This window comes from Ambystoma mexicanum, chromosome 5q, assembly GCF_040938575.1.
Source record: "Ambystoma mexicanum isolate Mex_15411 chromosome 5q, UKY_AmexF1_1, whole genome shotgun sequence".
Taxonomy (NCBI): Eukaryota; Metazoa; Chordata; class Amphibia; order Caudata; family Ambystomatidae; genus Ambystoma; species Ambystoma mexicanum.
In genome coordinates this window covers 1,243,339,081-1,243,483,259 of record NC_090933.1, presented here as the reverse complement: position 1 = coordinate 1,243,483,259, position 144,179 = coordinate 1,243,339,081, and positions in this window count along the sequence as shown.

Here is a 144,179-nt window from a genome sequence, read left to right as displayed (position 1 = left end):
CATGGCATCCTTGAAAATATTGGATTGGCAGAAGTGGAGGTTTCCTAACATGCAGTTTGTGGCTCAAACTGGGAAAGCTTTCTTTAACTCTATGAGAGTATGACCTGTGACCTCTGTGTTCGTCTTAGCAGTGCATGGTGGTGGTGCAAGTTATGGTTGCTTAGCGTACTATAACGGGAGAGTTTCTGAGGTTTTTCAGTTTTACTTGTAATCATAACGTCCCTTTAACAAAGTTTTTTCAGTGAATTTGATAGGTTTTTATTAGTGCAACCTAACCGTAATGTCCCTTTAGCAATGTTTCTACAGTGAATTTGATAGCTTTTTATTAGTGCAACTTAACCATAACGTCCCTCGAACAAAGATTTTCAGTGAATTTGATAGGTTTATATTAGTGCTACTTAACCATAACATCCCTTTAACAAAGTTTTTTCACTGAATTTCATGGGTTTTATTTATTTTTATGGTTGTCTTCAGTTCAAAAGAACTTTTACAACTGTTACAATTTCATTTTTACATAATTCCCAAATAAATAATTCGTAAAAGCAATCAATCAATCAGTCATTCAATATACATCTAATACAATTTCATAATCTTCATGATACAAACAAACATTTTTTCATATGGATTCTAAAATCACACAAACATTATTAATTTCATATTAGACCTATCACCATACTACAATTACAGTTATATTAAGTTAGCTGATAAACAATATTACACTCAATATTGGACATCACAGTGGATTTCCTAAATGTACAGTACAAACCCACACTTTTTAGATCAAAAATCTAAATCATTATTAAGTATCACATGCAGCATGACTAAGAAACTCAACTAATTTGAACTCTTTCCATCTGTTCAAACATCTTCACAGCCATAAACCACACATTATAAAGGACAATATGAACAGATTCAGTAGGTGTATTTAGACAGTAGTGGCAAAAATGCACTGGTGGAATATATGTGTATTGATGTTCATACCGTTCATACGAACAATTATGCATTGATGATAAAGCAGGACACTCAGTTAGAACATTTCTAACTGTTTCTAGGTTTTCTGTTACTTTTACAAATCTGAAAATAATGTTGTTTTTTAGCCAATTGCCATTGGGGGCCATGGGTGGCCCTAACCGGCAATTGATTAATTCTCATCAATAACCAAAATATACATACTTCAGAGTGCAAAGATATGTATGAACAATACCGTCTAATTGGTTGTAATTATGAAGTCGAAACAAGTGGACAAAATTATATTCCAAATCTCTTTTCCTTACTCTTTTTTTAAATGCAGTTTTAATAGCACTATAATAGCCCCAGCAAGATCGATAAATAGACCAATTCAATTGAGCACATGTTGTCATATTTGTTGGAACTATCAATTTTAGTCAATAGAATTATATTATCCCCTATAATGCGTAACATATGTCTCAACGGATGGCATATGGCTTTCAGTGGGAGAAGACCTCTTTGTTGGAGAATAAGAGCTTTTAAGGATATCGGTCCAAACTCAGCTAGAATATACTGTATTGGACAGGATGGAGGGGGGTCAAGTATGTTTCGCCAGAAGTACCCCTCAATTTAATCTAGCCATGCTAGATTCTTAATAGAGAGAGCTTCTATCCCATATGCGATAACAGGCACAAGCCACTGCTTGTACAACATCAATATTCCCTTCAGGAATATTCTGAATAGTTACGGACAAAGCTATGCACCAGCTTTGATATTTGTTGAGCATGTTGCCTTTTTATTTCAATTGTTGACTGATAGCCAACTCTATTGTCCATGTATACTCTTAAATACTTATAGGATTCCGTATATTCAATTATACCCAAACTCAGTTCCATTTTAGATGTAATTACCTTTTTAGACGTAAACAACATTGGGATTTTATTAGGTTAATTTGCAAGCTGTGTTCAGTGGTGAAGCGTCCCAATTCTTCCAATATCATCTTCATGCCTATATATGCATGGTCAACGATGACTAGGTCATCAGCATATAATAATGCTGTGACCTTAGTCGTTCTAAATTTAACAGGACAATGGACATGTTTTTAAGTCTTTTTATTACTTGAGACAAATAAAGATGAAATAACAACTTTATGCCTTTATTAATCCCTATTGGTCTCGATAAGTACCCCATGTTATCAAGACACACTTGCGCAGTATTATTAGAGTGGAGCTTAATTAATATCTCTAGTAACCATTTTGGGCACTTCATTCCGGACAGCATTTCCCTTAACTAATTGCGGTCGACACTGTCAAAAGCACAGCTGAAATCAATAAACGTGATTAGTTCTCAGTTTAGCTCTAGCGGTGATGGCATCAAGAAGGCGAATGTTATACATGGTGATGTAACCAGATCTAAATCCAGACTGGAAGCGATGTAATAGTTGATTGGCGTTGGACCAGCATCGCAAGTGGTCCAGCAGTATGGCAGTAAACACTTTACTGGTCGTATCTAGTATGGACAATAGCCGATAATTTTCCAGAGCTGTTCGCGAACCGGCCTTAAATACAGGGATAAGAATAGAGGTTGTCCAGGAAGAGGATATGTTCTTATCTTTGCAGACCTTTTTACAAAGTAAATATATAATCAAGGAGCAGCTAACAGGGTCTTGCTTTATAAATAGAAGCCTGCCCATTCGGGCCAGGAGCTCTTGAATTTTTCAATTTGCCAATTATTGCAGTGATACCTTTCCTAGAGAACTTCAGCGGCCATTCATTTATCTCTCTTCACCTATCGCATTTAACGATTGGGAGGTAGACCTGCCTCTGACTTCATTTAACTTATTCTACACCGAACCGGTGTCACTTTTTTGTAAAATGCGTATCATCTTTTGCCATTTTTATTTTATTTTCTCTGCTTTCCTGCATTTACCCAACATCTATATTTATTATTCAGCATTTTCTTCTTTTTTGTATATAAATGCATGTCAAAAGGCACACATTTTTTTAGATTACGGATTTCCTTTTGGTGTTTATGCTTCAAAACCAAGAATTCTCCATCATATGATACATTGGAATTCTTCCCAGTAGCAACAATAGGGGCACCACAAACCAATGCAACTTCAGTGGTAGTTTTTTTTATCAAACTTTCAATTTCATCTCCATTCATAGCACCAATATCAATCTCCAAGGTTTGAATTAATTGCCAAATTCTTCTAGTCATTTTCTTAATATTAGGAGCATTTCATTTAATTTTGCAACCAGTGTTAATAACTTTGAGATGTGTTGGTTCCCAAGCATTCGAATCAATGTAAGAAACATTCAATATAGCATAAATGAGTGTTTGGTCACTATATGGCATTTGGATCACTGCGAAATCATTAATATGCTCAAGCATATGAACATTCCCACATATGCAATCTAAGGTGGCTGATTTACTGCCACTATACCAAGTGCATTTTCCGGTGGTGTCACTTTTAGTTCTTCCATTAATTGGCCATTGTTGCCATTCCATCAAAAAAGTTTCTCACGCAGTTCCCCTTATATTACTATTAGGTTTTTCCATAACATTGGTTACTACAAAACTCACAGTCGTAGAAGAGACAACACACTGGGAATTAAGGTTGCAGCCTAGGATTATCATATTATTTGCCTCAATAAGAAGCCAGACAGTAATTATAGAGTCAATCAAATCGTGGATCTCAGTGGTACTTTTGCTAGTTGGCGGATCATAGATATTAATAATTAGTATTCTAGAGGCATTAGATCGATTAGATCGATGTAGCCTTTATTTGGATAGCCAGCATCTTAGTTAAAGTTTCACTGAAAATCATGTTTTACACCAATAATCAGACCGCTCCAAAAGGTCTACTTTTTGCTCCTTTTTTTAGCATTACGTTGGAAGATATAATGGGAATCTATGTGATAATCCCGTAGCAACCAGGTCTCTTGCAGCAAAAAGACTGGGAATGTTATAAGGACATAGAGAGAGGCACCCAATTTAAGGAAATGAGCATGGCCGCGCGTATTCCTGGAAGCAATACTGCACTCTCATGGTTGAGAGCTTTCCAATTGACCAAGCAAATGTTCTAACCATTTCCATCCTGACTGATAATCAGTAACAATGGCAGATTGCCCAGATGGTTTACACAAAACCTTTGACTTAGAGGTGCGACAATGTTCACATTGTACAGGTAAATTAGGCTCTATAATCTCCTTGCCCAACTCATAGCCAAGAAATTTCAAAGAATCTTCTTGGGACCGAATCAGCAAAGCAGTTGCCGGAAGAACATAATGAACAAGCGTTATATCCCAACATTCCCATTTCAGCGGCTGTATAAATTCAAAATCGCATGACTTAAGTATTCTGAGTGCCGGGATTTTAATGAACAGTTCAATCAAAGCAGATCTATTTATCGATTTCTTATTACGCTTATCAGAGCATTCACCTATTGTTACCACTCTATTATTTAATATATTCTGACATTCTTTAGATGGATTTTTTCCAACAACATCGTCTATAGACCCCCCTTTAATGGGCTTGACAATGTCAACAGTCCAAACAATAGAATTTTTTGGAATATCAGTCGTAATTACCAATCGATTTTCCAACTCCATATTATCAATTGAAGATTTATTGTTACTTGCTTTGCTATTTTGCAGCAGCCAACTGGTCAGGGTTCCTGTTTTCAATGATTGTCTTTTTCTTCTGCGGTTTTCTCATTTCCGCAACCGTCTAGATTTGTTTCTCATCATCCCTGGCAAAGTTAAAAAATGGTAAACATCAATTGACCTTCTTGAACAGTGGTAGACTTGAGTTTCTGCAGGAAGTGAGTGGTATCGCGGGTATAGGTCAGTGTTTTCTGAATTAGAGGTTGCAGGAAAAAGTCGATATAGACACCTAATGGTTGGTTTAAACTGTTCATACCTGCGACTATTGGTCTTCCGGGAGGTTTGAACGGATCCTTGTGGATTCCGAACTTCTACACACTACCTAAGATCCACAAGGATCCGATCAAACCTCTTTTTGATGTTTACCACTGACGTCAAAAGTCTATACACTTCCATACCACATGACCTGGGAATCGAAGCAGTTGAATGGCTGCTACTTCAATCACCGGATGTCCGCAGAACAAAAATAATTCATCTTAACACTTCTTCAATTCGTTGCTGAGAACTCTTACTTTCAATATCGAAATCATTGTTTTCTACAGACTTCAGGTACATCAATGGGCGCCACCATGGCGCCCACATACGGCAATTGTTTCATGTACAAATTTGAGCTTGATCATATACTCAACAAGCAAGAATGGAAGAAAGATATCCATCTGGGGACACGATACATTGAGGACATATTTGGAGTTTGGACAGGTACCGAGTCAGCATTTGATGCTTTCTTTGAATACCTCAACAACATCGACCAACGTGTCCAATTCACCAGAGAAACATCACGTGATGGGATCACTTTCCTTGATGTACAGATAATAAAGAAAGTCACTGGTTACAGTACTACTCTCTTTCGGAAGCCAACTGACCGCAACAACCTGCTGCACCGCTTGAGTTTCCATCAACCAAGTCTACTCAAGAATCTTCCCTACAGTCAATTACTCCGAGTCAAGAAGATCGTTAGTGACCCGGAAGACTACACATCACAACAACTCGAGATAAAGGACAAATTCCTCAGGCGGGGTTATAAACAGGAGGAACTGAACTCAGCAATACAAAGGGTCAATAGTCTTGACCGTGACACTCTACTGTCCGCCCCTAAGAAATCCAGCAGGGAACTTAAATCACCAGTATATGTGTTGAAATTCTCCATTCAAAGTAATAAGATCAAGAAAACAATCAAGAAACATTGGAGTATTTTCAAGAACGACACAAGGGTACAGAATCTATTCAGTGAATTACCAGTGTTTTCCTACCAGAAGAGTAGGAACCTCAGGGATGAATTGGTACACGAGACCACCACCAAAAGAACCAATTACACAACGGACTGGCACATTTCCCTGTCTCCTCTGCACTAACTGTAACTCTGTGATGAAAAGGCAATGTCATTTACCACCCTCGCACAGGCAAGAAGATCTTTCTTAAAACATATGGAACTTGTGACAGTATAAACATCATATATGGTATTAAATGCCCATGTGGGAAATATTACGTGGGTCAGTCAACCAGAGCGGCTAAAACACAGTGGAACGAACACTGATCCTGAATCCGTAATGCTAATCTCAAGTCAGCTGTGGCCCGCCATTGGGTCGAAAACAACCATAACCTTACACAGATAAGGTTCTTGATTTTGGAGGTTCTGATCAAAAATAATCCTCATGAAGATCTAGATCTAGGCCTGCGACTTAATCGCAGGGAGACGTTTTGGATTGATAAACTGAGCAGTTTACCCCCGAATGGTCTCAATGAGGAAATTAACTACCATTGCTACATTTGAGATGTGTTGTTTTGTACCATTTCTATCATTGTACCTATTGATGTATTCCAGCACTTTGCATGAATATTTTCTCTAGTTCTCTCGATCCAATTTTCTGAATGGGTCCTATCGTTACGACTCCATGGAGCATTTTAATATAACCAAGCAACAACCTTTGCGCACTTCCTGGACTCATTGTCTGGGACCCAAGGTGCCGCCAGATGGTGACACCTTCGACGACTAGGTTTCTACACTATACCCAATGTATTGTTCCTAATGTATTGTTCTGTGTTTCTCATGGTATGTGTTTTTTACCCTTATTGGGTTCTTGCATAGTGTCCTATATGCAAGTTATCCATGGTTTCATCCATAGAGTATTTTTTCTATTTCCATTATTTAGATTTTTTCGTTTATCGATTTTAGTTACATTAGAATGTGCCTGATTAGTACAGTTAACTCAACAATTATCTGGTTTACATTTCGAGCACTGATTCACCCAATTAACACAATTCTTCGTGGCTACCAGCCTCGCTACAACGCTAGGCAGTCACGTGTTACATAAAAGAACCGTTGCCTCGGCAGCAGCTGTATACGCCAGTCGGAGACTATGCTCGGCTGCGTACAGCAGCACACTGACGATCTGTGTTGCTTTTGGTAAGCTGTTGATCTGTTGGGATCACCCTGATTATTATCTTACACACGTAATCCTCCAGTAGTCATACTTTGATCCTGCATTACAGCAGCAGGATCTACGGCATTGGCACTACTTTTGGGCACTCGTTACTAACGCCCTTCATGTTTGACATACAGGTAATAGATGTTATACACATTCCTTTTTGGCTTTGTGATGTGAAACTGCACGTTATACTCATTATGCTTCTCTTTCTTTCTTTGGCACATCAACCATGAAAATGTCAACTGAATGGTATGTGTTATGTTTTCACTGTTATGGCATATTATGTTTGCTTGCTTATGTTTATTTCTGATGTATTTCTTAACCACTATGATGAAACTAATTGGTGTATTCTGCTTACCTACAATGTAACAGACTTGCCCTGAAGAAGGAAGTTGCTTTCCGAAATGCATTGGCATATTAAGTCTGACCTATTAACGATTTATGGCAACTGCTTCCTCACTAAGAATGGATTAGTGATAGCTCTATTCTGAATTCTTTTTGGATAAATCATTATTTTTGTAAAGCAACAACAGACTCTCTTTATTTTTTAATACGTGTACTACCTTGGATACATTATAGAATTTACTTTAATTCAAGATAGTTCTTCGCCCAGGTTGGGTCCAACGGAGAGCGGCTGTGTGATCCAGTATTGTTACTTGATCTTCAGCTCTATATTTGTTGCTATCAGATACCTGGATTTCAAGGTCAATTTTCCCCTTCAAGCATTCAGCAAAGGCTTCCTCTGCTTCCACAGCAGCTCGATTTGACCCACATAATCGGTAACAAAGGTCAAGAAGGGAATTATCGTTAATTGCTCCAAGAGAATAAACTGATAGCAAACTGGCATTCGTGTTCTCTTTAATTGCATGAATTTCGGCGACCGCATGAGGTAAATCATTATTTCCTGCATTACACAGACCTAAGTTCTCAGGTTTAAAAAAGTCTGTAATTTGGCCAGGCGTTTTGCTAACTGGAGTCTTAACATTATTCGAGCTGTCCCGTTCTGCCCGGTAGTACCGAGAATATTTACCATACGTTTTGGATTTGCGTAGGTTATAGTATTTGCCTTTGGTCATGGTCTTTCCAGTCATATTCAAATTCCAGCACTGTAAATACCAAGCGATTTTCCTTTAAGTTGGCAACTAGTCGTGTCAGACGGAGCCAACTACGCGGAACAAATAACAGCAGTCAAAAGCTACAATCACTTACCACAACTTAAGCAGAAGAATAACAGGAAGTAACAGAGGGGGTGCTCGCCTCCACCTGCCAAATACTGACACACACACTCTGCTGAACACTCCGCTCACGCTCTGCATGGGCGGCTATGCTGGAGCGTCCCGCTGATAACAGAAGTAGAACGACTACTCGTAAATGAGCAAATGCAGTAGAATGCACGATCCACTGGGTCCAACTGCACCACCAACACCGACAAACACACTCTGCTGCACACTCCACTCCGTTCATGGGTTTTTATTAGTGCAACTTAACCATAATGTCCCTTTTACAAAGTGTGTTCAGTGAATATATAAATATATATACACATATAGGAAAGTTCATTTGAGTCAAGTCACACATACACAATGCCGCTGCTGGAAGTTCACCTCCAGTTCTGAACCACAACAGCAAGGCATTGTGGTTATGCAAATTCGCTCAAATGGTAACCTTCATCTCCAAGAAATTGTCTTTGTCTAAGAGGGCAGTGCTACTATATACATAGCTTAATCAACACAAGGCAGACATTTGTAAGGCTTCCGGCACAACTACATAACTTGTTTCAACCTAATTAGGGATCGTAAGTGCCTCTGGGCTCCCCAGCACTTATGGGTCTGTATCTGCAACCTTATAGTCCCTTCTCCCTGAACATATGAGCCACCCACTGGCTGCACTTGTGAGTTAACTGCACTTCCTCCTTCCTCTCCCCCTTGTCACTTCTCCCCTTCCCTGTTCCCTGCACTTGTGCGATCTGATTGACACAAGGCCTAGTAAGATTGTTATTTTGTCCCCCCTTGTTTCCTCCTCCTTGTCTTGTTGTGCCTAGAAACACTTGTGTACAGACGTGTTATAAATGCCACATCATATCATATCAGTATAGTCCTGACAGCCTTGTGGTTGGAGAATTTGGCCATTTTCTCACAACACCAAGAAAGTTATGGTGGGTTTAAAAAGGTTTGAAAAAAAAACTTTCACCTGAAATGTGAAAATCGGAATCTCAATTTCCTGGAGGAAAAGGTTGCCATTTGAGCTAATTTACATACCCACATTGCCTTGCAGTTGTAGCTCAGAACTAGATGTGAATTTCTAGCAATGGCTACTAGGTAGCGCTGTGAAATCTGTGACGTAGCTCAAATAGACTTTTCTATTTTCACATTTCAGGCGAAGTGAGAGTGCTAAGTGTTTGGTGCTGTGTTGCTGGCGAACGACCCGGACGTCCCTCAGTGAAGCTTCTAACTTGAATCCAGTAGTACTGCATCACACGTTCTTGGAAGTGCTACAACGCGGAATTGCAGAAGCTCGACAACAGCCCTTTAAGGAAAGGAGGAAGTGTTTCCCTATATTAACGGGCACCCACGCGAAGCGGTCGCGCACAGTGTTAGTGCTAAGTGTTTGGTGAAGGGTGCAGGGGTGAAGCAGAGATATACGCCCCCTGAACTCCCACCCCCGCCTGATTCTCCGTATGTCACACCAAGCAAGGAGACTTGAAAACCTGAATCCATCGACAACACAGTGACGGCACCACTGTTATCCTTCTTATTACCAAATTGCTTCATGAGCAAGTGCCCTATCTGTGGTATACTAGTATGATACATTTACCCCAGCTCAGAGAGAGTGTTGCCTTTGGTCCCAACAATCTTCCAATACTTAAGGCACATTATTCTGAACTATAATGCCTGGGAATTTACGCTCCAGGACAAACCACTACAATCTTCTAAAAAATGCTCCATATAAGAAAGACTCAGCTATTACGGACACCAGAACTAAAGCAAGCAAAGTAAACCCCCAGTCTACCAGTTCCCCATGCCCAAGCATTAATGAAAAGGAGAGGAATGTGTCATAATCGTGTGCATGGGGTTGGGCGCGTGAGGGATGTGCGTGCAGGTGATAGTGATGTTATCGGATTGGAGAGCGAGCTGAGGTGGACAATTGGAGTTGGAGTGAGGGTAGATGGCTGCAGGGGTGTGGGGAACCGGTGTTTTTCTGTCGTCCCTTCATGTCTAATGTTAACTTGGTATGTTAGCTGAACCTGGACAATAAAACATAATAATATCAGTACTGGAGCGGAAATACTTCAATTACGTCAGAATGCTGGCTCAATCAAATCCTTTATTCAGGCGTAAAAAGTGCCATTGTTGATCGCGCCCTCTGCAACCATTCCGCCAACCTCACCTCCACAGCAGTCTAAGCTCACACCTTCAAAAAACAGGAACAACATTACCGAATTGTCCTTCACGTCCATAGACAACAATAATTCATTTTTAGCCTTGTGCAATTCTCTACGTGACACCTTGGGAACGGGCAGAACACGTGAAAACGTCCCAATTGTAATCGCAGAAACAAATCAGTCAGAACTTGCCATCTGTGATTCACCTGACGAGGCACTGGCTGATCCACGGCCCACAGGTATCCTCCATAGACTCTCAATTACACCGAACCTGGTCCCGCCAAAGGAAGCTTCTAGAACTTCTAGAACACCGGTCAAGAACTAGCCACGCCGCCTAGTGACATTCAAGCCCAATTTACGGTAATTCAGTTTGCCAGGAAAGTTCTGCTTCGGCTAAACAGCACAATATTGGAGGAAGTCGCCAAGATTACCCCGGCGAGAAAGGCAAGTGATTATCCAGACAAAGACGTGGAGGCCTTGATTAATGCCATACACTCTGATGAAGCTCCAAGCGCCCACGATCAAGCACCTATCACCCTGGAAAGTCCAGAGGTGAGAGTAGAATATGTGGAAAACCTGGAACAGGCCAGCAACGTAGCAACAATCTACCTTACCAGAAAACAATGAAAACAGAACAGGCACCGCCATAAAAACACGTTGGAAGCTGTGGCGTCAGCGAGCTCTCAAAGTCCAGTACAGCAAAGAAATAAAGGGAAATAGCAAAATAACGCAAAGTCCAAAAAGAGTTTAAAAAGGAAAAAGAATAATGGCACAAAAGAAGCCTTGACAAATTGGCTCACTACTCCCCGGCATGCAAACGAGGAATGGGATGCAGTTACTGAATACAGCACAGAAGACCTAGACCTCGAAGAGATGAACGAAGCTCTCCCTACCCTTAACAACGAGCTGGCTTTCCCTTTGCAATATCAACTGCCACCAACGAGGACAAATGCTGGCTCAATTGAAGTAGCCTAAACCATGAAAGAAGCCTCTACCCCTGCAATGACCCTATTGTGACAATAAAACATCTCCACCAGGAAAAAGGGGTTTATCGATCACACGTAAACAGATCTGAATTCCTGGTATTAACTCATAAGATCTTGCCGCTTAGAATACTGGATATAAAAGACTTCCTTTTTTGAGCCTGTCAAAAGCTGTGCCCTCCAAATCAGTCATATACACTGTACACGAGGGGACTCTGCACACTTGATCAGACTACAAAAAACTATGTCCTTGGAACTGGGCTACAAGGTTGTCGCACCATCTGTCCAGCTACCGGCTCCTATCCCCTTGGACCAGAGAGCTGGCAAGCTATGGGAAAAATTGATGCCTGGGAAAAACGGGGCTGGCCCCTCTCAGCCTTCCAACACTTAACAAGAGACGAATCCTAAGTTGGTTGGTCCAGAATAGCACCACAAAATCGGCATCAGGCAATTGAAATTATGAAATCAGTTCATGGAACACTAGAGGTTTTACACACTTGTTATCTGCAGAGGGTTTGTTAGATCTGCTGGTGCCTGCAGACATATTACTACTCCAGGAATGTTGGTAATTAACTAATTTACACATTGATCGGTATCAGATGTTCCAGATACTGGCCGAAAAAGGCCTTAGAGGATGACCTTTTGGGAGACTGATAATCAGTGACAAAAACTTGATCCAAGCTACCAGAATCCACCAAAGTATTCCTCCAACATCCTTGCAGTAAAAATTAGTCTGGCACATGGTAAAGGAAATTACATTATTATGAACATCTATGATCCTCCCAGCAATGCTTGCACTAATACTATACTGGAAGGTATGGCAGAGTTCCTCTGTACAAAGATCAGCACGAAATGGTGATAACTGGGGGGATTTCAATGCTAAACACCCAGTCAATCATCTTGAGACCAGGCAAGTCCTTGAAGGGGAGTGCCTGGTTGGATTTCTTGTTTGTCTCTAATGGAAGAGTTTTAGATGACAGGCCAGGGAAACAGACATGGAAAAGAGGATTGTATTCTTCAACGATAAACGATTTATTCTGCAATCGGCACACTGCACCACTTATGAAAAAAGATGGTCTTCGAAGAAAACCTCTTTAGTGATCATGCTCTGCTCAGGCTCACAATTGAAGATGTGGGAATTGATAGAGAGATCAAAATTGGGGATGTGGAAGTAAATGGTAGCAGGAGTGGAATTAGATGGTTCAAGAGAAATATAGAGAAGGTTCACCTGTTCGTGACCAGACTCCCCGATGCCCAATATGAACAATTAGCTGTGCTCACAGCAGAGGAAACTGAATCTTGGATCAACGAAACTATGACTCAGATGATGGTGCACAGGGGAAGATATCTTACGCTGAGCAAATGAAGGTGCAAACCACAGGCCATACAAGAAGCAAAGAGGAGAATGAGGAAATAGATTAGAAGAACCAAACAGATTAACTCAGACCAACAGGTAGGTCTTAAAGCATGTCGATAAATAAAATATAGCTACAGAAAATGGGTTAAGAACTGGAGATCCTCTCTCAAGAATGCACAATGGCAGTACCTACTCAAAGCATTAACAACCAATGACTCAGAAAAGATGTGGAGCATGTTGATCAAATTCAACACTGAGAATGCTCCATCAGTCATATGTGGTATAAGTGATCAGACTAGGACTGTATACATTAGTGAAACATTCTCTATAGAAAAGCACATGGTGATGGATAGCCTTGATATCGAGAGAAGCTTCGATCTAGACTTCGATTTGGCAGACATCAAAACCAGAATACGGAAACTCAAGGATTCCAGAGCCCTAGGCCCTAATGGCTTATTTAGCACAGTTTTGAGCAAATCACCAGAATATTTGTCAAGGCTTTTATTTGTTGTTTTTTTTAAAAAAGTCTGCAGAGAAGGCAGAATTCCCAGCTCATGGAGAAACTTAATCTTGGTGCCCATCTACAAGAAAGGCAAGAGAACATCGCCTAAGAACTTCCGGCTCCTTGCCATGGTCGATGTAACCGGGATGTTTTTTGCATCTCTAATCCTGGATAGCCTGAAGAAATGGGCCAATGAATTTAAGATCCTAAATGATTTCCAGATGGGTTTTAGGGCTGGCTCCGGGATCGTACATTGCCACCCTCTCATTGACAGGCTAATTAGAGAGGCTAAATCTAAGGGAAACCCATGCCTGCATATGGTCATGACTGACTTTAGATCTGCCTGTGACACAATTGACAGAGATGGAAAAAATTGGAGAACTATGGGTGACCTGTGGACTGTCTACATGCCACAAGGAGCCTACATGAGAATACGTTGGTACAGGATAGACTTGATATTGGGGGAACCATGTCCCGCCCCATGCAAACTGAGAGGGGAGTAAAACAGGGATGCTCGCTGGCCCCCCGACAATATGTATCTAGCAGATCTTCCAGCCTACTTGGGGCTGGTGGACAATCATCCTCCCAATATTGCTGGTGTCCTGTTAAACTGCTTACTGTACGCAGATGACCTTATTCTTTGTGATCATACTTATTCTGGTTAAAAGCGCACCTTAGCTGCACTGTGCAAATATACAAGAAAACATTGACTTGCCATAAACTATGGTAAAACCAAATATATGCACATTGCTCCCAAAAGTATGCTTGTCCCCAAATTGGTGGCAGAGGGAGAAATTATTGAAATGGTAAAACATTATAAATATCTGGGCCTCAATATCATGACAGAAGGCTGAGAAAAAAGAAAGGCGATCGCCCCTATTCAAGTTACGGCTAAATGCATCGAAGAGACATCTGGCTTTAGTTTGATTGATATACTATCCCTCTACAACCAAAGCTTTTGCGCCTCAATATTATATGGGTTAGACGCCGTAGGTATGAAAGACCTGACCTGGCTGAAAGTACTGGAAGGAACATTTTGGAGAAGGGTACTGGGTGTGGGGCCGAGTGTCTCTGCTGAAATTTTTAGACTGGAACTAGTGCTGATATCACTAGCTGCTCAAGTAGAGAAAAGAAGATGCCTGTTGTACCTAAAAGCCAGACTAGATCCTGTGTGCCCCCTCCTGAGATTGCTCACTAAAGAAAAGGGAAAGTATGGAAAAGATTGACATACCACCATGGCTAAGGACACCTTTGCAAACGTGGACTGGGCTCGCAATTGGTAGGAGAAATACTTTACCCAGAGAGATAAGTTTATCACTAAACTTAAGAAATGGGATTGGTGTTCTAACTCTACTCACCGAAGCTCCTTAAAGTGCTACAGAGAGCTGGGCCCGTTTCTTACACATTCCTATAAGGAACCTCAGCCTTACCTGAAACTGTGCCCGCTCCAGGCACTCCGCCCTGTTTTGTTACTCTTGAGAATGAATAAACTGCCTGTGCTTGCGGATATTGGACCTGAGGTGTCGATCCCGAATGAGGTGAGAATTTGCCGGAATTGCCGGGTTCAGGATAAACTAGAGTCTGCCCGTCACGTCCTATCCGAATGCAGAGAATTTGGCCCTCTCTACAATCACATTGCTAGGCCCCTTTGTCGCAAGATACAATGGTATCAAAGGTGATGGCTTTTGGGCATACTGTCTAAATTCAGACAACACATCTGTCCATATTGCCCTGTATCGAGCCTGGAAGGGGGTCACGGTCACCGGCAAGCTTGACAGACCCTCCCAAGGAAATGGCCAAACTAAATTAAGTCAATCAATCATGTAATGTTGCACCTTAAATTGTATTCTGCCAAAGACTGTAACTCGATGAACTGCTACCTCGAATGAATTTATGAATTTATACTTATTTTATTAATTGATCAATCAAGTTGAATATATGTAATGATGAATGAATGCATTTAAATTGTATGTAAGTGATATGATATGATAGGATACCATCTTCTATTTTGAGGGAGTCTTCTGCACCCTCTTTACCTGGTATTCCCCCTAGCTCTTCCAGGGAGGCAGCCCACACAGCTTGAAGTCCACTGATTTACTTCCTTTCTACTTCACCTACCCTTTTCCCCTCTCTTTGGTTGTTCTTTATATTTTTATTTCATCTTTGATTTCCCACCAGTGGAAAAGTGGGTTGCTGTTGCACAACTCTCAACCTTTAAATTCCCCAGACTGGGTGAAAAAGCAGAATTTTGTATTGGGCGGGTGAGAGCCATTGAAATGAATGGACTGGTAGGAAGCTTGGCGGGCCAATGAATTCACTTGAAGGCAAAAGCGTGTCTGTTGGAGGTATGCTGTTGAGAGTACCAGTGGATTCTGCCATTGAGAGGACCTGCGTTGCTAGCGGGGTTTAGAGAGGCTATAGCCATGGGGTCTTTCAGTTGTAGTCCCGGATAGAAGCTCAGGGGCTACAACCAAAAGCTTGCAAGCCCCGAGTCCCGATTGTCCCGCCATTAGCGTAGCCCCAGATCTTTTCCAGACCTAGCAACACCCCTGCCCGCATCATAGTCTTGGTGGCAGCATGAAGACGGGGACGCTTTTGAAATTTGATGGCGGTGGAGATTAAAAGGTGCTCTCCCGTAAAGATGATCATTCTTTGCAGAGCGTTAGCAGCAGGTTCCGCAGCCTTGTTAACATTCACGTCGTAAAAAGGATAAAAGGCCTCCGAGATACATAATCGCCTGCCACGCCAGGTGTGAGTAATGGTCCACAATTGGCTGGAAAGATGGGATTGTATCCTTCTCGGGGCTCAGAGAGGAAACCTGCCTTGATTAAAGATCGTTATAGCCGCATGGATTTTTCTCTCCCTATGCACCGCTGTCCTCACGCAGAGAACACACAGGCCGGCAAATTCCTATTAGCATCTTTCCTGCGGTGGCCCGCGCTCCCAAGGGTTCATTTCGTTGCTACCCAACACTTTGTAAAACAAAGCATAGAACAATTTTGAATTTCATAAATCTGCATTTGGTTTCTCCTTTTGGACGATGAAGCTGGTACAGTTATAATTTAAGGTGCAGGCCATAGGCCACTATGGACTCGTCAGCCCAACTTATGGGCCTGAGTGAAGTGAGGGCACATATGGCCCGGAATAAGTAGTGCTGAGAGTCGTATAAAAGGCTGGTACAGGGAATAACATCATTAGCACCCACAGCCATGCCCGAGGTGTACACAGGGGCGTCCTGGGACATCCTCCTTTGTACTCGTTCCTGCGCAGCTAATGGTATGTGCCATGGAAATGAAGAAAGGACTTCCCTTCGTCAGCTGCAGAGGAAGTCCTTTCGTATTTCGGCAGCATGGAGGTGGAGCTGAAGGAGAGTGAGGGTGACTGACTGTCCTGGGGCTTCCAGGCAGGAAAGGAGTAATTGGCAAAGACAGGTGGTGCCGCCACGTCCAAAAGGTATATATGGGAAAGGGGGCAGGGGAGAAGTGTGGTGTGGGAGCAGAGTGCAAAGTGCTGGGTGCTGGGTTGAACATTGGAATACTGAAGGGTGTCAGGGTCCATGACTACCCTGGCGAATATTGGTAGAATCACTGGACCCCGATTGGCTGTCAGACCTCCAACCTTCGATCCCAGGTTCTAATTTACATTAGCACCTGGGTGGGTACATGAGCCAATCTACTCGCTGCAAACAAGGGCTGAATCTAGCCGGCTTTCGAATCTAGCTGAGTGCTCAACACACAACCACTGCCATTTCCTCTCGTTCTACTCTACCCTGCCCAATTCTTACTGCTCTTCCCTAACCCACCCCTTAGAGACCTCTCAAATCCACCCTCCCTCACCACCCCTCCACATCTCTCTACCCCCCTCTGCGTCATTTTCTTTTGTAGTTTTGTTTTACTTGTGAAATGGTGACTGCTCACTTCCCCAAGTAAAAATAAAAAGGAAAAAGCTATTTGCACGCCGTGGGTTAACCCCGGGGGTGCTACTTGCAATGATACCCTTTCTAAGGCCTTCACTGACATGTAACTCTGCTGGGGCTCTGCTTTAGAGCTTGTTTGCTTTAATTGAAGCTTCAACTTGGGTCCCGTGCCATTGCCGGTTGCTGAAATCTGTGGGAAAGGGTATTATTGCTTAATTAGAACATTGCAATTTTGGTGTATCCTATGTGAACAATGGGTCTGTACTGTGCCTTAACCACTGTTATAAAGCTAGATGTTTCTCTCCCAATATTCTGCCTCAATTATCAGTGCTCCCCTTGGCCAATATTCCACCAGGAAAATGCTCACTGCAAGGTTCTGAGCAACTTTGTTTCTAACATGCTTTTAACCTGCTTCAATGATTCAGTCATATTATAATGGAAGTATAGCCCTGGGAGAGAGGGCTGTAACAGGTTTTAGCAATCAAAACCCTCTTTATTCACACTTGGTTTCACATAAAGGCCATAAGGCGTGTGTGGGCCGATAACACCTGTTATAGCCCTATCCCCAGGACTATCATGCTTCAGAATTGCCACGTTGGCCGTAACACCTGGTCTCTTTGGTTTGTAATAACCCATTTGCTGTTTCAATGTGCTATACCTTTGAACAGGAGTGGTCCATGGCAGCTGCCACTCAAGTGCTTTCATCATGTCGCCCCCCTCCCCTACACCGACAGGCATGCACTATTAGGGGCAGGCTGACTCCCAGGCTGACAGGGCTGCTGCTTCATTGCCTGGGCTGCAAGATGAAAAAAAAGAAAAATACATATTAAAAGTTGTACAATTCTTCAGAATCCTGCTTGTCTGGAAGAAACTAAGTGCTGAAAGGCCTGGCCTACTTCTGTGTAAAGGGGGTGGGGCACTGGTGTTGATTTCAACAAAGTTGCAAATGCGCCTGTGCAATGTCGCGCACCGATCTCCACAGTGAATGAGATGGAGGGAGAAGAGCCGAGGCGGCAGATGCATGCACATATCATCCCAAGCAATGTAAACATTTAAAAGACAGACTTTGAAACCCTTGGCGGTGTAGAGAGGCAGATGTACACGTCATCTATAGTGCCCGCCCCCTCACCTCCGTCATATTGGAAGAACAGGAAGACACTGCGTGGGACACTAGGTATCATCCCAATAACGCATCGAAGGAATGAAAGACGTTATGCGCTCAACCATTTCGAATGTACCTTCGAACTGACGTGGAGGATGTGTGCATACATCACTGAACATAGAAGAGCTATAAGTGAAGTCTGCAACATGAGGTCATAAGGAGAAGACGCGAGGACGCACTGAAACAGTAAGCTAATACTTGAAGAAAGAAGTTGTGACTGAAGTAATAAAGTCAAGTTTATGCAAAAACGAAGAAATCATATACACTTAGAAGATAAGTGAGAAGAGATGCAGTAGATGTACATATATGCAGAAACATAGGGTAGGTACGACATATAGAAGCTTTCTACGGTAGAAAATATAACATGGGTAAAGCGGCCATGATAAGAAGATTGACGTCGGTTTTGTATAATAATAAGTGAGAAGCCTGAAGCAGAGAGTCCAAAGCTGAAGAGCTGACAGGTGCTGGAAAACATCTTCATGCAAAGACTAAAGGGTATTTGTTTGGCTTGGATTCAAGGATTCTACATCAAGAAGTAATTGCAAGGCACAAGAGGAGTCAAAGAGGATAACCTACATATGCATGATATATTTCCCTTAGATTAATTAAAGTAGTGAACATTTGGAAGTACCAAGTATTGAACAATCAAAGATGCAGAAAACAAATGCAAAATGGAGCAACCACGTCTCCAGAGGCCAAGAAAATGTATAGCACCCAGTATAATTGAATCAAATTGCACTAAATAAAGTGTCAGAATGGACACAATCCTGGTCTCCTCACAAGTGGTGCAAGACTGGAAAACAAGGCCTCTTCATTAAGCTCCAGACGAATATAGCAAGGTACCTTCACTCCCTTAAAAATCCTGAGGAAGAGAACAGTCACCAAGGTCAACTACAAAGATGAATCCTTGGCTTAGGGCCTAACTGATGAGAGATGGTAGGCTAATTGGCCAAGTGGGCAGTGGTCCGACATTGTTCCCGCACCTGGGTTTCATTTTGCTTACGTGCTGCTGACGAGCCGAATGTCCAAGTTTGGCAGAGAATGCCAACCAATCATGAGGGCCTATGTAGCAATGGCCCATGCATGGTTGCAGAAGCCAAGCCACTGCTGTTATTCTGCTATTAATATGTATTATACGTAGTTAGAGGTAGTTCGAGGCGTGCCTACCAGATAAGGGGCAGCCAATTGTGTTACTAACACCTAAACAAATTATAGGTATATATGTTCCCCTAACCAATCCCTCCTTTCAATAGTTTTTTACTATTTGCCTCATAGGATAACCTCATATCTGACGTACATCGAGGTATAAAGCTTTTGTGTAATTGAAATGTATTTGAGAGCGAGTGAGCTACAATCTGTTTGCTCACCAGGTTTCCCTACTTTATTGAGGTGATAATAAAGTAGTATTTTGACATATTATTTGAGTCTGTCTGGTTATTTGGGTCTGAGATCGTTTATTGGTAATTCCAACTGGCCCTTGGAACGCTGCAGGTGCAACTGGACAATGGTAAAGACGGTACCACTTCGGCCCATACACCAATGGTCCCTTACAATCCTCAGCAGCTTATCTTGACTCATCAAAGGACTCTGCAACTTCAACCCGACCCTCATCGAACTGCACTGGTTCCCGTTGTAAACCTATATCATCTTAAAATCCTGCTGCATCATGTCTACGCCGTTTACCCTTAAGTCTCCAACCTAACTCACTGAGAGCTCAGCATCTCCGGAGAACTACAATCCGCCAGAAGTAAGGACTTGTGCAGACATGAACTGTTCTGCTGCAGGAAGGAAAGTGCCAGAAGAAAGGCATTTTCTGTCTACACTTGTAGACTTTTGAACCTCCTCCATGTCAACACCAGACTCACCACGCCCCCTTCAACATTTCAGGAAGCAGCTCAAGACCCCCCAATTCAAGGAATGGCTCCTCACTAACTAGCTCCACACTCCTGCCACTCCCCGCCTAAGCAGAGACTTGACTATCGGCTCCCCAGTTTCTTCCTCTCGTTTTTTGTAGATCCCTTGCTGCCGAATTACTATCCCTCGCCGTCCCCCATTGTTAGCTCCTCACTCCCTTATATCTCTGCTTCCCTCACCTTGTCCTTCCACTATAATTTGTGTAGCGCTCTGTTGCTTCCTCAAGCTAGTTCCGCGCTAAATAAATACCCTAATAATAATAAGTTATCATTATTATTGACTCCTACGTGCCAAGAAATTAGGGGTCTAAAGCATATTACAGTTTGTCCTCTTTTCACCTTGTATGGATGCTTTCCCTATGTTGGGGTGAATTCCTTGGTCACAGGTGAGTTCATTATGAAAAGAGTTTAACAGTACCCTGAACAGCACCCATGGTTATTACTTAAGTAATAAGCCCGGAGCCGGGGGGCATTACTGCATCATTTAATGTACCGGACCCATAGCGACAGGGCTGAGCGAAGCCCTGGGGCATTACCTGATGCAGTAATGCCGCCCCCTACGATGAAGGGTTTATTGCTATTAGTTCCCTGGTATGTTAGACCAGGGTACTAATGTGACTTTTTAAAAGTTGTGTGACACCTTCAGCAACAATGACTGCCACAGAACGAGGTGAATGGACTATATGTAGTACACCAGAAGGGATCCGAACAGATTGGAATACAAGTGAATTATAAGATCTCCTTGTCCAATTTTGGTAACGTGGACGGAACGGCAGGCATATCTCTACAAGGTTATGGATCGTTGGTTAGTTGCAACACAGCAAAAATACAATTATTACCCAATGATAAAAATGATAAAAGGGACTGTCCAGTCAAGGTTCTATAAAAATATCTACTTTATTATTACTACAACAGACAGTTCTAGCACACTACAAAATACAACACACACTGTAAAGGAACACAGAGGACAGATGAAGGAAAGTTATGCACTCTGGATACTGACAGGAGGGTAGTTGGTAAAGTAATCAGTCTTACTCTTCAAGGTTATTCGTTCCAGCACCAAAGTGGCAAAGGGTCATAACTGTCTCTTGGTGCCTTCGAAGAAGGTCCAGGGAGGGCAGAACCACAATGTACCTTGTGCTGAAGAGGTTCTTGGTGCTCAACAGCATCGAAACGGTTCCAGGGCGCTTTGCAGTCCTTGAGATAGTGTTAGTGATGGGAGACAGCTGCAGGTACCAGGAGGCAGGCAGCACCGCAAGCGAGGCTGGACTGACGTCTGCAGGCTGCCGGGCACGGCGGCTCAGGGACAAGAATCATGGTCTCTGTGCTAGTTGGCGGATCTGGAATACTGGTCGAGGCATCTAGGACGGCTCTGGTGTCTGCGGCGTGACAACAGTCAGCGGTGCAGCCAGATGAGGTTTGAGGACTTGACTGTCTCAAAAATGTCCTTAAAAGATGGGGGCTGGATGATGCTTGTGTGGCACTCCTGCACACTTCTTCGTAGTGCTCGTGTCATCCTTTGAAGGCGGACAGGCGAAAGCTCAGGAGAGTGATTGCAGGCAAAAGCCTTGTCCTTTGTCCAGAGACTCTCCGGCCCTTCCCTCCTAGGAAGCTTTCTGGAAGGATCTAGCAGGGCACGCTGTGTGCTGGCTGGGTACCAGTTCTGGAGCTGCTGAACAGGTCCTATGGGTCCGGTATCTTCCTCTGTTCCCTGGGAGATGTTTAGGGGAGGAATCTTGCTTCCCTCTTGGAACTCTTAGTCTTCCTTTGCTGGCAGAAGATGTAACATAGAGTGTACCTTCAGCCCAGGTCCAAATGAGTCCTTCTTCTTACTCCTTTTATAGTCATCTGATGATCTGCTAAGTGAGGGGTTCAGTCCTCTTTTAAAGCCAAATGGGCCCCAGTGATTGGTGCAGGCTAAGCCTACCTTAATGAACCAGTCCTGGGTCTCCACCAACAATATTCTGTTATGCATGAGGTCAAGGCCAGAGTGTTCTGCAACAGGACAGACAAGGGGCGATAACATATACCTAAGTCCCACCCATCTTCCTGTCTGTTGTAGATCAAAGTGTCTCTCTGTTCAACTGAGTCCTCTGTGACCCTTGATTAAAGTGCAGGTTTCCCTTGTAGTATGTGGCGAGAGCAGACTTCTTGTTGCCCCCAAATCACATACTTCTCCCCTCTGAAAGGGGTCTTCTCTGCAGGGACACCTGCAGTAACTGCTGGACCCAGACAGGCCATTCACTGTCTTTCATACAGAGACGTGGGAACTAGCTTCAAGTTGACACATTGCATACAAAGGGGATTAGCCGCACCTTTCCTGTTCTCTATATGGCAACCAAGCCCCTTCAGGCTTGCTTCAATTATTTTGTTAGTATGCACATCCACCAGCAGGATTAGACAAAGGGAAAGCAGATCTATGGAGCCCTTGATATTTAAATTAGGCTGCTCAGGTGTGCCTTTTCCCTTCTTGGAATGCTTTGATGTACCCATGGCTGTCACATTCCAGCTGAATATGACAGGGGACGATGGCGCCTGTAGGCTGTGTCTTCCCAGAGTACACTTAATTATGCGTTTTGTACGGGAAGCAGATGAAATGGGTGCGGAATGGCTGCACACATTTCTCAGAGGCTGATCTTCCATCATTAATTTTCATTATTACAAAATCAAAAAAAGTCCCGGCGAATGAACTTCCCTGTGCGGATGGTGGAATTCCTCACAGCATGCATGCAAGGTTCTGGTAGCTTTTGCTTTATAACCCCTATCTCGTCCATGCAATGATATGTGCCATTTTCACACTGATTCCAATCTGTCTGCATGCTTCAACACCCTTACATTCTTCTCAAAGGAGTGCCCCTGTCTATGTGCACCTTTTAGATACGGCTACTAATATGCGGCCTTGTATCTAAAACTACACCTTCTTCGTGGGCATTTTTAGTTTTGGCTTTTAGGTGGCACATTGTCTCACCTATATGCTGAAACTATTGCATTGCAGAACAGCAAGTCGGGAGATGGGATGTGCGGAGGGAAACACAGCCTGTGGGTGTTGTTTGGTTATTTACCCACTCATTGACTGCCCTTGTCCATGCTAACTCCTTGACCAATCCCACTCACTACCGGCCCATCCCTGCCCAAAACGTATCTTTTTAGGATCTCTCTGAACCTTGACCTGACAGTGTTCATTCTATTTTTAGAGTTAATGGCTTAACTGCAGTTGTACATATGTTACTGGTTCAATAAACATGTTTTACCAAAAATGCCTTCAGCCTTGCACCGAAAACCTCTTTAAAACAAGCAGTGGCAAAGTCAACTGTTTGGCTTGTGTATTGTTATTAGATAGTCAGGCACTCTATCATATTCCCAGGTACTCACACCATTTTCCGGCTGTTGCCAGGTATGACCAGGTGGTACCACCATGGCAGTCCACGGCAAATGCCTATCTCATGCCTACACAAAAGCCAAAAGTGTTGGCTTTGTCAACGTTTGTTAAAATGCACCCTTGAAATGCCACATGCTTATTATTCTAATTCCAGCAAGTCTGAAGAGGGAAACAAGACTGTAAGTTAGCACCCATGCATATTCTGCTTGCTGCAGGGCAGCATATCAAGCTATGGGTTGTGATCTCAATGATGGGGGCCAATAACAAGACATTCTGGATCCCTTCTTTTCTTTGGTCCTGGGGGGGGGGGAGGCTCAAAGGTGTCCATGCCCTGGGCCGGCCCCAAAGGAAGTGGGTAAGTAAGGAAAAGGGATTAAGCTCAGGGTTAAGGGATGGAGCAAAAAAGAGGAACGGAGGGCAGACAGTTGTAAGGGGAGAAGGGAATTGAGGATCAGGTGCAAGGGAAGGACATCTGTAGGTGATGATGATGGAAAATAGGGTGAATGAGACAGATGAACATATCGGGAAGGTAGCTGAACAGATCCAGTGGCTGTTGCGGAAGTCTCTGCTTCACCCGATTGTGATGTTGCTTTCCCTTTTCTATTTTCTGATGAAATGATGCATAGTTGCTTATTGAACATGTTCATCTACAAACAAAGTTCCACCAGTCTCTAGAGGTGATCCCCTTCCTCTGAGTCTCTACAGGTTTCTTATTATTCACACTCTGAAGGGGTATGGTTTTTCCCCTGGCCTTTTTTGGGCCTTGTGAATTCATAGTGCCAAGGGGTATAACTCCTCCATTGGCCCTTCTCTAAGTCCTTATTTAAAGAGTATTTTCTGATCTCTTTGCTGCTTTCAATGTCCTGGTAGACTTGCTACCCTCCTGCCAAGTACTATCTATCTTTCTCTCGGGAAACATGGACAAGGAAGAGTATTGCTGTGGTGATAGATATATACATTGGGTCTGCTTATTGGCTTTTATTGTTTTCCACAGCAATCTGAGTTTTCTCTCCTGTGCCGCACTGATATCCTTAAGGTAGAGGATTCACAGGTTCCCTCTTTGGAGTCTGATCCAGCCCACCTGTTCAGCCAAGAATCCCTCTTGTTCCCGGAACCCTTACCCCCAGATAAATACCTTTCGTGTGATCTCGCTGGGTTTGTTGCTGTGTTTCCGCTCAGCTTCGTGACTGTAGGACGTGCTGGCCTTCCTTCTGTCGGTGGCGGTCTCCGTGGTCCAAGCCACATTAGAAAATACCTTCTGCATCCTTCCACCGGTCTCCGGTCCTGCAGTTGCTTTGCTCCGGGACAGTGTGACCTGTCTGACTCTGCCACGCTTCGGCAAGTTGGCTGCAGCACCACCCAGCAAAGCCGTTCTTGCGACTGTCTCTAGTGCTCCTGCACAGGCCATTCAACGTCCTCAGCAGTCGCGGGTCAGTCTGAAGCTTCTCGCTTTGCTCCCTTCGCATTGCAGCATCCTGTCTTCCACAACTCCTTCCGTTTTCTCTCTGCAATCTGCTTCTACTTCTTCTCACCGGACTGCTTTGTTGATCTAGTCAATCTTCCATTTTTATTTGATATCAATTTTCAACAATGGGGCATAGACTAGACCGCTTATTGTGGTTCTCCGGACTGTTCTTTCCATCCATATGAAGCTTCATCATCTCAGTATGATTATCACTATCCTCTATGGAGTCGCCTCTATTTTATTTCATCCCAGTGTTATGCATATATTTAACTGGTTCTACTTTACATAAGTGAGCTTATGGCCCTTAAGTAACGTGCATGCAATGGATGGTGTTGCAGAATAACTCTGAGTCCAAATAACCCAACTAACTCAGGAATATGGCAAATATACTGTTTTATTAACAATTATCTAAAACAGGGAGTTACAATGGACATCAACGGACGATCGCTCAGCCTCTCAATGATTTTCTCATGAAAACATCGTTATATGCAAAAAATACATCAGAGGTGACATCATACTATGTGGCAAATAATAGAAAACCTATCAAGGGTTGGGATTGGTTAAGGGAGACATCTAAATGTACTTTCTACAGGGACTAGGATTGTGATTTGCTGCCCACTGTCAGGTGGACAACTTATGCCTACCTCTAAAACATGTAATCTTCAAAACTATTAAATACACAGGTTATCATTGGTCTTCAAAATATAAGACCCTTCGTTATATGGCCCTCTACAATTGGTTGACATGCTTGTGCCATGTCTGGAACATTCGGTTCACTTAGCAGCATGCAAGCTCAGACCCAGGTGCCAGGAGGTGGACTTGACTTTACCTCCCCACCCAATTAGCCCAACATCTCTCATCACCCATGCCTTCTGCCATGAAGATTGTCTTTGAACTTGGCCTTGCAAAGTATCCTTGTCTCTGGGAATATATGGGAGTGCAGGCACTCACTATCGTTGTTCTAGGACTCCAAGCTCAACTCTATTTCCATCCTTGGCTCACGTGACAGGAGACCACAATTTGGTCGATTTTGCAGCATTTAAATGTATTAATGAATAATACTTGCCACCCTTGGTGTTCTTTCTTTGCACCTTAATAAGGGATGAGTCATTCTTTGCACGTTCACTGCTTTAAAGAATAGATAACCTACCTTGGCTGCTTCAGTTTTGATGCCAGGCCAGACAGACTCGTCACGCGCTTCCACAATCTCAGCTTATTCTTGCTGTGACACATTTCTCGCCTTTTCTTTCCATGGGTCCTGGCTTACAAAATTCATGACAGCAATGCCCAGCTCCTATACAATGGTGGCTTCGCCTGCAGTCTATTCACGACATATAGCCAGTTTCTATAATGACTTAATCTACCTTGCATTTCAGCATCTGTACAATTATTGAATGGTTGATTGTCTGCAGCACTTCGCACGTGTGCAATCTTCTTCTCGCATATGAAAGTTTACTCGATTCTTAACTTCGTCATCAGTTTCTGTAATATCCATGCATTCTCTTCAGCCAGTATTCTTCGGGGCGTTGCACATGTTTCTTGTGACGTCACTAGTTTCTCTTTTTGCTCCTATTCATTTTCCATCAGGGAGTTCCTCCCTTAGATTGTCATCTCTTCTGGAATACATTCGAATGGTTGTCTCAGTGGGTACCTTCTTTCGAATATTCACTGCGGTACTGGCACAACTGCTGGTGTCAAAGATGGCACAATCTCAGGCTTTCAACATATAGGAGGTACGGGAGGGGGATTTCCTGCAGAGGCATGTAACTGCTCCTCGACATAAGTATAGTGGTTAGTGTGGTATTTGAATTGTTGGAAAGGGGCAGGTTGTGGGAACTTTTTGGTAATATCTTGTCTCGACCACATGAGAAAAGTTCCTGCACTTAAGAAAAGGGACGATATCCTCAGATTTGTCACATCGTCAGATTTTGAATAACAACTTTGCAGAAAGTGCGTTGCTGGCCGTAAAATTGAAGAAGGAATAGGAGAAGTTGAAGCCTCCTCTGCTGTCTAAATTGTAAACGGTGGAACTAGGAAACCAGGGCTGAAATTATGACTTCACACATTATGTGCAGCTCAGCAAATCACTTTAGCTCACTGTATCCTTTTTTTGGCTTAGCTATCAAAATTAGGATCATTCAGCCGTGATTTTGTTCTCTGTGTGCTGTAGGGAACGTCTCGCTCAGATGGGTTCATAACCTTTAGTATCACTCCATAAGTGATTTTAATATGAACCATTTCTACAGTGTGTACTGGAGGAGCAGCAGCAAGCCACGAGTGGGTCTTGCATTTAGGGTAGGCAAGATGCCAAGTGAGAGTCTTATGTTATTGAGGGGTTGGGGGGATAAACAGGGTGCCAGATAGGGGCTTCGTGTTGTGGGATAGGGATACAGGAAGCCAGGAGTGGGCCTTGCATTGTGGGTAGGCAAGATGCCAAGTGAGAGTCTAATGTTATTGAGGAGAGGATAGACAGGGTGCCGGATAGGGGCTTCGTGTTGTGGAATAGGGATGCAGGAAGCCAGGAGTGGGTCTTGCATTGTGGGTAGGCAAGATGCCAAGTGAGAGTCTAATGTTATTGAGGAGGGGATAGACAGGATGCCAGATATGGGTGTTGTGTTGTGGGATAGAGATGCAGGAAGCCAGGTATGGGTCTTGTGTAATGAATGCAGTTTGTATTTGGCTCTTAGAGAAATGCCAGACCTCTGGCTCAACTCTACCAATGAATTATCTAGTATCCCCACTTTTTTACATTGGTTTAAAACTAAGGATGGGTTGGCACGGTTGAGGCGGTAGCCTGTTGTCAAACTGAAAACTAGAAAAGCAGGAAACCTGGGCTCAAATCCAAGCGTTCTCCTTTCAGCAAATGATGTTATCGTGGTGCCAATCATGTTTGGCATGTGGGAATGTGGAGGAGGTTCACTGGGACTCGGGCTCTAAGAAACTATTAAAATAACTGACAGATGTGTTGCATAAAATAAAAGTAATGTCAATCATTTATTGATATATGTATATTATCATTATTATAATTTTAATATTTGGGGAATGTGTTTGTAGGGCAGAGAGTGGGGTTGAGTGTACTTGCTCCTGCAGATGTGCCTACATTGCAGGTTTGGGCCACTAAACCACGGATCAATTGAAATGTGCCCCGCCCCCCTGCCACCCAGCCAGAGAAAGCCAGCCCTCCTCTGCAATCCTCATCACTAGCTTGCAGCCCATCCCATCTCCCAAGCTCAATAGCTGGGCATATGGGCGTGTATTATTTTATTTTATGTTTTATTTATTAATAATTGTTTTCAGTTTTTAAAGAACGTTCACAAACTTAACATCATACATTTAAGAATAAAACAAATTGCATTCAAGCGAAATTTAATTTCCTAGTCAGTTTCATCGTTCCTTCTTAAAGAAGCAATACAAATAATAACCAAATCAGTACTACAAAGAGGGAGAAGGAAAGATATTTCATTTGATCCTAATAAATATTTAAAACGTGCAAATGTCGTATATAAAGATATGAAACAATGTTAAATTCCATCCTGAGTGCGGGCACCACAAGCCAACGGCTTGGACTTAACCCATCTAAGTATCCCACCCTTATGGGTTCAGACCCTTGAAGTGTTTTCCTGCCTGAGACCACACTCAATAACGTGCAAGGTACCATGAGTCCAATACTGAATAGAGGCAATAAGTCCAGAAGTCCTCAGTCTTGATCATGTCATAGTTGTGTTGTGTTATGTTGTGTTGATTTATACAGCGCACCGCTACCACCCAGGGGCTGTCACCAGGCACTCACGTGGCTCTGCAAGAAAGAGGGCGGGGTGCACAAACGTATCAAAGATAGGCATATGCACCATGTATTATGGGAAAGTAGAAAATACACCATGTTTCGTACATACACCGTGATTTGGGCCGGGAGGATAGCTGAGGGGCAATGCACTCGCCTTGGAAGCAAGATGGCGCGGAGCAACACAGTTTCGATCCCCGGGACTGCATTTGGAAACCTCTGGGTATTAAGCGTGTTATAAATAACAAATTACAATTACATGAGGAGCACATGTGGGCTGCATCCCTCTCCTCTCTCTTCTGTGCTTGGTAGCCCTCCCCCATCTTCCAGGTAGCTAACTCCAGGAGTATGTAGGAGTATTACCCACCCCGGGGTGACCAAGGCAAGGGCAAGCAAGTCCTTCCGTTCAAAATCCAGACCCCTAAGGGTCAACACGTCCCCTTTCCATACAAGATCTCTTGTCCTCCTGTTGCAAAGCGCTCCACTGCGCTTAAGCTAGCATCCCGCTACAAGCAACAAAATAAAAAATATATATTTACTACAGCAAACGGCAGTCGTTTGAGGGTGCTGTAGGTCACTTAAATCTCAATTTCTTCTGTAATAACTAGGATGTAGGATTCTAGTAGGCAGGCAATTCTCTCCCTTTGGCAACTAAAGCATCCTATTTTACTTATGTACCAAATACCGGAGCATCCATTTTGGATTCATTATAGTCTTAATTCATCATTTTCAACAACATTGTTTTTTATTCTGTCCATTGCTGCTAAAATAGCCCTTCTCTGGCTGTGATTCCCAGAAATGCCTAGTCCATGATTAGGGCGAATAAGAAATGTACTGGTCCCCTGGCTACCGGTAGAAGGCCTGTTGACTATTTCAGGGGATAACACAACTTCCAAAAGGGCAGAAAGCTCCGCCCATCTCCCCACAGCCACACAGTGGGTCCCTCCATGGTGTCAATGATAAGAGCAGAAGCAAGATCCCATATCCATGAAACCATGGTAGTGACCATGGCTTTCTTTTAGCGATGGGGGAGCCAAAGCATTAATGAGTAGAGCTGATACAGAGCCGAGCCATTGGGCCAGGCTTGGCTGTAAGAGCCAGACATGAGCCGAGCTGCCTAAAGGTGTGTGCATACGTTGCCGGCTGCATGCCCACCCGCACACACAAAACCCATAACTGTCATCAGGCCTCCTTATCCCCCACCTGGCATCCTCCTTGCTGCCCTCATAGCACAAACCCATTGCTGATGTCTTTCTCTCAGGATGGGAATCAGAAAAAGTAGAACAACAAAAACGGTTATATTGGCCTTATGACAATCCTACCGTGCAAGTGCATGACTAGGTGGTAAGTGCAAGGGGGACAGGGTAGAGGGAGAAGTGTAGGAGTGGAGTACCCCAAGGGTGGGGGTGGCCCAGTGCTGGGCAGGCCAGTGGTGGCAAGTGCCAGAGGAAAGGGGGAAGGGAGGATGAGTTTGGTGGACAGAGAGGACCAAGTTGGGCTAGTCTGGGAAAGGGGACCCGAAGGCAAGTGCTGGCAGAGGATGCTAGGGGGACTGGTATGGGGTAGTCTGGCCCCAGTATGACTCTGAAGGGACCAGGCCCCAGTTGCAGCAGCAGAGGGAGAAATTAGCATGGGAGGGGGAGAGGGAAGGAAGAGGAGAAAAGTAGAGTTATCAATTGGTTACTCAATAATTAACCAACTATGTATGTATGCCTAATATATGAATGTATCCTTTATTATGTCTGCTTGCTACTATATCTGTAATGACTGCTTTTTTGCCACCTTTACATATGCTGTACAACTATATTATTTGTTCCTCACCTTGCCTGTAACCAGATGCTTAAGCGCCCATATACCCCTGGGTCAGGAGCGCTATACAAATAAATAAACAAACAAACAAACAGAGTCTTGAGAAGTTTCTGGAACTTAAGAAGATCTAGCTGAAGTCTGAGGGAGGGTGGGAGGGAGGCTGTTCCAGATGGAGGCGGAATGAATGGTCTGGTATCCCACATTTTCTGTAAAATGCGCTTTGATCCCAGTTTGCACTTTAGACACTTGACCACATATCCTCTTCCAATATTCTAGTATACCTAGGCCAGCAGCGAAACCTTCTCTTCACTTGCTGGTAATACATGCCAGCTGCTGGTGGCACTGTGTGCCAAGGCCCAACCGAATAGCTGCTACCCTCAAGCGGTCCCTCTATCCGTGGAAATCTAGTTATCATTTTGTGAGTTACATCAGGTTCAGCCTCTTTGCTTGGGGATCGCCCCTAGGCCATTGGCCCAAGATCTCTCTTCAAGGTCCTGCCTTGAATGCTTGGTTTCACTTGTACCGTTGCAGCGCAGTCCACAATGTGGCCTGCATCTTTTGGACACCTTCTAGGTGGCTGTGTTCTCCTTGGATGTTTCATTGCCTAGACACCCTGAATGCATAATGTGGTGGGAATCCTGTCCCCAGCCTCGTCCTTGTAGCCACCTCCAGCAGCTGTGGTACCCTTCCTCTATTTCTTCCTAGATCTTGCAGGTCTCCACCAAAGGCAGGCTCCTGTAGCTTCAGGGACTGCCTCCAGCAGAGTGATACTCTCTTCTTCACCATCCTACCTCTTGCAATCTCTGCTTGAAATGGGGCATGGGACCCCTGCAGTGTGGTAGGTCTGTGTGCCATTTGTCTGGTGTGAGGATACGCAGCTTGGCACAGACCATACCGGGATGCGGCTGCTGGTGATATAGCAAGCACTCAAGGACATTTCTATCCCAGCATTCAGAAATACAGTCAACCCTCCCATTGTGAGAGAAGACCACTCTGCTGTTCCACAGGCTCATCATGGGTTCCCCGGGCTGGAAAAAATGGCAGAAACACAGCCGGGAATTCCGGCAGCAGCATGTTTTCCAGACCAGGGAAAAACAAGTTTGCCGGTGGGGGCAGTGATCTACCAGCAGGCCTGACCTGCCAGTAGTTCAGGCCCCTACCAGCAAATAAATGTCGTAATCTCTGGCACCGGTACTACCGGTGCCGGTAATTCTGGAAATCCCATCCATGGAGTCCAAGAGGACTCCATGGAGTGGGAACTTACTGCCAATTCCGTTGGTGACGGTGCACTATATAAGTACCTTTAACATAACATAACATGTATCCACCACCTGTAGTATCCCAGTAATACCGGCATATCGGCGACAGAAATGGTAAGGCAGTTTTGCCGGTATCCTGCCGGATTACAGGCGGGATACCGGCAAATATAGAATGAGGGCAAGAGTGTTATAGAGCTTGCCTCCCCAAATCAGCGAGTCCACTATGAATAGTTATGAAGTCCCCAACAGGTAGTTTCTGTCCTGGGATTCCATCCTGCCCCTTTGATCGCTCTCTCCTCTCCATATTCAGATCTGGGGGAAAAGGGGCAAAATGAAACACATTAGCAGTGCACACACGGGAAAACCACCTGTCACAAGTTAAGTAAGTGTCTTCCACTTACCCTTACCCCTCCATTTTGGTCATTTGGCCCCACAGAGGTAACGTGGATCAATAACCACTAGAATGTATTTATTCTCAGCAGTGTCTTTGCTTAATGTATCTCAGTCTCTTTGATGGCAAAAATCATTGACAAAGGAAATGTTGCCTTTGTCTATGGCGCTGTGAGCAACCTTACAGGCCTGACTGTACCCCCAGCCAGGGGACACACTCTCCCATCCTGCCTTCTTCACCCTCTCCTTCATCTTCTGCCCTGTTCCCATTTCTAAAATGTGCGCAGGACCTGCGGCTCCTGTTGGTGGAGGAAACACCCATGCCCCAGGGTATTGTAAAGCTAGACCATGTTGCGGAGCAGTGGGTCCTTCACCGGGACTCATTTGCTGATTTACATAATCTTTGGGGCTCATCTGCCCTCCTCTTCCTTCTCTCCTGCCTTGTACAGGGCCTGCCCTGGGGGTGACCGACATGGCTGCGGGTGCTCCTTCCCAGGTCCTCAATTTACTATTCCTCTGAACAATGGGGATGTCAGTTAATGACAATGGAATGTGCAACCCCAGACCCTTTCCTTTGTTTCTATCTATTGGAGTCTTATATTGACTGCCATTTGTCAACTTCTATCCTCTCTGCATCAATTGACATGTTCCTACCTGCGCTCAGGGACATGCTGAGACACTCCTGGATACCTTTGCCCAGGTGAAGGAAGACCCTCCACTGACCATGCATTGCATGCTAAGGGCCCCCCTCTCACAACGGAGTGAGCGGGGACACCAGGAGGCTTCCCATTGGAACTCATTGGGGTCAGCAGTGATTGAAGTGAGCAGGTACGTTCAGGAACAGTGTTCCACTCCTTTTACTCTTTTCTGTTTACCATTTCTCTACTTTTTACCACCATATTCACCATTCTATGTAGAGGATTTGTCCATTCATTTCCCTGTGCAAGTGTAAAGTTGGAAATGGAGCTTTAGTTACTAGTCACTTAGAGTATTGCAATGCCCCGGCAGCAACACTGTGCAACATGTTACACTAGGCTTCTGCCTACTCTTTCCCCTACCGAGACCACAACTTCACAATTTGTTTCGGTACACTTCTACCACTGGGTGTCAGCTATTTTAGGGTGCTTTTAACAGGTCTAACTTCACTCACAGCTGTTGAGTTCAGGGCAATTAAGTGCCAGTTTTAGCCACAACTGTCTGCCACTAAGGCTAACAAATTATATTAGGATACCAGTGTTCTGGACATCTTGTTAGATTGCACAGGCAAGAAATCCTTCAGCTCTCAAACCTCAATGGGGCAGGCAGTTTCTCTGGAGATTTCACGGGGTGCGCTCTCCCATTTAGAGGTTGGCCCCCGTTCTGAAAACAGGAACGTCCTGATCATGGATAATCTTTCGGCGCCTTATGGCACTGTAACCACCAACACATGGATGGAGTCACACATCAGTTACTACAGGTAATGCTGATTTACTCCTAAATTACTTCTGTAGGGAGACTTACCAGGCGTAACTCTGACAGTAACTAAGCAAAATATCCTGGTAACTTTTCTGGGAGTCGGCCTCTTAGCCTTTGGGGCAGTGTGGCTGTCCACAGTGTCTTAACGGGTTTCTACTTTGGATCCAACAATATTAATCAGCTCCAAATGACTTAGGCTATCTCCATTGCTTCTTTGCCTGTCTCCCAGAGAAACTAAAGGACCCTCCACCTCCTTCCCCAAAGTTGTCAAAGACCCCAGAATATCTACTTTGGAGTCTGGTTTCATCCTTTCCAGCAGTTCAGCTATATCCTTGTTGTATACTGTGCCGACAGATCACTCTGGCCTTGAAAAGAAATTGGGCCTGGACATCCCAACTGCTCCCCACCTCTTCCCTTTCAGGGGTCTTCAACCGTTGGCAACCCAGATGCTCTGAACTACTTCTCCCATCAGCCCCACCCAGCGCTGTCAATGGTGAGATGGTATGGCTGGTTCGCAGCTGTGACTTTCCCCTGATGTGGAGTGATGCTCTGTAAAGAATGCTTTTCTCTCGCCCACCCTGGGCCAATGGGAGACAATGAAATGATTGGGGTCAAGACATACTTTAGATCCTTTGGAATTGACGATGTACACTCCCCTTATTTCAAAAACCCTGGTCGCCACTGTCAAAGAAGTGATCAAGTTCAGTCACGTGCAGTGAAATATTTCAGAAAACCGAGAAAATAGCACATATATTCTGTTCATTTATTTTGCTGTTTTGCAGGGTGCCACAGGCAGAGGTAGTCTACTCCAGAGCGCTTACACTGGTGTTGGCAGACCAGAGGTCACAACCCAGGTTACATTATACATTTAGTGATTTTTAATAAGGTACCCAGAATTTGTCGTTTGAGATGAAGTGCAAGTGACCGACACGGGTTATTTAAGGAAATAAAAGGGCGCATCTTCCATTAAGTCTTGTTTTATGGAGGCTGCAGGTGGGGTCGCCTCATTCAGCCGAACTCTGGGTGCTTGGATGGTAACATGTGAAAATGCCTTCTGAAATATACCTTTTGTTAAAATAAACCCTGGAAAACACGTTCTGGGTGATACAAATTAATGTGGGGTTGATGGAAGGTGAGGGAGTGGGAGTGTGGTTAAGAGGGTGTGGTGGTTCTTTTCCCGGAAGCACAAGTGTGAAAAACATTAGAGATGAAAAGGAACAAACCAAAAAAAGAAGACCTATTGAGAAGAAGAAATAGGAAGCGCGACCAAGAGGAAAGAACAGGGAAGAGAAGACGTTAAAGAGAAGCCCCCAGGACAAGGCTGTGCAGGCTTCCATTGAGTGATATGCTGTGTGCTTCTGTGCAGGCTTCCATTGAGTGATATGCTCTGTGCTTCTGTGCAGGCATCCATTGAGTGATATGCTCTGTGCTTCTGTGCAGGCTTCCATTGAGTGATATGCTCTGTGCTTCTGTGAAGGCTTCCATTGAGTGATGTGCTGTGTGCTTCTGTGCAGGCTGCCATTGAGTGATATGCTCTGTGCTTCTGTGCAGGCTTCCATTGAGTGATATGCTGTGTGCTTCTGTGAAGGCTTCCATTGAGTGATGTGCTGTTTACTTCTGTGCACGCTTCTATTGAGTGATATGCTGTGTGCTTCTGTGCAGGCTGCCATTGAGTGATATGCTGTGTGCTTCTGTGCAGGCTTCCATTGAGTGATATGCTGTGTGCTTCTGTGCAGGCTGCCATTGAGTGATATGCTCTGTGCAGGCTTCCATTGAGTGATATGCTCTGTGCTTCTGTGCAGGCTTCCATTGAGTGATATGCTCTGTGCTTCTGTGAAGGCTTCCATTGAGTGATGTGCTGTGTGCTTCTGTGCAGGCTGCCATTGAGCGATATGCTGTGTGCTTCTGTGCAGGCTTCCATTGAGTGATATGCTATGTGCTTCTGTGAAGGCTTCCATTGAGTGAAGTGCTGTGTACGTCTGTGCAGGCTTCTATTGAGTGATGTGCTGTGTGCTTCTGTGCAGGCTTACATTGAGTGTTATGCTGTGTGCTTCAATGCACCCTATTTGAAAACTGATTTCCTAGCCCGAATAATGATTAAATGGCAGTTCTTGTGGATCGGCGTTGAGCCCCCACAAACTCAATTCTTTTCTCAGCTGCTGGCATCACCAAACATGTGTTTATGGGAACCATTTTACAAACATTTACAACGCTATCGGGGTAACTGTTGTCGAGACATTTGCATCTTTTAACAACGGCTGCTACCTTTTAGCCAGTAGCGCCAGAATGTCTCTTGTATTGCTGTCCGAAGCCCAGGTACTCATATCATGTGGCCCATCATATGGCAGGTATTGCTATCTTACGCCACACACTGCCATTCCATGCATGCATGCAAATATCATATGGCAGATATTGCTATCTTACGCTACACACTGCCATTGCATGCACTGGTGCTCATATCATTGGCAGATATTGCTATCTTACGCCACACACTGCCACCAAATGCACGGGTGGTAATAACATTGGCAGGTATTGCTATATTACGCCACACACACTGCCATCGCATGCGTGGGTGATAATATCATATGGCAGGTATTGCTATCTTATGCCACACACTGCCATCGCATGCACGGGTGCGATTATCATATGGCAGGTATTGCAATCGTATGCCACACACTGCCACTGCATGTGCAAGTGCTCATATCATTGGCAGGTATTGCTATCTCATGCCACACACTGCCATTTTATGCGCAGGTGCTAATATCATTTGGCAGGTATTGCTATCTAACGCCACACACTACCATTGCATGCGCGGGTGCTAATATCATATGGCAGGCATTGCTATCTTACGCCACACACTGCCACTGCACGCGTGAGTGCTCATATAATTGGCAGGTATTGCTATCTTACACCACACACTGCCACTGCATGCACAGGTGCTAATATCATATGGCAGGTATTGCAATCTTACGGTAACAATGCCACCACATGCGCAAATGCTCATATCATTGGAAAGTATTTGTAGGGTGCATTCAAAGGCCCTACACTGAAGTCCTTTTCACTTGAAAAGCAGGTTATGTTCAGCACTGACACAAAAACGACTTTGCCTGTGGCTGCAAGTGAAAACTGAAGGTCCCTTTCACCTGAAAAGAAGGATGGGCCGGCAAACTTCACAAAGAAATCCCCCACTGCAAGTCTGGATGTTACATCCCCCATCTAATTACAACTGCAATAAAGTGTGTCCTGCTGAAGGTGCGGAAAACCCAGTGTTCTCCAGACTTGCTGGCTCTGAAGGCAGTGATAGCAGGACAGTTCCACTTGGCTGGAGCATGACCAAAATGTGTGAAAATGAAGGCTACACCTTCAAGGAGAAAACAACCAACTTCAAAGAGACTAATAAAAAACTCTAGTCACAGGCTGGCCCAGGGAGATAGATGGCTGGATGAAGCAGATCTCCCATTTGCTGAACATACAGATTGATAATTAATTTAAAAAATAACTTGGACCTTTTTCCCAGCAACCATAAGGTGAATTTTCTTCATTTATGGACAAGTTTTAGGTAATTTCCTGCTGAATTTGGAGATATAAAATGAATGCACCTACGAGTTAGTGAACTGTAATGGGCAGTAAAACAAGGTTCCTGGCTGATCTGAAAAAATCCTGAATGTAAGAGTTGGCGAACGGGTGAAGGGTAAAACTAGGAATATGGGTGGGAAATGATATGTTAATAACTATTACGCTTTCTGTGAAAACAGCAGATAGTTGCCACATGGCCGTGCAACATGATGCAAACCTGGCGGTCATCTTATTTAATTCCCCATGATTAGCTATCTCAGAAAATATCTATATTATGGCAGCTAATAGTAAAATTATGAAGTTTTGCCACATAACTAGTTTTTGCCAAAAATGTGACATAAGAGCAAATGGGGCTTGTAAATTAAGCTGCCATATTTCTGCTCCACACTCTTAAAACTATTCTGTAGAGAGGTGCTGGAGTGGGAAGGAGAGAGAACGTCCAATCCTATTTGTGTGACCTCCTGCAGGGTGCTCCCTCAAGATTGTAAAATTGAGGGTGTTGTTGCCGCTATATAAGAGCGACTGCACTAGGAGGAAGGGACAGAGCAGCTGAAATCTACCATCAAAAGAGTGCTGCTGCAACTTACCATCTGACAGCTGCAAGAAAACACCAGAGAAGATTGCTGAGAGTGCATCCGGGTGGAGCTGTCTATTGCTAGGAAGACCTAAAAGCTGTCTGGGTCCAATAGTGGAGAGTGGGAGGCCATCCTTGAGAGTGGAGAGACCAGACCCCCGCCCCATCTTTCCAGAGGGTACTGACATGCAGCTGGCTTTCCTGAACTTTAAACCGAGGCTTTCTATGTAAGTAGAACTGAGCCCCGGGAAACCAAATGTTGGGAGAATCTGCTTGCCTTAAATACTTTCCCGTTACAGTGGGCGGGGGGAGGTTGTGGGTGGGGTTAGGAGGCAAAACTGTGTAGATCCTTAGCAAACTTAACTAAAATATTAAATCATTTAATTCCCCATTTAGTGGAACACTACAGGGTGATTTTTGTTAAAATTCTTAATTTACAAAGCTCACTTCCCAGTGTGCGCTGAAAATCTATAGCCTATAATTTAATTGGGTAATCCTTTTTGTCCTGTTCACCCCGACTTCTTTATGGAAGAGATGGAAGAGGCATGTCTTTGTTCTTAAATCAGTCCAATCTTTTTATTCAATTTACCAGGAACAGCCTCAGATGAGAACAGTGATGCAGACTAACTGGCAGAACATTGCAGTTGTGGGGTTCAGATGTATTGGAACTCACAGAAATGCAGCATCACGGTTGGCACCTGCATTTTATATATACAGTAGATCTGTGGTGTGAATTCGTCAAATCTCTCAACATCAACAATGTGAATCTTAAATTTACGGAACACCACAGCCGTACATCTATTGTATTCTTGGACGTAGAAGTCAAGATAGAAGAACAGAAAATTGAGTCATGTCTTCACAGAAAAATCACAGGTGCCAACATTCCGCTACACTCGAATAGTGCCCATCCTAAGTCTCTCCTATGGAGCATTCCATATGGAGAGTTCGTCCGCATTAGACGCAACTGCAGCAAAATTGTGGATTTTGATTCAGCCAGCAAAATAACAGCTTTTAATTTCCTACAACAGCAGTACCCCAAAAGGATTATTGAAAGGGCGTATTTGAAGGTCCGTGAAATGAACAGACATATAATGTTAACAACACCAAAAACGGACAGAGCGAAAGAGGAGGAGCAAAATACTACCAGGTTAATTCTGACATTTGGAAGCCATTCGAGTATTATTAGAAGAATAGTCAACAAGTATTGGAAAGTGTTAAAAGCTGATAAAGATATTGGTGGCATGCTTCATGACCATCCTGATATTACCTTTCGTAAAAGTGCCTCCATCAAAGACTCATTGGTGAAAAGTTACATGGCCACAGAAAGGAATGACACACATACCAATTGGCTTTCCTTAACAGGAACAGGGTTTTTCAAATGTACCAGATGTAAGATCTGCAAATATGCAAAGAACTGCAAAAGTTACGAGCACCCTATACTAAAACATCTGGTCTACATCAATAGCAAGATCACATGCGAATCAGAACTGGTGGTATATGTCCTTGCTCAAAATGGTACATTGGAAGCACAAAATGCAAGCTGAAAGTGCGTATCTTGCAACATGTGAGAGCCATTATTAATAAGGACTGCTCTTATCCTATGGCTAAACATTTTTCGGAAATGCATAACGCCGATCCAGCTTATCTTACGTTCTTTGGCATTCACAAGGTCATCCCGGGCCCCAGGGGTGGTGATTATGAAAAAATACTCCGCCAAGAAGAGACTAAATATATCTTAGACTTCGAGAGTAAAACACCACTGGGACATAACATCGATGAAGAGCTTTATACATTTTTGGGGACATAAAGATCATATTGTACACGATAATATCCCCGGTAGCTTACATATTTAAAGGACCTCCTCTTTTCATTATTGTATATGCTTAATTGATTGTGCATTGTTTCATTTTTTTATTCCTTTTTGACTTATCACTTCTCTATTTTTTTCACTTTTTATGGTGACTTTCAATTTGACTCAAAAACTATCTGTTGAATATACTTGGCTCAGGTATGCCCATAGGGAGGCCTGTCTTTGATTGATTCTTTTCAGCTTGGTAAGCAGGTATTGGTAATCTGAATACCATTCTGAGATATTACATGTGTCTAAGATGGTGTGATTATATTTTCAGTTCAGAGTTGTCATCTGGGCATGTATTATCTGATCTCGAAGTCACTGTTCAGTAGATGTTGGAATATATTTATTTTGATTGTGTTGTATTATACAAGAAAAACTATTCTTCTGTCTTGCACTGAAGTATTTGTAGAGAGATGTCTATAGCTTGCACTATGCACTTTATAATATGACATTAATGTTCTCTATATCCTTCTATATGTATTTACTGTATCATAGGAATGCATTGTTTGCACAGAAGCACCACGCACTTTATATTGTCCCAACGCTACTTACTTAGCGAAGAAATTAATTACGCTTCCAGGCACTTCATAATAATGATAAGATGCATAAGCAGTTGCTTGTTGGCTTTGCTAATATTTTTGACAGATTTATTCTGCTACCCCTGCCTTCATGCATTTTACGTGACAAGATAACATTATATCATTTAGATAAAAACACATGGGACCATCATATGGCAAAGGAGTTACTAGTAGTCACCATTAGAAGCAGATGTTGGGATATATTGTTCTTACTGTGTCGTATTACACAGGAAAAAATTCCTTTACTATATTGGAACATTTTAGAGAGATGTTTATAGTTTGCATTATGCATTTTATAATACGACATGAATATTTTGTATTATTCTATAAGAATCTATTATATCATAGGAATGTATTGTTTATAGAAAAGCACTATGCACTTTATTTTGACTGAACGCTACATATTCAGCGAAGATCGTTATCCCGCTTCTAGGCACTCAGTAAACATGGCAGGATGCATAAGTAGTCACCTTTTGGCTCTGTGAATATTTTAGGCAGATTTATATTATCACCTCTGCCTTCATGCATCTAATAGGAAAGACAACACCATGTTATTTACATGGGAGCTTTAATGTTTCCGTATTGCCCTTATAATTGTGGTTTGTGTCATATACTATGAGCTGATTTTTAAACAGTACCAATACTTAAAATGCCAATTTTATTTATTTTTATTTATTTATTTATTTGTATGTGTCTTGTTATGGCTGAAAAGTTATGTTTAACGTTTAAACATGTGCTTATACCATTCAGTAATGCGAATCAGTAGCCCAAGCCAAGATGGCTAATTGCCATTATTTTTGAGATTTTAAGTCATCTTCTTTATGTCTTTCACTGTGGGGGGAGTGTTTGTTATATAAACAAACACTCTATGGGTGATGAGTGACTGTGAACAAGCCACTGGTTAGTGGTGAAACGCGTCAGGCTGCCGTCTGGCAAAGCAAAATTTGCACTGGGAGAATACTTTTTATCTGCTGCATTTGTAAAATAAAGGCTGTTATATTTCATACAACCGATGATGCAGTGTTTGCTGTTGGATTTCCATGATGATTTGAATCATTGGAACACTTTTCTGTTCGTGGAGTGCTGCTCGCTTGAATAGTTTCTCTTTGAAGCTGTTTGTTTTTGAAATATATATATATATATATATATTTTTTTTTTTTTTCTTACTGTTTTATTCTCTGTTTTTACTATCTGAAATGTCGTCAGGCCGAGTACGATAGTTAATTTCACATTCTTGTTGGTCATGGCCTGTAAGAATGTCATTGTATTTTCCCTTGTTCCCTCTCATGCCGTGAAGCACTTTTAAACACATTGTGTATAGGCGCTATATTAATAAACTATCATATCATATCAAAGACAGGCCTCTAATTGTGCGGGGGAGGGGCTGAAAATCCTAAATTCTCTACTAATACCAATTTTTACCATGCAGCTTCGTCAACACAGGTCTTTCAGCGGAGGGGGGGTTTAAATTCCAAATTTCCACATCTTTCCATATTTTCTCTCAGAATTCCCCAACCCAGACCATAGTAGGAGGGGGTCTGAAAAACAAACCTCTAAATCACCCTGTGTTTATTTTAAAGCAAATGTGTGAGTGGATAATAATTGCCATAGGCATTTGCACACATCTTTTAAAATAAACTGCTAGCTTTTAAGTGTGCAGGAAAATCAAAATTGCACACACTACATTTATAATTGTTTTGGTTATTTTTCAGTTTAATTATTTCTTGAAGTGAAATTTGTAGAAAGCAAAGAATTGTGATTTGTGTTTTTTGTCTTAACTAATTTGTATAATTGATTTGTTTAACAAGAAGTTAATAGTGAGTCACAAAGAAGGTGGTGTGTGTAGTTTGTGCGATTTCTATTACTTTTAATTTAAATAAATACAAATATATTTCCTGTACAATGGCCTGGTTCTTGGCTCATTGGTAGCTCATTGGAAGGGATCTAGGGGGCATGATATGTGTCTGAAGTAGGGCTGAAGAAAAGAATCCATTAAACAGTTTGTTGCGTGCCGCCTTGAGTGGGGAGGGAAGGTACTCCACGTGTTGAGGGTGTTCTCCGTTACACATTGCAATTGAAAGTCAGGCACTCACATCACTGTATTTAGAATGGTCCAGAGAGTGCTCATTGGCTGCTGTAGAAGGACTGAATCACCATTTCATGCCGGGTTGGCTGCAGTGCTTAATGTGTGGGGGTGTTTGCCAGGGCTCAGTCCTGGCACTTATTTTTGAGCCCTGGCACTTATTGTCTCAGATTCACTTTAATTATGAAGTGGTGATAGTCAGCGCATCATCCATCAATCACAATGTGCAGGTGCGAGCTGTAGCATAACCCTAAATGTGTCAACGCTGTGGGGAGCTGCTATGGGTGGTGGCAGCAGTGGTGCCTACCCGCAGTGTCACATGAGTGCTAGAAAATATTTGGCCCCTGGCTCGTATCTTTTTACAAATTAAGCACTGGTTGGCCCTGAGTTTCCCAATAATAGTTTCACTGTCAACACGCCAGTGGCATTTAAAATCTGCAAAAAGATTAAAGCCATGTGATCACCAGGTTAGAATGGGGGGCAGGGCATATTTTGGCTGTGCACCACACAGGTGCATTCAGGGATGCCATTCCATCATTGGAAGACATGAGTGTTTTCCCAGTAAGCAAGTCTTGTAATAGCTTAATGAGAATTCTGCAGCTGCTAGCAGAGCCCTTACAAGTAGCTTTTTGACTGGGAAGAGCCTTTTCTCACCCAGCAGTCCTACCAGAAAATAGCGCCAAGAGGCCACTTTGGTGTTATCAGACACACACCTGTATAAACATACATCGAAACGTCAGCCAAGCAGAAGACTGCAATTACGTGTTTAGTAAAACAATACCTTTGCTCGAATGGAGTTAAAAGCACTTCTCATTGCCCAGCACAAAGATGTGTCAAATATATGTACTTCCGCTTTCAAGTCCAATCCTTCGGATGAAAACACACTTATCTAACCTGTTCTAGGACTGTACCCTCTGGGTGCCACACAGTCACATTATGGGGCTGCGATATGTAGGTTGTTCAAATGTCTGGGATGGTGGTGCATTGACCCATTGAGCTATCCTGCTTCCTTTCCCAGTGTCACTTTGCCCAGTGCAGCAGTTTCAGACATAACAACACCAAAGAAGTGCTCAGAAAGAAAATAAAGCATAGTTTCATGGAAATCTGGGAATTTGGGTTTTCCGTAGGCAGATGCAACTGAGAGACAAGGGGCCTCATTACGAGGTTGGCACAAAGGGATACCGGTCACCGTTAAGGACATCGGTGCGGGTAATTCCTTTGCGCCCTATTCTGAGGTCCCTTTGCGGGTCCCGCAAAGGGTCCAGGGAGCAAATAACGGTACCGCAAATTGCGGTACTGTTATTGGCACCTTCCCCATTCCCATTGAGCCCTATGGGGGCTCCAATGGGAATGGGGAATGGTATTTTCAATGGGGACTTACCGGTCGCGCAAAGTTCCGACTAGACCGGTAAGTCCCCATTGAATGAGGGCGGACTCGGTACCGTTATTGGAGGCAGCCATGGTGCTAATAGCGCCATGGCTGCCTCCAATCTCGGAATGAGGCCCAAGGAAAGAGTGCTGGGCCATCACTGATGCACGTTTCCCTGCCTACTCCTGCTACACATCCCATGTGGTCTCTAGCTTTAGACTTGCTTTGTCACTCGAATTGCTGTTCTCTGCCCGTACCCATTTTCATTCATTTGTTTCGTACTAGCGTTTTTGTGCTGGCTCATTTTGCCAGCCCAATAGTTAAGAACAATGCAAGAAAATTATATTTACTTTAAGGTGCCACTTTGGCCAACATTTAAGAGTTTTGGAGCCTGAGATGCCTCTTTCAGACTAACGGCAAAGGCACCCAATAAAAACACAGATGTTCCTGGCACACAAATGACAACGATAGGACTATCAAGAGAGCAGCTCAAAACGCCTTGTTCCCCTCGCTAGAGTTATGGCACACCAGGTGGAGCTCAAGTCCACCTATGAAACAAAACTATCTAAAAATGGAACTACAGTTTATATGTGATTTCATATGCAAATTGTTGCAAGGTGCTTCCATTGAATAGAGAAAGCATGAAAGCCGCTAGACGCATTTGCTCCAAGTGAGAAACAACCTGAGCACAAAGCCCTGTAGTTGTGCCTTTTGCTGGTTTGGCATAAAACTGTGCAGTAGTTTTGAAATAATTCGACAGAGAAAAGGGTGCCCCGGCCTGAAAAAACATTTATATTTCTCCAATGGTACACTGCAGCAATGAGAATTTTCAGAAATGAAAAGCCACCATTTTCTTTTCTTGATGCAATTAATCCATGCTCTAATCTAGAAGAAAGCCAAAATAAAAGACACAGGCCCTCATTACGACCCTGGCGGAAATCGAAAAACGATGGCGGAAATGCAATATCGCCATCGAATAGCGCTCGGTGCGATCATGACCCGTCACCGCAAAGTACGATGCCATTAGCGACACCGTAGTGAACGCCAACGCTAACTGCACCAAGTACGCGCGCGCGCGCCATGCCAAACCGTAATTACCACCATGGCGCAACGGTACGCGAATTCCGACCCTAGCGGACATGCACCTAACTCCATCAAGCACGGCGGAAAGTACCATTCCGCCATGGTGAGAAGTACGGCATCGCGAACCAACCGTAAACGGCCCAACTGAGTGCCTGTACACCGCTCCCTGGCCACATTGTACAACCCCCCGTAGGTGCAATGAAGTCACACAATGCAACCAGTGAAATGTACTAGTCATCCATGCCTGCCAACGAACAAATGAATCTCAAGAGGGCCCAATGGGAGCTGCAGGGCACAGATGGCACGAATACAGAAGCTATACAAATGGACATGACCTCAGTCTCCCACCAAGAAACGCACGCAAACACAGGCACCTGTGACCAGCAATATTCCGATAATCACATCATTACACCAATCCAACTGGCTGACCGGCATCTGTTACACAAAAGCCAATCCCCCGCCCCTGAGCATGACATCATCAAAACAGTCATAATGGCAGCCCTTATCCCTGACCTCACTGGGCTTCGTAGGCAAACGCGCCCAGCACAGTACCACGCAACTATACCCCGAAGCTGGAACCCAATGCAGATCTCCTCACAATACATCGCTCCCCAAATAGTAATATGCCACATCACTTGCAAAGAAGAACGCTACACGGTTCATATCAGAATAGAAATTTAATGCACAACAAATTCTCCAAGCCCATACAGCCATTAGGCCATGAACTCCAAAATACATTTCACCATTGTGGGCTGCATCCGCAATAAATGACCAGCTACTTCTTGTGTGACGCCCTGTTCCTTCATGGTACACAGGGGCTACATTCTCGTACGAAAAGGCAACATGGAAGCGCCTAGAACCGCAGGGCCGTCCCAATAGGGAGGCACTAGTCCAGCTGAAAGGCCGAAATGTTGCTCCTAGCCACTAGTACTGCGTAAGGGCATGTGGCCCATTGGCGATCGTCCCATAAGATCGTAATGCTGCTCCACTGATTAACACGAAGCAGCAGGTGTCGGGAGTAAAATCCATCTGCAGGAGTGGCATACAGATGGCAGTGGCAAAAGGGGAGGAGATACCTGTCACCCAAATGAAATGAAAAAGAATAGTATGGCCATCAGAACTTCATTTGAATTACTCACTTCAATGATCACACCAAATACACAGCCATATGCATGCTAGCCCACTCCAAAGGATCATCACCACCCAAAAACCACTTGCGAATCATAACCATCCATATCGAGGTGAAAACACTATCACAAACGAGTGTACCTGTGCATGCGTCTGTTAAAACAGAATCCATCAGATGGGATTGGTAACGTGCATAGACACAAGTGTCTGAAGGCCCGTCGAGACAGGGAGGGCTCAACAAGGCCAGATAGACGATGGTCCCACTATGGCAGCCCTGCATCACATAGCGCAGGGGAGGCGGATAGATTCCAAGAAGCCCTGTACATGGCAAACTCTGTATCAAATCATCTGTCCATGCATCCATACATCATTCCCTCATCCCGTAATGATAACGCCTGTTTCCATACTCACATAACATGTGAAATTTCCATTGAGTCTGTGCGTTATGCAGCCTGCAAAATCCACTGTGCCCCAGCCCGTAATTCCAGTGTTGTGAAGTAACATGTATTTGGGAACGTCCGGCCTCATCGCCCACGTCGCTATTGCGCATCCCAAACTATTCATATCAATCATTGCATCCTCGCCATGGCCCCTGTCCCAAGGACATTGAACAATAGAACGTTACATTTGCAGTCAGACCTGTGGGCATCTCCTCGCCGCTAGCTGAAAACCGAAAGCGCCGCCCTTCGAATTCCTCATTTGCAACATCACGTCGAAAAGGCATCTGTGGCCGCTTGAATTCACAAATTAATCCATCTAGTGCGGCTGTGAGTGAAAATGGCAACTGCCTTCACTCACAAATGGGACGCCCCGACCGTCGGTGAACCTCGGTACAGTGTTGCATGAGGGTCCACCGTTACTCGAGTACTACGTTCCACTGACCCTTCACAAGTCTGTTCGCGACTGCAAAGATAGTATGTGAAACAATGGGAACATAGCCGAATGAACATATCAACCAATGTTACACTGCCATCGGGTACAAATACATGATTGTAATAGCAAGATGCCATTCGTCGAATTGCAGCGTTGTGTGCGGGACGTGCTCGCCCAAAGGGGAGAGCAGCTTGCACAGGTGGAATGAATCACCACAGGTGGAGGCCATACAGCCTGAAAACACATAAATTGCACACCCAGTCTCCTCCCACAACCACACCCACTCCGAAATGCTACCGGCAGGACTAGCTATGTTGGCCCTGGGGGACCTGATAGCACTGCAAGTACTCCAACTTCAAGAAGAAGACGAACACCAACTACAACAGGCCGCACGGCGGAGACGCAGGAGGAGGAGGAGGGCAAGGCAGGGCCAGCAAGGGCCGCCAGCACAGCCACTACCACCACGCAGGCAGCCCGCAATCCCACGCCTCCGAGCACATCCGTTCAACCTCACTGATGAGCAGATCCACACCCTCTACCGTTTGGACCGGGACACCATAACCCCCATTGTGGACATGACACAGGCTGACCTTGTCAGCATGATAGATAGCCCAACCGCCATCCCACCCCTACTGAAGGTGGTGTCTGTACTCCACTTCCTGGCCACAGGCACCTACCAGCACACAGTCGGACAGTTGCATGGCATATCACAGCCACTGTTCTCACGGACACTATTGCAAGTGCTCGATGCCCTCCTGAAGCACGCAGACGACTACATCTCTCTACCACGCCCGGAGCAGGAAATTACCAACACAAAAGTGGGATTCCATGCACTTGCCGGAATACCGGGTTGCATTGGTGCCATCGACTGCACCCATGTGGAATTGGTCGTCCCACATGCCGTGGAGGCCCAGTACCGCAACCGAAAACAATTTCATTCTCTGAATGTACAAATGGTGTGTGACTCCAACAGGATCATTACACATTGTTGTGCCCGATTCCCTGGATCAACCCATGATTCTATGGTCTTGAGGAACTCTACAATACCACGCTACATGGAGCGACACGCAGGGAACAGATCCTGGCTACTCGGTGAGTCTCATTTCATGCATGATGATGTGGGGTATGTGATGCGGCAATGACCTGGCAGGAAGGGGGGGGTGCGTACGTAGCAATGGCATTCCTCAAAATTCCTTTATTGTCCACATACAGGTGATGCCGGGTATCCACTGAAGAGATGGCTCCTCACACCAGTCCGGAACCCACGGGACCAGCATGAGGAGGACTACAACCATGCCCACTCACGTACCCGTGTAGTCATAGAACAGGCATTCGGCCTACTGAAGACTCGTTTCCGCTGCCTCAGCAGGTCTGGCGGGGCACTCCTGTACCGCCATGTGAAGGTTGCAAAGATGGTCATGGCATGTGTCATGCTCCACAACATGTGCGTACGTAGAAATGTGCCCATGCCCCCTGACGCAGAACTGCAAGCACCTGATGATGGTCATGATGAGGGTGGGGATGTGGCAGCACCTCAAGGAGTCTGCGAGGCACAGGAGGGCCGTGACATTCGTCAGCATCTCATAGATGCATGCTTCTAGCACTCACGCCTGGTGGCTGATACATGGACACAGGACTCGTGGCACTGTGTGTGTCTGGAACATGCACAATATGGACTGTACGCCTATAATGGCCTCGTACACAAAGATCAATGTCCACACATCTCATTGGATGATCGTGCATTGTTTATGGCATATGTGATATCATGTTAAACACCCTATCGACCCGCCACCCAAGTGAGCCCAACACACCCCCTCCACCCTCCTACCTCCCCCCCGAACACCAGTGTCCAAAGATGCTCATTGTCAGTGGGCAGTCGCTATTGCAAGCCCCCTCTCCGGGTATCAGGGGCACCCCTGCCTGTGGAGCGCAGGTTCCTCCCAGATCTACGTTGGGGGCTGCCCTGGACGGAACTTGCAACTGATGATGTCTCTGCCTGCTCACGTCCATGCATGTCCCTAAGGGTTTGTGAGAGCTCAGTGAGCACACGGCGCACTGCGGCAAGTTCGGCACATACGTCTTTGGACGTCGCATGCAGTTCCCCCCTCAGGCTCTCGGTGCTTCTCTCCATTTGTACTCTCAGGCTCTCGGTGCTTCTCTCCATTTCTACTCTCAGGCTCTCGGGGCTACTCTCCATTTGTGCCCTTAGTGTCTCTGTACTTCTCTCCATTTCTGCCCTAAGTGTCTCAGTTGATGTTTCTATGTCTGCCTTCGTGCCCCCACATTCATCGGCATGGTCCTTGAGGAGCGTGGCCAGTTGCTGCTGTTGCACGATTACCTGGTCGAGGGACTGTTGCCTCTGCTGGGCCATGGCCATTTGCGGTGGTGTCACAGAGTGGCTGGTCACCTCATGTTGCCTTGCCACAGGGCTTGTGGGGGATGGCCAGTCGTCGTCTTGTGGGTGCCCCTGCGTGGTATCCTCATGGTGTACTGGATGGAACAGACAGGGGGATTGAGACAGGTCATGGATGGATCTAACTTCGACATCCCCGTTTTCTGTGTCGGAGCATGCTGCCATTAATGCAGTGTCACCTATGGTGCTGCTGCCACCAGAAGCAGTGCCTACTGTGGCATCCATTGGGGGGACCTGTGGTGGTGTTGTTGTGGGCATGCTGGCTGCTGGGGTGCCTGTTGGAGTTCCCTCCTCTGTGCTGCCACTTGATTTGTGCTGCTGCCGTGTCTTGATGCGTGCAGCTGAGGTGGAGGGTCTTTGGCCGTTGGTCTTGGCCCTCTTTGCAGGTGTGCTGGTAGGGGTGTCCTGGAGCTCGTCGTTTGGATCGGACCCTGTGGTGGAGTAAAGGAGGGCGAGCGTTATTAATGGGTCTGTGGGAATTGGAATGGCAATGTATCACAGGCATTGGGGTGGTACCTGAGGGTGATTTGGGTCGGGGCCTTGGAGGTGGTTTCATTTGTGTGTGGAGTGAGGGTGCAGTTGTTTGGCAGCCTGCAGTTAGGGTGTGCCTGCTGCACGTGTAGAGGGTGTTTTTAGGATTTTTAATTATTTATGTATTTGATGTGTGTTTTTAAGTGTGCTATCAGGCCTATGTATGTGGACGTTCTCCTGGACATGTGTTCCTGTTGCACTATGTGGGCACGTGGTACTTCACATGATTGGACATTGTGGTTTTGGCATTGTTTTATTTGGGACACCTACCTGAATCTTCGGATGTCTGCACTCCTTTCTCCATCCCTCCAACTCCCTCTATGGTCTCCATTCCAATGGTGGAGGCACAGATTTCTTCCCAGGGGGTCAACTTGATGGGTGATTCCGATCCTCCCCCGGTAGCTGTGGCAATGTTGCGGTTGGCAGAAAGTATGCTACGGACGCGTATCCGCAGGTCGTCCCATCGCTTTCTGCATTGCTGTGGGTTGCGGTCCCCACCGCACTTACCCGCTGTGCCACCAGAGCCCATATGGCCTTCTTGTTCGCAAGTGCCGTCCTGGTCATTTGCGTCGAGAAGACGACGGCAGCATTCTCCTGGAGGGTCTCTGTGAGCACGGTGAGTTCCTCACGGGAGAAGTGGACCTGCCGCTTGCGGTCGCACGCTTTCTTCGCTACTTTTCCCATTTTTATTGGTTTCACTAGGGTGGATGACGGGTTGGGATGTGTCTCAGGGTAGTATTTTTAATGGTTGTGTGGAATTTGTGGTTTTATAGGTGTACGGCGGGATGTTTCCCGTTCCGGGACCATGCTTTTACTTCTGTTTCCGTATATTTACGGTCACCGTACTTTCCGGTTGGCGCTCACTGCGGTGTCCGCTGAGATGGGTGGCGGTATTGCACCTAGGGCGCCGTACGGCGGCGGTGTGGGCCGTTTTAGGGTCATTTCCGCCATCGCGGACTTTGCACTTCCGCCATGGCGTGGTGCTCGTGCCCGATGGGTCGGAATGAGCCGCACTTTGCGCCATCGTGCAATGGCGGAAACGCTATTTACGCTATGGCGGTCCGGTCGGTTGATTTCCGCAAGGGTCGTAATGAGGGCCACAGTCAAAATTATATTTGGAGAAGGAAAAGGCGTGGTTTCATATCAGGTTAGAGGATGGGAGGGGGGAAGAGGACCACATCTATATTTGGAGAGTTAGTTATGGTCGGCTGACAAGCCCGTTTGTTGATCCTTTTCATCTTCTTTGGGGAATCCTCTCTTCTTTCCTTATCTGCAACTTGGACAGTGGACACGGCCAAAGGATGTGGCTACTAGCTTTGAGCAGTGGCTGGTGGGATCTGATTTATTACTAGGCAGGGGATGTGGGCCTTGGTCAGTGGGCCTTTGTATTTTATAGTAACTGATACAAGGAAACTGGCCAAAGCCTTCAGTGAGCCCTGGAGAAGATATACCAAAACAAACCCTTGAAATTCAGTGAGAAAACTTTAGTTAATACAGAGTTAAGAAGATACAATTGATTGCAACATGCCCCTTAAAATTCAGCGAGTGAGGGAAGTGACAACCATCTTGACGCAGAGTCCCTGCGCTGCTCAGACCATGTGCACATACATAACATCACAGCAGGGATCAACAATGAGATAAAAATGACAAAATGGGGACATCGACGGGGGAGGGGGACTACGAGTTAATATGGTCGCGACTTCCCGCTGAATTTCCTGGGTTCCGTTGCGATAAATCGGATCATTGAAATATAAAATATTTTGTAAGGGAAGGACCTTACATGATTATGTAGGCAAGCATCTAAAACAGAAAACATGAAAAAGAATTCCATAAAAATTCTCAATTTACAGGTCTGTCCAGTGTATCTGGGATGTGAAACATGTCTGTGCCGTGTCTTTTGCGAATACCGTTGTTTCATCGACGACTATTTTTTCAATTAGTTTTTTAACAAAAATATTTTCACCGATATAAAACATCGGAAAATATAGGGGGTGTGGAAAAGGCCATATAAAGGGTGGAGGGGTTGGGAATGATACAAAAAACAATAAGCGAGGGATGGCTCGGGGGGTAATCCCCCAAAAATAAAAAAATACATTTATCAATGTTATTTTTTTCAGCGGAAACGTTCCTTTAAAAAAACCTGTCAGACAAATAGAGTCGTCGATGAAAGAACATAGAACCATCTTTTTTTATTGGCCGTGATCATTATACTAAAGAAAATGGGATCTCTAATTACAAAAGCAGTAAGAGATATTTTGCACAAGAAATGAAAAAGGGAAACATGGCCTGATATGAAGAATAATATAGGTAAATTTACTCTACACAGATAATATTATAAAAGCAGAGAAAAACAATAGGTTGAAATGGTGCACTTTTGCAGCACTTTGTAATACAGATAAAAGATTTAAAACAGTCACTTACACTAAAGAGTTTCGCCTGACATAATATCTTGTTCATTCATTTTTTAAGGTGCTTTGATATTTGTTTCTACAGGCAAAAAGCTGCAACGTGCATAGCCCCGGAGTCCAAAACTCAGTTGTCTTAATGGAATCAATGGCTCACAAATTGTCCCAGAGTGCACATGTAGACAGAACCCAGCTCTCTGCATTCAGTTAACACATGCCAGGTGGTCTCTAACTTGTCTTGTAGTCTACATATGCAACAACTTCTGTTTTCAATGGGCCTTTTACACCTTGTGTAACCAGTAATGGCAGTTGGTTTTTGCGAAGCCGAAGTATTAGGCCATGAACAGTTGCGCGTGGACTACCGAATAAATATGGTAGCATTTTAAGATAAGTATGAACTACACAACCTACGTACTTATAATTCTGTAGGCGATAAACATTTTCGTAGTTATTAATCCAGTCCCAGCATTCAGCCTTATTTTTAAATATACTTTTCATAATATCGTAACTGGTACCTCTCTCGAAATCTGGGGTCCGCTCGATGAAGGCGGAGCATTTTTTATTTAATTGCACAAACTGGTAGGGCCCAGGGACTCGGAAACGTAGCTACCTGCAGACATGTGGAGTAGGGGGCAGAAGGGTTGCATTGGAGACTTGATATATAACAGCCCTCTTCTGTGTTTCATCACCTGGCAACTAAGAGAAACCAACCCTCATTCCAGTTGAATATATTCCAGGGGATTTGGAGGGCCCAACTTCAGTATCGACCTCCAAAAATTGCCTTCTAGCACGTTCAACCATTTGAGATCCCATTTGGTCAGGGCTTCCAAACCATATAATATCGTTGGACAAAGGCATTGATTATAAAGCCTAAGTATTCCTTCAATTGAAAAGCCTGCAGTTTGCAAACCAAATTTGTTAATCAGCTGAGTTAATTGGCAAACTTTACTTTGCTTACTTTCTCTGATGTAATTATAATCTCCCTTTGCACCTAATTCCAGGCCCAGATATAGGTAATGCTCTACGCACTCAATGTTTCCAATCTGAGTGTCCACGGTAACCCGATTTGTGTCCAGCAACAACCATTGCTTTACTTTTGTTCATATTTATGTGCAGATCGTTGCTCTGAGCATACTCCAGCAGAGCCTGCAACATAGCTCGGACTCCCCCCACTGTTCGGTCCATATGGATCAGGTCGTCCGCATAAAGCGTCAAGAAACAAAACTAGTTCCCATTCTAACTCGATGACCAACAGCGTTCAGAACATTCAGTAAATTGGCCAAATAGAAGTTAAAGAACAGGTGAGCCATCACACAGCCTTGCTTGACTCCCCTGTTCAGCATCACCTTTCCTGATAGTGCACCAGCCCCATCTAATCACACCCGTGCGCCTGTGTCAGTATGCAGGCTAACCAGAATCGTAATTAGCTACTCGGGGAAGTACAGATCCCTCAATTTCTGCCACAAAATAGAATGGGTCACTGAATCAAACGCCGGCCTAAAATTGACAAAGATCAGGGAAAGAACTGGGCTGCCTCTAGCCACTGCCTCCCTATCAGTTTGGCCATCCACCTGATGTTGTGGGTGGTAGCAGATCCTGGCCGAAGCCCTGTTTGTGTAGGATCAAGGATGTTTTTCTCAGTCACCCACTTCTGTAGAGCGGCCAATACGGAAGAATCAAAACGTTTACCTGTCACACGTAGTAAAGAAAGCAATCTGTAGTTAGTATGTACCTCCCTGTCATCAGTAAGATTGCTTCTTGCCAGGACTCAGGTATTATCATTTCTTGGCACACCTTGTCAAATAGCGTTTTTAATATTTTTGACCAAAGCCCTGGGTCCGCATTTAGGACCGCACTTGATAACCCATTTGGCCCTGGGCCCTAGAAGTTTTTAACCCAAGTATAGCCTGGAAAATCTCATTCAAACTTATACACAGCGGCCAACAGCACCTTTTCATTCCTTCAGTAACAAAAACGGGTTGAGTCCCCGTTGTCTCCTGTATGTGGTCAAGCCATCTCTTTTCGCCAATGGGGTTAACTAAGTTTTTTCTTTTGTCGCCCCTTTGCAACCGAAAGCATCTGCCATATCGTTCAATGTCTTCTGCTGCAAAGTGCAGCAAACATCTGTTGCCATCTAACAGTTGTATTGGAGAGATGGTGCTGCTTCAGGCACTGTCTATAAGCTTGTCTTAACTTCATGGTCTGCCGTTGCGTTGCATCCCGCGGCCCAGCGGCATCTTTTACCTTCCTGATATTTCTTCGGAGTGCACGCTTTGCGTCGCGAATCTCTATGTCAAAAGGATGCAAGTGTTTTACTGAGGTGATCACATGCCCAACTGCCCCCTTCCACACTTCGCTTGGTAGGAGTTTAAGTTGCCCTTCCATTTTGTTCCCTTAGTCGACCAAGGGTAAGTGCCCCAGAGGGGGTATCTGCTTGGCTTTAAAAATCGCCTGGGCGATATTCCTCTGGGTCCAGCACATGGAATTTCCTGTGTGGTTTACTTGCACGCCTATCCCACCTCTACGCCTATGGGGGGCTTCTAACATTGTTAAAGAAAGTACAACCTTATAGTGGCCGCTAAAGTGCATATCACATACCTTAAGTGACTCTGAAAAAAGAGTCAAGAGTAGATGTCTTGTTCCCCAAGCACCACGTGGTCTGCCCTGGACAGTCGCCAGTGGTTCTCCCATTTAACATAATCAAATCCCATTCGTTGATAGAGTTAATCCACAGGGCACCCTTAGCATTTCCCCGCTTTTTTACCATAATACTGCTAGGTTTTATATTTCTGTAATTGGGCTTCATCTCGGCATCCTGCATTCAAATCCCCTCCAATCAAAACAAATGCATGGCCCAGGGCAGGCAACCAAGATATAAGTTAAACATCAATACACTGGTGGGTGCCCACCAAGTCCTAAACATCAGGGGGGACGTGTACATTTATTAGCAGCACCACCGCAGTTGCCCACAGTTGCCCCTTCACCAGAAACACCAGCAATTTGTGGTTAGTGTCGAGTCTCGTGCTGTGTGCATGGAAAGGTTACTGTATCCCAGTAATTAGGCCTCCATATGGTCTATCTTTAGCACCCTTTTCTGCCAATTCTTGGAACAGTGTATACCCCTCCAATTGTATAGGGGAGGTAAGCCATCTTTCTTGTCGGAACAAGATGTCATATTCCCTTAGCAAATGAAGGGAGCCATTTTGTCTCAGTAAATGGCTGCGGCCCCTGGTGTTCCAACTGGCGAACTTGCAATTCATTTATCCGTTATTTGTTTAACCAAGAATTTTTTAAACCATTCCCATCCCTGAGCATCCGCTAAAGGGGCTTCAGATTAATTTGCTTGATCTTTATCACTTTTGGTCTGCCTGGGGGCAGCAGGCTTCACTGCAGCTGGCTGGCATACATGCGCCAGCTGTCCAGTCAAATGGTCGAATATATTTGATCGAATGACAAATTGGTCGAATCAATTTGGTCGAAAAAAAAAAGGTCGAATTTTTTTTTGAAAGTATTTTTTTTTTGTTGCTCTAGTATAGGTAAAAAAAGGTAAAAAAAAGGTGTTTTAACACCAAAAACAGGGGTTATAATTCGACCATTTTTTCGACCAAATTGATTCGACCATATTGTAATTCAATCAAATGCATTCGACCAAATGTCTGGTAACCCATGCGCCATGCTATCTATCTCGTAGCCCAAGTTTCCCATATCTGCCTAATGGGCACGAATAAGACGGGGCACCTCGAGAGCTGTGCAGTGCACTTTTGCAAAGTTTACTCCGTTGTAAATCACTGGTTTAACCAAGCTAAAATCATTGGAGGATAGCACTCTCAGAGGTAAAACGTTTTGGCACAACGACATTAGTTTAGCTCTGTTAGTCCAGTTTTCTGTGACAGTCAGTGGCCCTCGGCCAATAGTGAACACAAGTGGGTCTACTTCTTGGATTCCTTGATCCAATGCGTCTTGGGTAAGAGTTACTTTGGAGATAAGGGCAGGACATCCTGGCGGGTCCTCCCGGTTGGCAGGCCCCCTCGCCATTCCAGCCTCTGCATTTGCCCGGGTAGTTTGGTTATCGACTTCTTTCTCCGAGGATCTCACCTTGTCGTCTCTCATAAGCCAGCCGATCAGTGTCCCGGCAGATCTAGACAGGCGCTTTTGACGCCTGGTCAATTTCTTTCTAGCTCTCTTGGTTTTAGAATGCTGTGCTCCGATAATAGTGGAGTTAAGTGGTTCGAACACTTAGGGGGCTGGGCCCGGCACCCTGTGGAGAATTTCTTCTCCATCAGCAGTTACCTTCTCCGGTTCAGCCACAGATGCAGCACTTCCCGAAGCTCCCGTGACACTATCCCTAGCAAGAAATTATTGTCAATGTCTCCGAAGTCTGAAATGGAGTTACTAATGTTTCGGCTCAGCCCGGCAATCACACTCCACCAGTCGGTGTGCTGTGTTGTTGCCCTCTTGCTGGGGCAGATAAAAGTCAATACTTTTCCCCACTTGGGGTACTTTTGACTGATCCTTGGGGTCTGGAGTCCTTTTTACCATATTTTTAGAGCTGCTTATAGTTCCCGTGGGTACCTGAGTTCCAACACTATTGCAGGACCCCACTTTTGCATATGGCTTTCCTTTTCGCATGTTGTAGTTGCAGAGTCTGTTCACTTGTAGCAAAAGGCGGGTTTAGGAAATGATCCCCGGTGTTAGCCAGTGCGTCGCCGACTACGATTACCGGGTAAGGGCTTCGATCTAGTCCTTGCTTTTCAGTCAACTACTAGGTCTTATGCCAGGTCACCCCAGAAGACGCTCCACTTGTATCAGTGTGGCACAAGCGGGGACAGTGAGAACACCTCCCCCCGTGGTGTTTCAAGCTTTAATTCAATGTGGGGTGGCGCGTGCACCCACTTGCAGTCTTTTTAGCATGAAAAACCAACAGTAGTGCAGGAAATAGCTTTTCCCCTTGTGTTTGGCAGCCTCCACCTGTGCCAGGCAGAACCCCCGCACCACTTTTAGAAGGAGCGTCCTGCGTCCAGCTGTCCCACCGGAACACGGAAACACACTGCGCACAATGCGCGCTCCGAGCCGGTGTGGGTCTTTGTATCTCCTCCTCCAGCCAGTAGATAAAAGTGTAGAAAGACTCGTTTTACAAGGCCGCACCTCCACTTCCAATGAACAGAAACACACTGCACATTTATTTATTTTTATAAACAAAATATACCTTTGCATGTGCTTCAGTCTTCCCTCCAGTCTAGGGCCAGGTAGGGGCAGCAGGAAGAATAGCAATAGCTGCAGTCATAGGGAGCACGTGGTGGGTTCTGGGCAGGGATCTCAGTTTAGTTACCAAGTCCGTGCTCCTCCTGCATGCATCTTTTTCTATATTCTATTTCTTGAAAGCACTGCCCAGACCAAATGCCAGCCCGAAAGGTGTCAGAAGGTGAACTGGGATGTGAGGGAGGGGCACAAGTGGAGCAACCAACCCCCCCACTCCTCCCTCCCCCTCTGTCTCTGCTGCTGTCTCCCTGCCTACAGTCACTATGGAAGAGCAAGGATGGAAAAGGCCACAGCACCTTCACTTGTCACCTCATACTGGATGAAGCAGCCAGAGTGCTTTTCTGCAATCAGTGGTAGCCTTGGAATGAATACATCCTGTGTCTCTCCACAACAACCTCCCATTATATTTTGCCACATACATGACAGTCATCAATTGATCATACTCCATTATCAGCAAGATCGCCTCTCTGGGACTAATTGTGGTAACTGTGGAAGAAGTGGCTGGACCAAGAATACAAGCCCTCTGTATGGAGAATGAGTACTTCTACACAACCTGCTCCCATTGGCCTCACCCTCTGATTTTGCCTTGACCTCTGGAACTAGACCATGATCTTGAGGAGTTAATCATGAGGCAGCCCCACACTTGCCGCCTCTCCGCAATCTGCACTTTCATGGCGCTTCGAGAGCTCATAGGGTGCACAAGAGGGTGGAGTGACCCCTGACGGGCCCATGGGATCAGAGCTCGCCCTCTAGTACTTTAAGACGAGATAGCTGCACCTTGAGGAGGATGGGGGGCAGGAATCTCTTACTCCAACACCAATCAATAAGGACAACTCAGTAGTTTGGCAAATGGAAGTCTGTTTAATGACAAGTACAAAAAACGGGGAAACAAATGGAAATCAACAGTGATGCGATCTCCCGTCTCACTTCAACTCCCAACATCTTCATTCAGACAGCAATTCTTACAGGCAAAATTTGTCATCATTGACGTGTAACACTTACAGTTTGTCATGCAATTCTATTGGTCGGGAAAGGTAACTTAAGTATAGGTGCTATATCTGTATATGGTAACAGAGTGTGAGGATTGGATAATTCTTATCGGGTGGGCGTCAACGTCCATCCCTCTACATAACTCGTGATAGACGTCACTACAAATACGACCTCTCATGGGTTCTACTAGCTATAGGACCTTAGATTATTTGGTCCATTGTGATTGGGTAGGTTACACCCCTATACATAAATCGACACTTTAATTAGCAGCATGCAGAATGGACATCCAGATGCGGTGTGCCCCAAGATTCACCCTGCCTTCCTTCCATCAATCAGTACTCTAGGGCTATGTGTCAATTAGTTGGGTGAGGTTGGCCTCGAACCTGTAGCTTCTTATCAGGAAAAGTTATGGCATCCTTGGTTCTGGGTGACATCTGACGTTGGTACCTCTTTGCGCTTGGCTGGTCACGTGTCCGTTCACCGTAAATCTGCTTCATTTTCCCTCTATTTGTGTATTTGATTCTTCCTTTAGCCTTGCCACCTGCCTGGGCCTTCTTATCTTGACCTTCACTGGCTGTCTGCTATGCTCTTAAGTTTTGTTTCTTCAAAGTTGCCGCTCTCCTCCCTTCCTGGAGTTGACCTCAAATTCCTAGGCATGAGCTGCTTCTTACTGATTTTCGATTCTGCTCCTTCGTCTGGTTTTGAGCCAGTATGTGAATCCTGGCCTGTTTGTCCTCCACCATCCAGGGCTAAATTCTGCTTTTATAAAATGGAGTCGCACTTGTATAATGTGCTGTTTGAGGTAGATATATAGTTGGCGCTTGCCACTCTATCCTACTAAGCATTGCAAGTAGTACCGTTTCCTTAGCTTCTTGCGTTCCAAGCCTGTTTACAAGCATTTAGCCAGTTGCATATTTTCATCCTTCCTTCATGATTACGGTCTTTATTTTGCAACATCGTTTCTTCTTTTAAGTTTATTACACCATTATTCCTTATTTTTCGTTTTTTACGTGTCGTTCTTTGCTTGTCGTTTCATTCATTAGTATGCATGTTAAGGCCCTTGTGTCATCACCTTCGCCTTCCATTAAGGCTCTTTGGGTCTCTTCGGGGACAGTTTGTAAGTAGTCTTCATTTCATGTCAAGTGCTGGTACGGGTTTCTCAACGGGTACCCTGCTGCCCATGGTTGTCTGGTTATAGGCACGTCAACAGGTATTGCTCTACTGATGGGCGCTGGGCAGAACCCTAGTACTGCTCTCTGTTGGTTTATTTGCTCCTCATACGTCACATATCTCTGTGAGTATGTTCCTGGTTTTTCAAAGTGGGGGGCTGGAGTGCAGACCGTATCTGGGACCTCCTGTACAAGGGAAGGAGAGGAAGACTTGAGATGAAGATTCCACTCCAATGGTCATTATTGGTCCAGACCTGGGTACTGAGGGGCAAATAGGGTTTGGAGGGCAGAACTCTGCACTAAAGTTCACATTGGAGAGGAACCTAGCCTTGACCTCTGGAACTAGACCATGATCTTGAGGACTTAATCATGAGGCAATCCCACACTTGCCGTCTCTCCGCAATCTGCACTTGTATGGCGCTTTGAGAGCTCATGGCTGCGAGTAGGGAAGGAGAAGAAGACTTGAGATGCACATGCCACTCCAAAGGCCATTACTGGTCCAGACCTGGGTACTGAGGGGCAAAGGGTGCCGGGGAGGGGGGTAGATCTCTGCACTAATGTTCACATTGGGGAAGAACCTAGTATTGGGGGTTAAATTGGGGCAAACCCGCCGCTATCAGAAACATTTGGGAGAATCTCCCTACTGCAAAAGGGGGATGAACTCTAGATTAATTATCATATTTCTACAGAGCTTCACATTTACGGTTCAGGGGGCAGAACTCCGCATTGGTGGGCACACTGCGATAGAAGAGAGGCAACTGGGGACGAACCGAGCACTGAGGGAAAAAAAGGGCAGAACTTGCACCTGAGCGACAAACTAGTGCAGAACAGCACACTGAGGGGCAAATGCAGAAAGAGGTAGGCCAGGAACTGCAACATGGGGGAAAATTGGGGGAACATGAAGCATGAACTTATATAGGGAACATTCAGCAAGAACTTATATAGGGAACATGAAGTATGAATTTATATTGGGAACATGCAGCATGTACTTATATAGGGAACATGAAGTATGAATTGATATTGGGAACATGCAGCATGTACTTATATAGGGAACATGCAGCATGTACTAATATAGTGAACATGCAGCACACACGTATATAGGGAACACACATGACCTTATGTAGGGAGCATGCATGAATGTTTATAGGGAACTCTGAGAGGTTTTTACCCACTAATCCATGCTCTGCAACATTACTGTGCGCTGTTTGCATCAGAAACATCAGAATGTTCGCCGGAGAGCATAATGCGCGCTAAAAATCACCCAGAAATGCGCAGGAAAACCTGAGAAATAGGCTGCCAATCCACTTTTGCCTATGTCAGTGGTAACACAGGAGACCACTGCCAAAACCTATCATTTGGCTGCCCACAGAGGAAAATGAAACTATTTGAAAAAGCAGTCCTGCATTGCAGGAGAAACACAGAGCTGTTTAAAAATCAGTTTTTCCTTGACTGTTAAAAGTGCAAAAAATCATGGTTCTCAAACATCACAAAAGATCCAGCATCCTTGGTGGGTGCTCAACATCAATTTATTTAAAGAATTCACCTAAGCACCATGTCAGCAGAAACATATTTATCAGAAGAAAATCCACATTTAAAGATGCTTGCTTGGAAGAGAATGTCAAAAATGGGCGCAGTCAATTTAAACTTCTACATTAAGATCTAAGTAGGGAAAAGAACTCCTATCAAAAGCAATAGAGGTGGATACAATTCAAAACTATATTTTAAAAAGCCTGGAATTAAGAGATGTGTGGATATATTTAAAAATGTAATTTGTATTTTAGGACAAGACTATTTAAACACTGTTTTAAAAGTGAGTAAAGTTAGCCATACTGAGCTTCAAAGACATTCCACAACTTCTAACCAACAAAGGAATCTTCCCCGTTGCTCTGCTGAGAAACTGGTAGGGGTGTGTGAAAGGAACTGGGAGGTGGACTTTGGCCTGTTGCTCTGATTGGAGACAAAGGACTCCCTTGAACTGAAAGGAAATGCTAATTTGGGGCGTCAATAGAAACCAGCACTGGCAGGAAGAAGCTCAAGTTACTCTCTGGCTCAGCCAAGCCTTGGAGGCGGGCCCAGACTGAGATGTGGATTTTAAACTGGAGAAAATATATATTTGAGGAAAAGACTTATAGAAAATTGTGCCGAACTGGCAAAAATATGGAATTTAGAGGTTATTAAAATGAAAAAGTTGTTCACAAGTAGAAACTACTCAGGATTGTGTGCGATGTTCAGAGACTGAAAAAAAATGTTGATATCTTAGTAATTGTGATTATGCTAGGAATATGAACATTTACAGGTATATGCCCAGATGGTATGTGCATGTATGTGAGAAAATTGGGATAGAACTGACACTGAGTAACTGACCAAAAGCGCGAAAAACTGTCATTTGTGAACCGAAGCTCTCCAGAAAATGGGACTTTGACAGACACGTGCCTTAATTAATTTGTAATGTAAATATGTAATATTAGCAAGTTTGGGATATTATGAATATGTTTTTTATGAAAATTAGATTTTCTGGTTAGACACAAGGGAGAGTTTTTTCTCCCTGGACCATAAACATGACACATCATGACACACTGTTTCCTTCTCGAATGAGGAGAGAGGGAATACTTAGACCAATCAGTTTCCTAGAGGGTGGGCTTAGTATAATCAGCCTCCCCACCCCCTTGAGAAATACATAAATAGGGACTGTTGAGGGCACAGACACACACATCATCTGATCGACTGGCGAAGTGCTCTGCAGGAAGAACCCATATCCAGACTCCAGAACCCATATCCAGACTCCAGAACCCTGAAGCAAAAGGCCCAATCCAAAAAGCTGAACCCTTCTCAGCTGGCCTTTAAAATCTTGCAACTTGATTTAACCCCAAACTTCCACGCGGCCTAACCAATTCAACAGCCTGGCTGTGCTGTTTTGGTTGCTTCTTGCCAAGAACCCTTGCTAGAACCCAGAGATCCAAACCAGTAGAGCAGAGCTGTATCCAGAACCAACCCGTCAGATCCAGTCCAGGAGGCTGTGCAGACCAGAGTGCCTTGCTGAGAGCAGAACCAAGCACCTGAGACCTGTCCGATGGTGAGCGAATTCCAGTCCAAACCTTTGACCAGATCTTGACGGCCCATTCCAAACCCATAGTTGTGAGTATTTAGCATAGAACTGTCTATAGCCATCTCTTAACCTTAAGTAATCCTATCCACCCCATTCCAACACATCCAGAACTGCATTCTAGAATCTCTTTTGTCTGTCCTGAATCCTTCTCTCATCCATATAACTCTGTGATAATTGTAGTGATAATCGTCTTTGCGCTAAATATATTTGCTGAAGAAAGTCAAGTGTCTTGGCGGGCAAAAGTTAGAGCGGAAGGCACTCTGGACTGGTGGCTGTACCGTTGGTATCTTGCATCTTCATAGCCTCCATTAGTGTTAAGAAATCCTTGTTTGTAATCTTCAAAAAGCGCTTCTCTCATTTGAAATCTTGACTCTTTTCTGAAAATCGACCTTTACTAAAACCTCTGTAACGTTTGAACCGTAATGAAACATGCTAGGAACGGAATTTAAGTGTCAAATTGAATCTAACATCCTCAGCTTTCAAACGAATGAAGAACTGCATTCCAACTCCTTATAGTTTTTCTGTAATCGCATTTCTCGCCCGTTGAAAAGTTTATCGCGATTCTGCCTTTGGCTCAATTTCATTACATATAAAATTGCTATTTTTTGCATGCAATCTCTGAATTCAGCTTCCTATCTATTAGTCATTCAAACATCATTGCTAGTGTCCACCTGAACCTATCCAAAGCAGTTCCCACTAGTTTTGAATCCCATTTAGCAAATTAAAGTCATGTTTAGCATTTTTCCCATTCATTTAAAACCACATTCCAAAGCATTTGACCTGTTTAAAATCATTCCCGTTTTCTAAGCTTGCTGGGGGAATAAGGATTGAACTGCATTGTTGATTGCATATTCCTGAAACCTGTGTGCCATCATTCCATCTCTTCATATTGCATATTAGGGGGGATTGAGTAGTAACAGGGGGAAAGAGTGATTACATTGTCTTTGATTGAATTAATTTCATATCATTGCATTTCATTGAGCCCACACAAAGTTATTCCCTGCTACATTACTCTTCTCACCCATACTCCTATTGATTAAAGAGATTGTTGATTGTTGTGATATCACCCATTGCTGATCAGTGTATAAATATTAATAAGTGTGATATCTAGATATTGTTCATCTTCATAAAAGTGTGATATGTATATTGTTTAATTCATCAAATAAAACTTTGCAAAACAAACCTACTTCTTGGTTCAGTGAGACCGGGGGGAGGGGGGGTTCAAAGAGAGGGGCGTTATATAAGGGTACATCGTCCAGAAATAAAAGAACTTTTGACATAAAAGTATATAAATAAGGGTTCCAGCTGGGCACCACACACTAGGCAGTGACTTAGGTGGAGTGTTGGGTTGAAACCACTTACAGAACATTGAGCTTGTTGTTATATAAGGAACATGCAGGATGAACTTTTATGGGGAACATGCAGCATGTACTTATATAGGTAACACACAGCATAAACGTATATAGGGAATACACAGCATGCACTTATATAGGGAACGAGCAGCATGGATGTAAATAGGGAACATGCAACATGAACGTATAGGGAACACAAAGCATGTCATTATATAGGGAATACATAGCATGAATGTGCATAGGGAACATGCAGTATGTACTTATATTGGGAACATAGAGCATGAACATATATAGGGAACATGCAGCATGAACCTCTATAGGGAACATGCAGCATGAAGTTACATAGGGGACATGCAGCATGAATGTGTATAGGGAACATGTAGCATGTGTTCATATTGGGAACATAGAGCATGAACATTTATAGGGAACATGCATCATGAACTTCTATAGGGACCATGAAGCATTACATTACGTAGGGAATATGCAGCATGAATGTATATAGGGAACATGGAGCATGAATGTATATCAGGAACATGCAGCATGAACATATGTAGAGAACATGCAGCATTAACGTTTATGGGGGAAACGCAGCATGCACATATATAGAGAACATGAACCATGAACGTATATAGGGAACATGTATGTAATTATATAGGGAACATGCAGCATGAACGTGTATTAGGGAACATGAAGCATGCACTTATATAGGGAACATGCACCATGAACATATTTAGGGAACATAGAGCATGAACCTATATTGGAAACATGTGGCATGAACTTCTATAGGGAGCATGGAGCATGTACTTATAAAGGGAACATGGAGCATGAATTTATATCAGGAACATGCAGCATGAACATGGGTAGAGAACATGCAGCATTAACGTTTATGGGGAAAAACAGCATGCACATATATAGGGAACATGCAACATGAATGTATATAGGGAACATGCAACATGAACATATATAGGGAACATGTGTGTAATTATATAGGGAACATGCAGCATGAATGTGTATTAGGGAACATGAAGCATGTAATTATATAGGGAATATGCAGCATGAACATATTTAGGGAACATAGAGTATGAATTTATATAGGGAACATGGAGCATGAACTATATCGGGAACATGCAGGGTGAACTTATATCATGAACATGCAGCATGAACATATATAGGGAACATGCAGCATGTACTTATATAGAGAACACACAGCATGAACTTATATAGTGAACATACAATATGAACGTATATGTGGAACATGTAACATGAATGTATATAGGGAACATGCAGCATGAACGTGTACAGGGGAAATGCAGCATGTATGTATATATGGAACATGAAGAATGAACTTATATAGAGAACATGCAGCATGGACTTATATAGAAAATATGCAGCATGAATGTATATAGGGAACATGTATGTAATTATATAGGGAACATGCTGCCTGAATGTGTATATGGAACATGCAGTATGTACTTATATAGGGAAAATAAAGCATGGACTTATATAGGAAACATGCAGCATGAACGGATATAGGGAACATGGAGCATGAACCTATATAGGGAACGTGCAGCATCAACTTATATCATGAACATGCAGCATGAACATATGTAGCAAACATGCAGCATGAATGTACATAGGGAGCATGCAGCATGTAATTATATAGAGAACATGCAGCAGGAATGTATATAGGGACCATGCTGCTTCTACTTATATAGAAAACATGAAGCGTGAACTTATATAGGCAACACCCACCACTTACTTATATGGGGGAACTGCAGCATGAATTTATATAGGGAACATGAAACATGAATTTGTATAGAGAACATGCAGCATGCATTTATATAGGGAAATCACAGCATGAATTTATATAGTGAACATGCAGCATGAACGTATTTAGAGAACATGCTGCCTGAAATTGTATAAGGAACATGCAGCATGAACATATATATAGATCATGAATGTCATTGTATAGGGAACATGAAGCATGAATGTGTATGTAAGCATGCAGCATATACTTATATAGGGAACATACGGCATGAAATTATATAGGTAACATGTAGCATGAATTTATATGGAGAACATGGAGCACGAACATATATAGGGAATATGCTACATGTGCTTATGTAGAGAACATGAAGTGTTGACCTATATAGGGAACACACAGCATGAAGTTATATAGGGAACATGCAGCAGGAACCTATATAGAAACCATGCAGCATGAAGGTATATAGGGGACATGCAGCATGTCATTATATAGGGAACATAGGACATCAAATTATATAGGAAACATGGAGCATGAATTTATATAGGGAACATGCAGCATGAACATATATATGGAATGTGCAGCATGTAATTATATAGAGAACATGGAGCATGAACATATATAGGAAACATGCTGCATGTGCTTCTATAGAGAACATGAAGCGTTGACCTATATAGGGAACACACAGCATGAATTTATATGGGGAATGTGCAGTATGTACATAAATGTTAGGAACATGCAGCATGAATTTATATAGGCAACATGCAGCATGAACCTATATAGAAACCATGTAGCATGAAAGTATATAGGGAACATGCAGCATGTACTTATATGGGCAATATAGAGCATGTACCTATATGGGCAGTATAGAGCATGAACTTATACAGGGAGCATACAGCATGAACTTATATCAGGAACATGCAGCATGAGCATATACAGGGAACATGCAGCATGAACATATATAGGGAACATGCAACATGTACTTATATAGAGAGAACATGAAGCATTGACCTATATAGGAAACACGCACCATGAATATATAGAGAGAGAACATGCAGCATGACCTTATATAGGGAACATGCAGCATGAACATGCATCATGCACATATATCGGGAACATGCAGCATGAACGTATATATGGATCATGTATGTAATTATATAGGGAACATGAAGCATGAACGTGTATGCAAGCATGCAGTATGTAATTATATTGGGAACATAGAACATGAATTTATATAGGAAACATGCAGCATGAAGGTATATAGAGAACATGCAGCATGAAGGTATATAGAGAACATGCAGCATGAAGGTATATAGTGAACATGCAGCATGAAGGTATATAGTGAACATGCAGCATGAAGGTATATAGTGAACATGCAGCATGAAGGTATATAGTGAACATGCAGCATGAAGGTATATAGTGAACATGCAGCATGAAGGTATATAGGAAACATGCAGCATGAAGGTATATAGAGAACATGCAGCATGAAGGTATATAGAGAACATGCAGCATGAAGGTATATAGTGAACATGCAGCATGAAGGTATATAGTGAACATGCAGCATGAAGGTATATAGTGAACATGCAGCATGGACTTATGCTGGTGCATATTGTTGAATTAGGTCTCATGATTTCCTTGGGGTAAAGCATCGTGAAAGTATGATTTACACTGCTAGCTCTGCCATAGATTGTGGAGACAGGACTATTCTTTTCTTTTGGATCCATCCAGGGTTTTAAGTGGGGTAAGAAACCGAAGGGGGGGGGGCTCATTTTGGGGTGTGGCTTGCGGGATGGCCGTGGCCTGAAACATAGACTGCCTCGTTGTGCCTTGAAACACTTGTGTATAGGAGCATTATAAATGCCATATCATATCATACACAAATCATAGGTAACGCAAACAAATATATAAATTTATGTAAGCATGTATACATTTGTACGCGTACCTTACTATGCTTTGTGTGGTATGCAAGCCATCTTTTATAAACATTGAAAAATGTTTCAAAAGTACGCAAACCATAGTAGGGTACGCACATACATATATAAATGCCTCCATTTACATATTTGTTTGCGTGACTTACTGTGGTTTGTGTACTTCGAGATGGCTTGAAAAGTACACAAACCATAGTAAGGTACGCACACACATATATAACATTTGTATATTTGTGTGTGTACCTTATGGGTAGCATACTTTTCAAGCCATTTTTTAAAACATAGAAAGATTTCTATATTCATAAAAAAATGTCTTGAAAAGTACACAATTCAATCCATCTTTTATAAAGCTTTGAGGATGGACAAAGTCCAGTTGTCTTTGTCCGTGGGCAAAGCTTCATAAAAAGATGGCTTGAATTGTGTACTTTTCAAGCCATCTTTTATAAACCTTGAAATATGGCACTGAGTCCCTAGGTTCGCCGAGGGTCAAAGACGCCTCAGTGACCTGGGGAGAGGGAAACAAAAGAAAACTAACTTCCTCTTGTCAATCCTCGTGCAGGGAGTCACTAGAGGAAGTTATGGTGAACGACAGAAGTGCCAACCAGCCACAGCTGCCTGGCTGGCACTTCTGTCATCTTGCCTGACTCGAAAATGGCAGGTGCATCTCCTGTCAAGGCTGCGGCCGTGGCTGTGTCCCGCCATGGTGTGGTGGGACCGGCTCAGCTCTACTTTTTGGAGGCCCTGGCCGACCCCGGCGCACTTAAAGCACTGGGTACATCCTACATGAAAATACGTTGCGAAATGCTCCTGTGTACTGTTGCTGACCTGGAATTCATTTGAATATTTCATGCCATCACCACAGAGCCGACGTTCTATAACTACTAATCCACACTTTCTGAAATCTGTGCTGTAGAAGGCACCATTTTCACTCGTAATGTGACAAAGGTTCTCAGGCAGCGGGCCTTCCAGACCCGGTTAAGTTGCTTTGCACTCACTTGCTCCCTGTGCACACTCTCTTGGGCCACTATGCCACATCACTGAAAGGATTCCCCAGCTGCCACTGCATACAGTATACAACGTTCTCACTAAAGAAGGACTTTTAGCCGTAGTGATCAGAGAACCCTCGTAGCGACATGTGCGGGACATCGCTGCAGCTAGAGAAAAGTCAGAGGAGCCTTTATAGTCACCACAAGGCTCTAGACAGTTTTCAGACAGTTTTGAAGTCATATTGTAGAAAGCTTGCATAAGTGGACTCAGAGAGACACCCTCTGAGACTGCCATAGGGAGCTTCCAGCAAGTCTCTTCTGTAGCTCTCTATTCTCCTAGGTATCCATTCTACACAAATGCTGGTCGGCGTCCAATCAAATGGTACGCAAGATGGCGGCGCAGGGTGGCAACAGCAAACAGGTGTGTGGGAGAGAGGGCGCGATGCGTGAGACATAGCCCCACCACTCCCCAAGTTCCGTCAAAAGCAAAACACTTGACCCCAAGGAGTGGGTGTGATGCTCGATCTTGATGCGCGTGTGGCAGGGTGCTTACTCCCCCCCCATTTTCAGAGTGTGGTGTTTGCCGCCTATCTGCAGGTTTGCGGCTCCAGTCTCAGCATGGGCGTAATTTTAGGGGGGGCGGGGGTGTTTGTCCCCCCCAACTTTCATGGCACACTATTTTGTCCTGATTCATTTGAATGGGGCACCTTTTCGTCAGAGGTCATGTCCCCCCCAACATTTTCAGCAAAGTTTCTCCACTGAGTCTCAGGGTTGTTGGGTCCCAGAAAGGAAGCGGGCTGGACTCCTGAGAAAGTGCTGCAGAGGATCAGGGTGGTGATAAATATTAAGATATGCCAGGATTTTATTCATTTTGGGAAATAAACTTTGACAAAAACAACCTGATGAACAGTGAATGCCTGAAAAAATGGATCGTTAATATTCGCACAGCGCTGTGAGGTCTCTAGGGACATGAATGAGTACCTACAATTATTTAATTAAAGTGCCTACGGACTTGAAATTAAATAGTGAAATTAAAACATCCACTGGTTTTAAATGTATTATTTCTAGAATGAAGGAATCTATTTTATAAACTTTTTTTTTTAAATGACAAAACATTTTGACATTTTTTAAATAGTCGTGAACATTAATTTTAAACTATGCAGGAGACATTTTACGGTGTTAAAAATGATTAACATTGTCTTACAATTCAAAGCAAAGGATTGATTAACTTTTTATTTAAAAAAAATACAAGTGGAAGGAAATGGCGTCATGTAATCTCAAACAGCGTCGGGTGCCAAATAAGACATGCAGTTTTCTGCCCTCTGTTTGTTCAGGAAGAAACATGCAGAAAGATGCATGTGAAATGTGCGGGGAAGTTTGTCTGGGGTTTATGGTTGGTGTATGTGTGGGTGGAGAATAGGATAAGGTATGGTGAAATTTGAAAAACAGAGGAATTTAGAGGGAGTGGGTCTTTGGAAAAAGAGGTCATGTGGCTTACATGTGTGCATAATGTATATTTTTGTTAGCTTCAATTACATTATTTTATTTTGTCCATTGGAACCATAAGCAGGGGCTGTTGGAGTTGTGTTTCTTGCAGATTACTAGAGTGCTAATCGGGGAACAGTTTGGGTGCACTGCGGAATGGATAACCTCAATTAATGGTTATGTTTAAACAGAACAACTGAAAATGGTTGAAAAGAGCATTGGAACTATAAATAGTCCAACATAAAAGTAGTGGAACTCAGTTTCTGTTAGTGTCTGCACACTTCAACCTCTGCATCATGTCTGCACACACAGATTCCTGTGAGAACTATATGAAAATGGACTCAACCAATCATAGACATATCTAGCTAACACATCCTTGGTCTGCTTCTGCTGCTCCCATCTCTGCATAGTGTTCAGATTCTTTTGGTAGCAGTATTGATCACGTTACGAAGCCCATAAATAGATATCTGAAATAAATGCACGAAGGTGTATTGATAATGTGGCATTCAAATGAACTAGCAAGAAAGTGAAATCTCATTCTCTCGTTCAACTTCAAGTGAGATGGACGGAGCATCAAATATCTTTCGTTCTTCAGATATATGAAGGCTTTCTGATCCCACTTCTGACACCACTTCTACCTTCACAACAAAATACAAATGTCCAATTACCTCTTGTCCTTTTTGTTCTCGTTATTGGAGTTATCGTGGCTGCTGATGCAATTCCCCAGTGAGTTTAAAAATATTTTCCCGCCCAACTGCTTATTCATGACTCCTTCGCAAACTCTTTGTAGATGTAGCAGGTCATCTTACATGATTTCTCCTTGGACCCATCTGACACAATTTAATGCATCAGGCATCGATGAAAAGATATTGGTTTGAAACTCAGTTGAAGTTCAAATGGTTTTAATTGTTCTCTTCATTAGAGTAGTCATTGTATAGCTACTCAAGGAACTTTCCATTTTTTGACTCCCTGTTCTGCGGTCATTGATTTTGTTTGCAGTTGGCACAGTGCCTCGCTGTCCTTAACGCTTCGGGGAGTGCAAGGTGGCTGCAACCTTTCTTCCCTTCTCTCCTTCGGGCCACGTCTCTATCACGTTCTCTCCTCCAGCCTGTGGAATCCTCCCTTCAATAAACCTTGATGCTTCCTGAGGAAGGTTCATCAATCTGCTCCCAGGAAATCTGCACTTTATGAACAGATAGATTCAGAGGAGACAGTTTATTTTGTTAGCGCAAATCAATCGCCACACAGTTTGCCTGTGAAAGATTTCTCAAATAAGTTTTTCCATTTGTAAAATTCAAAAAGTTCAACCACATTCACATGCATGGCCTTTTCTCACCAAAATACATGGCACGAGGATGGCCATAGTGTCGGTTTGCAAAAGCTCGCCTCAATGGTATAGAGGTTCTGGGGTGCAGATCCTGAATTTCCAAGAACAATACATCTGTGCATTTGATAAAAGCCCGAGAAGGGGATCGGAGACAATCAAGACAATCAAGAGCCCTGATAAAATGGCATTGACCCAGTGATCCCTGCCCCTTTGGAGATATATACTGCAAATTTCCTATGCAATACATTTCCGGTTATTCATTTATAATGGGGTGTGACCTCAACTTGAGCGTTGACTGGATGTTTGTGGGTCTGTTTGTTTATTTATTTATAGAGCGCACCAAACCCACAGATATCTGGGCGCATTACAAGATTATACAATATCTAATTACAGAACAGGGTGCAAAACAGGAATATATAGTTCCATAAATGCAATACATGGGAATACAGTGGTATGATACAAAATAGGAATGTACAAGCGAAATAATTACAGAATGTCAAAGACATAGAAGATATACAAGAATGCGTTATACAGCGTGCTTGTAGAGACAACACTGATGATTCTTTGTAAGTTCTGGAAGTGGGCGTCTAACAGAGTGGAGGGTTTTTGAAGATGAGCCAGAGCTTGGTGTTTTTCCAGAATTTGTGGAAGGATTGGTCAGCTCATAATGTTGTGGGTATGGAGTTCCAAAGTTGAACAGCCATGACAGGGTTGCTTAAGCAGAGTAATGTGTGCTTTTTTTTCTTATCTGTCGGTCAACGATTAGTGTTGTGGGCATGGTGCAGCCTTCATACTTTCTTGCTGCTCTTCATTGCCCCTCCACAGTAAGAGGTCTGTGGAGATAGCATGCAATGGCATGCAATGGCAATGGCATCATCATGTAGCAAATCACCAAAGCAACAACTCCCCATCTGATTGCACCTGCCCCTCATCCAGGAGTTGATCGCCAGATCTCAGCTTCAGTAGGACCCAGACAGTGGGCCTGTACTCACCAGATCCCGATCACACCTCTCCCCTCAACATCACCTCTGGCTGTTGCTTCTGTCTCTCTGTTGCCTCTCAGCTGTATGGAATTGCATAAAAAGATTCGGGCCTGGTGGCATCTGACTTCAGTGTGACTGGCCCCCTTCTGTGCCCTTCCTCTAGTTGTGGACTTCATGGTTTCTGCTTCCTTATTTCTATTGAGATTAGCAAGGGTTTAATAATATCAGAGCATGTGAGGTGAGTAGAGGAGAGCACAAAAACCAGAACAGCTTATTACCTAAGAAACCGTAGTTCAATTCTTTGGGTCCTGCCAGATAGGCAGAGATACGTTCTATGTAGTCTTATTCGTGCATTCATAGAGAATATATATACATCACAATTAAAGTTAGAAGTCTATACTGAAGATTAACCTCCAAATAAGACAGCATTCACAATGGTTCCTAGAGATATGGGACATTTTAATTGTCCATTCTCTGTTAAACACAATTGAAGTTTCAGAACAAAATTTCAAAGAAAGAGTCATACATTACATAATAACAAAGTGAAAGTAAATCACTACACAGTATGTGTTCACAAAGTAAATCACTGCACAGTATGTGTTCACAACAGTATACACTTAATTCAGTGTTACATTGGTAATAGCAAATTGAGTTTTCCTTAATTATAAAGGACAATCTACAATCCGAAGACCTCTTTTTCTTGCAGGTATTAGCAATTAACCGACGCATTTCGGATCAAGTGATCCATCTTCAGGGTAGGGGCTTCACTCTTAAGGTAAATCTTGCGAAGTATAACGTGAAAACCTATTTATCAAGGTGCTTGTCCTATAAAAAATTAGAGAGGGGCATTATTGTTGGTGGTATACAAGAGGAGCTGAGAAATAATGGCTGAAAAGCCGGGCGAGGTAAATGTTACTAACCTCAAGCAGAGGGAAGCAGTGTCACAACTCTGGCCTATACAAAGACAAAAGGTGTGGGAATGTCAATATCTCACATACATAAAAATATTCAGAGCAAAAATGACAAAATAACAATGGATGCCAGACCCAATCACTCACCCAGTCCAGAACTGGAAAGTACTTTAGACTGGGAAGCGGCGAAGAGCGGCTGGGGAGACCCTAGGGAAGGATACGAATGTCAAAACCATTCGAATTGAAAGCGTAACTCAGATTAATGCTGAAACCTCAAAGGGAGATATCTATCAGACCTGTAGTCACAGTTAGGAATCCTTACCCGAAGGACGGGGAATCATGGACAGCGACAGCCACCAGCAGTGAACAAAGCTCGACTGCGAGTGGCGTTCCCTGTTGCGCGCGTGGGCCGAGGAGTGGTCGGCCATCTTAGTGTGGGCATTGTGTGCGTCGTAGCGTTATCATGGTAACAGCAGACGCTACTGGGCGTCAAAGCGTAAGTAAACATGTACGCAGCAAATCTAAGGGTGATTTACGGATACAAATGTAACCTGTCACAATGCCCCGGGCCGTGGCAGAAGAATTAAAGGTGTAAATGATGCGAGTGGGAGCCCACAGCGAAAACACCCACCAGGGGTGGAGCGCTGAGCGCCCCCTTCTCACATCCAAATCGAGGAAATTAAAAACAATTTAAAGAAAAGGTCACCAATAACTCGCTCATATCCTTAACCGAGGTAATTAGAGTACATAGAATGCAAGTGAGGGCTCCAAGCGAAACTCCACATTAAGGGGAGGTACGCTGGGCGCTCCCATCTTGCATACAACTTAGAGATTGTAATTAGGATGTTTAAAGGGGGGGGCTCAACGAAAACTGCTCCGTCGCTGATGGAAAACGTGATTAATCTGGCAAAGGGGTAAAATGCCTCAGTCGAGGTTAACGATCCATTGGAATAGAGGTAGAAGTGAAGTCTGTCACAATTTTAAACCTCATCTTTCAAGCACAGTGTGTCTACAATTGACAACATCCGTATGTTACATACATCCAATTGGGAGGATTTATATTTACAGAGTGTGAATCACATCTTTATACAACAAATCAAAAGGGTCCTGTGTCGTAACATAGAGTATCGATTGCAGGGACTATCTACAGTAAACACATCAATCGTACCGCTGTGTGCTAGCTACTAGCCAGATAACATAAGCCTGTGAGTAGAGGAGAGACCTGTCCTACACACGCCACGCAATCTGAAGCATGGGAAGAGGGTTTCATTTTGTTTGCACGACCGCCATTGTGTAAAATCGTATGTGTAGTTGGCTAGACCTGCTGTAGGAGGTTTCACGCAGTGTCTCATGACGTGCATCCCTACCGCAGATATTATTTCCATGCTGCTATCCATGTTTGGAAACAATACGAGCTCTCACACCACCAAGCCCAATGCCAAGAGGTCCATCATTGGCAGCCTAGAGAAGACCCGCAACTGGGCTAAGAGTTTCTCCTAATGCCGGGAATTCCATAAGTGGCACCCCAGATGTGACTCTCACCTGGGTCAAGAGTTTCTCTTAATGTCTTCATGTACATCATTGGCACCCCAGATGTGACTCTCAAATGGGCAAAGAGCTTTTCTCAATGTCTTCATGTACATCATTGGCACCCCATATGTAACTCTCAAATGGGCCAAAGTTTCTCTCAATGTCTTCATGTAAATCATGGGCACTCTAGATGTGACTCTCAAATGGGCCAAGAGTTTCTCTCAATGTCTTCATGTACATCATTGGCACCCCAGATGTGACTCTCAAATGGGCCAAGAGTTTCTCTCAATGTCTTCATGTAAATCATGGGCACTCTAGATGTGACTCTCAAATGGGCCAAGAGTTTCTCTCAATGTCTTCATGTACATCATTGGCACCCCAGATGTGACTCTCAAATGGGCCAAGAGTTTCTCTCAATGTCTTCATGTAAATCATTGGCACCCCAGATGTGACTCTCAAATGGGCAAAGAGTTTCTCTCAATGTCTTCATGTACATCATTGGCAGCCCAGTTGTGACTCTCAAATGGGCAAAGAGTTTCTCTCAATTTCTTCATGTACATCATTGGCACCCCAGATGTGACTCTCAAATGGGCAAAGAGTTTCTCTCAATTTCTTCATGTACATCATTGGCACCCCAGATGTGACTCTCAAATGGGCAAAGAGTTTCTCTCAATTTCTTCATGTACATCATTGGCACCCCAGATGTGACTCTCAAATGGGCAAAGAGTTTCTCTCAATGTCTTCATGTACATCATTGGCAGCCCAGTTGTGACTCTCAAATGGGCAAATAGTTTCTCTCAATGTCTTCATGTACATCATTGGCACCCCAGATGTGACTCTCAAATGGGCAAAGAGTTTCTCTCAATTTCTTCATGTACATCATTGGCATGCTAGATCTGGTTGAAAGGGCCAAGAGTTGAAGCCAGTGCCATCAAGTATAATGTTTATAATTGGTTATTTATAACACGCTTAATACCCAGAGGTTTCTAAGCGCGGGCCCGGGTATCGAACCTGTGTTGCTCTGCATCCTCTTGCTTCCAAGGCAACCCAACGTTGTCCCTGAACTATCCCCCCGAGATTGGCACCCTAGATGCAACACTCAAAACAGCCAAGATGTGCTTCCAATGCCAGTAAGTACCTCATTGGCACCCTAGATGTGACCCTCCAGAGGGGTTATAGTTACTCACAATTTCCTCTTACACTGCCACCTGTCCTCATTCCTCAACACAGCACTGGAGGAAAAAGAAGCAGTAAAGCCTTAGTAGATGCAAAAATTGGGACTCTGTATAAGGGAGTTGGGGACGTTGTCCAGAGACTGAGTGACACAGGGGACACTGCAACGATGATTAGGCAGCTTGAAAGGAATATGGGATCTCATTTACGAGTTTGGAGGTTTTTTTCGGAGGTAAATACTCCAATATACCACCAAACGGATTTACAGCTACCACCACTTGATCCCGTGGATTTACCACGATATTACAAGTGGTTGTAGGCGTAAATCCCTATTTTCTGGAGTCCATAGGACTCCATTTGGGATTTTTGGCGGAATTACCACCAGTTGAAATACGACTGTTAATTACACTGAATTTATGGAGGAAAGGTGGAGGATTCAGCTTCACCATCATGCTCATGGATGTCATTTAGGGGTCGCCAGGGGTCACAACTGCGACCCCTGATGTCTCCCTTGCTACCCCTGTGGTCTCCCTTGCTACCCCTACAAAAAAAACATCATTTTCTTTTCTTTTTTTTTAGATTGAGGCTCATGGGCTGTGGCCAGCAGCATGTGGCTCTTTGTTTCTGGAGTGGTTGGTTTTCTGATAGCTATAGCTGGCAAAATAGCTCAGTGGGTTGAGCACTGACTGCTGCAATGTGTGTGTGATCTGCAGGTTGCAGGTTGGACTACCAGCAAGGTCAACTCATACTTTCATCCTGCTGATGTTGATAAATGAGTAAAAACACAGGCTGGGTGATATTGTATGTATGCTTGTTCTATTTGAAGCGCTCAAGCGTAAGTGCTATATAATAACTCATCATTACCGTTTGGCCTTGGACGTCTGATTGCATTCTCAGTGATTTGGTAATATGGGCCTATACGCACTGATATTAATGATACATATGGTGATCCATTCTTGTGTGAAATGTATATCACTTTACAGTGATATTGTAACCATATTGTTCATAGTGTACTTATAAATAATGTTATGTGATGCCACTTCCTGTTTTGTGGAGGGGTGAAAGGTCGTGTTCCATCGCTTCCTGTGATGTCACTTCGGGGTGGGGTCAAATGACATCACTACCTGTGATGTCATCAGAGGTCAAGCGTCATGTGATGTCACTTCCGCTACCCCTGGCATTTTGGTGAAATGACGTCCCTGATCATGCTGGAGGTACATGCTAGACTTTTCCTCCAAAAATCGCAGGAATTACCACTCATAATTCCACCGGTTGTAATTTTGCCAAAACATTTAATTTGGCAGTGCAGCAAAAATTGAAGTAACGGAATTACTGCCACTTTTTTGGGCCTCATCATGGGTTGGGCAGAGCGGTATAAATGCGGCAGTAATAGCGTTACCACTGCATTACCGCTGCGCCTAATCCCGAGTCTGACAGAAAGTGGCAGATTTACCTCTAGCTTTGAGCTGGAGGCAAATCTTGCCACTTTCCTCCATTTTCAGCGCTATTACCGGAGCGCTATTAGCGCTGGTGGTAATTGCGCCCAACATGCCCCATAGAATCCTATGGACTCTTAATAAAATGGGGTGTATTAGCATTATCAAAACTCGGGATCTGGTGCTAATAGCAGTGGGCCGAGTTGTGGTAATGCTATTTGCATTGGTGGTATCCCGGCAGATTTACTGCCAGGATACAACCAAACCTCTGTTGAGGACCAAAGTCTGTACCGCCCACCCACCAGTCCCTTGCTAATTCTTTCAACTATCTCATTTCCCCCTGACCTGCTCTCCCTTTTCCTCAAGGCATGCAACTTTTTTGACAGTGACCCCAAATCTGTGCCACTTTATTCATTCTCCTGCTTCTGCTGCCAGGATTACCCTTCTTAATGTAAGAGAGCTATGCCCTCTTCCCACCGCCCTCTCTGCCAAAACCCTCATGATAACCACATTACTCAGTAAGGTTGACAACTGTGCAAGCCTCCTCCTTTGCCTCCCTTTCTATTCCTTCCCCCCCTGCTTGACAAACTACTCAACTTCCGAACAACGCAGCCATGTGGGCTGGCTCTCTATGAGTAACTGTTCCCTTTTAAAAGTCCTACTACTTGTCTTCAGGTCCATTCTTTGGCTTGCACGCCCAACCCCTTCACCCCTCTCCGGCTCCCCCATCCATCTCTGTCCCCGCCCACCCCTTCTCTGCCCCCTCCCACACCTCTCTGACTCCCCCACAACTCTCTAGCTAACACCAACTTCCTCTACCCTCCACCAGGCAACCTCCGCTCCAATACCCTTCTCAATGTATTTTATTTATTTATTTGTACATTAGTAAAGCGCACGAAGCCCAAACGCATCTAGGCGCTGAATCCTAAGAGGATGGTTCCAAGGTTTTTTTTGGAGCTTCGTTAAAATACATTTACCCAATAGGTACACATACGTTACATTAAAAAATTACATGCTGATTTAGAAACCGAAGATAACTATAGTTGCAATAGCTAGAGGCTAGGTATGCATAGTGTTAGTCCTGGTGTCGGTGGAGGAATCAGCGTAAAGGCTGTGAGCTGAAAGGCAGGGTGTTTGTTGTGACGGTCAAGTCTAAATAGTAGGGTTTTCAGATTTTTCCTGACTGACCAGAGGGAAATGTTGTTTCTTAGTTGTGTGGGGAGGGAGTTCCACAGTCAAGCTGTTATCACTGGAAAGCTTATAATCTCTCTGTTCCCAGACCACGTTGATCATCCTTTCTTGCCCCTCACCAATGGAATGCACCACTGCACCCCCAAGTCAAAGTCAAAAACGCTGCTACCAACCATTCCATTGAATCCAAGCTGAAGCTCTACTTTCTGAGCTTAGAAACAGGACTCTTAATTCCATGTGTCACTGCTCCCCCTCCCTGACCACCCTTTCCCCAGCTCCATGATGGTTTTGGCCTTGCCATATCCTCATGGCCTCCTAGGTCTAGAACTAAATGGTGCCGCATTGTGCCTACAGAGACTGAGACCCCTGCAGGCCGCCATGTGGGACAGTGCACCCTCTACGTTAGGGGTCTACATGGGCATCTGTCAATGCAGGCATAAGTTGACACGTCATCTGATTCTGAAGAATTCCCCTGATATGATATAATGTGGCATTTATAATGCGCATGTATGCAAGCGTTTCTAGGTGCGACAAGACAAGGAGGGGGAAACAAAGGGAGAACAAAATAACGATCTTACTACTCCTTGTGTCATTCAGATTGCACAAGTGTGGGGAAGAGGGAAGGGGAGAAGTGCCAGGGGGCAGGGGAAGGGGTAAGTGCAGTGAACTCACAAGTGCAGCCAGCGGGTGGCTCATAAGTGCAGAGAGAAGGGACTGTAGGGTTGCAGATACAGACCCTCAAGTGCTGGGAAGCCGGGAGGAAGTGTGAGGGCAACTTGACATGCAGTAGCTGTGGCCCGAGTTCCGAGGGTGACCAGGTGACCAGTGCGCGGAGCAGTCAGGTGGATCAGCAGGGGAGAGGAAGAGAGAAAGCGGAAGTGAAAAGGAAGGTCTTGAGTTGCTTCCAGAACCAGAGGTGGTTCTGTTCAAGTTTGAGAGAGGCAGGGAGGCTGTTCCAGAGGGAGGCCCCTGCCGAGGAGATAGATCTGCCCCCAACTCTCTGCTTGGAGAAGCGTCTGACCCTCAGAGAGTTGGAGGTGGATGAGAGGAGAGCTCGAGAAGGAAGATGTTTTGGAAGAGAAGGTTGGAGGTAGAGCAGCCCCAGGCCCCCGAAAGCCTTGTGGATGATGCTGAGGGTCTTGAAGTTGATCCTTGCAGCCACAGGGAGCCAGTGAAGAGATTTCAGAGCTGGAGAGACACGATCTCTGGGCTTGAGGCCAAGGACAAGTCTTGCAGTCCTATTCTGGATAAGTTGTAAAGGTTGAAGAGTAGAGGCAGGAAGATTTAGAAAGAGGCTGTTGCAATAGTCCAGCCTAGAGAGGACCAGAGCTCTGGAGACAGTGAGCTTCTGGGGGAAAGTGAGAAAAAGAATAATACCTCTGAGGAGCTGCATCTGATAGTTGACAGAAGGAGAGGATGGAGTTGATGATGACACCAAGGTTATTAGCCTCATAGGAAGGAGCATGAAGAGGTCCCAGAGTGGGCAGCTAGAGAGAGAGAGGAAAGGAGGGAGCGGGTGTCCCAATGATATGATATGATATGATATGGCATTTGTAACGCGCCTATACACAAGTGTTTCAGGAGGAGGATCTCAGTCTTACTGGCATTAAGGCAGAGATCATTTGCAGCACACCATTCCTGAATTGCGGCCAGACAGTCTGATCTGAGAGAAGACGGAGAGATGGCTGAGGGAAGCCTGAAAGAGAGCCGAGTGTCATTCGAAACCATTGAAAATTCGAGCAGAAAGTAGCTATGCAGTGGGCAAAAGGTGCCAGGTAGTGGTTGAAGAGCCAGGGAGAGAGGTTAGACCCTGGGGAACACCACAAGTAGAGAGAGAGATAGAAGGAAGGAAAGACCCCAGTTGGACTTGAGAGGGTCGGTCAGTGAGAAATCAGGTCATCCAGGCCAGGGCCTGATCAGTAATAACGAGGTTGTTGTGGAGGCGATTGAGTAGGCGTGGTTGAACGTATCAAAAGCAGAGGATAGATCGGAGAGAGTGAGGACAGAAGGGAGATTAGAGTCAAGATTGGAGAGCAAGTCTTCACAGGTGTTCAGGAGAGCAGTGTCCGTGCTTCTGGCAGCTCTGAAGCCAGACTGGTGGTCATGGAGGCAACCAACAGATTCAGTTGGTAGATTAAGCTGGGAGATGGGCAGCTTTTCCAAGAGTCTGCCCAGGAAAGGACTGATGAGATTGGGCGATAGTTAGCCGGAGAGGAAGGATCAGTCAAGGGCTTCTTTAGAAGGGGGTGCACAATGGAGTGCTTAAGTGTGGAGGGGAACGTTCCAATGGCAAAGGAGCGATTGCAGGAATTGGCCAAGGCTAGAGCAAGGCTGTTGATTTTGTCCTTGATGGTTCGGAATGAGCATGGGAGAACCTGCTTGGATGAGACTTTCAGAGATCAAACTTGTCTCAAAACATTGTCAGGGTGGAACTGGGGAAAAGAGGAGAACGGAGGAGGAGAGACGGCTCATACAGGCCAGGAGTGGTAGAGAAGGAGGGAGAGGAGGTAGAGGAAGAGAGGGTGGACAGGATGTTCTGAGTTTTAGTGGTGAAATGAGAGGCCAAGCCCATGCAGAGGGCCTGGGAGGCAACAGGAGAGGTAGAGACTGTAGCTGGCTTGGCCAGCTCCTTGCAGATTTTGAAAAACTCTGCTGAGTTGTTAGATGCTGCAGGGATGCAGGCTTAGATGTAGGTTCTCTTCTTAGAGAGGACAGAGAGTCTGTACTGCCTTTGGAGCCGGAGGCAGGCCAGTTTGTCAGGGGGTGCACCCAATGACCTCCACTTCCTCTCTGCCGCCCTATACTTGCGTTTAAGGGCAGTAAGGTCGGAATCGTACCAAGAGTTGCACTTGGATTTGGGCTTCAAACGGATCCTCATGACAGGGGCCAGGACATCTAGAGTGTTAGAGATATAGAGATGAAGGTTAGAGAGGGCTGTGTCAGGGTGTGAGTCAGCCAAAGGTGCAGGAGGAGGAGAAAAAGTAGCAACAAAAGTCTCAACTGACACATGATTCATGGGTCGGATGACCGAGAAGGTAGGTGGCAGTACTGGAGTCGGCTTGACCTGCGGGGAAGAGAGAGAGAGTTGGGAAGAAAGGAGAAAGTGATCACTCCAAGATAGAGAAGTCATGAGAGAGTTAGATAGGAGGAGATCTGAGCAGATCAGAACATCCAGGGTGTGCCCTGCAGAGTGAGTCGGGCCAGAGGGAAGAATATATATAGAGAGAGTGAGAATCGCAGAGGTTGTGAAAGAGTCCTGAAGAAGGGCTGGTAGCATCTAGTTGATCTTCAAGTCTCTGAGTAGGAGAATTTGAGAGGTAGAGGCAAGCAGCAAGAAGGAGATGTCAGCTCACTCAGAGAGGAAGGGGGCGACCTGGCCAGGCGGCCTTTAGATAGTAGCCATAATGAGAGAGAGGCCAGGAGAGATAGAGAGCCTGCAGACCGGGCATTCAAAGATGTAGTAGTCCTGCATTGTAATTATAGAAGCAGGTGGAATGATAGAAGAAGGGATCCACTCTGGGAAAATCAAGGCTACAACCCCACTGTGACAATTAGTTATGGGTTCAGAGAGGATCGTGTAGCCATCGGGAAGGAGAGTGTTGAAACTCATGACAGAGCTGGCCATGAACCAAATCTCTGTGAGACCGAGTACATCCAAAGCAAGCTCTTCCAGGAGACAGCAGATGTCAGAGGAGTGTTTGACAGCTGAACGAGAGTTGGGAGCAGCTATGTGGAGCAGGTTGCCACATTTGAAGGACTTCTAAGGAGGGGTACAGGCCAGAGATACACCCTGTGGATGTTTTGGAGGTGCCCGAGGATGGGCGGAGAAGGAAGGAAGAGAAGGCAGGGTAGTCAGAAAGGGAGAAGAGAGTGCCAGAGGGGTGGTAGAGGAGGGAGGCAACAGGGTAGCCAGAGAAGCAGCAGGGGGTGCCGAAGAGGTGGCAGAGGAAGGAGGTGGCAGAGGAGCCAGAGAGGGGTAAGAAGGGATAGTAGGATAGGAAAGGAAGTTGATTAGGCTCGGGAAGCATCCATGAAAGAGGAGGAGATTGGCCTGGGGGCCCTGGACCAAGACGGTGCTGTATAGAAGTTGATTATACCCCCTCTCAAACTGAATGTAATGAAGATAGACCCACTCTCCCTCAAACCGAACGTAGATAACTTGTTGGGATGACCAATGACTCTAAATGTTGTAGAAATCAGAAATGTAGTGCCTTACAGGAAATCGCTTTAAAGGACGATCTATTGTGGGGTCAGAATGTCATATGCAGTAGAGAATGTGTCAGGTAGTACATGTTATGATACATTATTAAATAATCTAGGTTTAAAACTAAGCAGACATGAAGTTATGGTTAAAAAAAAGTTAGTCAGGCATTTCATAATTGGTCAGCCATTTTGGGGTACAAGACAAAGTCAGGCACTCTAAGATGGATGCTGGGCATACAAATAAGTGCATTTCTGTTGAACCATGTTGAAATGAAGAAAGAATTACCTTATGATAGTTCAGTGAGAGTTCAGTAGTCAAGGACATGGTAACTAGGCTTCTTATCTTGATTCTTGACAGTAACGAGCCGTGAGAGCGAGGTAGTAGTCAAGGGAAGATAGTGGGTGATGCATTCAGCGGGTTCAATTAGCAAAGACGATAGAGCTGACGCCCATATTTTGGCCTCTGGGACAGGAAACCATTATGCAGTCGCTAAAATTGTCTCAGGATTGATGTTCCCATTTGAAAGGTAAGATACATTTCACACAATCTTAATCCGTTGCTTGCATAAGTGTGACATGCACGTTTTGTGAATTTGACAGCTCAGTCAGCCAATCCTAGAGGAGGAAGGGGCTTGTCTTGGAATGCCTGAACCTATGAGAGTGCTCTGTATCACAGATAGGGAGCCTAGCCAACCAAGAAGGGTATATAAGGCAGGAAATACTCAGATATGTAGCAGAGTCACAGAGATGTTGTTGATGCTGTATCCTGTGTCTTGCCTGCTGGAAGAAATACACTTGCTGACTTTGAAACATTCTGCCTCAATCTGCTGATGTGCTCCAGATTGTTGTCTTGACCCCAGAGATGCCAGGGCCTAGAGAGGGGGTGCTGGAACCCTCCTCAGCACATGGCGAGCCGAAGCTAGGAGCCCAGAGCTGATGTCTCAAGGAATCCAAACTGAACCTGGAAGACAAGGTAATACATGCTATGGGGCCTGGAAGAGGGGAAAAGAGATAGAGATGAGATGATGATGGGGGGAAAACTGCAGTTGCCCACCCACCACTAAAAGGAAGGGTCTTGCAGGCCTGATAGCATGATAGAAGGGCTTTGGTGCCTGGGGAGTGAAGGGGAATATTTTTATTTGGCAGTTTTCCAAGAAATAATTAGTTAAAGTTCTTTTTTGGAGATCTTCCACAACAATATCAAATTGGGGATTTTTTCGAGGGTCTTCAAGAAAATGTATTTAATTAATTATTTTCCCATTTTTGGGAGACACATTTTAGGAAAAATATCCTGAAATGTTTTAGAAAAAAACTTTTGTCATTTTTCGAGACCACTCGTATAAGAACATTTTTTGGGAGGGGAGTTAATGTTTGCACAGATTTTAGAAACAATTTTAGCACTCGTAGCGGACCCCTCTAAGACATTCTTTTTGGGGTTATCTGTTGACGGCCTATCAAGAAACTATTTTTATCATTTGTAAGGAACGCCCCTTAGAATTTATTCTTGGGATAGATTAATATGTTTTTAGAGTGTAATATAGCAGCTTCAAAGTAAACAAGATTGGGGTAAAAGTAACTTAAGAAACAATGAGTGTTGTATATATTGAACAATTGACTTGTGAGAGGCCAAGCATTTGAATTATTGAGAAATTGACTTGAGTGTGGCCAAGCAATAGAGGTATCGTGAGGAGAGATAATAGAGTTTGCCCTGGCCTGCATTTTAAAGAATGTACCAGAAGAAATCTTAACCTAAAATCCCATAGTGGAAGCATAGACGACGAGTCTGGTTAAAGACAGACTTAAATAGGTTGATTTAAACTCTGTATGGGGTATTGATTTTTCTTAGAGAAAAGACAGTAGAAAGAAAGATATCTGGCCGTCCAGGTGTGTTTGTCTGTCTGTTTTGTTTTATGTAATTGTGTTTTGTGCACTGTATTTATGTATATATATTGTAGAAATACGAGAATGCATTTTACTAAGTTTAACATGAGGATGCATTTTTGAGTTTTAAAGAAAATTGGTACCAAGCCAGAAAACTTAAATGTTCAATTATGGAGAAGAAAATGGATCAAAGTGAACAGAGGTGCGTTGTTTGAAAATATAGCAAATGAAATATTTAATGTGAGAAAGTAGAAAAAGTTGAAAAAAATGGTTCACTTCCAACCTATATAAAAACCAAAACCCAGATACTATGGAGTTAATTCTTGTATTTGCCAAAACTAGACAGGTTAATTTATCTAATGAACCCCATACGGCGAAAAACGGCATCGATCTTGATAGAAACGAGCAGAAGATACGAACTGACAACATTTGGGAAATGGTGCTTTAATTTAGGTTGCGTAACTCACAGAAGAGAGAGCTGTAATTGTGCTAGGGCATTCCTTTCATTAAGGAATAGGTGTTGAGATACGCACAGAGCTTAAGAAGGAACTGCTGTGCAGGAAAAAGAGATTTATTTAGGAACTCTGTAGCTTGACAGTTGGCTAAGATAAGACCCGCACTAAGCGATCTACGCAGTTATATGTGGTGATATATGTTCGCAGTGTACGGTCTTTGGCATGGAATATGATTCAGAACTGCGTGTGCGGCAGACATGACAGTAGATACATGATGCAGAAACAGATGTTAGGAAGGTTTTAGTTTAAAGACGGAGCAACTTAACTCTTTAAGAGACTCAGATGTTGAAAAAACTGATTGTTTTAAAATTGACGAACTGGAGAGTTTGGTTTGCTTTACATTGGTGGAGGACTTTTTAGAAAGTATGTGGGCTGTGTCCCAAACATAAGAAGAGTGTTTTGATCATGCTAGAGCGAGCTGACAATGGATGCTTTTTGATAAATGCATTATGAGCAATATTTATAGGCTATTTGTTGTTATGCATTGCAAGTGATCAGAGAAGGAGGCATGTTATCCTTTTAAATGACATGGGTATTTTATGTGCGCCATAACTAAGGAGTTGAGAATAGAGATGGTAGCATGCATGTGAGTTTAAAAAATGCATCAAATAAATTTGCACTGTAGACAGATGTCAGGAAAGGAAGTGATGTTCTCAGTGAAATATATATTATGTCTGAGAATTCCGAAGACATTTGGAAATAAAATCAGAGAAAAGGTGCCCACGAGCACACAATTTGAAAGAGGTGTAGCTGAGATTCAAATTGTGTTTTTGTGTGCAAAATATGACACAAAGCATACCAATGTGCTAATGGATAGAGGTTGGACCAGGCACAGTAAATAAGTTGTGGGAAAAAACAGAATTTGACAGACATTTTTGAGCTAATATGACAAATTTGGAAAATTATTTAAATGCAGTTTAAAAAGTAGAGGTAGCATTGAAGGAAGTGCTAGCAAGCTGTACCGACATATGCAGGCATCCATGAAGATGCACTGACATGAGAAAGAACACACACACACATACACACACGCACACATGCAGACACATATACACAGGGACACATGATTTTATGGAAGTGTAAGTAATCTGTGCACTATGGACAATGCATTTAGGAACGTGCATGCACACTTGCAAGCACGCACACCTGAGATTTGAGATGGTAATAAGGAATAAAGCGGAAGAATTGAAAATACAAAATGCGTATTACAGCTGTAAGAGGGATTGCCGTTAAAGGCAGTTCCGCAAAATGCATGATGACATTTTTGCATGACACACGTGCAAGAAAAAAGATAGACGAACGACTAGTGAGCTAGCGCTCTTCTTTAATATAGATCAGGAAAAGAGAGGTGGGTCATCTCTCAGCGATCATACAGTCTGATGTATGCACGAGAGGGGGGGTGAGGAGCCTTCAGCTCCACCTACTGTGTCTGAAACAGACAGCGATAGTAATACAGATAAAGGGCTGAACCTGTTAGGGGAGCTCAAGACAGTGATAGGATATGGCACTGTGGCACATGAGTTGCCTATGCAAAAGTAACAACGACGGTCCAGAGAAACGCGCTAAGAGAAATGGAATCTGTAAAAGTCCTAAGGGACAAGGAGAGACGCAATAAGGTACGCAGCAATAACTTATGGGTTAGCGCACATATAGAGTTAATAAAAAATGGTTAAAGTTTCCCAGACTCAATGGTAAGAGCATTGAGGACACGAGAGTGCAAGGCACTGATTGCCTAGATGAAGAAATTATGAGAAACTTAAAAACCAGCAATAACGAAAAGAGAAGGTTTAAAAAAAGCCCTTCTCGATGCATGATTTGATAGTAGATCTATTTAAAATAGATTTGAAAGTTGAAGTAGACTTAGAAAAACATTGAACAAGAATGATATACGTTTATTGTGATACACAATAGAAGGAAGCCCCACAGGGGAAGGGTGAACAATGATCGAGTCACAATACGTGGTTATACGTCATGAGGAAAGCCTTGTGCAGTATAGGACCCAAGGAGTTGTCTCTTAACTAGACTGACTCTGAGTAAGAAATGATAAAACGGAAGAGTTGTGCAAAGTAAGAAAATAAAGCGTTCGGATTTAGACCTCCCCATATTTCAGACGTCACACTCTGGTGAGGAGGCTAAATCGACCTTATTAATAGGAAATTCTCAAGAGGGGGAGACCACGCCCCCTAGAGTACAGCTCACAAATCAAGGATGGGCCTTGATGAATGAGAAAAGGAATATGAGTAGACTCCAGTTCAAAGATGCTCAAACTATACTGAGGAAATTTCCTTTTTGCCATATGCAAATGGAACTGATGTAATAAATGTGCACAAGCAGAGACTCATATTAGAGTGGGCCTCGTGTGCACCACAGGGGGATTTTTGGACCCAATAATAAGGGGTCACTGCCCTTGTGACTAAAGATGACAGCCGTCGAGTATGCCATTATGAAGGGTGATAGTACAGTGATAAGGTAATTTTGTGACGTAATGTATTGAACATTAAGGGGGTTTCTGTTTAGGAAAATCTGAGGGTATGTTGGTGTCTACAAGGGCTACTTCCTATGAGGGGTTTGTGTTAATACTGGCGATCAAATAGTCAGACATGGAAAAGAGAATTCTGCCATGGGTGCAGCGGAAAGCACTGGCAGAAACTGAGCAAGCTCATGGTTATTTGTATTTTGAGAAATCTTATGATGAACCCTCAAGGGTAAAGGAACAGATAGTGGCAGTGGGGGAGATACTCTTTTTTGACGGTTCTTTGAGAATCAATCAGGGTAATAGACATAGAGATACAGGTGCCACTGGGGTAAAGTGCACGACTAATGGAGAGGTTTGAGGTATTGACAAAATGTATGCCTACCGTCTCGCTTTTCATCACAGGCTGCTGAATAAGTGGAGCCGATTGTCGCGCCAGAGAAATCGTGCAGACCCGGAAGTAATGGTGTACAGTGACCCCGCCTATGTGACGTCAACAGTACACACAGGACTAACACGATGGAAAAGGAGAGGTGACCTCCAAGCGGGTGACTCTCCTGTGCAGCATGCAGCGTTATTGAATAGACATATGGGAGCGAGCACTACGACTCCTAGTAGACATTATGGTAGGGTGATAGGATAGCTGCATTGCCTTGAGTACGTCAATAAAAAAGAACCACGCTGAAATGAGTGCGAGGAATGGCTCGGTTTAAATAAAGTAGAACACGTTCCATTTTGTATAAGTAAAGTACACCGTATGCAAAATGGATTTACTGCAGAGGGCAAATACAAATAAGCCCACATGCAGATTCAGCAAAATGAAAATGTGGAATAGATAGTGGCACTGAAAATGTGCAATAGATAGTGGCACACAGGAGCGAAGGTGTTTTTTTTAAAAGGAAGGAATGCTTTCACAAAAACAGAGGTATGCTTGCATCCACAGTAGAACAGCCTCATACGGTGACTTGATGCGTTCAGAATTAATATGGTAAAGGGAGAACAATTGTGTGCCAGTGGTAGACATTGGGACGGTATGTTCATAAAGCAAAGACAGAAAGGTGATGAATGAATATTAGAAGATTGAGGGTGTTTTTGAAGACTATAAATGTCGTTTTTGTTTAGTGAAGAATCAGTAGTCTTTGGAGGAGAGTGTGTGGTGACAAATTTCTGGTATATTTATAAAAGGCACCTGTCAGTGTTTGAAGAAAGGGATTGGATGATAAAAACCTAAACATGTTGATTTTGTTTAAGTAAATTAAGGATAGTGAGTTCCACTTTTGAAGTGCACCATTTGAAATATGGATGAATTTTTATTGATTTGTATAGGGCAAGAAATCCAATGAGATGGTTCTGGTAGAAACCAAAAGTTTTTATTTGTTGTAGCAGAAGCGCAGTGTTATAGATAATTGTGTTAGTTAGTGGAAAAGTGGTGAGAGTATTTGGTGAATTCAGTCTCAGACCACGGATATTTATGAACAAAGAGGGGGACAGATAACCTCTGCAAAATTAAAAAATAAATATAAGAGTAAAGAAACATGGCAAATGATCAAGAAATGAATAATATAAATGGGTCATGGAGGACAGTTATGGTTCTCATAAAAAGGTTTAGGTTAAGTAACGTCACGGATGGCGATATATCTAGACGGGGCTTAATAAAGTATGAAGTGGTGCTTTCTTTAGGGACATCACACATTAAAAAGAAAGGAAAGGAAACATTTTAGTACATACGACAATAATGTAGCAGCATCCAGTATGAATTAAAAGAGATTGGAGAGAGTGTCAAAAAACGTCAGGTAGACTTTGGGCCTTCTGGCATGGGTACAGAAACATGAATTAGGAGAAGACAAAAATAAATAATGTAATTTTAAACAGTTTATGAGTAAAAGAGCTCAGCTTAAAAAAGTGTTATTTGGTGAAATAAAAATAAATAAATAAAAAGAAATTGAATGAAAGAGAAAAATGAATGAAGAAATGATTTGATGAATGGATAGGGAATTAAACCCAGCATAAAATAAGCAAAAATCCAAACTTTTACAAAAAAACAGCATCAATGAGGGTTACAGGCCAACACTGAAAAAAGTGTGCAGTGCAATAAAAAAGCATTGGGGAGTAACGGAGATCTAGAAAAGCGGTATGGTTGACCAAAATTGGATTAACCAGACAAGGAATATTGTGCACAGAGCCAATTCAAGAAGAAAATACAAGGGTAAGTAAAATACAATTTTTTGAGTGTCTGTAACGATGTTGGTTTATGCTACAGATGAAAATCATGGACCTTGTGTGAACACAGGAGTAATGTCTGCATGGCCTTGATAGGGAAAGAGACAGTATAGTATATCACAGTAAGTGTTAAGTGAATAGAGAGAAGAGAAAAGAAAAAAGAGGTGAGTAATGGTTCACTCCACAAGGGTGTAGACACACTGTTGATCATTATTATAACAGATATGAGGACCCAGGCAAGGTCGGACTGGCCTTTTGAGGACCTGGGGGGCCATTTTCATGAGGCCACTCCAGGGCTGTTTTTTTTCCCGGTAAAATGTTAAGTAAACATAATGCAGCGCGACTCACAGCGACTGCTGCGGGGCGCGGGGCCCAAGCTGGGCCTTTTTTTTGTTGTTAATTAAATTGTCTTGCCACCAGCCAACTCGTGCCTCGTTGCGGCGCCGGCACGACACACAGTGGATGCATTCATTAGAGAAAGGTAATATGCAAGTGTTACCTTTCTTTGATGAATGCATCATGTAGGCATGCTGGCCTGGCAGTGCCCTTAGTCCTGAGCCTATATGGCGACGGCGTGGCGCCAGTTGTTGCAAAGGCAATGAATCGCAGCAAAAAGGAGTGGCTCCTGGGGAGCCTCTCCTTTTGTTGCGATTCATTGCATTAGCAACAAAGCTAACAGGACTCTACTCTCAGGGAGACAGGTGGGGTGGGACTATTAGGGGAGACTGATCCCCGTAGGGGGCAGATCCAGCTGGGAGGGTTGGGTCACTCTCGGTGTCTCCATCCTCAGTCTCTCCATCCATTTCTGTGTTGTCTGACTCTGCTATCACTTTCTGCAGGTCTGGAAATGACCCAGGCACCCTCCCCCAGATGAGGCGCATTGTCCACTGATCCTGCACTGCAGAGCTCCGCTGCAGGCAGCACTGACGGGAACTTTTCAGGAAAAGTCTCCCGCCAGTCCCGCAGGCACCTTCTGCAGTGCCGACTGCCGCCCATTTCCTATCTTCATATTTATGTTCCTGACTCTCTCAACTGGTCCCCACTTCTCCCCAATAACCGAGCATTGCATTTCCTTCCTGGTACCGGAACTTGTGGATTTTTTGGTGCTGGACACGATGGTTGCAGACTACAGTCCGGAGCTGCATGGCACAGGCTGGACATTAAGGCAGAGTCTAGGATCGCCTCTCTCTGGGGTGAGTCCCGTCCATGGAGCGGCAGGTGCTGTGTGGGGTCCTCTACTGGCTGCTGTGTTACCCCTCTCCATTCTGGCAGGTAAGTCATATGTCTTCAATGTTTCTTCTCCGACCACATCAGTGGCAACTACCCCGAAAGCCCCTTGCTCCGACCTCATTTTCTAATATATTATATAAAGCACTCACAACATTGTTTCTAAGCACTATAACTGCCAGAGAGAGGAAGCTTGACACATGGGGTGGCACCCTGTAGTCGAGTGGTAAAGCCGGGCTTACATACTTTGATCCAAAGCTGCCCCACAGCCACGGGATGACCCAAACCAGCATCCTTACAAACACCATAAACAAATGGATGTGGGTATGCTGTTGCCGCAGGTTTAAATCTAGATAGGTACACAAAAGTAAGACAGCCCAGGTGGTTGCTGCGACGAACTGTGCGAACCGTGTGAGGCTGACTAAATCTTCCCATCATCACCCAAAGTTGATTAGAACGTGTGGCAAGTGTCAGTGCACACTAAGCCATAGGGCTTTAAACAGAAAGTGGCGATTGTCTGATATGCAAAGAACAATAACTGAGTGGGTAAATACTCCTGTAGAAGATGAAATGTGTGTAACATGTTCCTCAATGGCCTTTTACAATTCCACGAGTGGTGAAACGTACCCTGCGTGAATGGGCAAGAAAATCACGTGTTAGAGAGAGTTGAGTTTGTGATGTGCACTGTATGAAGTGCTTGGCAATGATATTATGTTGTCAGGATGTTCCGCTCGTGAAGGAGGGAGCATATTGCATGGGATTGAGCCTACAGGTCTACTGCTGATATTCTAGGGCGTGAGGGAGAGTGCATGTAATAATAATGGCACTAAAGAGATGTGGATGAAAAGGAAGACAAAGAAACAGGCTGGGGTATTCTGGAGCAGCCCTTCAACTCATGAAGGCTGCTCACACTGCAAAGTTTGACGGTAAGGCTTGACCCATGAAGAGGTGTTTTGGGCGGGGAGGGGCAAGAACTGGGTTGATATGGCCATAGGGATTAGCATAGCCATGGGCAGTCAAAGGGTGAGCAAATAACTAAACAACACCTACGAGCTCTGTGTTCCTCCTCATTTACCATTCTCCCTATCTGTACTCTAATGCAATAGTTTTGGCTTAAAGTGGCACCTAATAGCCCAAACTAAAAGAAGAACAGTGAGCTCACAGCACATAAGATATGGACAGTGTATGCTAAGTACTCAAATCATAAGGCCCACTCCCTCTTTGCCACGCACACATAACCACACTCTCTTTCTGGTGGATCAGGGTACCGGGGCAACACCATTTTGCCTCAGGTTCCCCTGGAGTTGTGGTGTGGCCCGAATCCGGAGGGCACAGGCATTAATGCCCCCTTCCATGTATTACACACCCATGGACACATTATGGCAAAACGAGACCAAAAACAGACCTGAAACGGCCAGGCCTAAAATCCATGTGACAAACAAGAATGGCTAAGCCTATAAAATAATGTGCACTAGGTGGGCAGTCATCAGTCAATGGTCGACTGCTCTGCACCCAGAGAGGACAGGACATTTAAACATCACAACAGTCATATGTAAACAAAAGTATCCACATGTTGGTGCTATCAAAGGGCGCTGTATAAAATCTCGCGTGCTACAATTTACAAACCATTTTTGGAGCCTCCACGTGTAAAGTGTCCTGCGAAGCCATTTAGGAAATGTGGCCACCCTATTGCAAAGGGCAATTTATCCAGGTGTGAGTTTTTGGGATAGAATTTCTGTAAAGTTGTGAATTGACGCGATTCACGGATGATGGTTTGTGGGCCACTTTTTTTAGGCGAGGGGTGGGACACTTTTTTGAGGCGAGGGATGGGCCACTTTTTTTTTGGGTGTCCGGGCCTATTTCTTGTCCCAGTCCGACCATGTCTTCATTTGTCTGAGATGACCATGCTTTCATCTATATACTACTATTAGTTCACCTGATTGCACCAATCTTGGAAGAAAATGGCTACATAATTGAAGACACTGTGTCTCTATCTACCTCTTTTGGGAGAAAATAGAAGACGCTGAATTCGAAGGTGGGTACCTTTTTTTATTTGTGGGACACCAAAAGGGATAGACTTGGCGAGTGTATAAAAATGTTTAGAATAGGCAAACAATGTAGTTTTATGTTATAATATGAAGGCACATAGTAAGAATTGGTGCCATAGGACCTCATCACGAGTTTGGCGGTAACCCTTAAATCTGGCAGTCGCGCAATTACCGCTGGATGTAAGGGTCTGCCAAATCAGGGCTTCAGCGGATTTCTTCCCAGCTCTGAGCTGGGGGTAAATCCGCTGAATATTTGCGCTTTTACCTCCAGCAGGAAATCCGCTGTTGGTAAGAGCGCGAAAATTCCCCATTGAGCCCAATGGGGAATGGGCATTCCCAAATGGAGTCAGTGGGGAATGGGGAATTCCATTACCGCCAAACCCGTGATCCGGCGCTAATAGCGCTGGGGGAGTTGGCGGCAGGGCTAATACCGCCCAACTCGTGATGAGGCCTATAGTCTAGAAAAACGGGGTAGACTAGATTAAGTATAGTTGAAAAGGAGGAGATAATGTGCAGAAAAACGTTTTAGTTTGTCTCCACACGGTGAAGACAAAGCACAGAAGAAAAAGACCATGGTCCGACGCGATGGGGAGAAAGACAACGAAACAAGGCAGAATTAAGCATTTACAGCTCAGCAGCAAGCATTTACAGCTAAGGGGCAAGCATATGCAGCTAAGCGAGATGTATTTACAGCAAAAGAGAGAATTAAGTATCAGTCCTAGCATCATACTGAGTTAATGAGAAATGTGGTAATTCTGTACACCAACAAATTAGGGAGAACCTGTGAGTTAAATGGCCTGAAAATGATGAGAAATGACTGTAAGAACCCATTTTTATTTGTTAGCAGCAAGGAGGCAGAGTCTAGGTTAGGAAGTATCTTGACTTCCTTGCCAGTACCCGATTGACTTTTGTCTCTATTTCGATTCTCAGCAGAGAATAGGGATCACTGATGAAAGACATCCTCTTCTGTTACGTATGCGCCTAGAAGATGGAGACGACGACGATATGATTGTTTATTATTTTGTAAATTGTTGCTGATCATGTGACAGTTTGAAACACATCTATATCTGAGAATGTTGATCTAGAGGGACAATGAAAAAGTCTCCTGAAGCAACAGGTATGATATGTATAAAAGAGAAAGCCCCGAAGATATAAGGGCAGAGAAAATTAAACAGGCAAATGTATGTATTGCCTAAAAATATTGATAACTGAATATATTTATTGTAAACAAATCAGGTTCCAGCAGGCTGAACATACAGTAAAATAATTGTGAAGAGGTATTAACAAGGGAGAGAATTAGTAGGTTGGTATGCAAAGAACTAAAATGTTTAAACGCAGCTTTGTTTAGGAGATAGGGATGTCCAGAAAATGTTCAAATGTAGGTTTTCTAGGAGGCAGGGATGTTAAAAAAATATGGACCAAATTAAGTCTGTTTAGAAGGTAGGTGAATTTCAACAGAATGCATAAAAAGGGGTTTTAAGGGATTGGCTTGAGAAAGAATGTATTGATAAAAGAGACATACGTATTTGTCGAAGAAAACTCATTCAGTTGTATATTACAGGTGGACAACGAGGGACCTGTATGCCTCAGGAGATTGGCAGCATCCAACAAAGTGAGGAGAAAAAAGTCAGAGAGGAGCCCAACTTCATGCCCAATCATTAATCACAGTTGTTCAAAGAACATTTCTGTAAAAGACTCCCCCATCCTTGTGTTCCCTTGCTAAAATGCCCCCTTTTTGAGGACTTATAAATGGACAAATGAACTATAAATACGAGTGCTCTATGGAAAAAGGAGACACTAAAATATGAAAGTACCGGCCTTTGGATTTAGGGCCCAAGGACGTGCTGCAAGACAGCCCAAAAAAGAGGACAAAATCAACACGACAAATACAGTCCGCGAATGCCAAACCAAGATGAGTCGGGTGGAAGATGTACAAATGAAAAGAAAAAACTGAACTTAAAAAATCTTTAATTCGAAAATCGGAATGGGACAGAGAATGGGCACAAGGAAAGAAAATGTCGTGGGGTGGGAGTTGCGGAAGAAATCTGGACTATGAGCCACGATATGGACAAAATGTGTGGAGAAAATAGGCCAATGGGTTACCTCAAAGCTTAACTAATCTCCTGGCTGTACAATTATCTGAGGCATATGGTTAGTTTAAAGTAAATTGGGGAATGGAGGTGGGGCTCAGATACAAGTGAATAAAAGTAGTTTTTTGGGACACATACATATTTAGACTAGGAAAGTATAATGTGTTAGTACTGACGTAGAAATGTGTTAGGATAAACGTAAATGTGACACGCACCGTGGGAAGTACAGAGGAAGTACTGTTTACTGGCGTGCCGTGCTCTGTTGGAATTGCCTGGGATTAACATCAAGCACTTTTCTCTGGCTACACGGACGTTCATGATTCGCCTGGCATTACTGCAGGAGGAAGTCTTTCTGCCGAACACCTTGGACTGCCTGATCTAGTGGCACTGGAAGAAGGTGACTATTCAATTATCAGTACGCATAACTGGCACACCTAGTGTTTCATTGTGCACGCGAGTACAGCGTGTACTTAGTGTTCATGGGGTGTTTAGCTTAACGTTCCATCTAGTGGTATCATCGTGCATGCGAGAAGTGCGTTAACATTGTGTGTGGGTGGATGAAAATGCTAGTACACTGCTTGGCTGTTTTGTTTTTGTCCCTTTTTTTGGAAGGACTGTTTTGGCTGGGCTCCGCCCTTGTGACGCCCACTCCGCTTGGAAGCCTCCTACATTTACCCAGCAGGCAGCGCACTCGCGCGCGCACCGTGGGAAGTACAGATGAAGTACTGTTCACTGTGCAGTGTGCGGTGCGCTGGCTGCTGGGGGGTAAGGTAGGCTGAGTGCAATAATTGTAAAACCAAGGCGCTGACTTGATTATTTGAGCTCTGGGTATTTAGCAGTTTCTACTCGATTTAACATGGTGAATGGTCTCCGTAGAGGGCGAAAAATCCACAGTAAAATGAGTAATGATATGAATGATACCATGTTAACACATGCAGATAATGAGGTAATGGTGGACTCTGAGAGTGAGGAGAACAACTCATCTAATAAGGTGGGAACGTCGGCATGTGTAGAGACCCATGGGGATTTGACTGGCAAAATAACGCCGCCTGAGATATTAGTGGAAACCATGCCCGAGAATAAGTCTGATTCCACACTAGTGACCTTTAAGCTCAAAGCAATGAACCATGACTCCGATAATGGGGTTCTGGGTGAAACCTTAGGAGATTATCAGAAAGGTGATTTACTAACAAAGATGGGTATTACTACCACAAAACCTAGATTCTCCGATTAGATTAATTATTGCGCCTGCAATTGAGGCATTGTTGGACAGAAGGATGCGGTTCTCTAGAGGGCCCTCCACCCCAATTAAAGCCAATAAGTACTGTATGGAGGATGTACATGTGCATATTGATGCTGATCTAGTACCGAGTTTGAAGGCCCAGGTGCATACTTTCTTCGATGAGCAAATTGGTAAAAATGAGGGGAATAAGTAATTCAAAAAGTCAGAGACTAGCTCTCCTTCAGAAGTAGAAATCCCCCCTGAAGCGACTCCTAGGATGTCGGAATTTCTTCCGGTGTTGGTACCCTCCCCTGTTGAACCACAAATTACTTTGTCGGTACTAGAAGCAGAGGCAGAACGTAACTTAATTGAGTCCTCTGATATCGGAGCGGAGTTTCCGGTATTGTCTAGAATCCTGAATCTTTTAGATAAAGGACATGATCAGACGCATGTCCAAATTGGATATTCACACAGTTTGCTAACTGACCTTCTTACAAAGGTCAACAGAATAGAGGGTTTATTGTTCACGTGTGATATCGTAGCGGCTCTCTCTAATGGGAAACAAAGAGTGAGCCCCTCTCTGAATAATAAAGCCTCCCAAACACCCGCTGACCCACGATTGGGATTCATGGCGACAACTACTTTTGCAGCGGTTACGGCTGGTGATACTACTAAAAATGATATGCCAGCGGCAGCAGAAATAAAACATCTAACTGAGCTGGTATCGGCTAATGCAGAAGCCATACAACAGATATTAGCCAGTATAACAAGGGGCGGTCCAAGTGAACAACTTTTGGATGCTCAGATGACTAGTGATGATGTGATTGCCGTTTCGATTCCATTGACACCTAACTTACCAAAAGAGGAACATTTAGATAGTCCCTCAACTCTAACCAATTTGATTGACTTAGAAGATGAGGCTCAGTTATGTCAGCAGGACTTGAGAACGCCGATGAATGAGGAACAGATATATGAACCTGTCCTGTCAAGGAAACAGAAAAAAATGCTCCTGAGAGCTACAAAACGTAAAATAAATCAAGCAAAAAACTTAAAAGCAAAGAACCAGCAAATGCCTCCTAAAGTTACTTTAGATTCATTGATGGTCGATCCAAAGAACTTGTCGCATGATGAAGAGAGGATTGATTTATTGCAAATGAATAAAGAGTCAAGGGCAGTAATGAATATTGACACAACACATAGTCCTGGCGATCTACGGAAATTGCCGAACAAAAACAACGCAGGAAGGGATTTGGGGGAGACTGCTGCGGGAGAGCAGGGTTGCTCGCCCAAACAAAAACAAACAGACTTGATAAAGTTCTTTCCTGCCTTATATATGAAGAAGGCCTCCAATAAAATCAAGGTTGCAGCTACCAATAAAATCATGAAAAAAACAGTTGCAAATAAATTCACTCTAAATAAATCTAAGACAAACAGCAATGAACAGGCAGACTTGGATCGGCCATTGATGAATCACCCCCCCCTACAGTGGGACCTTCGTATAGTGCCAACAAAGTTCCTGTATCTAGGGTAGCCACTGACGAGGGGGAGGTAGTTGAAGAGTTGGGTGCTTTGCAAGGAAAGCATATCATAAACATGGACTTGAATAGGTCAAAATTAGAACCATCGAATCAGAGTGATGAGGTCTACTCTGAATCCTATTCTAACGATCAATTGGCAATAAAAGACGGAATGTTTCTAACCCCTGAGATGCCTTCTATTATGGGATGGGAAAGCAAACAACTAAATTCTTCAAAAACGAGCCTAAATCGCTCGGCGTTGCTTAAAGCCTTTCAAGAAATTCCAGCATTACGTACTATTAGAAGCAACGATGTCGATTGGGTTTGTTTGGCTCATAATAATCCCACGCGGATGATATGCGGCTATCAATCACATATCATCATAAAATTGATTTGGGCTCAGCGAGAAGATCTGGAATTATTGGGACTACATTCTTGTCTCTTTAATAACAGTGAACTCGCTGAAATTTTCATTGCGACTGTTCCGGAATCCCCGCAAATAGCTAATGCAGTGGGTTCTCTACCACTGATCAATGAGGAGATGCTGAAGCAATTTATGAACCTAGCAGCATCCCTAACGGGTATGATGAGTATGGGGGCTTTGTCTGCTCCTGCCCCGCATACAAAATTAGGAGGCAAATAGGATGAACATTTGGGGATTGGGATATTCTCCTGGAACTCATGTGGAAGTGCTAGTTTAAGGTTATGGAATGCGTAGTTGGATAGGGACAGTCTCCCAGGGATCTGTCTGATACAGGAGACTATGTCCATGGGCAACTTTGTCCTAGAAGGATTCGATGCTTATCTACAGCCTGCTAGAAGAGGTGATCAAGGCCGTCCTGCTGGAGGCCTTACCATATTGTTTGATAAGCAGTTAAAACTAGAATCCTATATTGTGTGGGCTGATGAAGCTTTACTGGGGGTGGGAATTGCATGCAAAGATATAGTGGGTCAAGAGATTCTGATTATTGACTTATATTGGAATGAGGTCACAGTTTGCTTTGAAACAATCACTAATCGACTGAACCATATTTTCGAACAGGCTGTGATGCAGAAACTAACCCTGAATGTAATCATTGGAGGTGACTTCAATTCCACTTGTGTAGTCATAGATAATAATGGGAAAGAGGCTACGCACGATGTAAAAAAAAAATCCCAGGTAAATGGCTTAAGGTGGTTGGAATTCCTGCTCCAATGGGATATTCAATGTGTCCCGTTCCTACCGGGGAGCTCCCATTATACATGGGCAAGAGGTACCTATGCGTCATTTATTGACTATATTTTTGTGTCAACGAGGCTGTTAGAACTAATGGACCCCATAGCGATTCACAATCTTGGGAAAGGAGATCATCTATCACTGAATTCTATCCCCATGCTTACTGCAATTGAATTTGATCGTGTAGGAGCCACAATCAAGTGGACTTCTAGCAGGTGCAATGAAGTTACCTAAAAAATTGAAAATTAAATCTTGATCAACAGGAGTTGTGTGTCTTGTGGAATCTTGGGTGTCATTGTTGAGATCCAGAATTCCATTTCATATGGCTTGTTTGACTAAATATAAGGCTACTAAGCCTATGATTACACACCACCATCAGTATAATTTAAAGGTAGTCGCACTAAGGAAAGATAAACGTCCACTGCTTAAACAGCTTACTAAATCTAATGTTACAATCAATGTTTTAATGAAAGCAAAGCCCAAATTAATATGACCTACAAAAGACACCTAAAACTAATGAGGTATGAACTGAGAAATAAGGATAACCAACATCTAATTACTTTACTATTAAAGAACAATACTAGACAGGTGTGGGCTACCATGCGTTCCCTGTTTGACAATACTGAGTCAATTGGAGAATCGGCAATATCTGCAGTTGTCTGGATGGCGTACATTAAGTCTAAATTTACTAAACCTACTGCTTTCTGCGGCTATGGGGATATTTTAATCTTTAGGCCTACCCGGTGTGGTTGCCCATGGATGATAGAAGACATAACTACGATTATTAAGAAATCAAAAGGATCAAGAGCCCCTGGTCCGGATGGGATTCCTCCTTGTTTTATTAAACTTAACCCGGATTTGTGGGCAAGAATTCTTAAAATAAAATTTGACGCGATTTACTCCTTGGGCTACATTCCTAAATTGTGGTGTATGGCCAATATCATACCAATCTACAAAAAGGGCCAATTGAATGATCTGGCCAATTATAGGCCGATAGCTTTGATGGATGCTGCAGCAAAGATCTTCACTAGTCTGTTACTCCAACAGATTAATCAGTACATCATAAAGTCCAATCTTTTATCGAAATATCAGACTGGCTTTCGACGCCAAATGGGTTGTCAACTTAATGCGACACTCATTGCTCATGTATACCAACAGACGAGATCCTATAAGGCAGGACCGGTATACATGGCGTCACTGGATCTTACTGCTGCATTTGATTCTGTAATCAGACACATTCTATGGACAAAATTGACTAAATTTGGATTTCCTGAGCAGCTTGTGTCTATCATTGCTGCTCTTCATAAACAAACCACTTATCGGATTTGGTTGACTAGAAATGGGGCATTCACCGATATTATTCCCACTGACATCGGCCTGAAACAGGGATGTAACCTTGCTGCAGTCCTCTTTAATTTATACCTACTAGACTTGGACGAGCAATGGATGGATGCCATGATTTTTCCTGTGAAACTGGGGGCAACTGCGCTAAATTGGTTGAGTTTTGCAGATGATTTGTTATTTTTTGATAGGACCCCCTTTGGGTTACAGACAAAATTGGCCTTGTTTCATTCCTTTGCCAACAAACATAATCTAGAGATCAATCTAAAAAAATCCTTCATAATAACGTTTATTGAAGGTCGGAAAAAAACTGTTAAATTTGACACATTTTTTAATAATAACTGAACAAAAACTGTCTGAAAAGCTACCGACTGAAATTGATGAATCGTGAACTACATATTAAGTTTGCCTCATTAGAGGAATATTGTGTCTGTACTAACATCCGTACCAGCTTGGGTAGTGCATCTTAAAGTTGAAGTCTTATGTAAATGTTTTGTGTGCAATTGGGTATATTAAGGTGGAGACTACTCGCAATAAGAAACGAATTGAGTGTTTTATAGTTCTGTCAAGGTCCAATTAGTGAACCTTATATTTTTAGTTATGTGATATTGATGCCTAAAAACAGCCTAGTCATGCTAGCTGCGGTCTGCTATGTTGATGTGCAATCAATAGTTTTTAGATTCTTTGGAATTATTCTATGTAGAGATGTTTTTTTGGGTTTGGATGTGAAGGAGGGTGTTTGTTATGATTTATGTGAATTACATGAGATATTATTGTCTTGTTCGTCATGTTTTAAAAGAATTTTGTAAAGGTTTGCACAACAAACCATAAACAATAAAAAAAAAAAGAAAATGAAATGTGACATGCAAGCTTTGTGAATTGACAGCTCAGTCCGCCAACCATAGAGGAGGAAGCAGCTTGTCTTGGTGTGCCTGAACCTATGAGAGTGCTCTGCATCACAGATAGGGATCCTAGCCAACCAAGAAGGGTTTATAAGGCAGTAAATACTGAGAATTGTAGCAGAGTCCCAGAGATGTCGTTGATGCTGTATCCTGTGTACCCTGTGTCTTGCCTGCTGGAAAAAATAAACTTGCTGACTTAAAAAAATTCTGCCTCAGTCTGCTGATGTGCTCCATAGTGTTTTCTTGACCCCAGAGATGCCAAAGCCCAGAGAGAGGGTGATGGGACCCTCCTCAACAGTGCCATTTAAGTCAACATTAATGATGGTCTTAGAGGAGTGGAAGGGGGCCAGGAGGGCCTTCCATAGGGTGCCACCAATAATGGGAGAAGAGAAAAAAGGAGTGAGATCCAAGACCATGTGGGGGGGTCTATAGGTCTGGAGAGGGAACGGCAAAGAGTATGTTGGTAAGGGTCTGTCTGGAGGAAGCACTGGTATAGGTACCAGCGATAGGGAGGCCTGGGTTGCATACCAGGATGTCTCTTTTGAGCTTCTTCCTTTATTTATTTATTTGTGTATTTATAATGCACAGAAAACCCATAGGCATTGGGGCGCTGGGACAAAAACACAAAGGACAGTCAATAAAACACAGTACAAATGCTCAGGGGTTTAAAAGGGAAGGACTTAGTGAGAGGGATAGGATAGACGATAGAAAAGCAGTTAGAAAAGATAGGTGAGACAGAGCACACCAGAGGGGTTGCAGGGTGGAAAGAGGGGTGTAGGGAGAGGGGAGCCTAGGCAGGGGAGGGGGGACGGGAGGTTGCATGGGGGCAGACATCAAATTTAATTTGGCTGCATTATTCGGCTCCCCTGATGATCTTCTACCACCAACAATTGCAAAATTAGTCCTGCAACTGTTATGCAGCTAAAATTCTTCACATATTTTGAATCTCTCCTCAACCAGCAGTTGGTCCTTTATAAATGGAAGGAGGCTCTGATAGGCTCTTTACTAAGTACACCTAACCTAGATGTCTCTTTGCACCTTTGCCCTCCTAGTCAATGAACGCCTACAACATGATAGATGCCTCAGCCCTGATTAATTATCAGCCAATTTCCCAGAGTCCATTTTTGGATATGCTATTGGATGAGGTAGTGTGGTCTCAACTTCAGGCCTTTTCTGTAGAGTCCAAACTACTTGATCAAACTGGATGTACGTTAAATGGCCGAATCTGAAAAGCTTGAAATTACAACATTACCAAGTCCATTTGCTTGCATTTTGTATTTCGAGATATTTGGATTTTTGTTTTTGTCCCCCAATGTGCCTTGAGTGTATGCAGTTGTCATCCCCGCCACCTCTGAAGACCATAATACCAAACTGGGGGTGCGGGTGACACCCCTGCAATCCCATCTCACCAAGTTCAGCATTTTGGGATTCAATCTTATCATCTATGACGAATGCACACAAAACGTGCATTCAGCATTTTTGGTACGACATTTCGGGGCAATACCATCAAACCACAACCAGGTTTCAGGCCTAATTTTGGTAATGACCAGGTCCATGCTTGATTAGTTAAAAAAGAAGTTGACAACAATGGCGAAGGAGCTCTGGTCCTCCTTGACCCGACCTGAACATCTTGGCATAAGAAGTGTAGTTCTAAATTGAGATCCTTTTTGACAAATCATTTCAAATCAATTCAATTGCAAAACCTTAGGTCCAGCAAATAGTCGCCAACCTGAGGGGTCCCTCAGGGCTCATCCCTGTCACCTCTACTTTTTAATATCAATTTCATCTCTTGGGCTAAGCTAATTCGAAGACTTCATATATTTCTTCTGAATTATGCAGATGATACTCACTGTTTACATAAAACTATCTGGAGACAGACTTTTCTCCACTTATGACTTTGGCTGTCAAAGGTGGGATGGACTTGAATCTAATGTAAACTGAGATTCTAATAGTCAATGGCAAGAATTCTCCCTGGGATAACACATTTTGGCCATCAACATATGGGGAATGCCCTCTTCCATTCTCTTGAGTAGAAAAAGCTGCCCCTCTCTCATCAGAGTTCCTCACTAGCTCAATTGTGCTTCTATCAACTTAGGTAACTAAAGTACATAACGACTTTCTACTCATTTAGTCATAAGTTCACATTTGGTAATGCCTTGGTCTCATCCCGCATTGATTTCGACAACAGTATTTATTTGGGGCTTTCGAAAATCTAATTTCCTTAGACTACAAAGCCCCCAGAACGCAGTGGCTAGAATTTTACTGGGCCTTCTGTGCGATCACGTTTCACCTGCTTTGCATTCTCTGCCCTGATGACCTTTCAAACAGAGGATCGTTTGTCTTTATCATTGCACCTTTACCTTCCAGGCAAACCACAGAGATCACAGAATTCCTATGCCTTTCCCATTCCAAGATTTTAGAGGAGCCCATGTGTTAAGGGAGATTCAGAATGTACTCTCTTTTAGGAAGTCTGTTCTCTGACCTACATGGCTCCTTATTCAACTGATTACCTCTTCCCTTGCCAGTTCTTAATTTGTTACAAATTTGATTTATAAATCGTGTCTCAAATCATGTCTTCCACAGCACTGTGATACCGGTTTGGTGAATGATGTTCTTAATGAAACCCCAAACATATACAAACAAAGCCTAGTGAGGTCAAGTGATTTGCTTAGGGTCACACCCTGTGTTGAGTGAGAAGTGACGATCTGAGCCCCACTTGGCTGGTTCCATATTTGACAGTTTAGACAGCAGAGTAGCCTACACCTCCTTTGATGTATTCATTAGACTACCGACCACACTTGCAGGAGGTCTCCCTTGTCACTCATAGGGTCAATTGGATATTGGTTACAGTGGAAGGACAACCACATATATGCCTATTTGTGTGACCCCCAAAGCCGACACCTGTCCCTGCCTTCCTTTTCCTCAACCATGTCGTCCTGATGAGGCTGGTCCAGAGAAATTCATCTAGGACCATCCTTTTGTAGCTAAAACTCGAGTCATCGATGACAGCGGACACATGAATATTGCAATTGAATATATTGGCTATTCGGATTGAGGACTTATTTAAATGTGATTCTAATCAGTTTATGAACCTTGGAAATTGAAAACAAATCTTGCTTTGTATTTGTTGTGTTCTATTCTTTTCCAAATTTTCTTCAAACAGTGTTCATTTTTTATTATGTTTGAAAATATGGTCTGTGTGTGGTATATATGAGATGAGGGTTGCGGAGGAGAAAGATGAGAGGGCATGGGAGCAACAATTGTGCTCCAGGTTATGAACAGATTGGTTGTTTTATATCAAAATGTGGTGATTATACGTTTGTTTAGGATGTTTTTGTATTAAAAACTGTACTTTAGAAAAAAACTCGAATATATCATAAAATCACATGGTACATTCTTGGTCTAAATTCAATCTATTACAATTGCAACAGGTCACACTGTTTTTGGTTTTGTATGTATGATCCCCTTTGGGTTTTCATTGTGCCCTAGCTAGATAGAAGCCTTGGCTCTACCTCTTTTTTTGTTCTCCTCACACCACAGGGCCGGCCTGGCTCATTATCTGCAGTGTGAGATCTCTGTGTACCCGGCGCATCCCAACTATTTATGACCTGCAGCCCACCAATGTCAAACAACAAAGAGGCTAATGGCTTTTACCCCAGACTTAAAAAAACACAGACCAGGAGGCTCTGATCACATACTGACCAAGACTGGCAACTGGCCCGAAGAAAGTAGAGCTAGAGCTAAGATTTGCATACATATGAAGGTTTCCCATTAGTTTAAATGGACTTTCATAACTGATGCATTTTTGCAGCAACAACAAAGCACACTACATCTATTTATGTCTTTTCTAAAATAATTACAAGGCAATTTTGTTGAAATAAAATGTATCTACATGTGACTTCGGGAAATGTAATAGCAAGCTAAAATGTGTTTCAGGCTGCCCTGAAAATGTGAAGAATTTAAGAATTGGCAAGCTGGTGGAGAGTAAAATTAGGCATTTGGAGAGTAAATTGCATGTTCATAATTATTATGCTTTTTGTATGAATGGTGAACAATTGCCACACACCCCTGCAATATTGTGCATAAATGGCTATCGTTTTATTAAATTCTCCATGATTATTTTTATTATTTATTATTGAGAGGCTACCATACCCAAAAACGAATACTGAGGATTTAGTTTCCATTTTGTTCTTCTCCATGGAGGATGCCTGAACTAGAATGCGTCTTTTCTTTATCTGCTGGCGAACTGGTGGGCTGGAGATATTTCATTAATATAAACCAGGATCTCTCAGCTCTTCTCAGAATGCATGAACAGTGTACATTTAATGAATGTTTGAACCTCATGGCAATATTGTTAATACCAACCATAAGAATAGTGCAGCCTTCCCAAACATCAGACCCTAGATTAATGGCAACATACTGGTACATATAATGGTGCAACATGTGGAACATGTTGGGCACTCCGCACATACACACACACGCAATAGAATCCTCTCTTTCTCCCAGTCAAAGAATTGTTCCGAAAAAAGTAGTGGCACCGTGACCTCGGCGGGCAACGGAGTAGGTGGGAGCATATTGCAACATGTGACAAGGTGCTGCGGCCAAGGGGTGGAAAGAGCAAAAGAGCAAAGGAAGATGGTGCTCTTGTATTGTTTTTTTTTTATTTTCTTCGTCCGCCAGTCAGGGGAATCATTCATATATTGCCAAGACTCGCTGATTGTTTCTCCACTAGATCGTGTACCTAAAATCTACCTGAACAGATGATGCTTCAACAGGTGTAGGGAACTAGAAGAATCTTAGGGATGAATAGTCTGTGATTCTCCAAAGACCATGGGTTCCATCCCGGGTTATACCGGTTGATGCTATCCAGATGGTAGGCAGGAGCAGCCATATTGAAGGCATTTGAAAAGGATGCAAAGATTTTTAAGCTGAATGCCCTACTTTACTGGGAGCCACACCAGGTTCCTCCAAACCGGTTTGGACATGGGTCACTTTTCCTACGTCCAGAAACCAATACTTTTTGAGTCACCCGGAGTCTGCTAATATGTTTCATTGAAGGACCCCCGGGCATGCATTGTAATAGTGCAAGCGACTAGTCACTAAGGCTTCTACTACAAGCACTTTGAAGCACCTCACCTGTGTATAAGCACTATATAAATAAATGATAAATAAATACACTTGTCCGTGAAACTGAATGAACAACTCCTCTATAGCCACCTGATATTAAAATGTGACCCTTGCAAATGGCGTGGACCTTTAGAAATTATATTATCTAAGCCTTTAACCTGTGATAACAACTTGACAAGAGTTCCAAAAAATCTATTTGAGATGGAACGTGAGAAGAAATTGCTTCTTAGTTTTAGAAGCACCACCCCCGTCTTCCTTTGGCTAAAATGTAGCTGCTCAAATGCATCCAGGCTATGTCACTTAGGCTTCATATATGTACAGTCAGATTTCAGTTTAGCTGCAGCGGCTAAAGGATGGTAAAGTGGAATCCTATGCTTTATCTTGAAAAGGTGCAGTTCTGGAATGGTGGATATGGTTGTAAGAAGTAGTGGAACTGTTAACAGTAAAACATAAAATGAGTGGACTCCGCTCCCGACCATTCCCGCTCACTTCGATCACTGCTTTCTCTGAGTAATAACATGCTTGTTTATCTCAGTATTTCATAGTACTGTCAGGGCAAACTGTGTCCTGCCTTCTTATCTCTCCTTCCATATGCTTCTGCGGTACATGCCGGTCCACCGCCAGCCAGTGCTTAATTTTTGGGGGTGGTTGCCGGTGGCCAACACCGGCACTCTTTTTTGGGCACCGGAACTCATACTGGGCCAGCGCACATGCAATTGCTTTGTTTGTTCTTCCACTTTGCTTTGCTTCGATTATAAATTATTGGGATTTGTCATTCTGATCTCGATCTCTCTTGTGCTTGCAGGCCATGGTTGGCTTAGCCTGGGAGGGGCCAGCAATAGCAATGAACAACACACTGTTACAAACAACAGCCAATGAAAACTACCATTCTGTTGTTACTCTGCAGTATTTGATACATTCTGTATAGTAACACAGAATGTGCATTTTTCATTGGCTGTTCTTCTGAGCCAGTGAAATTACATGGTGACGTGTTGTTGTTGCCACAGGAGGCAGCGCGGCGCCACCTTCATTTCACGAGTTACTGTGAAGTAAAGGTGTTGAGGCGTGGCGTCGTCGGTCCTGACTTGTGAGAGAGAGAGCCTGCCCTGCGTGGTGCGGCCTAGTTGCTTCCTGGGGCCCCCTCTGCCTGCTTTTTCATTTGTACGGGTGCCAGTGTGCGCACCCGGCCCGCCCCACCCTGCGGCTCCGACAGGAGTCCAAGTCCCAGCCAGCAAAGCAGGTAAGTCACTTGTTGTTGCGTGCAGTGCAGCCTGAGCCTGTCACAGTCAAGTGATCAGGCAAGGCCCAGGTCGGGGCCCAGGTGGCGGCACTGTCCCCTGGTGGTGTCCTGACTGCCCAGGAGTCAGGACCCCACCTGGGTCCTGTCCACGCCCGGGCCTCTGTCTGTGTGACCTGTATGCAGTGTGCTGCTGACTGCAGCCAGTGCCAGGCTCAGGCCAATTTCTGTGACATGGGGCTGCCGGCTGCCGCAGACTGAGTCGGGTGACTCTGCCGCGAGTGGCTGTGCCCGTGGTTTGTGCTCAAAAGTATGTTTTTTACTTTTTTCTTTGAAAACCTGACCCTCAGTGGGGCTGGTGGCCAGGGCCCTGCCCCACAGAAGGTAGGTTTTAAAAGAAAGAACTTATTTTGAGTGGCGGCTGTGGCCCATCACTTCGAAAGTGATGGGCCCCAGCCACCCAAATATACGTTTTTTCTTTTAAAATCTTACCTTCCGTGGGGCCGTTGCGCGCGCACCTTTTTTTGTCATCATCAGGCTCAGCATGAGGCAGGGCAAGGCCCAGGACCGGGCGGTGCACGGGCGACAGTGTGGTCCCACTAGTCTGTCACAAAAGGAAAGAAATGTCGTTTGCAACTTTGGCTACTTTTTCATTGGTGCCGAGCCCGACTCGAGACAATTGTATCCCCCAGTCCGACCCTGGATAGCATACATCTAAGCGAAACATGAACTGTGAATTTATGCCTGGGTGTTTCCGTTCTTCCTTCTAATGGTATCGGCCTCATTAGTTCGCAAACAAGCTTCAGCGAGGGGACCCGGTCCGGAACGGTGTACGTATTGGGCCGAAACCGAACCGGCTGCACTTCGCGAGAAAAGCCCATGCAAAGACGAACTTCTGAAATGCCATTTCAGGCAAAGATACACACATGGAAACTAGATGGGGATAAACATGGTGCACGTGCCCACTAATCTGTCATCATAAATAAAAGCACTAGTTGAGTATTCGTGTATAATTCTCAACCGTCTTTTGCTGTCATTTTTTTAGCATAATTCCAGCGCATGTTTTCTAGCCTGATGTGTGGTTTATACACCAGATGTGGCCCATTAACCTGGGTACAATACGCTCCGAGCATATGCTCCGTATGAGAGCACATGCAATCCTCAGATAGGAATCCTCAGATAGAGGTGGGTGTCTGTTACACCCCGCAGTTTAGTGAAGTATGTCAAGAACATGTCAGTGGGAAGAAGATATCCGAATATGCATTCTCCTTGGGCTCGCTGGAAAGAGGCCCTAAAGTAGAAGTAGCACAGGCCGTTGATTTCACAACAATGTCTTGCAGAAATGACTTTTTCCAAGTTTTACAACACCATGCTCATGCTTGAAGGAAGGGTGAAGGGGGATGCATTTATGAGATGTGATGACTGATAAGGGCTTGAGAGTAAATTGATTACACAAAACACCTGGATGAGGTGACTGAGGAACGGGCTGAGTGGGGAGGGTGCTCTTCCTGAGGTAACCGATTAACAATACTTGGTGTACTTTAACAGACTGTCAGGTGGGGCAGAAGGGGTAGAGACAAATACAATTCAACAGTGACTGAAACAGAATGCTTTTTTATTTATGTGCATTTTTAAAGTGCTCACACAGCCCGCAGTTACAGGAGGAGCATGTCTTTGTTGCGTATTTATAACGCGCTTAATAACCAGAGGTTTCTAAGCGAGGAGTCGGGGATCGCACCTGTGGTGCTCCGTGTCGTCTTGCTTCCAATCGAGCACATTGCTGCTGAGCTATCCTGAGTCCCGGGACAATGATTGCAACACAGCTCCACTCAGAGCTATTAGGGAAACAGGGCGGTGGGAGGGGGTGGGCCGGGAGGTGGGGGGTCATTTTACAAAATTGACAAATAAGATAACATCCACAGGTTTGCAACAATTTTATCAAATGCATTATCACTTCGAGGACAGCAAGTATGTTCCAGACGTCTAACAAGTGTGGTCTAGAACTTAGAAGTGTGTTCAAATGCACTCTTTTGCCTCTGGGTTTGCCGGAACGCTGGAACCACTACACCAACCATAACAAGTGTTTTCCAACTTTAAAGCAATATACTTTCGGAACCCATGTGTGCCCTTCTCCATCCATCCCACTACTAGCCTGTGCCAGCAGTTGCTGCAGCGCCAAACATGTGACATGGAGCAGTAGCAGTGTGATGGGCTAGTGGTGGGCCGATCTAGGTAGGTCTAGCACTGAACTGGCGCGGCTGGCGTGCCCGCTCTGAGGGTGACGCCGCGCCCACTTTTCGGGCTGCGCCGCGCCCGGCTTTATGGGGCCAATATTTCTTGGGCACTGGCACTGATTTTTTTACAAATTAAGCACTGCTGCCAGCTAAGGTAGAAGCTCCTTCTCCTACTTCACATTCCGGGGGGCTGCTTCCCGGTTTCCATAACACTTTGACTCCTACCGAGCCCCACCCCCCCAGGTGAAACTACCAATGTCCTCCACCTACCACTGGAGCCACCAAACCCAATCACGACATGTCTCGTTGCGGGGTTGGGCAGGGGCGGAGGCATTAGTCTTAGAACCCACTATACTCAAGTGCCTAATGACCTTTACTTAAGCACCTCAAACCCAAACTGGGCCATATTATAAACACTTTCTAACCCATATCAAGCCCAATTAAGAACACATGAAAGCAGATGCCAAGCTCTACTAACAACACTTCGAAGTGCATGCCACAATGTATTTAGAATGCTTAAACCCCTTGCCAAGTTCGGCTTGCATAACTTACAAGCCCATGCAGAACTCTATTTAGAGCACTTGGATGCCCCTGCTGAGCTCTGCTAACAGCAATTACAACATGATGCACTATTTTAGAGCAATTGAATGCCCGTGTGAGCTCTAATAACAATTCCAAGCCCATGCTGCACTCTATTTAGAACAATTGAATGCCTGCGCCAAGCTCTGCTAACAGCAATTACAAGCCCATGCTGCACTTTATTTAGAGCACTTGAATGCCTGCACCAAGCTCTGCTAACAGCAATTACAAGCCCATGCTGCACCCTATTTAGGGCACTTGAATGCCCGTGTGATCTCAAATAACAATTACAAGTCCATGCTGCACTCTATTTAGAGCGCTTGAATGCCGTACTAAATTTTGCTAACAACAATTACAAGCCCATGCTGGATTCTATTTGGAGCACTTGAATGCCTGTGTGAGCTCTAATACCAATTACAAGCCCTTGCTGAACCCTATTTAGAACACCTGAATGCCGGCGCCAAACTCTGCTAACAACAATTACAAGCCCATGCTGCACTCTATTTAGAGCACTTGAATGCCTGCACCAAGCTCTGCTAATAGCAATTACAAGCCCATGCTGCACTCTATTTAGGACACTCGAATGCCTGTGTGATCTCAAATAACAATTACAAGCACATGCTGCACTCTATTTAGAGCGCTTGAATGCCCATGCCAAGTTCTGCTAACAACAATTACAAACCCATGCTGGATTCTATTTGGAGCACTTGAACGCCTGTGTGAGCTCTAATAACAATTACAAGCCCATGCTGAACCCTATTTAGAACACTTGAATGCCTGCGCCAAGCTCTGCTAACAACAATTACAAGCCCATGCTGCATTCTATTTAAAGCACTTGAATGCCCATGCTGAGCTCTGCTACCAATTACAAGCCCATGCTGCACTCTATTTAGAGAACTTGAATACCCATGCTGAGCTCTGCTAACAACAATTACAAGCCCATGCTGCACTCTATTTAGAGCACTTGAATGCCCATGCTGAGCTCTGCTAACAACAATTACAAGCCCATGCTGCACTCTATTTAGAGCACTTGAATGCCTGCGCCAAGCTCTGCTAACAGCAATTACAAGCCCATGCTGCACTCTATTTAGGCTACTTGAATGCCCATGTGACCTCAAATAAGAATTACAAGCCCATGCTGCACTCTATTTAGAGTGCTTGAATATCTACGCCAAGCTCTGCTAACAGCAATTAAAAGCCCATGCTGCACTCTATTTAGAGCACTTGAATGCCTGCGCCAAGCTCTGCTAACAGCAATTACAAGCCCATGCTGCACTCTATTTAGGGCACTTGAATGCCCATGTGATCTCAAATAACAATTACAAGCCCATGCTGAACTCTATTTAGAGCGTTTGAATGCCCATGCCAAGTTCTGCTAACAACAATTACAAGCCCATGCTGGATTCTATTTGGAGCACTTGAATGCCTGTGTGAGCTCAAATAACAATTACAAGCCCATGCTAAGCCCTATTTAGAACACTTGAATGCCCGCACCAAGCTCTGCTATCAACAATTACAAGCCCATGCTGCATTCTATTTAAAGCACTTGAATGCCCATGTTGAGCTCTGCTAACAACAATTACAAGCCCATGTTGCACTCTATTTAGAGCACTTGAATGCCCTTGCTGAGCTATGCTAACAACAATATCAAGCCCATGCTGCACTCTATTTAGAGCACTTGAATGCCCATGCTGAGCTCTGCTAACAACAATTACAAGCCCATGCTGCACTCTATTTAGAGCACTTGAATGCCCATGCTGAGCTCTGCTAACAACAATTACAGACCCATGCTGCACTCTATTTAGAGCACTTGAATGCCCATGCTGAGCTCTGCTAACAACAATTACAAGCCCATGCTGCACTCTATTTAGAGCACTTGAATGCCTGCGCCAAGCTCTGCTAACAGCAATTACAAGCCCGTGCTGCACTCTATTTAGGGCACTTGAATGCCCGTGTGATCTCAAATAACAATTACAAGCCCATGCTGCACCCTATTTAGAGCGCTTGAATGCCCGTGCCAAGTTCTGCTAACAACAATTACAAGCCCATTCTGGATTCTATTTCGAGCACTTGAATGCCTGTGTGAGCTCTAATAACAATTACAAGCCCATGCTGAACCCTGTTTAGAACACTTGAATGCTCGTGCCAAGCTCTGCTAACAACAATTACAAGCCCATGCTGCATTCTATTTAATGCACTTGAATGCCCATGCTGAGCTCTGCTAACAATAATTACAAGCCCATGCTGCACTCTATTTAAAGCACTTGAATGCCCATGCTGAGCTCTGCTAACAACAATTACAAGCCCATGCTGCACTCTATTTAGAGCACTTGAATACCCGTTCCAAGCACTGCTAACAATTACAAGCCCATGCTGCACTCTAGTTGAATACCCGTTCCGAGATCGGCTAACAACAATTAATAACATATGTTCAGGTCCCCAGTTGCTAGGAGCAGCGCCAGTGCCATATTAGACTCCTGTCAACCAATCAGGTTTCATAGCTTCCAGACAACATTCTCTGGTGTAGCCATTGAAGGATTCTAACACCCATCTCTTGTTCCCTCACTGTGCCCTCTCCCTCCCACTATTCCACACCCACCTTTCCATGGACACCCTCCGGCCCCACTCTCCCAGCTTGGCCCATGTTCCTCTTCAGTTGACTCCCTCTGTCCCGTTCTCCTGAGTCCACGCCTCTGTCCTGCTTCCTGCCTCAGGCTGCTGCTTAGTCCCGCCTTCCCGCTCTGTGTGACCATAAGAGCATAGAACTGGAAGAGAGACTAGCAAGCACTGCCTAATGAACAACCAACGCTTAGTGACTACTTCCTTTCCTCTTATTTCGGGCAATTCTGGTGCTTCAGCCTAGCACCCCAGCTTCGCGGCGGGTGCTATCAGTGTAATTGCCAGTAGCTGCTGAGCAATAGGGGACCTTTCACCCCTTCCGGGCTCATAAGGCCCTGTGCTGTGTGCAATAATGCTTAATTATAACATTGAAATGTTAGCTGGCCATTGAGAGCAATGGGTCTGCAGAGGGCCTTACCCACTGTTAAAAGCTTGCTGTTTCCCTCCCAGCATTCCTCCTCATTGCCCAGAGGCTCCATAAGCCAGCACTCCACCAGGACAATGCTCAGTGCAAGGTCCTGGGCTCCTTCTCCAGCTATCTTCTTCTGGTGTTTGTGATTGAACCATATTGAAATTGCATTAGAGCCATTGGCAGAGGGCTGCAACAAGAGTGCACCCTAATTATGCACGATTGGCTTCGCCTCGGGCCCTTAACTCCTCAGGTGTGGGCCACAGGCACCTATTGCAACCCTCTTCACAGAGCTGGCATGCCTCATTACAATGCGTGTGTCCACTCCTTATCACCCTGTGTCCCCTCTCATCTCAGGTTCCCTTCCAGCGGCTCCAGGCTGCCCATGATCAGGTCTGGAGCCATGCAGGGCCTTGTCAAAGCATGTATTTAAAGAGGGGCCTAAATGTTGACAAACCAAAGCGTCATCTACTTTCACCCCGTGCGCGCTCCACGGTGACCCTCCACAGTCCTAGGTTTAATCTCCAGAACTCTCAGTGCTCTCGTGGTGCAGCACGCCACCATCACTGCCCTCAACCTGATCAACTGTGATACCATTGGTCCAGACTAAAAGCAGGAGGAGGGAGCATGTTTGCTGCTCCCCCTCAGGCCCCACTACACTCCTTAGAGTGCATCAACTGAACACACTTAACAAATACCACAAAGAGCCCCCTATTTACAGAGAATCACCATCTAACAGGCACCTGGAACTAGTTGGGTCGAGTTCCCAGCATTCCTGGTAACCGGAACACTGCCCTTCCAGAATCTTCTAAGGCATCTGGAACTCATAGACCATGAGCCCAGCAAAGCCATGCTACTGTTGTAAACGTCCTAAAGAGATCACACTCCTTCATACAGCCTTCATTTGCCTCTGCAGGAATGCCCAACTTTCAGTCAGATACCCTGTTCATATTACAAGAGCCCATCTCCAGGGACAGGACATGCTAAGGGCCTGTACCAGCTATAGTGCATCTGATGGGACATTAAACTCCATAGTGTGACGCACCAATACATTCTCTTGCAACCCCCGCCAGATCTAAACCAGAGACCACCTCATATAAAGGCGTAACATATTGCGCTCCAAGCACAGGGGCGTTGCACATGGTAGTGAGACTCTGTGTGTCTGTGGATATATATATCTGTCTATTGGGTACTGTGTAATCATGTATGTGTGCCCTGCGGATTTGAATCTCTATTTTATGCCTGTGTGTATGCCACCACGAATGTATATCTTTTCACATAAGTAGTTATATTAATGTGTGTGTAGGTACATACGCTTCTGTGCATGTGTGTGTGTGTGTGTGTGTGTGTGAGCGTGGGTCTGTGCAATGATGCCTTATGAAAGGATTTTTGAATGGTTGTGTGTGTGCATCTGTGTGTGTGTGTGTATTTGTGTGCGTGGGTGTCTGTGTGTGAGAGTGTGTCTGTGTAATAGTGCCTTGTGAGAGGATTATTTTGTGGTTGTGTGTGTGTGTTACTGTATGTGTGTGCACGCGTGTGTTTGCGTGTGCATCTGTTTGTGGTTGTGTGTCTGTTAGTGTATGTGTGTGCACGCGTGTGTATGCATCTGTGTGTGTGTGTGTGTGCGCATCTGTTTGTGGTTGTGTGTGTGTTAGTGTATGTGTGTGAACGCGTGAGTATGCATCTGTGTGTGTGTGTGTGTGTGTGTGTGTGTGTGTGTGTGTGTGTGTGTGTGTGTGTGCATCTGTTTGTGGTTGTGTGTGTGTTAGTGTAGGTGTGTGCACGCGTGTCTGCATCTGTGTGCGTGTGTATCTGTGTGTGTGCGTGTGCATGCTGCATCTCCCATAACTTTCCTTAAGAAGAATTGAAGCATATTTGAACTAGTTACAGATGACATCAATCCCCTCGTTTTATCTTTTTAACAAATTGCACTGGGTGACAAGGGACTTATCGAGCCGTCAGTGGCAGCATTTTAAGACAGAATTATGTGGAAGAGGAAAAAGATTTTTACCAAATTAATGAAAAATCAATCCAGCCTCAAAAATCCATTAATGGTCATAATGCACTGGTTATAGATAGACAGATACCGCGAGAATCCAATACTGGCAGTTAAATAAGGAACTGCCCATCAGGACGTAACTCATCCTCTCCACTTACGCTACGCTGACGCGCTGTCACGCGCCGGCCAGCATTCTCGCCCACCGAAGCACTCTATAGGAATCCACTCCTTCCTTGTCCTCGCTCTATAGATCCGTTTAGATTTAACTCTGGCTGGGGTCAGGTCCCCATTTAATTCATTCTACAGGGCCAAGTCAGCCTTGCATCCTTCCGTGATCAATAAATTAAGTACCACACAGTGGGATAATAACCTCAACTGTCATTTCAGTGCTTAGGTACCAGGGGGTTGTATCACTATCTAATACTTTATTTAAGCAATATGCCCCGAGCGGCAGGGGCATTACCAAGACGCGGTAATGCCCCAGCCGCTCGGGGCATATTGCTTAAATATAGGTCCTGAACAATAATGGCACTAGTATTGCACAGACCTTTATATGCCAGAGGCCATCAGAGATGCAAACCTACAGTCATGTGCCACCTATCTATCTATCTATCTATCTATCTATCTATCTATCTATCTAGGTTCTTATATTGTGCCACTAACCCAAAGGCCTCAGGGCGCTCACAGAAGAGAGAGAGAGAGCAGACAACAGACAAAAATGACAAACAAGTAGCACGAAAAAGACAGTGACCAAGGGAGGCCCGTCATCACACAGGCCAATCATGATGAAGAGAAATGACAGAAGGAAAACCAGATATCAAAGTGCAGGTTCGGAAAAGTTAAGAGTGTCCTAACCTTTATCAAACAAGAAGGTCTTTAGTTGCTTCTTAAAGGTAACCACGGAGTCGCTGTTAGCAAAATAGCTAGGGAGTGAATTCCATAGAGCCGGAGCCCAAGAATCAAAACTAACACCGCCAAATCTTTTCAGGGCAAATGGTGGTTGAGCCAAGATGATGTTACTGTTAGAGCGCAAAGAACGGGTAACTTGCTTCTTTCTGAGCCTAGCTGTAAAATAAGCTGGTGCTTGACCGAACAGACATTTAAAGACTATGGATAAACCTTTATGATCTAGGCGCTGTTTAACTGGCAGCCAATGCGGGCTACGCCTAGCATCGGAAATGTGCATATTACGCTTAAGGCCCATTACAGCCCGAACTGCACTGTTTTGAATAATCTGCATGGTTTTCACGTTGGCCTGCGAAGTACCAATCATCAGACTATTACAATAGTCCAGCTTGCAGTTTACAATGGCAGCTGCGATCAAGGCAAGATTTTCTTTAGACAGAAACGGACGAATCTGCCATAAGAGCTGGATATAATAGTAGCAGGAAGATTTAAGGTAATTGACCTGACGGGTGAAGGATAACTGAGGGTCAAAAAAGACCCCTAGAGTTTTTACAGATTTAGAAACAGCAATGACGTGTTGGCCTATCAGGAAGTTGTCATACTTTGTATCAAGTTTCTTTAATCTCTGCTGGGTGCCTAAGATCAACAGCTCAGTCTTAGCGTTGTTAAGGGCTAATGAGTTAAATGCCATCCACTTCTGGATTTCAGCAAAGATAGCATTAATATGTTCTGCATCTTTTAAGTACTCACCAGTAAGTTGGACAACAATCTGCATGTCATCGGCATAGTTGGCAAAATAAATGCCCATGGTTGACAAAAGAGCGCAGAGGAGACGTGAGTAAATATTAAAAAGTAAGGGGGAAAGACATGAGCCCTGTGGGACACCGCATAACAATAGGGATACTATAGAATGTGCATTATCCTTTGTTACCCTCATGTTTCGTGGGCCCAGAAATGATTTAAACCAAGCTGAAGCTTCTGGAGAACATTTACCAATTGTGATTAGTCTAACGGGCAAGAGCTGGTGATCGACTAAGTCGAATGCGGCCGATAGATCTAATAAAAGCAGCAGAGCTGTATGACCTTTGTCAACAAGACCGGCAATATAAGATTTAAAATCTAAGAGCGCAGTCTCAGTCCCATGATTAGGGCGAAACCCAGATTGTTGTGATGCCAGTATGTCATGTTCCTCGACAAAAATGTGTTATTGGCAGTACGCGATTTTATCTAATATTTTCAACAAAAAGGGAACATTGGTAATTGGACGATAATTACCCGCCTCTGCAGCGTCCAAGTTTTCCTTCTTAAGTAGAAGTGTAACCCATGCTTCCTTTATGTTCTCGGGGACATAAGATTCACAAAAGTGGTAATCCATGGGGCAAGAGTATGGATATGATCTTTGAGTAAGGAGGCTGGAAAGACATCTCCTTTACAGGAGGTTGGTTTCAGTTTGGAAACAGTATCAATGACATCTTCTATAGATACAGATTTAAAAGTGAAAACAGCGAGATCGTTGGAGGAGTCCAAGTTATCCAACGTAATTGTGGTTTTAGATAATAGTTTAACCTGAGCACTGATGTTGTTTTGATGCGTTAAGGTTTTATTTGTGAAACTATTATGGATATTTTGACACCAGGCGCTGTCCGCTGGAGACAGTGATGTAGAGGTGCAACCTTTAAGCTCCTGGAGGATGCTAAAGAGCTCTTTAGAGCTAGATTTAGCTTTAGAGACCCTTGAGTTGAGGTGCAGTTCTTTCGTGGAGCAGATAAGTGACTTATAGGGCCTCATTACGACCCAGGCGGTAAGTTACCGCCTGGGTCGTACCTTTACCACCATGGCGTAAACTACGTTTACGCCATGGTGGTTGGCGGACTTACCGCCCCATTCCGAGGTGAGTGGGGGGGTAAGTCCCCATTAACCCATTTACCCTTCCCCATTCCCATTTTTGCCCCATAGGGCACAATGGGAGTGGGGAAGGCATTAATTACGCCACCGTAAATTACGGTGGCGTAATTAACAACAAGGTCCCTTAGCGCCATGGATTTTAACACCTGCTAAAAACAGGTGATAAAACCTCCATGGCGCTAAGGGACCTCGGAATCAGGCGGTAAGGGTTGGCGCTGTTTACGCCGCCATAAACCCCTTCCTGCCTGGGTCCTAATGAGGCCCATAGTGTAAGAGAGCCCGCTTGTAAGAATTAAGGTTAGACTCGGAGGGCTGTTTGTGCCATTGTCGTTCCAATTGGCGTTTTTTCGAGCGAGCCTCAGTTATTTCAACTGAGAAAGGAATATAGGGCGCTTTTTTTCCCTTTTTTTTTGTTGGATGGTATGAGTGGGGCCAATATTTCCAGTGCAGTATCAAGAGCAGATCTTATTTTTGCTACAAAATCACCAAGTGGCATGGACCTCTCTAGAGATGGTAGTAGAGGTATAACCGTGGTACGAAAGTCGTCTTGCGTGATTTTGCGTATGTTCCTTGACAGGATAGATGAGATTGGCAGATTATTAGAACTATTAGTATAGTTATGATCTGTCTGAAAACTTACAGAAAGTGATCTGACCAGATACATTGATCTACATTAATATTGTTAATGGGGGTATTTTTAGCTATTACCCAGTCCAATGTGTTACCACCTGTATGGGTGGGGACTTTGATATGCTGAGTGAAGGATAGTGAGGATAAAGAATCAACTAGAGAAGTGGATGCCACATCTAGGGGGCTATCAGCCCAAAGGTTGATATCTCCTAGTATGATGGTAGGTGAATGAGGCTTACAGAAGTTACCAATAAAAGCCAACAATTGTTCTTCAAAGAGGGGGTATCAGTAGGTGGTCTATAGAGGACTAGAAGATTGAGGGAGGCTGTTGAGGTGAGACTCAATTTAAGAAAAAGAGTTTCACATTGATCGAAGAATGGATTTATGTATATTAATAGTAGATCTATAAATTACTGCCACACCCCCACCACGTTTTTCCAGTCTATCAGAATGGAAAGATGAGTAGCCAGAGGGAGTAGCCAAATGTAAGGAATGGGAAGCAGTATCGTGCAACCATGTTTCGGTGAGAGCACATATATCCACTTTGTTCTGAACAATGAGGTCAGCAACCTCATGACAGTGCTTGACTAAAGCGCGAGTATTGAGTAACATGTATTTCGTTCCAGTCCCTATTGATGTGCGAATACCAGATGGAATAGAATATAACTGGACGTTAGATTCCACTGGTGATGACGGCTCACAAGGACTAAAAGTGCTAAAAGTGTGTTCAAGAGATCCAGAAGTTGGTGTGTGAACAACACCATGTTCAGTATTGTCCTGTGTGTTCAGCAAAAGCCTATTTCTCCGATTGCGTGCAATTGAAGAGACGAGGTCACAACGAGACGCCATGAATGGTCAGTGAACCAATATAAAATTTGGAAGTGAGCAGTGAAAACCCAATAAAGGAGTGGCAGACACAGATACTCACACCACGAACTGCCACAAACCGTCTCAGACGCGCCTGCGCTGACGCGCCTGACGTGTCAAGAAGTACGGTTCGAAGGACTACAAGTCTGCTGGTATTTGTAGTTCTATATATCTACAAATACGGCAGCTGCACTTAATCACTAGGAAGGGCGAGATTCTACAAAGTGGAAAACAGCGAGGTACACGAACTAGACAAATACGTTTGTATCCTGCAGAAAGTACTTAAAGTACATGGCGAAATTGTCACCCGAGAGGAGGCACATGCCTCAGGACAGGGTGCACATCAAATACCCTGCTTTTCTTAAATTTGCTTTGGCTAGTGAACTCTCGCAGCTGGCTGTGAGAGTGCCAGGGGCTAGTGGCAGTTGTAATCCCTTCAGAGAGAACAGCTGTACTCCATGGATGAGCCCACTGGCTTCCCCAGTATAAAGTCTAGTGCCGGATCCTACGGATGAGAGGATGTGATACAGATGTGATCCTCTATGTTGTGGCATTATCCGCAACAACATGTCAAAGGAAAGAGGACACCAGTATTCTGACATCTATGCTCGATACATGTATCCTCATACATTGATTTCACATATAATATTGTATGAATCAAACAACTGCAAAAACATACATATGTATCATTATAAAAACATATCTTTATTTTCAATTAAATTTAAAAAATGTGTTTACACAAACAAAACACATAATACAAACTCTCACAAATACCTTCATATACCCATCCACCCACATTAGATGATTTTGAAACAATCTTGCTCATTAATTTCATTCACATGTTCCAATCTATGTGCATGACTACTGAGTATTTATATTCCCAATCCTGGACTATGTACAGATCTATGTATTCAAAAGGTTCTGTATCAGAATACCCTACATGTTTCTGTCCATTACATACTCAACAGTGCTGGACATTCCTCAGGGGCTTGAGTTCCTACCAGCATGATACTATGAATATTACATCATTCAATGAAAGAAACTGTCATGATACGACGTTTCAGTCCCTTTTGGACTATGTGGTCCATAAGACACTGCTACATTCCTTCCAAAGTGAGTCCAACATGGCCGACGCTAGTGCACCGCTACCGCTCTAGTGTTTCCAGGTGTTCACCAGTTCCTTGAAAAGAGACACGCCCCCGCGGTGCTGCGTGCCTTAACGCTAACTTTCCGAACTTCGGCAAGTGTGGTCATACCTTTCCCCTTGTGCTTAACAGCGCCTTCTCCTTTCCAGGTAGTCCCTTCACTTATTTACTAGCGCTCCTCTTCCCCAGGTCTTGCCGCACGTAGCACTTACTCTTTTACCACCTTTAGTACATGTCCTGGTTCCTTCCTGGCTTCTCTCATCCCGAGTCTCTGAAAATTCTTCCTCATCCTTCCTGGTGTTTAACGGATACTCACCACGGTCGGAATTCACCTGCACGCTGGTGACGGAGGACACGTGACCGTGTCTTTAAAAAACCCGAGCTGTCCGGAAGAAGGAAAAACCCCAGACCAAGACATCAAAAGATAAACAGGTGAGATTCCAGGTAAAGTGTGACAGAATCTGTACAATTGAGGTGTTATGCAATCCAGTGTAAATACAATTTTTCACCATACAGTTCATTTTATGTAGAATCCTTAAAAGGACAAGAGAAGGAAAAAAGGAAAAAAATTACTTATATTCCTGTAGTGTTTAAATACAAAATGATTTCTTATGTGACTCCCCACCTATACACTTATTTTATTGCAATTATAGGTACATGGGCAAATTCCACAGGTTACTCCTTTATCGCATTCTATGTTAACTTCAACATCACAATCAATGTGCTCCTTATTTGGTCAACCCACTGGTTTCTCTGTAAATAATCATACATTTGGGCACAATAATTAATATAATTACATCCATACTGATGAAAAGTCATCACGTTCTGTATTAGAAAAACAATGACCACCTTCCTGGTAAAACGAAACATCTCTTAAAAAAGGTTCATTACCTTCGACCATCAACATGGCTGTCCTCTCCTTAATGAAGGGGAAACAGATCGCCTCTAATGTAACAGCGCATATGGCCAAAATGATCAGCGAGAACATCTGATATATAAAGATTTCATTGAGGAACCACCCTTAAAGTCAGGCTTTCCTAATAAACTCTTCTCAGAGCATCATGGGCCCAGGAATTCAAAAGGCCGGAAAAGGCAAAACCAGACAGGACTTGCATGTGTGAATGGAATTGATATTGATATTGATATTGACATTTCATTTGTATCTCGCTCGTACACAAGTGTTTTAGAGCGCGACGAGGCAAGGGAGGGGAACAAGGGAGAACAAAAACAACGATCTTACAAGGCCCAGTGACATTGAGAACGTCTAAGTGCATGGGAGAGGGAAAAGGGGAAAGTGCATGGGAGGTGGGGAGAAGTGGAAAGTGCTGAGCAATTCATAAAGTGCAACTCAAGCTGGGAAGCAGCAAGGTGCTATGCATAGGGAAGACACCCAGGAGGTTCCATAGAGGAGACAGAGAGCTGGAATGGATTGGTGAGATGCTCTTTGAAGAGAAGGGTTGTCAGGTCCTTCCTGAAGTGTAGTCTGGAGTGGGCCAGTATTTTCAGAAACAAGGTGCATTCAAGAAAATGCCATGTTTCTAGGTTAGTGTAAATGGGTATTTATGTTCAATGTGCAAGGTTGAAGAAGCCCACTAAGGTTGCATGCGATGCCGCCACCTCTCCTCCCACACTGGCTGGATGGCCAACAACCTGTTAAAATTAATGCAATTGATGAAAGAATGGAGAAATAAATATGTTCTTGGAGAACTGACGTCAAGGAATATATATTTTGATTATAGTAACAGGAGCAATTGATAAACAGGAAATGAGATTGATGGGGAATATTCCCACTTAGGAGTGCACTAGGATTAAACTGTTGGCAACAACGGTTCTTTGGTGGATGTTTTGTTATTGAACTCAAGCCAGGGAGTCCCTTCTCAGTGCACCAGAAATATTAAGCAAAGTATTGAACGTTTAACTATCAAATACTGAAATTGATTAAATTAATGAGTTGTGCACCCTTCCACCCCTTCTGTACCTATCGCTTCTATGTAATTCCCTATGGCTTCTCCATGTTAATAGTAGTCAAGCATGTGCAAGCTAAATATATGAACTCTTTGCATCTTCCAGTTTCAGCTTTGGCAAAGTATATAAATATAAAGAGATATGTGTGTGTGTCCGTCCTCTACATGCAATAAACTAGTGCATGTTTGTGTAACTTCATGAATGAATGAATATGTACTTCATGGATAATGTGGCTACATCGTGATTTCAGTGATGATATCATTGGTTTCTGGCAGTTGGTCAGTCGACTTGCTCGATTGATGTCATTTCCATATCATCCAATTAATCGATTGGGTATGGTCTGAACGGCTGTCTGAGTGAATACTGCTTCTCACACCTGTGATACATTGAAGTTTGTGGTGATGGGCCTAAAAGTTAAGCACATCTGTCATTTCTCTTCCTCCGTGTTGAGGGTCGTGTGGGGGCCATGAGGGTCAGATTTGACCTCTAATCTACAATCCCCCCTCTGGTCGACCTTTTGACCTCACTACCTACACCATTTTCTTGGGTCATCTACAGTTTCAGGAGCCAGACCTTTGTTATCCCTCCAACATGTCCATAGAATTTTGCATGGTCACCCAGGCTCCATGTCAGGTAGCTGCAATCTCCATCAGTGTTGCACCAAACCCATTTTCCCCAATAGTCCCGGGTGTTGTAGGGATAATGGAACACTGTTCCTGTCGGGAACAGAGGACACTGCGTCAGTTATGAATTCAGCGCATTTCTTGTTTTTGTTTCTTCATCTTCTTCAGTCTCTATGTCTATCAGCACTTTCATCCCTAAAGTCTTCTTTGTTGTATTTCTACACTGCGTGATGATTATCCTCATGACACAAAATGTCTGCAACACTAATTTGACATCAAAGCTGCTGCTGGTACTTTCAGTCCATTGCCATCCATGTTGGTATCCATGAGAATATGTAAGGCAGCCAACCTCTGTCTTTTCGACCTTATTTGTACAGCAAGAAAACCCGATCTTGCCACCAGCGTCTCCCTCCATGGCTGTGAGGAGAGCTAGAATGTATCAGTTCTGGAGGCCCATTGGTCTAACTGCTCTTCCCTGATGGCATTAAACTCCTTGGAGTCATTTGGAATTTGTGCTTGTCTGTACTGCTGGAACGATAGCTGCAAAGGACATCTCAGATCTGCTGAACAGCCTGTGCTCTGGTGGTATCTCATCCAATGCCTTTTCCATGTCCGATGAGGCATACTTCCCCCTTTTCACTCTGGTTGACCCTACAGATCTCTTCTTCCTTTTGCCGTTATCCATTTGGGAACCCTTCAATTTGTATGTCCTTTGCGGCCCTACTAATGCTGAAGTGTTCAGATGTACAAGTGTATTCATGCAGCTATGCCTTTGACCCACAGTCGCAATGGTCATCCATTAGCACTGCTATTCTGACCTGCATGCCAAACATCTTCGAAAACTGCTTACATCCTTCATTTTCCCAAACCTCTATTTCACCATCATTCTGGAAACCTAAAGCTGCTCCCTTGAGTGGTATGATAGGCATGTGCCCTGCTTTGTTTTCTACCCATGTGAGCAGTTTGGCACCTGCTTCCCATTCCTTGAGGCACTTGTCATTTTCTTGCTGTACTTCTTCAACTGGAACTGTTAGGAGAGCATGTGATTTGCTCCCAACAACTCATTTGTTCCATCCGTCTGTTGTGTATACTAGTCCATAGACCAGCATCTGCGGTTTTTCCCAACATTCTGGCGTTCCTCCTATTTCTATAGGTCCTTTCTTGGGACACTGTAACTCTTTCTGTGTCACTGTCTGTATTTCCCCTTTGAGTGGATCCTCTGTGATATACTCTATACTTGTATCTGTATTCCAGTATTCGTCCACCATTTCCTGAGTCTTAATGTAGGTATCTTTGTACGGGGAAGTCTTCTTTGATATCCGCCTTAGTGTTGCACGCTTCCCTTGAAATTGTCCTCTTTTGGTGCATAGCGATTAATGCATGAGAAATTGTGCTCTTCCCACTGGAATTTCAGTTGCCACAAACGTTCTGGATGCACTCATGGCATAGGGGATGAGGGAGCAGACATAACAGCTCTCTTTGGTCATTTGTTTCCCCACTTTGGCCATGTGGCTATGCTACATGTTGTTGGATACACGGGCCAAATCAGTTATGTACCAAATGACCTGGTTAAAATCTGCTTCTGCACTGCACCTAATTTTCTTTTTATTCTTTAGCAGTGCTTTTTGCCTGGTTTCCATAACAGCATGGATCGGGGTTATGTTAGTAAGAGTCAAAGCTTGCGCTTGGGGAAACATCAACATTCATAAAGCAAGGGGTATAAAGAGGTAGAGACAACAGAGGACACAAAACATTATCAAGATATTTACAAATAACATTTCACATGTAGTTATTCTTGAGTGTTTCTTTGCGTTGATCCGAGATTTGCGCAACTCACCTGAAAAACCTGAGAAATGCGTAATTGTTGTGTTTGTGTATGTTAGATTAAGCTCTACGCCTATATTATGGGCGAGTGCTGCAAAGAATAATTGCTCCAACACTACACAGATTCTCAAATCACAAAGCAGAGTAATGATAGATGGGTTTCAATGGGTCAATTGTGGGTAGATGTGGGAAACATATAACAGAAAGGCATGAAAAACAATCATGGGGGAATAATTTGTCTGTATTACAAATTGAATAAAGCATTTCTGGAATGGGTTATGTTTACTAAGCACCATATAGCTTGAACTGTCCTTACTTTCTCAACGAATACCTATTGAAGAAAAAGGTAGTGTGCCTATTCTAGGTGTGCGTATTGTCCTTATCTAAATCTCTTACTCTGGACCGTGTTATCCATGGTTGTTGTTCTTCTTCTTTGTCTTCTCCTTGCATCAAATTGTCTTCTCTTAGATGGGAAGAGGACCACCTTGGCAGGGCTTAACGTCGCCAATGTAGTTCGAAGCTTTCTTCCCATTCAGTTTCACTGCATGCTCTGTGGCTTGCTCTACAGTATGAGGGCCCTCAAATGTGGGTTTAAACCAGGGCCTTACAAAATTCCGGAGTAGGACTGTATCCCCCAGATAAAGTAGTGGTTGCTTGAGGAGATTTTCACTTGTGACTGGGATCATATCTTCCTCACTATTCTTTGACCTCCCCCCTGCGCCTGCAGTTGATTAGAAATAAAAGATGCACTACCCATCAAAGAAGCCACATATTGATACATTTCATTTTGAAACACATATGAGGTTGCATTTGCATCTGTCAATGCTCTAGAGGGAGGAGCCAGGGGTAGTTGCATGCACCGTCCTGTTACCACCTCATGGGGTGTTGAGTGGTTGTCAGATCCGGGCTGATTGTACAGTGCAAACAGAGCTAAGGGCAAACAATGAAGCTATCCCTTTTTAAAGTGACTTTTATTTTTTCAATGTTTTCTTTGAGCAGGCCATTGAGGCGCTTACACACCCCATTCACTTGTGCGTGATAGGCACAGGAGAATTTGTGCTGTATCAAACGTCTGATTCATGAAATGCGGCCAAATGTCTCACCGCAGGACCTCACACACCCTCATCATGGGAATACCTCTCTAACAAAGAATGTTGCAGCCCTGAGGGCATCAGGGTGTGAACAGGGACCAGCTCAATCCATCGGGAGAACAGACAAACAACCAGTATCATGTAGTGGTAGCCCTGGCACACCAAGATCATATCCACATAGTCGATGTGGAGATGTTGGAAAGGCCCGATTGGGCGAGGTATGACTCCCCTCACTACATGTGAACTAGGTCCTGCAGGGAACCTCTTACAAGTGACACAGCTTTCCATAAATGCTGCTACCTGCTCCCACATATTAGGACAGAATCAATCTTCCCCAATGTGAGCAGCAAGTACCTCCTTACCCATATGAGTGGGATAATGCAATTGTGTGAGTGTAATTTGCAATAATGCTATCGGGAGTACTAGCTTGCCTGTGTTTTCCTGTCACCACAGAGTACCTGTAGGAGATATTGAACATCCCCTTCTCACCCATAAGTCTTTCGCCTCTGTTCAATCCCTTCCCTGAAACGCCATTATCTGTGTGGCTGGTAACGTATTGTAGCCTTCTCTTAGAATCATATTGCACACACATAAACGTGTGTGTGATGTGGTATAAAAGTCTGTTATCCCTAAAAAATATGCTGCACGCTTTGCTTCTGCATCTACTGCTTCATTCCCTCGGGAGACTGCGTCGTCCCCTCTTGTGTGGGGCTGGTACTTTATGACTGTTACTGCTGCTGGGAGTTCAAGCACGTGTATGAGCCTACCCAATAGGGGTGTGTGCTGCACCAGTGTGCCGTCAGCATGTCTAAAGCCCCACCTCTACCATCGTGCCAGCCCGGAGTGTGCTGTAAATGTCACATAGCCCGAATATTAATAGACTGTGATTTCCTAGTCCCTACGTGCTTCTAATGCCATTATGAGAGCCACTAATTCTGCTGCTTGCGCCGAAAAATGTGAAGGCAATCTTGCACTGGCAATTACCTCTGCTATACCGTTTGCTTTTAGTCTCACCACTGCCATTCCCATATGCCTTTCCCCTGTTGTCAGGTCTATTGTCGATGAACCGTCAATAAAAAGCACTTCTCCCTCCTCAAGTGGCTTCACCCATACCTTGGGAAGATCGTCATACTGTTCCATGTATGTAGAACAGTCATGTACATAGTCTCCCTCTTCCACTGGTGCAGCTAAAAATGTTGCCGGATTGACAGTCCTGCAAATCACTACCTTGAATGCTGGGTTTGAGATAATTACCTCAAATTCAGAAGCTTGATGCATGGTCAAAGTTCTCTTGGGTCGTTTGAGAATTGAAAAGAGGGATTGCTCCACGTAAAGTGTGGTGCTGCACCTCATGGTGATACTCGCTAACTTTTGTACCACAATGCGACAGCAGCCAGAGCTTGCTCACAAGGGTAATATCTGCTCATCACAGGGTCTAAACATATGCCATAATAAGTTAATGACTTGTGCCCTAGAGTAGTCTTCTGCATGAGCACTGCAGTCATCACCACTCCATTGGAGTGTGAGAACAAATCAAAATAGCATGGGATCCCTAACACTGGAGCTGTGCATATTGTTTTTTTCAGCTCTTCGAATGCTTCAGTCATTTCATGTGTCCGTGCCAAGTCACCCTCCCCTCACATGCTTCCCTGAGCCCACTCAACAAGGGTCTTGTGTATGTGCTATAGTCAAACACCCAGGCTCTGCAATAATTGCAAAAGCCCAGAAGCTGCTGGATTTCTCTCACTGTCTTTGCCATCGGCATTCTACTGATCGCCTGAGCTCTTTCAGGAGTCTCTTTTTACCCTTCTTGTGATATCAACTACCCTACGTAGAACACGTCCCTTTGGCAATATTGTAATTTTGCCTGATCCACCTTATGACTAATTTCTGCCAATACTGTCAGCAAATATACAGAGTAATTTCGACACTGTTCCTCTGATTTGCTACAAATTAAAATGCTGTCCACGTATTGCATGACAGTGCTCGCTATCTATAAGCTGCCTAAATCCATCTGACGGACCCTATTAAAGATGGAAGGTGACTCACAGTATCTTTATGGGAGTCTTGTGTGTTTCCACTTCCGGTCTATATAGGAAGAAAGATAAGTCATGTGACTCTTCATAGAGTGGTATAGGAAAGAAGTCATTCTTCATGTCCGTTGGTATGCTGCACAAATTCGTCACTGGGTTTGGAGCTAATGGGAATTTTGCTTCAACAAGTTGGTTCAACAGATGCAAATCCTGAATACAATTCCATGATCCCCTTGTCGCCTTTATCCCTGAATACATGCTGGTGTTGCACTGCGATTCTGAGGGTACCAGAATGCCTTGCTTCACTAATGAAGTGATTGTCTCGTAAATACCCTTGTCTGCCTCCCTTAATAGAGGTTACTGTCTTGCCCTTGGTAAAATAGACCATTTATCTTTTCCACGCCTATCCCTTTTAGCAGATCCACGTCACAGGGACTATTTGTCGATAAGACCCTGTGTACCTGCCCTAGGTCTTCCTCGAGAAATGATGGTGGCAGTTTTCGCAACACATCCATTCTCTGCAGTACCTCTCTGTAATGTATTTCAACCCAATGTGTAATGCTAATGTCAAACACCACTTCATTATCTGATCGATTGTCTTGCAACAACTCCTCATCTTTCACGTCAGTCAGCCTGTATCCTTCCCCCACTGCAATTACAGTTCTCCATGATCATCCTGTATTGTCAGTCCCATGCAGTACTATTCTCTTGTCTCTCACTATAACTGCCTCGAGTTCTATTGGGATCACTTTTCCTTTTTCTCATCTAAAGGAACCTCTGGTCTGAATAGGAATTCATTGGGTATGCATAACAGTCTACCATGTATCCCTGGGAGCCATGCAATTAACACTTCTACCACACATGAAAACAGTTCAATGTCTACTGGCACCCCCCTCTGTACCGTTAGGCCACAATAAGCTTGGATGATTTCCCTTACATTCATGTAATTAATCCCTGGCGTTGAGCATACTATCCCTTGGTCTGTAAATGAAATGGTCATGTTAAGTCGTCTCATCATGTCTCTACCCATTATATTCACTGGTGTCTGTCGGGAATATTACAGTGGCATGGTCAGTTCGTGTTCTCTCACAGAAAGTGGTCATTCATCAGTAAAAGGAACCAAATCCATTGCCCCAGAGAATCCCTGTGCATTCATGGCAATGCCTGACATTGGGTATCTTCCCTCCCTTATACAGGATCTAGTTGCCCCGTAGCCATGAGAAAGGAAACATTCTTGTCACTTATAGTCACCCCTATACGTGGTTCCTCAGCCAGACTGGCTGTAACAGATAGGATTGAACACATCTGGTCTGCTTGTGGGCTGTCCTATTGTGGATATGAAGACATTCCCGTCCCTGTAAATGGATTACCTCCTACAACAGTCACCCCCCACAGCTTTCGTACAGGAGCCGACATCATGGAGCCTGCATGTGTTGTGGTTATAATGTTCTGTTGAACTGGTGCCTGCTGTGCTGGTTGTGATTGCTGCATGTGTCCCTGCATCTGTAATACATGTGTAATTGGTTGATACATCTGTTTTTGCTTGTCTTGGGTATGTGTCTGTTGTGGTGCGTACATCTGCGCTTGCATGTGATCTTGGGCATAATGGTCAGTCTGCTCTGTCTGGTATGCGGGCTGTTGCTGCATTCCGCCATTCTGAGGCATCCTGCTCCTGTATCTACATGCATGTGATATGTGACACATTTTTCCACACACACAGCATTGTGCAAGACCCCCCATCGGTCTTTGCTGTCCCGCATGAACCCCTCCTGCATTCTGCTGCATTGGGTGTCCAAACCCTATTCCCTCTAGGCCACTGATTCATATCACTCCATCTTTTTTTTTTTTTTTTTTTGTTTATTAACCTGTTTGAGGTTTTTTACAAATCTGTGCTGTGGTGAACTGTGTTTGTGCTACTTCTAAGAAATTAGACCCAGAACTTACGACTTACGACACCACTCTCAAATTTCCTTGAAGGTCTCTTGCTGGATTTGCAGGCGACAAAGTACTGTCATTGGCTTTTGCCAGAGCTACTTCAAGGAATTTAGCTGCCGCTCTGGACCATCTGGTGGAATCGCCTGCAATAAGCCGAAACCATATTGTCTCTTCGTCGAGTGTGAGCGGGCACGTGATGAGTGGTGTCAAGTAAGCCCTTCTTTCGTGCGCCAGTCCAGGACATGAGGTGAGTAGATGACGGACAGATTCTATTTGGTCAGCTAGTCCACAGACCCGGCAGTGAGGAGAATTTGCCAGTGCCCTTTTGGCCAAAATTTCTCTCGTATGCAAAAGATTCAGGCGGGCTCGTAGAAGAATTTTTCTCAGCCTTTTTTCAGGAAATTTTTCGCAATATTTCAGCTGAATCTTTGGGCGGTTGTAAGTAGGTGGCAAATCTTTTAGGGATGTGTACGTTAGGATTTTCTCGTTGGAACGTACCCAATCTTGTTCTAAGAGTTTTTGCTTCACACGCCCAGGATTTGAGATGAGGAGGTCGTCCGTGCAGTGGACTTCTTCTAATTTTTGTCCAATTTTCTTCGCCCAGTTGGTGAATGGTGTGCACTTTCCGTTTTCCAGTTAGTTTTCTAATATCCGAAAAATCGGCAGAGAGTCAGGAGTTCGTATTTTCCTGTAAAGTAGAATCGCGCTTTGCATGACAACTGAGGCTAGTGAAGGAAGGCCAAGGTCGCGCCGAATGGCTGGCATGGGGGCTGCGATAGGAAGTCCCAAGACCGATTTCCATAGAAATCCTTCCAGTCTCAGCCAAAATTCAGCAGGTAGAGTTAAGTTAGCTGCCATTCCGTATGTTATGGCCGGTACTACGTTTGTCTTGTAAAATTGCAGTACCGGGGTCCAAGAGAACTTGCCGAATTTGCTGTCGACAGCTCGAGATTGGGCTGTCAGGTTCTTGATTTTTGCCCATAACGAGGCTTGAAGTGAAGAGTCGTTTAAAGTGTTGTCTAGTTGAATGCCCAGGTACTTAAACTCATCTACTACTTCGATTTTTTCTTCGTCGAGAAACCATACCGGACACTTCTTTGTCTTTTTTTTGCTTTTTGAAAAGGACAGGATTTTAGTTTTGCTTTTGTTTATTTGCAGATTATTTTCTTCCATGTATTTGGCCAGATTTGTTAGCTGTCTCTGAAGGCCCACTGCCGTCTGGTCAATCAGAATTAAGTCGTCGGCATACCACAGTCTTGAGACTTTAGAGGTACCCACTCGCGGTGGGAAAGATCTTACTGATTTCACTGAGTCTTGGAAGTCTCCAATAAACAAGATGAACAGAGCTGGGGCTAACGGACAGCCCTGTTTAACTCCCCGTTTTGTAAAGATTTGCTCTGAGAGTGTGCCTTGTTGGTTTAGGCGGACTCTGAGTGAGGTGGTTTCATGGAGTGCCATTACTGGTGCGAGAATCGAGTCTGGACATTTCCAGTTGGCTAACTTGGTCCACAGTCTTTCTCGATCAACCAGGTCAAAGGCCTGGGACAAGTCCACCATTGCCATATGGACCTTTCCCGAGCCCCTCTTTGTATTTGCTTTGAGTATGTTCAGAAACAGTAGGTTGATTGACGTGCCTGCGCCCTTCTGGAATCCTGTTTGAAACATGTCGGCTGCCGGGGAGGCACTGGCCCAGACTTTGAAGTGGCGGAGGAGTAATGCTGCGAAAATCTTCCCTATAACATCCAGTAAGACAATAGGTCTGTAATTGGCGGGGGTGTCTCTGTTTCCTTTCTTATAAATGGGTACCAATACAGCCTCTGTCCAGGTTTTGGGAATTTCTTTTGTTTGCTGAATTCGAGTAAATATTTTGCCAATTACTTGCGCCCTTAGTAGTGGATGTGCCTTAAAGTCAGTGTTAGTCAAGCCATCTGGCCCAGGAGCCCTTGAAGATTTAAGATTGTTGATTGCTTCTGTGATGTCCTCGACCGATGAAAGAGTGATCCATGGGGAGTCTGAGAGGACTGGAAGATGTAGTGACGTGGAGGTGGGGCAGCGGTATAACTCTGTGAAGTGCTGGATCCACTTTGCCTCTGGGACACAGTTTGCCAGCACGTTTGCCTTCTGTCCATTAATTGATTTCAGTAGTGACCAAAAGTCTCGAGTGTTCCTTGTGGCACAAGTGTGGAGCATTTCTTCAGCGTCGTTTTTGTACATGAACAACCGGTGCTGTTTGAGCCATGATTTGTAGGACTTCTGTTCTGCTTGGTAATTGAGCCATGTTTCCGGCAAGTCGGCTCGTATGGCCTTTTTTTCAGTTTATTAAGCTTTTTTCTTTTTGTTGCCACTTCAGTGTCGAAGGAATGCGTATGGAACGGTTTCCCTGTTTTTGTTCCCGCAAATTTCGTTTTGTGTGCGGCCAAGAGCGACACGTATTCTGGTCGTCTGTCGCTTTTGCTCTTTATTATTTGGACGGTTTTCCTCGCAATGTTAGAAAAAAAGTTTTTTACGTTTTAGGAGGTTAAGCGAAGCCTGTTTTGTTGTGCGTTAGTTTCCACTACTGCAGGATAGAAGGGTCTTGATGGAGCTGTTCCGTTCCATGACATTTTTAAAAGGTTGTGGTCGCTTTCCTGCGTTTTTACCACCGTGAAGTCGGTGAAATAAGCTATCAGCCCTTCCGTGATGAATATGTAATCCAGCGTGGCGGACAAGCTCAGTCTTTCCCACGTAGGGATTTGTGGTTCTCGATCTTGGAGTGATGATACTTTGTGGAAGTTCCTCGATTTCATTAGGAGGGACCAGGCTCGGCCTCTTTCGTCCATCGTTGAGTTCGGGCTTTGTTTGTTTTCCACTCTTCCCTCACATTTTGAGTTCAGATCGCCGCAAATGATGATGTTGGGTTTCCGCTCCACCGTTAGGTCGTCAATTTGGTTGGCGACCATGGTGCAGAATTCTGTAGTGCTGGTTTTCGCCGGGTTCCAGTAGAGGTTTATTATGCCTAAGTCCGAGTTTGTCCAAGCGTCTCTGGTTAAGTCTTGATGGCACCATGTGGCCAACGTTGTCAGCATTCCGTAATCCTCTGCTATTTTCCCTTTTGGAGTAATCCCTGAGCCAATCCGGATAGCTGTTAGTATGCCTCCGGAGGGGCGTCCTAGGATGGATTTACAGGCGGGCGAGGCCTCTGTTACGTATCCATCCATGGCTGGTTTGTGAACCAACCATGTTTCTTGAAGGCAGATCAGTTCGAACATACCTAAGTTTGTGTCACTAGGCGTTGTAAGATGTTGATGACCTCTCGTATTCCATGAAGCCATGTTTAGGGAGCATTTTTGTAGAGGGTTTAAAGGACCGATGTGTTGTTTCTCCGTCGAATGTGGTCCTTGGTTTTGTTGCTATTTCTTGTGAGTTTGCGCAAAGGTTTCTGAAATCAATTTCCATGGGTTGCATGCTGGTAGTCTACTCTCCTTTGTGAGTCCCGTTCTAGATTGCCTTGTTTCTCTTTTCTCGTGATGACTTTGTGTTTTTGAAGATTCGTAGTTGTTAGTTCGGGTCGTAGTTTGAAGGGTAATTTGGTTTCTCCGCCCCCACCTTTCGTCGCCGTGTGCCACATTTTGTTTTCTTGGAAGCCTCTGTGCATAGTTTTCTCTGTGTCGCTCCCTGTCTCGAGTTGGATCTTCAATTTTTTCTTTTGTCGCCTTGCTGTTTTCCTTCGAATGTTTCTGAAGGCAGTGGATTTTTAGGCCCATTTTTTGGAGGTCCTTGTGCACGTCGGGAGTTAACTCCAAAGTAGCTTTTCTTCTTAAATGGAGGTAAGCTTTTGCTTTATGTTCCCGGTGGTAGGGTTCGACCAATGTGAAGTCTTCCGTTCTTAGGTGGGAGAGCGTTCCTATTTTCCCTAGTCTATTTAAGACTGTTCTACGGTTTAGGACCAGGTAAGAATCTTTAGATGAGCTTTGTTCTAGCTTGAAAATTTTTCCCCCTTCAGAGATTTTATCTTTGTCTGAGGCAGTGTCCTTTTTTGCTCTTTGATCCTTCGATGACTGAACTCTGGCAGGATAGTTCGATTTGTAGTGTTTCTGATCTCGGTCTCTGTGAGGCTCGTGTCCAACGTATTCATGAGTCTCCTTTAAGTTTTTCAGGGCTTCTAAGGCAATGGATGGGGAGTTTGAGCGAGATCGTTGTCTGGGCGGCTCCCTTGATACCTCGGAATGATTTTTTTTCTTTTGTTCTTGGATAGGTTCGTCATTAGGTAAGGGGTTTATTTGCATTTGTTTTGGCGCGTCGTCGCAGTTTGGCCGCAGTGGGGAATCTATTTCCCGTTCGTCGGGGTACAACGATATGTTTGATAAGTCTAAGGATGAAATTGAATCTACACTTATTCTGGTTTTGTTTGTTGCGGTCGACTGCTTCAAGTTTGTGAGTGTGGGGTTCGTAGTTACTTCTCCTTGCTTAGCTCCCGTCTCTGCTTCCCCAGTACCATTTCGATTTTGAGGGGTTTTTTGAGGGGATTCCTTTGGGCGCAGCCACACAGAGGGTTTGGTGCCGTTCTTGGTCTTTTCTTTGACTTTGCCCCTAGCTGTGGATTTTGTGGGGGACAGTACTAGTGTAATCTCGTCGGTTTTATGTTTTGGAGGAATTTTTGTGAAGATTGGGGCAACTTCTTTGTTCTTCTCGGTCTGTGTGGACTGTGTGGTTTTGGTTGGTGGTTCCACATTTTTATGCTTAGTGCCCTCTTTCTTTAGTAGTTCTGACATCACGATGTCTATTTTTTCCTCCCATTTTGAATGTTTGGAGTTTGACGTTCTTTCCATTGCTGTAAAATAGCCTTCCACGTAAATTAGCTTGTCCTTTAGTTCACTGATCATTGCTGTGTTGTCTGTCAAGGCCTCGTGTATTGATTCCTATAGCTTTGTGAAGGGGTTTAGCACTATTGAAAATGCAGACATCACTGACAGAAGGTCTTTTTTCTTTGTCGCGGGAGAGTCGTTTTCTGACATGTTTGATGTGTTTCCAGGACGTCTGCTTTTCTGCGGGGTATTTGAGTCTTTGGCGGCATAAGATGGCACAAATCTTTCTGAGGATCTTCTTTCTACCGATGATACGTTCCTTTGGGGAGGCTGAGATGGATTTTCCGACGATTGGGTCTGGTTCCCCAAAGTATGCGGCTTGTTCCGCGCATAATTTTCTCGTTGTTGGCTGGGGCAGGAGTTGTAGGTCTGCTTTGGTCCCTCTGAGGTGGGCACAGGAGTTTTGAAGTTTGCGCGTGGCAGCTTTGGGGGACTGAATGAGACTTCGGGGAAGTTGTTTATTTCGTCTGCCTTCTTTTTGTTCGGGTCTTTTTCTCTTTCTTCCTGCTGAGACAGTTCAGGCGGCGCTGGTCTCCTTTGATTCAGGTCTCCCAGTTGTGTGGGCTCATGGTCGGTGACAGCATATGCCGTCTGAATCCGTCCTTGAAGATTTGTGTCAGTTTTTCTGGCTTTGCTCAGTGGAGATTTGTATTGGATAGCCTCTAGGATTTCGGCGTCTGATAGCTCAGACTCTTGGCTAATCTTTCGTTTATGTTGCTTTAAGAAGTAGTCCTTTAGGCTGCTTAAGTTTGTCAGGGCTGGGTTACCTTTGTACCCTCCTAATGGTTTAGAGGTGACTTTTTTTTTCAGGGTCTTTGATATCGTTTTTTTCTCCCTTATTGCATTCAGATTAAGGTTTTCCTTTTTGCGTGGAGTCTTTCCTCTCTGGGGTGAGTTTGTTGAGACTGCACCGTGTTGGTCGTTGTCGCTCAGCTGTGATTCAGCCAGCACCAAAGGCGTACCTTCTGGTGATTTTGATGGTTGAGGACTCAGATGTCTGTCTAGGTCCTGGACTGGGGATTCGTTCCCTTCTGGGGACCCTGTGGACCCCACGGACTGAGTTACAACTGGTTGATTTCGGGCCTGCTCTGGGACCGTGGTGCTGGGTGTTTCTGATGGTAAGTACCCTTCCAGCCCTTTGTTCGTGAATACGTCGTCTTCCGATTCCGTGTCCCATGAGCAAGTTGGAGTGTCTCGTCTTGTGGTTAGCTGGACCTTTCTAAAGTGAGATCTCTTTTCAGGGTTCGTCTGGTAGGCTCGACTCTGATGGACCTGAGCCTTAACCTTGATGGCTGTATCGCATGAGTGTTCTTGTGCTGCGGTCGCATCAGCGCGCACCGTGCTGCTGACCGGCGTGGTAGCCCGATCTGGGTTTTCCCCCAGTTTCTGGGGTGCTGATTGAGGGTGACTTGGCGAGGCCTCCAGGTCACTTTTTCCATCAGTGGGATGAGTAGGTTGCAGATGGATCGTGTTTGGCCTGTCATGCTCTGCAATACCCTGCCGTGCCCACCCTCCAATGGTCACCGGCAGGGGGCCGTTCGTCGAGACGGTGGTCAGACTGGGCGGCTGGAGTCGCTCCGTTCTTGCTGTTTGGCTGGGGTGACTGTGCGAGTTGCCAGTTGTAGTGGCGAGACTTTCCCGGCCCCCTGCTTGTGTGGCGGGCTTCAAGTTTCCATGATCCGCGTCAAGGTCACGTTTTTTTGGAGTAGGAGGTGTTGTTGGTGTACGAGCCTCGTCCTTCCAGTGCCTGTCGGTTGTTTTAGTACTGGCAGGGCGATCTTGCAGGTTCCCTTGGTCTGTTTTGCAGATGTCTGCGGGGTTAATGCGATGGAATCAGGACGACACGTGCTCTTCGTCTATCTGGTGCTGCCACAGTGCGCCAAACAGTCGCTCAACAGTCCCTGTCCTTTACTCCTCTCGGGCTTAACGCCGCGAGGGTGGGTGTCTCCTCGTATTTTGAGGCTGCTGGGGGTCACGTGATGCCTCACGTGTGTCACTCAGGCCACGCCTCCTCCAGGAAGCAGGCACGGGACAGAGGACCAGGTAGAGCCCCTTCTCGGCTCAGGAGCGTTCGTTTCTTGGTTCTGAGGACACTGTCCAGCTTTTCACAACCGCTACCTTCCACCACCACAGATGCTCAGACACATCTGCGAAACCTCCCCCATCATCTTTGGTCGGTTCTGTGCTTGCTGAGCAGCTACTCCTTCTCCACTCAACATCACCCTTTCTATTGTATACTTAGATTATTTCTTCTGCACCAACTTCGCTTCTTCTTGTTTCCTCTAATCGCACTTCTTTCTCGCATTATCTTGCATTAGCCTACAATAGTAATATGGTTAGCTGGATTTCTGACCACAGCTTTGCCTCCATTCCGACTAGATGCTTAAGTTGCTTTTGTACTGGTTTGGGTAACCCCTGATATAATATGTGGTAAAATAACCCCACTGTTTTGTCCCAGGGCTTACTCGTCTCAAGTAGCTATTTCTCTTGGATTTCCTGAATATATTGAAGTGAGTCTTCGTACTCGTGCATTTTGCGTGCCATGATCGTGCTCATGTCTGACGTGTCTGCGTATTGCCCTCTTAGGGCTTGCCATACGGCCGCTCAGTAGTTATTGAAATGGTGCACCATCGTGTGCAGTGTTAAGTGCTGTCACTCCAGGATATCCTTCTGTTCTCCATACATTGTCAGCTACCGTCCCAAGAATGGCTGAGAGTAGACTCTACCTGCCCCCTACTGCTAATATCGTTCCTGCTGTCAGTCTTTAAATCTCATGAATCCACTTGCCAGCCCCGCCAGTTAATGAAGGCAGCTTACATCTTAAATTGTCCTTGTCCATCTGCTACCATGGGATATACTGAGGTCCCCCACACCCTTTTCCAGTAATGGAAACTGTGTCAGTGTTGTCCCTCTGTCCTGTCGCCCCATGTCTTTAGTGGTGGTAAATACCCTTGCCATCTCTGTCCTTATCTGCCCTGGCCCTGAGCCTCTGTGCATACAGGGTGATATAGTCCACACTCTGGGACCCACTTTCGGAATGTGGTAGTCACCCTGCTATGTCCTCCTCTCCCCTACCTATATTCTCTTTGCCTCCCCATATTGTATCTCTGTCTGGGCTTAGGTCCCCGGAGCACTGATAGTGTCTTCTCTCCTACTCGCCTTCGCTTCCCTGTGAATCCTCATCTGACCCCATGGTCCCAATGCTACTGTCACGGTCTCCTTCTCTGTCTTCATCAAAGCTAAGTCTCCATGTTGTGTCTTCCTGCTGTTTTCCCCTTGCTCGATCTGTAACTTTGCGCTCCCCCCTCACCAAGGGTTCAGCACTCCTGTCTACCCGGGGGACAACTGTGCTGCTTTTCATGCTCCTATAGAGTTCCCCTATCCTTCTTCGTATACCTTCCTCATCCTCATCATCTAAATGTGGCATGTCCATCTTAATTTCTATCCCTTTCAAAGAACGTCTTTCTTGGATCTCGTCTCTATCTTGCTCGCCTCTGCACTCCTCTCTTTCCCTGCATCTGCGTTCTTTAACAAGTCACTCAAATTCTAACCTCCTTTTCTCCTTCTTTACTTGCAGTAGCCTTTCCTGCTGTTCTTCTGCTTTTCTCCTTGCTATATCTTCTAACTCTCTTTGTTTTCTTTCATCCTGTCCCTCTCTCTCTCTTGCTTCTGTTTGCTCCCTTTCTTTTTGCAGTCTTTCACTTTCCTCCTTTTCTTCCCTTTCCTTTCTGTGTACTTACTCCATTATCTCTGCCCATTCTTAAGCTTCTTCCTCTGCGTCTTTGCTACTTGGAAATTCCTTCCCTGCATGCCCTGTCTAGCTGGCTATTTTCCCATCCATTTTGAGCAACATCTGTCCACCTATCCATTCATTTGACACCACCGATTCTTGGCCTTCACTAAGACCTGTTTTCCCCAAGTCATTCTCCTTTAGCTATGCTTGCATCTCACAGCGCTCCCTACGTTTGCTGCTGCTGTCTCACGCTGTTTTACTCGCTTGCTTTGCACCATCCGGTTTGCTTTCGCTACTATAAGCTGGAGGTGCGAAAGTGGGAATGGTGTATCCTGCCACTGCTTTTAATTCCTTCATGGGGTAAAATCCCTTGCTTTCCCGTGCTGTGTCTACGTCAGCTGTTTGAGGAGGAGGAGGGGGAGCCGAGTGCTGTTTGCCCACCATGTGTCCTGTTGGCTCAGAATCCAATGCCGCTAAACCGAGTCCCCTTCCTCGTCCTCAAACATTTTCCATAACTCTAATATGGCTAATCGCTTGCTCAGTTTATTCCCCTTGTAAGCTGCACACATTTTGAAAACCTTCTATCTATGGCCCATGGTTTTGCTAACTTGCCCTCTGTGTTGTGAGTCCATTTTGTACTGTACTTGCATATTTTATCTTGATACCGCGGGAGGGACTTGCACAAATGCTGAAGAGGTGTATCCCTCATTTGTGTCCCCTCACGTAAAACTTTATAAATACTTACTTGACCTCAAATCGTGACTTCAACACATCCAATTTTAATCAATACAATATAAAAAATATTTTCTCTAGCCACTCCGGCACACCTTCAAAAACACAGGCATGCTCCATGCATCGGCCCTCTTGCAGCTTTCCCCGCCCTGAAGGCTCAAAGCAAAACTGCACTCATAAGCTTCTCAAGCTCTGCCCAAATGGTACAACACTGATTTTCAGTCACAATAGGCAGACTTCCCACCAAGTACTACTCTGTTCTGTACACTTCAAGTGCTATTGAACAACCTCACCGGTGACGTCACCACAACGTAGAGGATGAAGTTTCGATACTCGATCTTTCAATAGATGTGTCCGCTTATGATCTGCCCCAACCACAGCAACAAACACAACATAACATATATACGGCTTCCAGCATGTCTCCTAAGAGGGAAATCCAATAGATCTTGAGGTCCCTTTTCTATAGCGATGCCTAATAGAAATTCACCTGTGCGAGGTAAAACAGGAAACCACCTTCTGCGATATAAGGTAGCTTCTTCTGCTTACCAATATACCCAGGTAAACCATTAAATAATCATCCATGAACCAAGCTAACTTGCCTAACTCACAGGGAAACCATTATATATATGTATTTATTTGTCTTTCTTTTTTTCAAAGATTTTTTGTCTTTTTTCTTTTTCTCTGCAAGCTAAGCTGAATGTCTCAGCTGACCGCCCAAACTGACTGCCTAACAAACGGGTACCCTTACATCAAACAAAAACTTAAACAAAAACCCCAAACACAGCTTTCCACCACACATTTGCCATATAGCTGAGTCTATACTTAGAATCTGTGATCCGCGGAGGTCTTTCAGACACCGACTCTACCACAACCTGCCACTCTGCTGTCCGGTCTGATAGGCATCCCATGGGAAGCGGGCAGGAAATTCTCTCCAAAGAAGGGGCTCCTGTCAACCTCTTCTTTACACATGCGTGGGTTTAGGGATCGCTTTCCACTGGTCACCACACAGCCCCTCAGGCATGCGGCAGGACGAGATGGTCTCTTGCCCAAAAATCCTAGCGACTGCCCTCTGCTACCACTTTATATAGGTGGGTCGGTGTCCTCTAGTAGTCACCCTAATTATCAGCAGAGAACACTTAGGCCCATCAAAGACTCTCCACCACAAGAAAGAAAACTTGTGGTGGAGAGTCAGTGGGGCAAAGTTAGTGGGCCTTATTACGGATGTTGCGGTAAGGCAACAATGATGCCGGTATTGCGACCGGCGCCATTTTTACCTCGCCGCAACATTCTGAATATGCTTGTGGGTGCCGTTCTGGAACGCCTAGTCAGACAAGGTGTGCAGAAGGGCACCCGCGAGCAGTACCGTATAGCAGCAACGGCCCCATTATTAACATGGCCGTTGTTGCCATCCTCCCCATTCCCATTGTGCCCTATGGGGGCTCAAATGGGAATGGGGATGTACCGGGCCCGGGACTCGCGAAAGGGAATTACCAGGCCCTCCAAGGTCATAATGGCACGGTAAATCCCCTTTTGCGGGACCCGAGTTTGGGGGTAGCCATGCCCTTATTAGGGGCATAGCTACCTCCAAACTCGTAATGAGGCCCGCTGTCTTTTATTTAGCAAACAAAATGACAGGTATCACACCGAAAAACAAATATCCTCCGGAGCTCTTCACTTCTAAGCATGTATCACCTGGTTGTATCCCGATGTGAGGTCAAAAATCCAGGTTCCATCCCAGAAACCTATCACCCAGTTACATTGGTCAGTTTGGGTAGGATACATATGGGAACTATATGGGTTACTTCTACAATTGGATAGCCATGTCTAGGGACCCTTCCTAGGAGCACCTCTGCTAGTATCAATCTAAAATGTTACAGGGTCGCAGAGAGACCATTGGCCCTTGCAACAAATGAGATATCCCCACGTGAAAGTTGAATCTGGATTGGTCAGAATGTGTCTTGTCATCCCTGGGATCCTGGACAGTTACCAGACTGAGTGTACCTTTTCAAGTCAATGAGAATAAACATGGAGGTGTGAAACGTTCCCTAATGTTGCAGTCTCTGAACACCTAAGCCTGGGAGAGTGCATTCAGTTAGCAGCTTGTGGGCAACACTTGCAGCATTTTTCCCTTCTGGTTCCACAAGAACAGTCATCTTCGCCTACCTTGGTTGAATGGGCATTGTCCTGTTTGGCTGGGTCACGTGTGTGGAGGGCACGAAACGAAGCTCTCCTGCTTGTAAACATGAGGATTTTAGCCTGATTTTATGCAAGTGGCTTATTGTCTTGGTAACTGGAACTTTTAGTCTCTGCTTCTCCTTGGCTGGGTTTGTTTCTGCTCGGCTCTGGTTGCGGTTTGTCATGTCAGCTTTTCCAAGTACTTGAAGCCTGTCTCTCCTTTGCCATCCATTTCAGGGACCTATAGCTTCTATATCATTACCGATGGCTTCTCCATGTTAATAGCAGTCAAGCATGTGCAAGCTAAATATATGAACTCTTTGTATCTTGTGGTCTCAGCTTTGGCGAATTATATTAATATAGAGAAATATGTATGTGTGTTTGTACTCTACCTACGTGGGTCATAAGCCTGTGCTTCGTGCCTATATGCAATAAATGAGTACATGTTCAAGTCACTTCATTTATGAATGAATATGTACTTCATGTATAATGCAGCTATGTTGTGATGTCAGTGATTACATCTTTGGTTTCTGGCTTTGCAGCCCGTCGACTTGCTCGATTGATGTTATTTCCATATCGTCGAAGTCACTGATTGGGCATGGTCTGTACGGCTTTCTGAGCAAATAACGCTTCTTACACCTGCGGTACATTGAGGTTCGTGGTGATGAGACTAAAAGGCATATCTGTGGGGGCCTGAGGGTCAGATTTGGCCGGCCATCGACAGAGACTTCTGAAAATTCATCCTGAAACAAACTTGGAACCTTTGGAAGCTTCTGCAGTGAGACTTCAACTTTATTGAATGGATTTGTGAAATGATATATAGGTCTTTGTGCAACACCCTTGAGTGCTGTTGAGAGGGAGGAATCTACACCCCAAAACTCTAGAACATCATTTCCACTAGAATCAGACTCACCCCTGCACTTCTATGATTCAGGAAGGAGCTCCAAGAATGGTTCCTGCATGACACCTAGACCCAGCCCCTGTGCACCCTCCTGGTCGGCCTACACCTAAATCCACCCCTGTGCACTCTCCTAGACAGCCTGCATCTAGATCCACCCCCTGTGCACTTTCCTGGTCAGCCTATACCTAGATCCACCACCTGTGCACTCTGCTGGTTGGCGTGGATCTAGATCCACCACATGTGCACTTTCCTGGTCAGCCTGCATCTAGATCCACTGCCTGTGCACCCTTCTGGTTAGCCTGCATCTAGATGCACCGCCTGTGCACTCTCCTAGTCGACCTTCATCTAGATCCACCGCATGTGCACTCTCCTGGTCGGCCTGCATCTAGATCCACCCCGTGTGTACCCTCCTGGTTGGCCTACACCTAGATCAATCCCTGTGCACTCTCCTGATTGGCCTGCATCTAGATCCACTCCTTTGCACTGTACTGGTCAGACTACACCTAAATCCGCCCCCCTGTGCCCTGTCCTGGTCTACCTGCATCTAGATCCATCCCCTGTGCATGATCCTGGTTGTCCTATACCTAGAACCACCCCCTGTATACTCTCATGATTGGCGTGCATCTAGATCCACCCCTGTGCACTCTCCTTGTCAGCCTGTATCTAGATCCGCCCCTGTTGACTCTCTCCTTGTCAGCCTGCTTCTAGATCCATCCCCTGTGCATGCTCCTGGTCGGCCTACACCTAGACCCCCCACTGTACCCTCTCCTGGTCGTCCTGCATGTAGATCCACCACCACCTGTACACTCTTCTGGTTAGGCTGCATCTAGATCCATTCACTGTGCACTTACCTAGTCAGTGTGCATCTGAATCCACCTCTGCACTCTCCTGGTTGACCTACACCTAGATCTACTGCCTGTGCACTCTCCTCGTTGGCCTACACCTACATCATTCCCTGTGCACTCT